Source organism: Rhinoderma darwinii, chromosome 8, assembly GCF_050947455.1.
Source record: "Rhinoderma darwinii isolate aRhiDar2 chromosome 8, aRhiDar2.hap1, whole genome shotgun sequence".
Taxonomy (NCBI): Eukaryota; Metazoa; Chordata; class Amphibia; order Anura; family Rhinodermatidae; genus Rhinoderma; species Rhinoderma darwinii.
The window spans coordinates 9750008-9859540 of NC_134694.1; the positions used below are offsets into that span (position 1 = coordinate 9750008).

Below are 109533 nucleotides of genomic sequence, written 5' to 3' on the forward strand. Positions count from 1 at the left end.
ATGCCGCCGCCCCTCACATCCCTGCTCACTGCGTAGGAGCACATGTCAGCGCCATCTTGCGCCCCCAGCTCACCGTCCTCTGCCGTCTTAGATCTCCTGGACCGGGTCATCACAACCTCCGATGCGTCCAGAATTACGTCTCCCTGATCACCACAGTTTCCCCTCTCTCCTCAGGTATGTCTCCGGTAGGAGAAGTGAGTCTTAGGATGATTCTGCAGGATATCGGAAGCGGGAGCTCCGGTTTATGCCTCCACTCACATACGCCGTTAAGCCACGCCCCCATGACACTCTGGTTTTATGTTTACAAACAGAAAAGCACGTGGAAGTGCTTCCGTGTACCGAGCGCGATTTGCACGCACCCATTGACTTCAATGGGTGTGTGCAGCGCGATACACGGGCAAATATAGGACATGTCATGAGTTTCACGCAGTGCACATACGCTGCGTGAAATTCACCGACAGTCTGACCGGCCCCATTCATTAACATAGGTCCGTGCGACGCGCGTGAAAATCATGCACGTAGCACGGACGCATTATACGTTCGTGTGAATAAGGCCTTACAGTGATCGGAAAGTAGGTGCAATTGCACCCACTATCTTACCGTTATGGACCCGTCTAATAGAAGAGATCAGTCTGGTGGATTTTATACATTTCTTGAACTCCGGTTGAGGATCGGCTCCATCTCCGGACCTGACAGACGGGTCCTGCCCTTGTTGATCTTGACATAGTTTATGATGCACGTGTAACCGTCATTCATGTCCCATCCTGGAAAATACACAGAAGGGGATCTGGGGCAATCAAACATGGATTTCCTCACTTCATCTGTCACCTGTGCGTGTGACGTACACAGCTCCTGGTAATCAGATTCCCTGCCCTTCCCGCACGTGGAAGTTAACCAGTTCCGTTCCATGAGCTGTAGAAGACGTTCATTATAAGGGGTTCACAGGGACATTGAGCGCCTGCAGGTGTTTGGATTTCCATATTCAATTGAAAGGGGTGAAAGTTGCAGCATTGACGATTGGGGAGAACATTTATGTTTAAAAAAAACAACTTACCTTAGTTATATCTTCAGCTTCCTGGTCCGTGAATAGAATGCTAGAACTACAGTAAAGACTGACACAAACGACTAAAAGATATGAAGTTGGAAGGGGGAATGACTTCATAATGCCGTGTCAAAATACAGTAAAAAAAATAATAAAATTCTACAACAAATAGACCTACATGTAGAGGAAAGGGGATTTAAACATGAAAGGGGTTCTCCAGGCTTGATGGCCTATCTTTGCGCGGTGCTGCTCCATTCAAAGTCTATGGGGCTGACTAAAACAGCTGAGCACTGGGGATGGGGGTGAGTAGTGGGAGCCCCATCGGACGGACCACCACCGTTCTAGCCTTTATACCATATTTGGGTGACACCCATATGACACGTGTGGGTGCATAAGGAACGTTTTCGCTGGCCATAAGACCCAGAACCATGGTTTTACCAAACATTATGTTGACATAAAATTAGTCGAAGGATTCTTCTCACATAAAACATGAACAACGCGTCGTGTAGAAAAATGCTTTACAGCCATTTATTAAATAACAATAAAACAACGTGTCTACCGACATCAACACATTATATACAACATATTAATCACACATATATATATATATATATATATATAGTCTGGACTTATTTAATACACAAGTATTTACTCTTTCAACAAAAGACGCGGCGGCCCCGCAGTCACAAAAGCTGTGCAGGTTATAATGGCGGCCCTAATGCTCGCCCTAAACAACCTAGACAAGAAAATGGAGGGCCTCATGCATGAACTGGAAGTGTTGCCCATAGCAACCAATCCGCTTCTAGCTCTTTTTCCTGAAAATGAAAGGAGTGATCTGATTGGTTGCTATGGCCAGCTCCTCTGAGTCTTGTCTGCACTAGGCTCTGTACATGAGAGCCATAGCAACCAATCAGATTCCAGCTAACATTTTTCAAGCCCAGGTTGGGAAAATGAAACCATTGATTTGATTGATTGCTCCATTTTGCGTCCAATAAAGAGCCGCCAATGCGTCTTTTATTTATATAGACAAGGAATTTTCTTCTATGGACGGGAATAGTTGTGAAAAGGCGTGTAGCGTTGTCGTTTTTATGAACGGAAGCCTAAATTTTGGTCTGTGCCCCGTGTTCCTTTAAGACATATGCCACATTTTGAGGAACATAATGCAAATACCGACAACAGGCTTGACCATTTTTAACCATTTCATAAAAGTGACAATATTATTAAATATATACACTCTGACTGGCCTAAGAATTTGGTTCATGAGCGCCATTTATTTTGGCGTAGATATGTCAAATAACTAGGAAATATTGAGCTCTTCTCTGACAGAATATCCATATAGAGTCGATTATTGACAATCTAATGCATCCTAGTTAGACGAACCTGTAAAACCAGGTACTTCAATACACTTTTTTTCCTATTTGCACAAACTATGAGTCACCGCAGGGTGTAACCAGCACCATCACACCGGCGGCGTTTACAGGAGATCCCGTAAATATCGCCATCGTTCATCCAATTCACTTTATTGTCCTTCACAGCGGCGATTCCTATCCCAGAACCCACAAACCGCGTCCATTACCCCGGCGTCTGCAGTCCAAAACATCGGAGGTAGTCAGTCACCGCCACAGTATACAGAGCCCTCTAGTGGCCAGACCTGTATATAACAGGCCGACTCTTAGACGTCTCATGTCTTTCCGATTGCGTTTATGCATTACGTGCGTTGCTCTTTCATCCACGGATGCTGAAGAATCTTCTCTAGGGAGGGACGCTCCGAGGGGCGAGTGGATAAGCACCAGTGGATTAAATTCTCACATTCTGGAAAGGCAGATATGAAGATATAATGGGTAATTACAGATAAATTGGCACGTAGAGGCTTAGTATGATAAGCAGGGAGACAGCGGAGGACGCAGAGCAGTACAAGGGGACCCATGCAAATCATATATAGGGATTATTCGGTAAGAAGAGGTGTAGAAAGTGCAAGGAAGGTATAAAGACAGCCGGACTATCCTTGAACCTAATCCATCTGTCCTATATACATGTCCTGATGCAGGAAGGAGGATACGATGCCAACATGAGGGCATGAAAGCAATGCTGGGTATGACCGCGCTTGGAATGGTGCATGCCAGTTGTCGCTTACCTTGAGAAACGTTGGTCCTGAAGACGACCTGAGCTTGTAGGATTTCTTGATCTCTTTCAAATGGAATATCCCCGCAGACCATGTCATACAGCAGGATACCCAGGGACCAGACAGTGGCGGGCACCGCCTTGTACCTCCGAAACGCAACCCATTCCGGAGGGCTGTATACTCTAGTTCCTGCACAACAGAACATAAAAGGGTTACAGCATGATACTGTCTTCCACAATTGGGTCTATGTATAAACTTCTAGATAGCCTTTCTGCAACTTTCTAATCCTCTTTGCGTCTCAATTAGTCACCATTTTTAAGATCTCTGCATGCTGTCAATAGAAATATTTTTGTTCGCACCAAAAACTTCTAAACAGCATTATTGTCTAGACTGGATGCAATTGCTGCAAACTCTGAACTTGATACAATGACACAAATCTCCAGTCCTGATAGTTTGCTACAGTGTATCAGTGCAGGAAAATTGTACCAGTCTAGAGTCCATGATACAGTGTAGATAATGGCGCCCCCTTGTGTCGGATGTGTATTTTCATACAGATGACTCACCATCAAAGTTATTGTAGGTGGAATCATGGAGCAAAGCCCCTGACCCAAAGTCAATGAGTTTGACCTTTCCTGTCTGGGGGTTGAGTAACAGGTTTTCATCTTTGATGTCTCTATGGGTGACCCCTTGGGCGTGACAGTGTATGACAGCATCCACCACCTGGCGGAAGAGGTTACGTGCAACGTCTTCTTCCAGAGGTCCTTGCTCTGTGATGACATCGAACAGGTCCCGGCAGTGTTCTGGCATCTCCATCACCAGCAGGAAGCTGTCAGACGTCTCAAACCAGTCCAGGAGTTCAATGATGCCATGGTGGCCTTTCACCTTGATCATTAGATACACTTCCATAGGCACACGGGAGAAATTACCCTAAAAGCAGAAAAGTTTAAGTTAAGAATTTCAGCCATGAAAATGTCTCAACCTGTTTAGATGCATATTCTTGTTCCTAGGGGGCAGCACTGGTGTAGAAAAGAAGTTAATCTCATCAAACCATTGGCTTCAAGGGGGATCTTATAAAAAGTAGGGGACGACAAGGAGCAGAAGAGAAAGCTTCTCCCAAAATATAAGAAGCATGAAACACGTGCTTCATTCTAGTGCCACTTTTACACGGATGTAATACACGTGCATTCCTGCGCCAGTATCATGGCCGCAATCCCCGACCGCAGGTCTAATAACCCTAACGAACAGCATAGGTTCCATGATGCGGTTAGTTCGGGTCATCAGACCGGCAGGCGAGCCGGAATTTGTGGACGTAATACGGTTGACACTGGCCTAAGGCATGGTGGGAGTCTAGCGTTTTTAACCATGTAACCTAGGAATGTGCGCTGCACCATTGATGTCAATACAAACCACGCCTAGGGCTGAACTTTTAATAAAACAGCAAAATTCCTTTAATCTGTCCAACAATCCAGAACATCTCATAATCCGGCAGGATTGATGCCAGATTGAAGGAATTTTACTGTAATCTGATCATTACAGCTAATATAACACTCACCAGCTGAGCCCATTCCATGACACGACTCTTCCGGATATGCTTCACGGCCACCTGGGGGAGCAAGAGATCAGTGAGTGTCTCTATACAGTTAGTTGTGGGTGAAGATCCTACAAGCGGGGTCCTACCACACTCACCTGCTTGTTGTCAGTCAGTCTCCACGCCCCGTACACCGTACCGAATCCGCCATGTCCCAGCTCAGCTCCCAATTGATACAACTTTTCGAAACATGTTTTGTCCTTTCCTGTAAAAGCAATATCAAAAACACATTTTAAAGGGGTCCTCCGCATTATATTCAGTATTTCTTAAATCTACCACTCCCGTATCACATCTATTGGAAAACTACAACTCCCAGCATGCTAGGAGTTGTACTTTTCCAATAGCTTGAGAGCCACATGTGGCAAACTACTGACATGGACCATATCAATTTCAACACACATCCTGTATATATTTTTTTTCTCACCAGACATAGCCGACACTGCCCAGATTTACCTGGCAGAACAAGTCGGCGCACGTGTGACTATGTCCCTGCAACACGCACACTCCCACGCACCAACACCCAAAACTGCACGGGGAGACCGAAACATGGAAATCTCACAGCAGCGCAGAGCAATAGCAGCAACATGAATATAGCAGGTGTGAAAGATCCTCGACAAGACAATAGGGTCTGTAGTACAGCGGCACGGCCGACGATGGCGCTATACAAATATGACCGTAATAATACGTTCACTTTTATATAAACAAATTAGAAAATACAATCATTGACAGCACATCAGCTTTTTCAGCTACTAGAGAACTACAAAACCCAGCATGCTCTGTACCTATTTGTCTTTTAGACCATGCTGGGTCATGTAGTCCTTCTAGAAGCCTTAGCAGTAATGATATAGAGAAGGAGGGGAATGAAATAAATGATCAAATATTTTCTTACCCGACTTGAGAGTCACAGCGTCAATGAGGGTGGTTATCATCTCCAGACCAAAGGAGTCCAACAGAGACGGGGGAGGCTGGAGGTAAAGTTCTGTAGTGTCCTGTCACTACACTGCGCTGTCCCAGCTCTGCACTGTCACCTGCTCTTACACACTGTAACAAGTGAATGAAGACCATGTCAGTTGAGGTTCCAAGTACTTGCAGGGAAGGGGCGTGGTTTGCTGAAGTGACAACCAATCAGAGATCAACGTGGCTATAATATTCAAATACAATAAATAAAAGAACCAATAGCGTGCGAGCTGAGAGAGCGGGAGAGTCCAAGTAAAGGGAAACAAAAATAAAGTGTGTTTACTAAGAATCGTGAACCGCAGATGTCAGCGCCAGATAAAAACAAAAAAAAACATAAAAAAAAGCAAAAAAAAAACAAAAAACAATGTGACAAATAGACGCAGATGTACAAGAAAGAACATAAAATTACCTATACACTGAAACGCTAAAATAAATAGGAAGGGGGGTGTATATGCGTCACAATGAAATTTTTCACAATTTTCTGCACCCCCATAACTTTATCACATGTTAAATATTTTTGTAAATAAAATCCAAAAACCTATATAGATAAAAAAAATTACGATTATGTATCCGATGGTTAAAGGGGTTTTCGGAGGATGAGTAAACCCCTGATGTTTCCCTATATTGAAGAATAACACTATGGGATTCTGTAGGGTCACCCCCGCTCCTATGGTTAGAGGACGATGTGTCATCCATCCATAGGGGAGGCCGCAGGGGTTTTGCTTCTTTTTATAAAACCCTGTTGAGAACTTCACAGGATACACATATAGCGTGTGCGGAGGGAATCAGGGGTGAGTTATAGGGGGTGTAGGGGTAGCCCTGCTGTGCCCGAAGGCCCCTCTGCCATATAAGAGGATACCAGTATTATACATGGCACATTATAGGTGGGGGAACTTCAAGTTACGTCTTGGATATAATAACACATGGAATGATGGCAGATGGATGACACAAAGCACAAGTCCCGTCCCTCCCCCCCGATCCAGCACTCATCCCAACACATAAAGGAAAGCGCCATCCTTTGGAATTGGACTACTGGGTGCCACACGGCAGAATCTGGGATGTTCTATAGTATTATATTCTATTTACATGAATACATAATAGTCCAGAACATCCCAGTGTCACATTCATCTCAGGACCATCGAAACTTTCAGATGATAAAATTAAATTCCTTTAATACAGCAATAATAGGACCTGATGGGTGCTGGTTTATTGGATATTATGGATTATTGGAGAGTTATAGAAAAGTATATGAAACTCACCTGCATGGGCAGAGAACATTCAGGAAGAAAGTCCAAAATATAATGCGGATACAAAATCTGAAACTATCCCTTTAAACTGCAAACCAATGCTGGATTATCAAACTTTCTAGACAAGGAGATGGCAGATTAAAGGAATGCTATATTATATATGCAAAATATATGTAATATACTATATATATAAATAATAAAAAAATAAAAGAAAAGAAAAAATATATATATACACACACACACACACACACACACACACACACACACTCAGAATTGTAGTTGTACGCTTCCTGTGCTCTTCTGAAGCGTGATAAGATTTCTGCCAATTTTTGTACAGACTTGAAGCGCCAAGATCTAGGTGACAATAACTATAGACGTTTCTGTGTCATCCAACGGCCGCTGATCATTGACTGATACCATCTGAAACTTATCATTTGAGTCAGAGACACCCAGCAGTAGTCACACACTACAATGTCACATCAGACCCTACAACCGTCCTCATGGTTCCCAGGAACAAGCGACTATCACTGCAGCCACATCTAATGATAAGCAGATGGGTCGGGGAGCAAGAGCTTGTTGGACAAAATATTTGGGTCTCCTCTAACCACATGGGCACCTCGGAGAGAGCAACTTGAAGGGGTTAATATGATCATTTTGCAGCATCACCATCAAGCACTCTCTCCTTATAATACTAATTTAGTAAAGTTCGGGGGAAGGACAATGCAGAATATACTGTTCCATGCCAGTAAAGTATACTTGGTGGGTACTTCAAGTTCCATGAAGTGTGAGCCCAGGTCCCTAACAGCATCACTACCTGTACTGGACTGATGGTGGCGCTACTGGCAGTAAACAGGGGGTAGAGTTTGGGGCAGATCTCTAACCAAACATCATTGTCAGATGGCTACCTGAAGAGGACTGTCCACCTTTTAACACCATGTTGTTTTTAACACTGTGCTGATTATTTCTTGAAATATCCGATACAGAGCTCCAAATCCTAGTCCTAGTTAAATGATAAAATTCCAGCGTCCTGCACTCACCACTAGAGGGAGCTTACTGCATACTGATTATTGAGTTCAATGTAGAACAGTAAGCTCCCCCTAGTGGTGGCTGCAGGCAGTTGGATTTCTATGCAAGGGATTTTGAAAAAAATAAAATAAAAAAATGGAGCTCCGCTGTAAAGACATAGGAAGACATTAATGGGCACAGAATTTTTTCACCTATTTACATTATAACAAAACAAAAAAAACTTATTGGCATTGAAGGTTGGGAATTTTGGGGCACGGTCAGTGCAGACTGGACGAGTGGTATGGTCCATGTAAGCTTCAATTTAATATACTGTATAGTCTTATTAGCCTCCATGTTTACATACTTCCAATTCTAACTTATCTGAAAGTGAGAAAAGCCATAAGATTAGTTTCTACAGAAATTTTACTGCACTTTCCGTTAATTCCTAGGAAATACAAAGTGGTGAAATGTGAAACGCCCTGAGCACTCAGTGTCAGCTAGCTGCTGGTTAAGCATCTCTATTTCTCCCCTCCTCCCCTAGTGACCTGTTCATTTACACAAATTCCATATATGTAAAGTTGTGCCGATTAGTCAACCCTCATCATATATTTTACGTCCATATTTCTAATACACATGCTCTATAATAGTCGACGCATACTGGAAGCGTTGTGCAAGGAAATGATACACTTCCACATAGTGAAAAAAAAATGTCATAAATACACGTCTTATTTGCCAGGGTTGCAATTCATTTAAAGAAGTGAATAGAAATGTACCTATAACGGTCTCTCTAGGATACAGCTATCAGGAGTCAGCTTACTGCATACAGATTTATATCACGCTCACTAAACTCATAAGTCAGGAAACTGTGAGAGCCGGTGCTCCCCCTAGTGGCGGCTGCTGGTAGACAGAATTCTATCATTAAAGGTCTTGTCCAGGATTAGAAAACATGGTAACTTTCTCCCCAAAATAGGGCTACACCTGTCCACAGGTTGTGTATGGTATTGCAGCTCATCCCCATTCACTTCAACAGGGCAAAACCTAACAATCAACAGAGCAGTAGCGCACGTTTTTAGTTTCTCCTGCGATCACGCGTCTGTAACGAATTCCTAGACGGGGGCATTCTGGGTGATTTGACTTTCATGATTTTTTTTTTTTTTTTTAGCCCGAGTCGTGCTTTCTATCACCCAAGTGCATAAAAAGTGCAGAGGTGCCACACAAAAAGTGCACAAGGATGCGGTCTATCGCAGCCCTTCTCTTAAAAGAGAGAGGCCCCGCATAACCATTCCTCGACCCTCCAAGCCTTAGGCCTAGAGGATCAAGGATCGATGATCCCCCCTCGCTGAAGCTTAGGGAGACCCAACAACACTCCAAGGCTTCTACCTGGGCTGCCACCCCAGTTTCCACCTTGGAGCCTGCATCAAAGGTGCACCTCCCCTCCGAAGAAGGGAGGCCGGGTTGCAGGGGAAAACGGAACCTGATGGCCACACATTTTCCCCCTAGACCTCAGGAGGGTCCCAAAAGGGCACCGCATCCCAAAATCCTTGTGACAAAACGTGACAAACACACAGTGAAAAACAAAATTAAATAAGTGGATGTGCGCTGTGATACAGCCTGTACTTCCGCCAGGTATAAAAAATTCCTCATCTCCCAGCCAGAAGGCCGGGAGAATAAAGGTGTGTGCTTATATAGCGTGAAAGAGAGTGCGTGCAAGTGTGCCTTCACTCAGTGGGATCCCACCCCCAGTGAGTTAGGGCACCCCAGGGTCACCAGCCCTGGGGCACATAGCAACTCGGGCTTCCAAACTACCCGACCTAATGACCTCGATCCGGCGGTCGCCTGGTCACCTACAAATGGTACCTTTAAACCAAATGCGTACACCAGAGCGATGACCGTTGTGGTTCCCTGCCCTCACCTCGGAGTTCTGTCATCCCCCTACGATGGCCCATCAACCACCGGCAGGGATGATTACTAACCTCAGCTTGAGCAGGTACTACACTTGATCTTAGCCAAAAGGCCGAGAAGCGATTTGACTAACATGATTGTGCAGCTAAACCCTAATGTGTAGGTAGATGTAAAAGTAGATGGTGACAAAATACGAATGCAAAAAGCCACAGAGCAAGGTGTGCACCATTAAGGAGCGGAGACCGTCACCCGCACAAATCCTAATCTGTGGCTCCTATGCCGTCGGTAACAATAAACCCTTCTCTGCTTGATGTGAAGTTCATGCGTCAAACTTGCACTCTACTCCGTGTACATAGAACTTGAATAAACACAGACAACTCACATAAGCTAAAAGCTGTACGGCGTGTAAATATGTATCTTTATGTGCCGCCGTTTGCGGACGTCATACGCACACGTGCGCAGAAAACACATGGTTAACCGGAGCACCACAGCGTCACAGTCCGTGGATCAACGCTACAAGGAGTATAAATGTACCTAGCCGCCATGACCCGTCACTTCAGAACGGAGGTGGTGGGCAGACATTGGTGGGTGATGTCATCAGCCGTGCCCACCTGCTCCATTCACTTAGTCTGTGATGATGTCAGCATGGCAACTACCCGGATCCTACAGGAGAAAGGATGTCAGGACCGACTATTGATATTCGCCTATGACATCATGAACACATAATATCTATATAAATATATCTCATTGGTTATACCAAATGCCAACCCATTACTCCAGAACCTATAGCGACCTGATGCCTCCATTACCCAACATCACCCCAGCCCCGGACCGGTGGACCCTGCTATAGCGCCCCCCCCCCCCCCATACCAGAATGAGCTACTGACAGTAATCCCCCCCCCCCCACCACCCGATTCTTCATGTCTTCTCAAAAGTCACATGGACCAAGCGCCATAACCACACTGTCTAACACCTGTGACTCAGTAAAGATGTGGCTATTTTCTCGGAGCTCCTGCCATTGGTCACGACTGACATCTTCACACTAAATGTCATGGCGTGTGGTTAAACGTGTGGCGAGACTTACAAAAAACGTTGTGAAGGAGGGAGGCGATGTAAAGAAATACTGAGAATAGCTGGGTGCAGCCTATAAAGTTGTCAATAAAGTTTGAGACCATTACATCCACAGACTTCTAGGTACACGGGCCTTGTCCATGTGAATGTAAACAACCAGCATGGACGGTATACAGTCCTCCCTTCAATAAACTTTATTGTCAGAAAACTGATCACATTTCCTAAATACACGTTATAGACGACAATCTTAATGGATTATCACTTATGGTAGCAGACATTTTTTCTGTCCGGATACTATTTTTAATATGTTCTACCAATCCCTTCTCCATAGAAGTATGTACTGTCACAGACACTTTAAAGCAACCAATCAGATTTCAGGTCTCATTTTCCAAAGGCCTCATGAAAGATGAAAGCAGCAACCTGATTGGTTGCTATGGGCAACATCTCCACATTCCCTCTTCACAAGCTCTAATAATTTTTGCAGCCACTTTGCACGTTTTCGCCAGTGAGACACTTAAACCTCAACAAATGTATAACTCCGATGTAAGATACAGTCATATATACGTATAGTCGTATTTATATTAACCACCAGTACCACCTTCACTGTCCTTCATACCTTACAAGACATGGGAGGACACAAGTCTAGGCTGCGGACTGCAGTTGCTCACAAAAATCTGCTGTACACATCTGCAATGGAATCAGAAGATAGAAATGATGTTATACAAGGATTAGGCTATACAGTATTAGTCCGGGCTAGTCTCCCGGATGAGGCGGCCATGTTGAAGTATCGGGGGTATGTTTAAGGCCACGTTCAGACATGACGGAATAGACTGCGGTAGAAGGGGCCTGATACATGTGGACTTACCCTTTAAGGCCGATATAGTAAACGGCAGTGTAGCCCTGGACTCTGCAGGTGCGTCTATCAATAATCAAACATATCGGACGTCACTATCTAGCACCATGCAGCGCCTCCAGACGGCGACTACTAAAGGTACATTCACATGAGGCAGATTTGCTGCAGAAATTTCACTAATGAAAATCAACTCCATTCATATGACTGGATCTTGCAGAAATTCATGCACCTGCTGTGTGTGTTAGTCCATCATTAGGCTGAGTTCACATGGTGCGTATTAGTTGTGGTTTTTTGTTTTGTTAAAGGGAGTTAACAAAACAAAAAAACTGCATGCTAAAGACGCAACAAAAACGCACCATCTGAATCCAGCCTTAGGCTATGTTCACACTGAGTTTTTTTACGCTGAAACCGCACTGCAAAACTAGTCAAAAACGACCCGAAAATGCCTCCCATTGATTTCAATGGGAGGCGGAGGCGTCTTTTTCCCGCGAGCGGTAAAACCGTCTCGCGGGAGAAAGGGACATGCACTATCTTTGGGCGTTTACGCCTCTGACCTCCCATTGACATCAATGGGAGGCAGAGAAAGCGTATTTCGCTGCGTTTTATGCCTGCGGCGCTCAATAGCCGTGGGCGAAAAACGCAGCGAAAATCAGCGTGCAGGGAGAGGAAAATCTGCCTCAAACTTCCAAACTGAATTTTGAGGCAAAAAAACTCCATGTGAACATAGCCTTAGGCTAGTTATACCTCTGATAATGAGGCGGTGGAGTCGCACCATCTATAGAGTGTTTAGTTATTCCGCATTAGCCAATCCAGTGGCTCTCCAGCTGTTGTGGAACTACATCTCCCAGGATGGCTTGGTAGACCGAGCTGTCAGGGTATGCTGGGAGTTATAGTTTAAACATCAGATGTAGAGTCACAAACCGGAGTCCACAGAGCATACTCTGCCATAACAAACTTTGGAGTGAACGTCCACCCTAAAACACCATTTTTTTTGTGGCTTCTTTTTTATTTTTATCTAGGTCATAAATTCTGTGCGGATTCATTTCTTAATATCTTTTTTTAGTGGTCAGAGCTGTTTTTCAGATACAGGAGCTCTAAATCCCCTGCATAGACAGAGCTAAACGATAATACGGTCTACCCGCAGCCACCACTAGGGGGAGCTTAGGAGAACACTGTATACTGTTCATACATTGAACTCAATAATAACACTGTATGCAGCAAGCTCCCCCTACTGGCGGCTGAAGGCAAACAGAATTGTATATTGAAGGAGACTTGGAGCTTTGGATTAGACAAATGGCAGTGCTGGGTGAATCGGCACAGAACATGACACCCAAAAATGACATTTAAAAAGGTGGAAATTAACTGGATTTCATCTTAATCCCTCACGACAATGACAATCTCTGTACAGTGCGGTGGTATATGGTAAATGAATGGACAATTCTCATTGACAACACGAACAGTTCATATATACAGAAGTGAATACCGCTCGTCACGGTACGATTACGCTATATAAATGGGACTCAAACGTCTCTACCAATAGAACTACTGTCCAATTCATGAAGCTCCTGCACAGCTGGATTTCCAGTATGTGGGGAAGTCATATATATATATATATATAGCGAGTTATGGGATCCCTTACCTGGAAACGTCTTCCTCTTCGGTGACAATGACACACAATGGCACCTCTAAAGAGTTGGTTTTGTCAGTACGGGACTTCAAAACCAATACTGAATGACTTCGTATAAAATATCTTATAAATTGTAGATATGAGCTTACTAGCGGCAGACTATACTGAAATTCGGGTTGTGTGAAATCCTTTGATGCCGTTTCTTTACGTCACGTATGTGTTTTGCCGGACTAAACATTTTTCGAATAAAGTTTTATTACAATTGTTTTTAGATGATCGACTTATATGTGATCGGTATTCAGGTTAGATGAGGTGTCAAGGTCGCACAGAAGCCGCCGTGGGTACAGGTGATTGACACATTCAGCTTACAGCGGCGTTCTACAGCTTCTATGTATAGTGGATACATAGAAGCTGCAGCACTAAAATGAAAAAAAAGTTTTTAATAAAACAATATTAGAAAAAAATTGTGTGGCAAAACACATACATTAAAAAAAAAACAGCATCAACGGTTTTCATAGCCTTTAAAAGGGGAAGTCACATAGTTTGATAAGACAAAGTGATAAGTCAGAATGTCATCAGTGAATGGCAGCGCTCTACATTGTACCCGAACCCCTTTAGAGATCGATTGAGAATTCTGTGACTGCGAAATCTGTTTGGCACTACAGCTTCATTACACACTGATAATGAAAGGGGTCGTACGAGAATAGGGAAAAAAAATAAAATAAATCTCTGCCCTCCTAGAAATAGCGCCACTCTTGTCCAGTGACTATGTCTGGTATTGCAGCTCGGTCCCATTCAAACAGGACTGAGCTGAAACTGTAGTTATTACTTATTGTACCTTGTGACTAGGACATAAATTCACATATATTTTACTTCGGCCGACAGATATTCCTTCCGGTTCCGCCCAGCCGAGCGTGCATATGTTCTCGGGGAGAAAGCCGCTGTCAGACTCCTCTAGCAGCGGCCTATCTAACAACGAAAAAGGATCGGGCATGTTGAATTTCAACATGCCCGACTCCTTTCTCTCCCCCAACATCTGCTGTCAGGGAAGAGTTGGATTCCACCATACACATTAGATTATTGTCCGGTCTCACCGAAATCGCCAGGTTTGACCGACATACATCTAATGTGTATGGCTACCTAAAAACTAGAAGTCATGCCCCGCCCCTTCAGGCTGGGCGCTAGGCAAAACAGTGTACAAGCGTTTCCAGGAGTGTTCCTTTAAAGCAAACCTGTCATGTATAACATGCTGTGCTTTCTGTGAGCATCCTGAGTCCAGAGGGTGGTCCTACTAAATGATTGACAGCTCGGTATGCATGCTCACACAGGAAGATACTCCAGGGTCTAGAACATGCAGCTCAGATATAGGACAGCATGGTCAACATGACAACTTCACCTTAAAGAGGCTGTCACCACATTATAAGTGCCCTGTCTCCTATATAAGAAGATCGGCGCTGTAATGTAGGTGACAGTAAAGCTTTTTATTTAGAAAAACGATCTATTTTTACCACTTTATGAGCGATTTTTAGCTTTATGCTAATTAGTTTCTTAATGCCCAACTGGGCGTGTTTTACTTTAGACCAAGTGGGCGTTGTACAGAGGAGTGTATGACGGTGACCAATCAGCGTCATCCACTTCTCTCCATTTATTTACACAGCAGATAGCTAGCAAACGTAAATCGCGTGATTACGATGTAAACTGTCATTTAAAACGCGATTTACGTTTGCCTTGCTAGAAATCTCACAGAAAAGATTCAGAAGTGTCAGGATTCTGAATACACATCACGTCCTGGCTGGAGGTAATATATATTCATTATCATGACACTGCAGTAATGTTAGTGTGTGTGTATGAGGCTGCACATAACTATATCGCTATCTGCTGTGTAAATAAATGGAGAGAAGTGGATGACGCTGATTGGTCACCGTCATACACTCCTCTGTACAACGCCCACTTGGTATGAAGTAAAAACACGCCCACTTGGGCATTAAGAAACTAATTAGCATAAAGCTAAAAATCGCTCATAAAGTGGTAAAAATAGATCGTTTTTCTAAATAAAAAGCACTGCTGTCACTTACATTACAGCAGCGATCACATTATGTAGGAGACAGGACACTTATAATGTGGTGACAGAGGCTCTTTAAATCCGTTTCACGCAGCCCCCCTACATGCCCTGCACCAGGCATAACACAGTATCAGTTACCCGGTATGTTCCGGCTTTTGATCTCTTGCACTACCGCACAAGAGAAATTCACAGTCATTGTGTTAAATGTTTTTTTTACTAACCAGACCTTTGGGCGTGCCGTTACATTAATTCCTCGAATCTCCTTTTAGACATAGGTGCGGGTTCTAGAGGTGGGACCCGCATCTATCGGACATTTATGACAAAATGTCCGCGATTGGAATACCCCTTTAAATAGCACAGAACCATGAGATCATAGAGAACTGCAGGCACAACCACAACTCTGGTTAATAAAGAATCCCTTTAACCCGTATACACATTGCAGCCACAGACATGATCTTACCAAACGCTCTCGCTGAGTAAACGCAAAATCGGCGCCACACATCATGTCTTCCTGCCCCTTAGTATCTGCACCAATTGCCACGTGCAACAAGGCCACTTTTATTTAAAAGGGTTTTTCCAACCTGTAACATTTATAATTTATCCATTAGATAGGGTATGAATGTTAGGTTAGTGGGGGTCCAGGGATCAGCGCCCGCTCAAATCTCTATAATCAGTTGGGCACATGCCCGTACCTTACATAGAAGTGTACGGGGCGTGTCATAAGGGGCCAATATGCCCCCTACATCTCCTCTCATTCATCCCGATTATATAGAATGGAGCACAAGGGACCCTGGATCTCAGACCCCCACCAATTTGTCCCCTATGGATGGGTGATAAATGTTCCAAGAGGGATTTATTTCACCTTTCTCCAAGACGTCAGACATCGCTACACAAATTAACAACATGACACTTCATTTGTTCTGTATAAGATTTTTTTTTTTCCATTTTTTTTTTTTTTTTCTTTCTTAATAAGAAAAAAAGTTATTCCTAGGTGATTGGAACGTCCTCTTGATAAGATACAAACCAAAAAAAAAAAAAAAAATCTCAGGAAGATACAAAAAGTGGAAAGCTCCACCGGCTGAGTCATTCTCTCCTCTGCACACCCATCCAAATCTATCTAAAAGGTGTCGACAAGTCAGGGCGCCTCCTGCAGGAGCCAAACAGGCATTGACTCCATCGTCCCACTGTAGGCCTTGAGAGCAAAAAAAAAAAAAATAAGTCTGGAAGGTTTGGGGCTTGGAGGTCAGGGGTGGGGGGGCATTGGGCTGTCAATATTTGCTGTAACATGCAGCTATACAAGTCCTCCGTAGGCTAGTAGGAAAGGTACGCTTACAGAAAAGAGCATCATTCATGTGAAGATCACAACGTGAGCATGATAAAAACTCGTTGAAGAAGGGGTCGGGAGTGAAAAGGAAAGGCAAGCAGAAACGGGATGGAGACGGGAGAATCGGATGGAGCCCGAGCTGGATATCAGCTGTGGTCGGGGGATGGATCCCTACGCAGGGCGCTCTTCTTGACGGTGTCTAGATATTCCTGCTGTGACACTGCTAAAACGGAGGCCAGGATCTCGTCGTCATCCCAGTCGTTCAAACCTGAAGAGGAGAAGAAGTGCGGAGAGGAAAGTGTTAAGAGACGGCAACGGAAACCTTGAGAGACACTCGATGAGGCGACACACTCACCAAATGCTGTGGGAGACATGTGTTGCATGAGGGCTCTACACTCCAGGGCTGGGTACAAAGACACAAGGGGTGAGGTGGCGCGGTCGGCACCAGAACATGGCTGGTTGCTTGGGCCTAGGCGGAGAACAGACTTGGTGAGCGCACATGCCTGACAACCATTCTCAAAAAGGAAAGCAAACTCAACTTTATTTAAAACCCGATCACGTGCCAAACACAGATGTCCCCCCCAGCTTTACTATGCTCCACGGTAGGCACGGCGCCAGCCATTATGTCAATCCTCCGCCAGCTATTCCTGTATCTTCCAGGAGAACTCTACAACCTTTCATTTCATGTCTTTGGGGGCGAGCCTATATGCCGGATATAGGGATTACATCACTGGGGTGTGCACGCGAGAGGGTGACGCGGCTTTAATTGCTGAAACTTTGTCAGAACTTGCCCCCTGCGTACTTGTGCCCGTATGTTACACAATAGAGCTAATAAATAGGAGTTTCGGTGTTCTAGTATTGTATTCATTGCCTCACCTACGGACCAGGGACTTGACGGGATCACGATCAATAGTGTCTCTAGGGACTAGGTTATTGTTGCACTGTATAAAAAAACATATCAGAAGGTGTAAAGCAGTGGTCTTCAACCGGTGGCCCTCCAGCTGTATCAAAACTACAACTCCCAGCATGCCTAGACAACCGCAGGCTGGAGACCACTAGTGTAGACCAAATGCTTCAGTGGGGACCTTTGGGCTTGGCCCACATGAACCCCTCCATTTGTGGATATATTTTGCGTGGGGTTTTTTTCAATCTTGGGAAGCTCAATATTGACGTAAAGTCTGATAGTTACAAAGAAGCTATTGATACATCTACAATAACACAAGGCTGGAAGTTACCTGGCGCACACGGGGAAGGGGGCTTAGCTAAAACTACGGTGGTCCCTGGGGTAGACGGCTTTGCGGTTTGCTCTCCGTGAACGTCAGGGTGCTCGGGAGACCCTGCAGTGCTGCGCTGTCTTGGGGAACGACTACTCCATTCTTCGGGTCCACTTGAGGCGGCGGCTGTAGCAGAACTGCAGGTTGCTGTGGCTTTTCGTGGCTGCAAGGAGGAAGAAAACAAATTATTTTTAGCTCAAGGAACCGTGGAGTGATAATAAGAAAAGAAGAGCTGCTGACAAGAGCAGCGAGGAAACAGGAAGACAAAAATCAACACATCAGAAGAGGCAGATGAATCAAGATTACAGAGGTCTAGCGGTGGCTTCAAATTCTTCAGTCTAAGGGTAAGGTTATCTGATGCCTAAATTCTTCACTGATGGCTGCAGTTTAGCTGCATTGTCTAGGGGAGTCTCAATACCATATCCTCTCTCATTAAAGGCTCAGGCTGTATCTCTGTCCTTCACCATGCTTTACACTGCAGCTTTGCTTATTCAGATCGAGTGCTGTATAATGCACAAAAGAAGTGAGTGCATAGAGAGCAGATCATCATTACTACACGACTATAAAACTACAAACAATTAAATCACCAGAGGGGTGGGTGGGGGTAAAGATTAGGAGATCCAGTCCACACATGTATTGATAAGGGGGAACGAGCCGTAAGGGGGTAATCCAGCCTGTGCTTGGCTGTTGGTCAGTGCCGTAGACGTAACGTGTAACTAAACTGTTAAAAAAACCTTTGAGATGTCAGACGTTTTGATCGGTGGGGTTCCAAGCATTGAGACTCCCACCGATCGCTAAAATGAAGCTGCAGAAGCGCTCGGGTGAGTGACGCGCCACTTCGTTTCTGACCGGCTCAAAGGCTCAATAGAAAGTCTATGAGTCCGTACACCGCTCGCTCGATCATAAAACTAAGCGGTACAGCACTCACCCGAGCGCTTCCGCCTCTTCATTTAGCGATCAGTGGGGGTCTCAGTGCTCGGACCGCCAGCAATCAAAACTTCTGACATGTCAAAAGTTTTTAAACATTTAGGTACCCTTTAATGGAGTGTTAAGGCGCATGCTCAAACTCTCCTACATTCAAACAACTTCTAGCCTCAGTAGTGCGGCTGCGAGGGAGGTGTCAGGGGCCCGATCTGGAATAACCCTTTAATAAGGGGGACAATAGAGATCGGCTTGAAAGGAAAGCTGTCCCCGTATGATAAAAGTATCTATAAGATGCTCATAGTACTGTGAGCCTTGATTGGTCTGATTTACTTTAGAGGCTGCGACCATGTGATGTCTCTTAGCCAATCAGACTTGGAGGTGCCATAATCAGCAAATAACTCCCGTCAAGGGTGCCCTGCGGCTGCTCGTAGTATTGGGCTTCAGCGGGTGCCTCTCATAGATTCCCTTTATAGATGGGAGTAAGAAAGAGGATAAGGAGGAGGAGCTGGAAACAGTAAACATAAATAAGATGCAGCGAGACGTCAGGAAATCGTGGTCTGTTCTGGACAAGCAGCAGCGACTACGGTTACCTGTCTGGCTTGTTTCTCTTGGTCCCGTAACCACTGCAGGTAGGATTCCCGTGCCACTTGTTCCTCAATCGCCTCATTTGTGGCCTCCCAATCTGTGGCCCTCTTTTTATCTTCTAACATCTGTTGTTCAATCCAAGATTCCTCGGAGGTCCGGATGGCGTTTTTCATCAGGGACTGATCTGCGTACTGAACACAAAATCCACCTTGACCCTTAAGAGAAACACTGACAGATATGGCTGCGGTTGTCATGAAACATTGTACAATCGCTCACAGAGCCGTCAAGCTAGAGACGTCATCTCATCAACACTTAGTGATCCACCCAAATAGGCCATAAATCTCTAACTGATAGGGGTCCGGCTGATGGGATCAATAAAACACCAGTCAATCAATGGAGGAACGTCTGTCCGCAGCGTATTTTTGGGATAGGAGGGGATCTTGCCTCTAGCACAGTACCCATTTAAATTCATTAGTGACCACGTACTACATGCATGCATCTCAAGGCTAAAAACCTCTGACTAATAGATACATTGGGGAAGATTCATTAAGACTGGCGCCTTCAAAAAAATGTGTTGGATTACGATTTATACAACGCATTGCATTTTGTGACGCAACGACCACAGCCATGCGCCATCCAATACCCCCTTCCCAACAGACATAAGAGAGAAATATGCTCACCTCTCCACTTCTTCCTGCCGGGTCCCCTCAGCATGCCGTGGCTCATACAAGGTCCTGACACCTAGCAATGGCGGGTGCTTAGACGCAACGCAGCAATAGTCATCAATGCAGCGTCAGATACAACGTCCTGACGCTGCCCAACGCCAGTATGTTGTATGAGCCGCCGCATGCGGAGGGGAGAGGCAGAGCCGTGAGCAAATATATATATTTTTTTAAAATTGTCCGACGATGGGGGGGGGGAAAAGGGTCTGATCGGGGAGGAGCGAGGTACGAGCTACCTTGGTGAAATCTATGCTAGCTAGGAGCTGGCCTGGATTTCTGCTATAATGTACCCCAATTCTGAGGCTGATGTGGCCCCGGGCTCCTTTCACAAAAGTGTCGAGACCGGCATAAAAGGGCCAAAAGTCCTCCCATTAGTGGCGGAGAGGGCAGAGCACGACTGAAGAACTATAACAACTGCTAAGAGAACCCGGTGCCATGCTCCAGCCCGTCACACACTGTAGTCGGTATAACACAGGGCATCCGTTTTACTCCACACCATTGTGATCAATGACGGTCCGCAGGATGTATTCTAACTCACCCCAGGTTTGAAGGACGGTAGTCCCAGACCTACTCCTATCGTGGCCTTGTTGGGGTTTACCACAGAGTTGTAGTGGATGTTTCGATGGTAGCTCACTCTGATTGGCTCGTCTTCATTTTGTTGGATCCCGTGGAATGTATTGATTGGTTCTAGACAACAGAAAGAATAAAGATGAATGGAACAAAAGCTCTATGAGGTCTAAAGCAACATTTCCATAGCAGGCTGCCTCGTACTAGTGAATCCTACAGACGCTACGTGCGACCTGCTGTAACTACAACCCCCTTCATGCACGGATAGCCAGTGGCTGTGAAGCGTGCAGGGAGTCTCACAACAGCTGGAGGACTATGGGCTACACTAGGGTTATATCTGGTTCTCTTAAGATTTGCTTGGTTTATTTTCAGAGGCGGCGGAGCTTCCTCACCTGTTCCATACTGATACACTTCCACGGGTCGGTTGTACATCTCTGCCATGGCTTGCATCTCTATGTGGTTGCCATGGCAATTGTTTTTCCGTTTACGGTTGATGTAAGTGGTAAAGTCTTCTGTCACGTAGTTGGAAAAGTAATCTGCGTTCTTCGTCTGTTTCACACAAAAAAAATGTAAAAAAATGGCGTGGTTAAAAACAGTGAACCCCGGCTCCATGCAGAGAGCCGTCAGCAGCAGAGCCCCTCTTACCAGGTAATCCATGCAGTGTTTCCGGACCACCTCGTGCATGTCCTGGTCGCCATATACCTGGTCAGCTGGACAGAAGAACAGAGGAATGTAATAGACGTCACATCACACATCATATAACACGTGTTTGCGTTCTGCAGGACATGAAACGGCGGGACGCAGCCTCGGATTCATCTACGGTCACATAATATCCAGTATATTGTTCAGAAGTCTTTAACCGCTAAGGTTCTAAATATTTCTTGGAGCTGCCAATCTAATTTACATTTCACAAGCGACCACATGCACTTCGAAGGCGCAAAAGCGTTCAGCGGAGCGCCCTGCAACTTGGGCTGTGATCGGCGCTCCTTGTTATGCTGAAGACGGCTCACACAGAACATCTATGATCCCGTCTTCAGCCGGACGATGAGCGCCAATCACAGCCGGAGATGCAGGGTGCTCCGCTGAACACTTTTGCGCCTACGTTTTAGTGACGCTAGCGGTCCCAACCCCTGGAGACCACCGGTACAAACTTCTGATATGTCTCGGACACAAAGGTTTATTTAAAAACTACAGTTACTCTTGAACCCACATGGCAAAGAAGAGGGGGGGGGGGCAGTTATCAAGGAAATGTAGAGGCCCCCACCCAAGCTAGAAAAAAGTTTTAAAGCATCCCTTAAAAAGTTATTCCTACCCCAGAGATATATGGCATATCCACAGGATAATCACTGTACGATACATGCCCTGGGACCTGCGCCCATCACCTCCCGCCTGGTGAGGCATCGCCTGGACGCTGAATCCAGACAGGAGTGAATGGCATGGATTCCCATGGGAATTATAGAAACAGCCGAGCAAGCCCGCATCTATGGCATCTATGGCATTTACCGTGGATATTACATAAATGTCTAAAGTGGCAATAACCCTTTAAACTAAAGACTATGGTAGAGTCTAGTGTTCTCTGTTATCAGTCATTTCAAGCTGGGAAGAACCTGAGTGTAGGATTCAACGAGATAACGGATCCGTGCAGAGAAATCCCTCTCCTCATGAAACCTTTGCCAGATATTTACACTGATGTGGGAATTATATTAGCAGCCTATAACTCGATACTTACAGAAGACGAGGCTTTCAGGACACCCATGAGATTACAATCCCGCAATAATCCGGACTGGATTCCCATATACATAAATGTATAGGGCAGAAATTAATCTTTATTTAAGGGTTTGTCAATATCAATAGTGTGCCCATATATAATCTATACAGTAACTATAGAAAAAAATCATATAAAACATATAACACACATGGGTGCAAGCAGTCCAACCTCATGAACACGACCGTAATTTTTATCCGCAATTACGCACCGTAATCGCAGATAGGAATGAATGGATCAGTATCTCTACCAGCCACGCACACCTTCCCGTATATTCACGGGTGTGCGTCCAGACCGTAGAAATGACCCGCAAAAAACAGGACGTCCTATTTTTGGGATTTACCGAGCGAGCTCCTATACTTTATAATGTCAGCATGGCCCGCAAATGCGGGTGACAGTCCGTGCAATATTTACTTACCGTAAATACTGCACGAGCGTGTGAAGCGGAGTTCACACTGTACGTACGTTTTTAGCATGCGTTTTTTTATCTTGGCTGATGAACTCCCATTGAGACATTGGAATTTATCTACCAAAAAAAACCCACCACATGCTAAAAATGCAACAAAAACGCACCGTGTGAACCCAGTGTAAAAAAAAAACCAATTAATTTCCATTAGGTTATATAGATCCGATCATCACAACATAGTAACAAGACCAAAAAATAAGTACACACGGCAAACAGTAGCTTTATATATACACAGCTGTAAAGAATAACAAATAAAGAACCAAAAAAAAATATATATAAACTAAGACCTAAAAAGAAAAAAAAAAATGAAACAAACCACAGATCTAACGCTAAGCCGCCTTGTAAAACCACACGGGATGTAAACAATATGCTGTATGCTAATGAGGGCTATACACGGCAGTCCTTCCCGCTCGTCACATGACCAACTTTCTTAGAAGTTCGGGGGGGGCTAGAGAAGCGGTTACTTTCCTCCAATAGGCTTGAGGGCTTCGTCTCCCCGCGTAAAGTGAATTTATAACAGGAAACCACAACAGAAGCCGTGTTTACAAACGCTGCAAACAGATTCCAGTATAGATACGAGTAAAACACAAGACTAGTACTGGGTGTAGACCCCCTGCAGGGTACTAAGTGGGTCAACGCTACCCATAGACCCAGCTGTGAACAGAGCTCAAGATGTGCCCCAAGCAAAACATAGTGGAGGTGCATCTCATGAACCCCTTTACTGTATTGGGGATTGGGTCCCCCCTTTCTTCGCCTCTGCAGCCCACTAAGGTCCTCGTTATATCGCAGCAGCCAATCGGTGGACACACTACTACTGGCTGAGTGATGTCACCGTTTACATCACGTGACTATGGCGACCTGTAAATAAAGTACTGGCTGCAGTTAAGCAGCGGGCACCATGTGGTACCCATTACTATGGATTTTAAGGATTTTTTTCACCAACATGTAAAAGAATTCACTTACATTGTATTGTGCGTTGGCAACATATCTGCCACGTCTGAACATGGCCTCATTTTTTCATTAAATAGCGTATCTCTGTTCAAAAAATGATAAGTCCCCAGTGCTACTGAATCCTCAGGTGCAGTAACTGTATGATGTCTGTGTCACCTTGAAGATGGGGGGGGGGGCTTGGTCCCTCAGTCCCCTAGGCTCTACATGGTCACCTCCTCCTCCCCTCTCACAGCTTGTCACAGTGCGAGTTCTTCAGGTGTTTACTTCTTTAACTGCTAAAGAGAATTTAGAATTTTTGTAAAAGTTGGGTGACCGCTAATAAGGGCTCCATATCGGCTTCCAAGCATTCTCCTCCATGACAAATCACCCGAGTTATACACCAATACAACCCCCCTGCCCCAGTATTGCTGCAGAACAGCCAAGGTCCTGTCCACATCACGTTTATGGCCTCCATTTAACATATACGCCGGGAAAAGCTCCCGTATAACAGAGGCTGTGACGGATGCCTAACAGTGGAAATTCCCCACCCGTAGGTTATTATGGCATCCGTTTAACGTACACATCACGAAAAATTAACGACATATGCAATTCATCCGGTCATCCATAGGCTCCCATGTTAAATGGTTCACGATCCATGTCCTTACAACTATAGCTTTAGCCGGCTGCTTTAACAATTGGGCAGCCAAATGTCAGGTGCCCGGCAGTAAGAGCATGCCAGGGACCCTGCAGAGGAAACAAGAACGCTGCCTCTACTGGTCATGTGACGGGTCACATGGTGGCAGGGATGCGGTTAGTAGGAGGCTACTGCTGGGTCTAACAATCATTGGGCTGATGTCCAGTTACAGTGAAAAAACATGGCGTAAGGCCTCATGCACACGACCGTATTTTTGTCGACCCGTAAATACGGGTCCTTGGGTCACACATTCGACCCGTATTGCACCAGTATTTACGGACCCGTGCCCGTAAATATGGGTCCGGCGTGACCCGTATTCCACCCGTATTTACGGGCACGTTTTTGGCTGCAAAATTGAACTGCACTAATCGGCAGCCCCTTCTCTCCATCAGTGCAGGATAGAGAGAAGGGACGGCCCTTTCCGCAATAAAAGTAAAAGAATTTCATACTTACCCGGCCGTTGTCTTGGTGACGCGTCCCTCTCTTGACATCCAGCCTGACCTCCCTGGATGACGCGGCAGTCCATGTGACCGCTGCAGCCTGTGATTGGATTGTGATTGGCTGCAGCGGTCACATGGGATGAAACGTCATCCCAGGAGGCCGGACTGGAGGAAGAAGCAGGGAGTTCTGGGTAAGTATGAACGTCTTTTTTTATTTACAGCTTTATCTATATTGTGATCGGTAGCAACTGTCCAGGGTGCTGAAACAGTTACTGCCGATCGTTTAACTCTTTCAGCACCCTGGACAGTGACTATACACTGACGTCTCCTAGCAACGCTCCCGTAATTACGGGTGCACACACGTAGTCACCTGTAATTACGGGAGCCCCATAGACTTCTATGGGCTGCCCGTGCCGGAATTACGGCCTGAAATAGGACATCTTCTATATTTTTCAACGCCACGGGCACCTTCCCGTAAGCATACGGGGAGGTACCCGTGGCCAATAGAAGTCTGTGGGCCCGTAATTACGGGCGTTTTTACGTTCGTGTGCATGGGGCCTAACACCCAACAAAAAAAAGAAAAGTCCCCCAAAGTTTGACCTTTGAGGGACAAACCATAATTTAAAAAAAATACAAAAAAAATATAAAAATAAAATAAATCCTCCCGCCAATTATTGTTATATGGATATAGACATGTAATATATTCATTTACGGTAGACAATGACAATCCCAAATAAAAAGGTCTATTTTAGGGTAAAACTAGCTTCTAACCAGGGAAAAAAATTAGCTAGAAAAATTCTAGAATAGCAAAAAGGAGGTGTATAAAAAATGATGAAAAAAAGTATACACTATTCCTTACCTTTATTCGAGGTATACTGGCCTGACGGAGGCCAAAAAGGGCACTCTTTTGGCCTCAGTCGGGCTAATGTAACCCTATGGGCATGATTTGCGTCTACGCCGGGTGCTTTCCTGGCGTACACGCTAACCGTACAGCACAAACTTAATGGCAAGCAAAGGAAAGTGCGTCAGACTGCCAACCATGCCCGGTTCACGGACCGTCTTATGTACTTCGTAACTTCACAGAACACTTTCTGTTGACTTGAGAGAAGGTGTAGGAGGACGGAAGATACCTCGTATGCAAATGTGGGGACTCAGGGTAAAAACTCTTATTCCCTAGATTTGCATAACATGAACTCGATCCCCCGCTACAAGCTCTGCTGAATGGGACTATGGAAAATGAGTCATGTCTATGATGTGACATACAAGCTCCTCGTCATTACCGGAGACCGTCCAGGAAAATACATGGTTATCCCCACAGCGAGCAATATCTGATCAAAACTAACCAGACTGGTACTAGGCGTTACTGTAAACCGGATATCCGGACGTCGTATGACCAGGTCACGGAGCGCGTAAAGGGGTGGTCTGGTTTAGTAAACCCATTTTCAAATCCCCTAGCCCAAAGTTAACGGAGAGGAGTCTCACATTCAGGTTCCTCATCTATTAGCCAGAGCGGACAGAAGCTACCAAGAGCGTCTCCCCCTCTGGAGGAGTCGGACGTCCATGCATTACATGGACTGCCCATTCATTTGAAAGGGCACGGTGTAATATTTCATTTCTCCTGTGGTGGCGCAGCAGGAGAAATGAGAACTTGTGTCCGGTTCCCCCACAGTTTACAGCGGAGGGTCCTAAAGACGTCACTACGGGAATAATTTCCACAAGACATGGATCGGGGGAGAAGGGAAGAGAGACTAGGAAGGCGTCTGAAGATTTTTTTGGGTGGTGAGTGACCGGGTGACCGTAAATGACAAAATGAAGCTAGAGGAAAACATGGAGGAGAAAACCCTAGAGGTGCTCGACCTGCACACGTTCCACCTCAGCAGCTTCTCAGAATCGTCTTTCGCTTCAAAAGAAAGGTCACAAAAAGCCAGGGGATTCACAGAAAATGTTTTCATTGAAACCGAAACCGCACGTTGGCCACACGTATGAGGTGAAACTTCACTGGTTTCTGGGTCTTCAGATGTTGATTCCCCCGAACTGACACATGCAACGTAAAAAGAACAAAATATATGTTCACTTGTGATCAGCCGATGCTAGATCCGGTCATGAGACACTATAGTAATCCTGCCAACCCCGGACCGAGGAATCCCGGGAGCCCAATGTACCTACACGTGCGGCTGGCACCTAAGCTTTTGGGTTGTACGGTTGCTTCGGCAACATGCCATGCCGCCCATGTTTGCAGCCAAAGATGAATCAATAGCGACCCATCACTCCCGCTGCCCCTTATCTGCTGCCCCTCTATGCCTCTATTTCCTGGTATGCTACCATCTTCTTTATTAACCCTTGCATGGTCACAGGTCTTCTCTTGGGCTGCACCCACCTTCTAGAACGCGCTCTCCCCCTAGAAGTCTTGCGCCTCTTAGTGCAAACCGTCCCTTAAAACCCGACTTCTTCACAACCACCCACCCATCTTCCACTATATCATGAATATGCATCTACAAGTCACCACTGCCACCTATCCAGTGTTGTCCCTCCTCGTAGATCGTAAGCTCTTTGGGCAGGACTTGCTTCAGTACACGTATATGCAGTACTGTGTAATATCCTGGTACTTGTCTTAAAGCCTTGTTTACCTATGCCCGCTTACTATGTGCGTCACCTGGATGTTAAAACAATGGCAAGCCATTGAGCCAGGTTGGCACAAATAACTACATCAAAACTGCCAAGTCACGGAATGGCAGCTCTTCAGGTCAGTGGACAAACCTGTCATAGGAGGAAGAGCAAACACTAGAGATCTAAGCACCAGTCTCTTCCTGTAGACTTCACCCACAAGCCGCTGTCTATGCAGAGACTCCCGGATGTCCGATATGTGGCCAGCACATACTACACAGAGACTGGGCTGCCCAAGATGATAATATTTATCAAGGGCTGCAATAAGAGGGAGAGGCCGCATGTGTCAGTGACAGGCGGCAGCGCAGCTTCCTAGGAGGGCAACCCTCAGTATGTCACCTAGAGGAGAGGAGCAAAACTATAAACCAAGAGAAACGGCCAAAAGCGGCTAGTCCGGCCCCTTACCAGTATTAAATAAACTAATTTACTAAAGCTAGGGACAAAGAAAAATCCAGTAATTTCACCCCGATCCTACAGCAGCGGTAATATCACCCCTCACCCCGATCCTACAGCAGCGGTAATATCACCCCTCACCCCGATCCTACAGCAGCGGTAATATCACCCCTCACCCCGATCCTACAGCAGCGGTAATATCACCCCTCACCCCGATCCTACAGCAGCGGTAATATCACCCCTCACCCCGATCCTACAGCAGCGGTAATATCACCCCTCACCCCGATCCTATAGCAGCGGTAATATCACCCCTCACCCCGATCCTACAACAGCGGTAATATCACCCCTCACCCCGATCCTATAGCAGCGGTAATATCACCCCTCTCCCCAATCCTACAGCAGCAGTAATATCACCCCTCTCCCCGATCCTACAGCAGCAGTAATATCACCCCTCTCCCCGATCCTACAGCAGTGGTAATATCACCCCGATCCTACAGCAGCGGCAATATCACCCCGATCCTACAGCAGCGGCAATATCACCCCGATCCTACAGCAGCGGCAATATCACCCCGATCCTACCGCAGCGGTAATATCACCCCGATCCTACAGCAGCTGCAATATCAAACCCCCCCATCCTATATCAGCGGTAATATCACCCTTCTCCCCGATTCCGCAGCAGTATTATCACCCACTCCCCAATCCTACAACAGCGGTAATATCACACCTCTCTCCAACCTTACAGCAGCGGTAATATCACACCTGTCCTCGACCCTACAGCAGCGGTAATATCACACCTCGCCCCAATCATACAGCAGTGGTAATAGCACACCTCTCCCGGATTCCACAGCAGCGGTAATATCACACCTCTCCTCAATCATATAGCAGCGGTAATATCACACCTCTCCTCAATCATATAGCAGCGGTAATATCACACCTCTCCCGGATTCCACAGCAGCGGTAATAGCACACCTCTCCCTGATTTTTCAGCAGCGGTAATATCACCCCTCTCCCCGATCCTACACTGGAAGGAGAACTGGAAAAAATACTGAACAGTGTGGGAACCAGTTAGAACACTTCTCCATGATCCTACTCCAAAAGTAACATTACCCTTCTCCTCGATCCTAACCCAGCAGTAAAATCACCCTTCTCCCTGACCCTAGTCCAGAAGCGACATCCCCCTTCTCCCCGATGCTAGACAAGCAGTGACATCCCCCTTCTCCCTGACCCTAGTCCAGAAGCGACATCCCCCTTCTCCCCGATCCTAGACAAGCAGTGACATCCCCCTTCTCCCTGACCCTAGTCCAGAAGCGACATCCCCCCTCTCCCCGATACTAGACAAGCAGTGACATCCCTTCTCCCCGATCCTAGACAAGCAGCGACATCCCCCTTCTCCCCGATCCTAGACAAGCAGTGACATCCCCCTTCTCCCCTGATCCTAGACAAGCAGTGACATCCCCCTTCTCCCCGATCCTAGACAAGCAGTGACATCCCCCTTCTCCCCGATCCTAGACAAGCAGCGACATCCCCCTTCTCCCCGATCCTAGACAAGCAGTGACATCCCCCTTCTCCCCTGATCCTAGACAAGCAGTGACATCCCCCTTCTCCCCGATCCTAGACAAGCAGTGACATCCCCCTTCTCCCCGATCCTAGACAAGCAGTGACATCCCCCTTCTCCCCGATCCTAGACAAGCAGTGACATCCCCCTTCTCCCCGATCCTAGACAAGCAGTGACATCCCCCCTCTCCCCGATCCTAGACAAGCAGGGACATCCCCCTTCTCCCCGATCCTAGACAAGCAGTGACATCACTCTTCTTAATTCCACCCCAAATAGTAACAACTTGTGTCTTCCTAACGCTGCCATCCACTAATACCGGTCGGACATTGATACTTAATCTCACAGCATCATCACTCACACGGTCACAGCCGATGCTACACCCACAAAACACGGTTTTTACGTGACCTTTTGAAGGCATTCAGCTGTGAAGGGAAAACCATGATGTCATATTAACTTCCTGTATCTTATCTGGGTAATAACAGAGATTATAACAGTCACAGCTACTGGAAATTATTATATCAGATGGAAAACCCCCTCCTCCAGGTTAAGAAAAATCCGCAAGAACAACAGGACGCGGAGCGCAGGTACGAGGCCGACCTGGGAAATCGTAATCATACACTGCAGATCTAGGACGGGACTGAACATTCATCAGTTCTGCAACTTTCTATTATACTTTGTGTTCCAATTCCTCATCATTTTCAATATCTGTCTCTAGTCAGAGCCCGAAACGAATCCTGCTCAAACAGTTAGCGGGTTTGTTACAGTGTCCCCCATACATTCATGTATTATTAGTGAGGGTCCCACCCCTGGTACATCCATCGATCAGCAGAACGCTCCTTGAAGCCCTGCCAAGGGCGGTCATTAGACTAAGCTGAGAGGCCATCAATATCTGATCGGTAGGGGTCCGACACTCAGCACCCCACCAATCAGCTGCTTTATTGCTGACATACTTGTAGCGGCGGTTCACACCGGTATGGAAACCGAAAATCCCTGATATAACGCTATGAATGGAACGCGTGACGGAGCATTATAAGGAAGGCTAATGTAGGCGTGTGTGAACTGGGTCTCAAATCTGCCGACACCTCGGACTGTAGTACTACCCAGCACTGGTTACGTCTGATTAATTCAAATACCAGGGAAGAGAAACTAGCGCCCTCCGCTGTACACAAGCCTCACTAGCCAAAGTACATCAGGATTCTTCACAGCTGAGTCACTATTCCACGATCTGGCTGCTGAGTCACTGGAAACGCCTAACGGTGCCTGCAAATATCTCACGCACGCACCATAACCACGGCACTACAACTCCCAGCATGCCGCAACAGCTTCCCCATGGTTAGAGCTGCAGTCCATTGTTTTACGAGTGCAGCGCAAAGCTAGCCATACACATAACATAGCGGTCGGACGTGACTATTTGCCGACTCCTCTAGAAAAGACATGTATGTTCAGATAAGCTGAGTGCGCATGCTTATTCCAATAGGGCTGGGGGGGGGATAAGCAGCTACTGCATGAGGCTGCCGCCGCTTATCTCCGACGGGTATAAAGAATCAAGCCGGTTCGTATCCAGCACGCCTGGTTCTGGTTTCCCCCGACATGTGTGACGTGTATGGTCAGCTTTACTGCAAAGTAGGCAAATACAAAAGTGACAAAGCACTTACCAACAGCTCTGAACAGACAAGCCCCATCTTCCTTCATCTGTTTAATGATAAATCCCTTCTTCTCCTGCAGAGCCTTCTCAAACCAGTTCTCCTGCTAAAAGAAAAGCGAAGATGAAAGACTGTGTACAACCCCTAAGTGACGACCTCCAAGTATCGTCTTCTGATCATAAAGCCTAACCCTCGTATAATGAAAACTTCTACCACTTTCTAATACACCGAGACTCCGTATCTGTGCTACTTTCCAGGATTTATGCTTGCTGTCAGTGAACGGGAACATTGTTGTTGACAGAAGCTGAAAACCGGTCCAGACAACTTCTCACAGCTGAGTTTGTTACAATTGCATCCAGTCTAGACAATCCTCCGGCCCGGTTCACACTAGCGCCATGGCGTCCATTCATTACGGAGCGGTGACAGCTATGACCGATCTGTTCTCAAACTCCTGATGACGTATTTGGCTCAGAGAGCCTGCGAATGTATCCGCTTCTCAGATGTGTGAAGAAATAGGCCTGTACTGGTTTTCCGCCTAAAGCAGCGCCACCCTTGTCCATTGGTTGTGTCTGGTATAGCAGCACAGCCTCATGCACTTTAACGGAGTTGAGCTGCAATACCAGAAATAACCAACGTACAGGTGTGGCGCTGTTTTAGAAGGAGAGCAGACATGTTTTTCTAATCCTGGACAACCTTTTAACAAAACGAACCCATTCACTGACAACAAGCAGAGATTTTATAAACAATGATGAATCGAAGCCCAAAAATAGATTCAAAAGTGGTGCAATGATTCCAGGCTGTGAACCTTTTCTAATCATTGTAAAAAAAAAAGCTTTTAAAAGGAAACCTTTCTAAATGACATCAAGCTTGAGATCCCCTTAATGGTGGGTTTATAGGACCCCCCAACCCAAGTGAAAAAAAAAAAACCGGTGGCATGTTCTACCGCATTGCTTCAAGGGGAGACCACAGTACTTCATCCGATGGCGGGACACAGAGGACCTATAGGTCCACAACACGTGAGGAGCTCCACCGTAAACAAAATAAATGGACCCCAAAAAGGTCTTGACCACGCTCCAAAAGTTACAACAGCCAAAACTGCACTGCAACGAGCGGGAACCTGCTGTCAATAGCAACCCCATCATCTAAGCCGTTACAAACGTTTTATCGCTTCCCCCCCCAGTGAACCGATCCCGGGGTGCCTACGATTTCAATGGCAGCCTGGGGGCCTAATGAAGGTCCTCTGGTCTGCCACCTTCGTGCTTCTATTAAGACCCCTGAAAGAGTCACGATACACTGCAATATATTAGTAATGGAGCCTACTGTGCAAGTGATGCAACGAACGCTGGTTCAAGTCCCCTAAAGGTACTAACAAAAAAAAAAAAAGTAAATGCTGGTGAATTTAAAAAAAAAACAACAATTTACATAAAAAAAAAAAAAAAAAGTTTCAACCACCCCCCTAAAAAAAAACAAAAAACTTTTGCCCATTTTCCCCCAAAAGCAATGAAAAAATAAATGAATTAACATTCCTGGTATCCTCGTGTCAGTAAAAGTCTGAACTATTATAATGTAACATTATGTGACCCGCACGATGAACGCAATAAAATAAACAGTCAGAATCGCAGTTTTTTGGTCACCTCATCTCTCACAAAAACTGGAATAGAAAGTTACCAAAAAACCTCATTTACCCTGAAACGGTATCAATAGAAACCTACAGCTCATCCCGCAAAAATAATCCCTCACACCGCTCAATCAATAGAAGAAAAAAAAGTTACGCCTCTCAGAATTTAACGACACAAAACTACATTTGTAACAATTTGATTTTTCTTTGTAAAAGTGGCAAAACATTAAAAAAAAAAAAATTACTGTAATCGAATGAAGTTAAATGTCGTATTTACCGAACCGTGAACGCAGTTTAAAAAAAAACAAAACTCAATAAAGAATTTTTTTTGCGGTTTCCCAGTACATTATATGTTACATTAAACGGTGCTGTAAAAAATGACAACTCGCCCTACAAAAAACACGCCCCCATACGACTAGATCAACTTTTGGAAGGTGGTGAGGAAATGGCAAAAAGAAAAAAAGGAAAAAATGGCTGCGGCGGGAAGGGGTAAAGGGGTGATCTGGGCTGTTAAAAAAAAATGTTCACAAAAGGCTACAAATGTCCTGAATTAAAAAAATAAAGATCAGGACTCTCCTATTCTTTCCTCCACAGATCCAGCGGTCTCAGCAGTGTTTGTTTACATGCGTGCGGCATGTCATTGCTCAAGCCAACCAGCGGGCTCAGCATTGCCGTCCCGTATTCCTGGCATCATGGTGCCCAGCGTTGAATGTTCATGCCAGGATTGCAACGGTGAGCCATCTGATTGGCTGCAGGGGTCACATACTGCACGCATGTAAAAAAAACAAAAACACCGGGAGACCTCCAGAGCTGGATCGCCGGGGGAAGTAACAGGTGACTGGCCATTTGCCGTCCTAAGTAAAAAAAAAATTGAACAACCCGGATAACCCCTTGTTGGTGGACAATGTAAGATCACAATACTGCCCCCTAGTGGAAAAACAAAATCCATCATTTCCTGTTCACCAGCCATCAGATTATGTGATCTATCATGGACCGTTTTTGTCTTTTCCAGAGTAAGGGCGCCACATAGTGGTCAGCACAGCACAGTTCTGTCTATACTGTATGTAAACAATGCACGACTATGAACCCAGCATTTGGGTAACACCAGGACCTTTGAGAGAAAATATTTTTTCGTCACGGTTATTCTATACATAGATCTTATCTATTCACAGATTCGAACGCTAACCGGCGAGGTGGACGAGCGATAAAACACTCGAACGTACAAATAATCGCTTACACGAATATAAAAATCATCACTGAATTGTTTGTTTGATAGCGGATACGTGAGATTGTAAAACAGGCGACCACACGAAACGTTATTTAACGATTATTAAAAGGGGTTATCTGGGATGTGAGAATCTTTTTTTATCAGGGGCTTAGCGGCCATAATGCCAGAGATACGATTCATCACCAGTGACCGCCGCTGATCCCTCTGATTGGATGCAGCGGTTGAATGCGTGTAAACAACCAGCGGGAGCGCCGGATCGCCGAGGTCAAGGATAGGCAAGTACGGCTTTATGCGTTTATTTATTTCATTTCCAGCCCCTAACAAAAAATGTTCACACCCCGGATCACCCCTTTAAGGAAACGTTGTGTGTAAATACTCGTCTGGGAATCGAAGATGGCGAATACGAATTCCTGCTCGTGTAAATGGATCTTGAGGCGCTGTTCACATCACGCTTGTAAACTGCGTCTGGCGTATGTGCCAAGAAAGCCCCCAGCGCAGACGTTGAACACATCCATTTACCCGTCATTCGCCATAACAGTGCCCTCTTGCCATACGCCAGGCGGGCAGCGTGCCTTAGCATACATGTTTTTTTGATGTATAGAATAGATCTCCTTCACAATAGGACCCTGCGGGCGATGCAGGTCACTGTATGTCTATACGTCGCAGCCTTCCGTTGGGGGTATAGCTTTGTACAGAAGGATCCAAAGTAGCAAAAAGTGAACAGATGGTAACATAGGGTTAAAAAAAGAAAAAAAAAAAAGACATATGCCCGTTCTGTTCATCCACAGGACGGGAGAAAAGGCAGGGATATGGGTAAACTCTAGAACTGACGTACCAACAGAACAGCCTCCTCCAACCACAAACATATCCCACATAGGTAGTAATAGCAGCGGGCACCCTCACCCGCCAGCGCGCAGTTGTATGGCGGTGTACGAAGCTATTGATGCTACCACGCAGGGGGTCAGCAAATCTTCAGCTCTCCAGCTGTTGAAAAACTACAATTCCCAGCATGCCCTGATAGCCTTTGGCTGGAATAATAATGCCTTTGACTGTTAGGACATGCTGGGAGTTGTAGTTTCACAACAGCTGGAGATTGCTGACTCTGGTAGATCTGATGCAAAAATCGAACAATCATTGAATGGGAGTGAATAAAAAAAATAAATCTTGCTGCCACTGACACATGTGCAGCGGAGAGGGTAGAATGCAGATTCTGCAACAAATGCTGTGTGTGTACTGGGCCTTAGTAATATACTGCAAGGTAAATCTTGAACGCATCAAGAAATGCAGGAAGAAGATGTTAAAGGGCCGCGCCAGCGAGGAGGGCACAGACATTGGCACTTCCCGTAACTCCCAGTCATAGAGGGTAACTAATCCTGCCTGGTCTACTCTCCCCGAGGCCAGGACTAAATCCATCCCAATCCTGCTGTCTACTTGAGGTCCCGGGGACTCCCGACAAGTCATTGCTTTACGAAACGTCATAAAACATTAGTAGCAAATCAGAAATAACGAGTGTGACAGCAGAAGCAGCCAAGACGTCAAACCCAAACGGAGCACAGAATGCCGCGTACAACACGTACTAAACACGGCAGATGCCACCGGCCAGTCCAGTCTAAGATAATAGTCTCAGGACTAACGTGCCGATCGCATGAGGCAGAGGAGCTGGAAACAAGGGCCGCTGTAAGGGTTAATATAGTGGGCACTAGGAGTCCCCAAACAAGTGCCCGGGGGACTGTGTATTACAAAACCTACATTAAGCCAGCGGACAGTCAGTCCCAGGAAGGACGCTTGATCCCTTTAAACATAAAGGGGTTGTCCAGGATCAGAACATGACTGCCTTCTCCCAGAAACAGCGCCACCCCTGTCCATGGGTTGTGTCTGGAAGTGTGAACAGAGCGGAGCTGCAGTACCACAACACAGACAGGTGTGGCGCTGTATCTGGAAGAAGGCGGCCATGTTTTTCTAATCCTGTAAAACTCCTTTAAGAGTTTTCCAAGCCACAACCTGCTCCAAATAACCAAAAAGTAGTAATATAATTATCGTCCCCGCCACGTCTAGTTTACATCAGCAGCGCGATGACCTGTCGTACGTGGTCACGTGACAACCGCAGGGGTGACATCAGTTTTTACCGTTTATTATTAGTCATTGGGAACAGGTTGGGGGTTATTGTTGGGGACCAATAACTCCCATTCATGAAGCGGACAGTCTGCTAGCGCCGCGACCCCTTCCATCTAGGAATTAGCGGTTGGGCCCCCATAGATCAGACATTGATGACATATCCCATGCGAAAACCTCTGCAACTAATATACTTTGTGTTTTAATTCTGCTCCATTTTTTAAGATCTCTGCTTGCTGTCTGTAAACCATTCTTGTTTACATACAGAGGATTTCCTTGACTGGATCCAATTGTAACAAACCCCCAGCTATGAGACGCATTAGATCGGTACTAGATTCTCAGCCGCTAAATGTAAACAAGAATGTTCCCATTCACTGACAGCAAGCACACTTTAAAATAGGTGAGGAATTGAAACAAGGTAGTTGCGGCTCCTCTGTCCTCAAAGAAACGTTCTGGTAGCCGGAGATGACAATGAGCGGTGAACACCCAGAACATTCCTGTCATTCCCCAGCAGTGACAGGTGCCATCACGGTGCCCGGCCGTGCCACATGCCAAGCAGATGAGCGCATAACTACAAAGCATAGAAAACAAAGTGCCCCCCAAGATGTTCTCATCAGCGCAGGTGCAGCAGATATGTGACCGGAGACGTAACTAAAGCTGCACATACACTGGAGAGATTGCACCATTATCCGCCGGGGCCGACCGATATCTGTGGAAAAACGGATCCGCCATGTTGGATTTTTTTGGTCGTTGTTGTATCGCTAAAGTAACACTAGTAAAGCTCAGAAACCTTCTGCCTTTTCACATGACAGTCCCCATTGAGACACGAAACCCCCCTCCCCCCTGTGACGTGACAGCCCCTCCCCCACACCCCCGTGACATGAAAGCCCCTCCCCGAAGTCCCCCCATGTGACGTGACAGCCCCCTCCCCCACACCCCCCTGTGACGTGACAGCCCCCACACCCCCGTGACGTGACCGCCCCCTCCCACACAGCCCCGTGACGTGACCGCCCCCTCCCACACAGCCCTGTGACGTGACAGCCCCTCCCCGAAGTCCCCCCCAGTGACGTGAGCCCCCTCCCCGATACCCCGTGACGCGACAGCCCCATCTCCCACATAACAGCCTCCTCCCCCACACCCCCGTGACGTGACAACCCCCACACCCCCTGTGACGTGACCGCCCCTCCCCCACACCCCCTGTGACGTGACAACCCCCTCCCCCACACCCCCCGTGACGTGACAGCCCCACACCCCCGTGACGTGACAGCCCCTCCCCGAAGTCCCCCCTGTGACGTGAGCGCCCTCTTCCCCCCAGTGACGTGAGCCCCCTCCCCCACACCCCGTGACAGCCCCTTCCCCCACCCGTGACAGCCCCCTCCCCCACATCCCCCGTGACAGCCCCTCCCCCACTGTGACAGCCCCTCCCCCACAGAACTCCGTGACGTGACAGCCCCCGCCCCCCGTGACGTGACAGCCCCCTCGCCCACACCCCCCCTGCGACGTGACAGCCCCCTCGCCCACACCCCCCCTGCGACGTGACAGCCCCCTCCCCCACACCCCCCCCGCGACGTGACAGCCCCCTCCCCCACACCCCCCCCTGCGACATGACAGCCCCCTCCCCCCTGCGACGTGACAGCCCCCTCCCCCACACCCCCCCCCCTGCGACGTGACAGCCCCCTCCCCCCTGCGACATGACAGCCCCCTCCCCCCTGCGACGTGACAGCCCCCTCCCCCACACCCCCCCCCTGCGACGTGACAGCCCCCTCCCCCCTGCGACGTGACAGCCCCCTCCCCCACACCCCCCCTGCGACGTGACAGCCCCCTCCCCCACACCCCCCCTGCGACGTGACAGCCCCCTCCCCCACACCCCCCTGCGACGTGACAGCCCCCTCCCCCACACCCCCCCTGCGACGTGACAGCCCCCTCCCCCACACCCCCCCTGCGACGTGACAGCCCCCTCCCCCACACCCCCCCTGCGACGTGACAGCCCCCTCCCCCACACCCCCCCGTGCGACGTGACAGCCCCCTCCCCAACACCCCCCTGCGACGTGACAGCCCCCTCCCCCACACCCCCCTGCGACGTGACAGCCCCCTCCCCAACACCCCCCTGCGACGTGACAGCCCCCTCCCCCACACCCCCCCTGCGACGTGACAGCCCCCTCGCCCACACCCCCCCTGCGACGTGACAGCCCCCTCCCCCACACCCCCCCCGCGACGTGACAGCCCCTCCCCCACACCCCCCCCTGCGACATGACAGCCCCCTCCCCCCTGCGACGTGACAGCCCCCTCCCCCACACCCCCCCCCCTGCGACGTGACAGCCCCCTCCCCCCTGCGACATGACAGCCCCCTCCCCCCTGCGACGTGACAGCCCCCTCCCCCACACCCCCCCCCTGCGACGTGACAGCCCCCTCCCCCCTGCGACGTGACAGCCCCCTCCCCCACACCCCCCCTGCGACGTGACAGCCCCCTCCCCCACACCCCCCCTGCGACGTGACAGCCCCCTCCCCCACACCCCCCTGCGACGTGACAGCCCCCTCCCCCACACCCCCCCTGCGACGTGACAGCCCCCTCCCCCACACCCCCCCTGCGACGTGACAGCCCCCTCCCCCACACCCCCCCTGCGACGTGACAGCCCCCTCCCCCACACCCCCCCTGCGACGTGACAGCCCCCTCCCCCACACCCCCCCGTGCGACGTGACAGCCCCCTCCCCAACACCCCCCTGCGACGTGACAGCCCCCTCCCCCACACCCCCCTGCGACGTGACAGCCCCCTCCCCAACACCCCCCTGCGACGTGACAGCCCCCTCCCCCACACCCCCCCTGCGACGTGACAGCCCCCTCCCCCACACCCCCCCTGCGACGTGACAGCCCCCTCCCCCACACCCCCCCTGCGACGTGACAGCCCCCTCCCCCACACCCCCCCTGCGACGTGACAGCCCCCTCCCCCACACCCTCCCTGTGACGTGACAGCCCCCTCATCTCACCTGCTCCGCCATGTCAGGGTCGATGGATTGGGTGCGGGCCGCCGTCTCATATTCATCCTCACTGTTGTTTCCAGCTCCATCCTCCCGGTCGGAGTTATTACCGGCCACGGGAAGCCCCAGTCCTCTTTCCCCGGCACCCCCGGGTCCGCTCACCCCCTGTCTCCTCCTCTTGCTGTGTCCGGGCCCAGAGCAGCAGCCTCCGGGTCCGATCCCCGCCCCGTTACAACAGCAGCAACCAAGGCCTCCATCTGGACCCGAACCCGTCCCCCCTGGACCACCGGCACCGGGCGGAGGCGAGGCCTGGGCCCAGCGCGGAGGAGGGGAGGAGCGAGGCCGGGCCCCGGAACGGGAGTGTGAATGTGAGTCACCCCCACCGGCGCCGCTCCGGTCCCCGTCCTCCGGGTCAGAGGGGGGAGGCGGCTTCTTCTTGGGAAGGATGGTCATCGGTCACCTTCACCGGACACCGAGCCTGCGTCACACCGAGCGCCGGACCGGGCAGAGCGTCACTACGCAACACGTCCTCCTACACCACGTGACGGGGCGTATCCCTACCGCTGATTCGTGAGGAAACAAAAAGGCGGAACCAAAAACAATGCGTGCTCCAGTGTCGTCAGCACGTCAGTGCTTGCGTTCCAGGCCTCGATTACGGCGAATAGTTACGATGGTAACCGTTACTGTAGAGCTAGGCTATAGAGTAGATTGATGGAAGTCAACGCCAGACACGGTTCTTTTTCAGTGGAGTGCTGTCTGATATATAATATGGGATCTGTTCTTATATCTCAGCAGTAGAGTGATCATATAATATGGGATCTGTTCTTATATCTCAGCAGTAGAGTGCTGTCTGATATATAATATGGGATCTGTTCTTATATCTCAGCAGTGGAGTGCTGTCTGATTATATAATATGGGATCTGTTCTTATATCTCAGCAGTGGAGTGCTGTCTGATTATATAATATGGGATCTGTTCTTATATCTCAGCAGTAGAGTGCTGTCTGATTATATAATATGGGATCTGTTTTTATATCTCAGCAGTAGAGTGCTGTCTGATCATCTAATATGGGATCTGTTCTTATATCTCAGCAGTAGAGTGCTGTCTAATCATATAATATGGGATCTGTTCTTAAATCTCAGCAGTAGAGTGCTGTCTAATCATATAATATGGGATCTGTTCTTATATCTTCGCAGTAGAGTGATCATATAATATGGGATCTGTTCTTATATCTCAGCCGTAGAGTGCTGTCTAATCATATAATATGGGATCTGTTCTTATGTCTCAGCAGTAGAGTGATCATATAATATGGGATCTGTTCTTATATCTCAGCAGTAGAGTGCTGTCTGATATATAATATGGGATCTGTTCTTATATCTCAGCAGTAGAGTGATCATATAATATGGGATCTGTTCTTATATCTCAGCAGTAGAGTGCTGTCTGATATATAATATGGGATCTGTTCTTATATCTCAGCAGTAGAGTGCTGTCTGATTATATAATATGGGATCTGCTCTTATATCTCAGCAGTAGAGTGCTGTCTAATCATATAATATGGGATCTGTTTTTATATCTCAGCAGTAGAGTGCTGTCTGATTATATAATATGGGATCTGTTCTTATATCTCAGCAGTAGAGTGCTGTCTAATCATATAATATGGGATCTGTTTTTATATCTCAGCAGTAGAGTGCTGTCTGATTATATAATATGGGATCTGTTCTTATATCTCAGCAGTAGAGTGCTGTCTAATCATATAATATGGGATCTGTTTTTATATCTCAGCAGTAGAGTGCTGTCTGATCATATAATATGGGATCTGTTCTTATATCTCAGCAGTAGAGTGCTGTCTGATTATATAATATGGGATCTGCTCTTATATCTCAGCAGTAGAGTGCTGTCTAATCATATAATATGGGATCTGTTCTTATATCTCAGCAGTAGAGTGCTGTCTAATCATATAATATGGGATCTGTTTTTATATCTCAGCAGTAGAGTGCTGTCTGATTATATAATATGGGATCTGTTCTTATATCTCAGCAGTAGAGTGCTGTCTAATCATATAATATGGGATCTGTTCTTATATCTCAGCAGTAGAGTGCTGTCTGATTATATAATATGGGATCTGTTCTTATATCTCAGCAGTAGAGTGCGGTCTGATCATATAATATGGGATCTGTTTTTATATCTCCGCAGTAGAGTGCTGTCTAATCATATAATATGGGATCTGTTCTTATATCTCAGCAGTAGAGTGATCATATAATATGGGATCTGTTCTTATATCTCAGCAGTAGAGTGCTGTCTGATATATAATATGGGATCTGTTCTTATATCTCAGCAGTAGAGTGCGGTCTGATCATATAATATGGGATCTGTTCTTATATCTCCGCAGTAGAGTGCTGTCTGATATATAATATGGGATCTGTTCTTATCTCAGCGGTAGAGTGCTGACAATCATAATTAATAATAACACATTAATACACTTCAATTTGGTTTTTTTAAAGTTTTTTTATTTTGATTCCTTATCATCAAAATAATCAATTTAAAAGGACAAATGAGATGCAGTCTAAAATATCCCCCCTCCCCAACACCACCCTATGAAGGTGACGACTGTCAGACGATTAACATGCATGGAAGACAAAATTGTGACAACTGCTCTAAGCGAGTCCATTATTTGGAGGACAGGAACAATCGGCGGATTGGATGAGGTTGCTGCTCACTGTGTCCATGGCTTTAGGTAGATCAAGGAAACTAAATCTGAACATGTTGCTTTAAGGATCTATTGGTCGGCCATTCTATGTGTGCTGTCGATTTTGGGCAGTTCTGCTCCCTTCAACATTGCCGGTCTATGGCTTCTTTATGTCCTTATGTTATGTCTAACGTGACGTAAACACCCGCATATAATAGCTTCAAATACTACATTTTCATGTACTCGAAAAATGTCTGTAAATATTGTGATCTACCTTTTTCCTTTATACCTTGGACGGATTTTTAGAATGGCAGGTAACACTTAAGATGGGTCCCCGATGATCAGATGATCACAATGTGTCCTGCTGCTGGGACCCCCAGTGTTTAGTAGTAATCGGTGAGTGAATCCAGAAGCGTGTTCAGTTTCCCTGCAGCGCCTCTACAGGAGTTAATGAAGCATTACACTGTTCTCATTGAAAACAATGTAATGCTGGGATGTGTCGGGTCCTCCAGAGCGAGAGACGCACTTTAAAGCTGTTCTTCACTCTGGCTATTAGATGAGGGTCCTGAAAATAGGAATCCTTATAGAGGTGTGTGTTGCAACATTTTCGGCGTATTCGCAGTGATTCCGCCGCAAAAATCGTAAATAAGAAGAAAAAAGTTATTCTTTCCCAGAGTTCCCTGCTTCTTCTCCTGTCTGGCCTTCTGGGATGACGTTTCATGGCCTGCAACGTCCTCCCAGGAGGCCTGACTACGCACAGAAGAGAGGGAGGGGGTAAGTATGACCATTTTTTTTTTTTACGGCGCTGCTTTCCGCAGCAGAATTTCCGCTTGAAAAAATGCACCACAATATGGTGTGGTTTTTCGTACGGCATTCCCTGCGGTATTCATGGCGGGTATGCTCTGCAGCTTGACGCAGCATATCCGCCCTGAACACGCCTAGTGTGTTCCTACCCTAAGGGCAGATTCAGACGAACGTTGCGTTTTTGCGCGCGCAAACAACGCAGCGTTTTGCGCGCGCAAAAAACACTTGACAGCTGCGTGTGTCATCCGTGTATGATTCGCTAGTCGACGCCCGTCACTGTCCAGGGTGCTGAAAGAGCTAACTGATCGGCAGTAACTCTTTCAGCACCCTCATCAGTGAATGCCGAACACAATATCGAGAAACCTGTTAAAAAAAAGAAAAAGTTCGTACTTACCGAGAACTTCCCTCCCGGCCGTTGCCTTGGTGACGCGTCCTTGGTGACGCGCCTCTCTTGACATCGGGCCCCACCTCCCTGGATGACGCGGCAGTCCATGTGACCGCTGCAGCCTGTGCTTGGCCTGTGATTGGCTGTAGCTGTCACTTGGACTGAATTGTCATCCCGGGAGGTCAGACTGGAGGAAGAAGCCGGGAGTTATCGGTAAGTCAGAACTTCGTTTTTTTTTTTACAGGTTCATGTATATTGGGATCGTAAGTCACTGTCCATGGTGCTGAAACAGTTTAACTCTTTCAGCACCCTGGACAGTGACTATCTCCTGACGTCGCGTACCGGAATTTTTTTTGCCGAGTTCGGCCTAACCCGGTGAAGTTCGGTTCGGTTGTCCGGGTTCGCTCATCTCAAAGACACTCCGTTTGGATGTTTGGAAACAGAAAAGCACGTGGTGCTTTTCTGTTTACATTCATCCTTTTGACAGCTCGTGCGCTGTTTCAGTCGGTTCGCACGGAAGTGCTTCCGTGCGACCTGCGTGGTTTTCACGCACCCATTGACTTCAATGGGTGCGTGATGCGCGAAATACGCGGAGATATTGAGCATGTCGCGCTTTTTGCGCAGCGGACAAACGCTGCGCAAAAAGCACGGACTGTCTGTACTGCCCCATAGACTTGTATTGGTCTGTGCGTGGCGCGTGAAAACCACGCGGCCCGCACGGACCCAATACACGTTCGTGTGAATCCCCCCTAAGAGTAAGGGTCTGCAGATACTTTGGACATGGTGAGCAATGGTATTCAGAGGAAGCAATGCTCTGCAGATGTAGGCCAATCAAGCTTCAATGGACAGAGTGAGCAATATTCTAGACAGTCTGCAAATAGTATGGACAGAGGGAAGCAATGCTCTGCAGGTATAAATTACGTAAGGGACAATCTGCCGAAACCATTGACATGGTGAGCGATATTCTAGACAGGGAAAGTAAAATTCTGCTGAGACTATAGACAGTGAGCGCAACGTCCAGCAGATATCTAGAGCAACGATCTGCAGATACCAGTGATAGGAGCAGCGAAGCTCTATAGAGAGACGATGGCGGTTGTACAGGTAGAGAGGACTGTAGTGTATGGACCTGTACGGAGCTTGATATTACGTGACCCCGCTGTTAGAACACACATAGGCTTATATAACAGTCTGTGTAATACTCTATCTAGAAGCAATACAATGAAAAAAAACACAATCCAAATATTCGCCCAAGGTCTTGTACATCAGGACCATGTGGACAGGCACCTAGAACGGTGCCCAGTCAAGCTCATAATACCCATACATCCCCCCCGACACCCTCACATATGGCTGTGTGTGAATTGTGCCCACATGTGCATATATGAAAGTCACAACATGCATAGAACGGCCCTTGTAATGCCCATTGCGAGCCTGCAGATGGCGCCGTCACCACCCACCCTGGCATCACCCCACCGTATTACCACAGACTTACATGTGCGACCTGATTTTGCCGTCTTTTGGCCTCACAATGATTGTACAACAATCGCACAATGAACATCATACCTCAGCAAGAATCGCACAAAAAAAAAAAAAGGGGGTCAAGGGGTGCGCTCCTCGCCGTCACATTCTGGCTGTCACCTCCGTAATGTCCTTGCAGGCGGTGGGCAGGCGGCACAGTGGGGCTGGTGGCATGCAGTGGTCACTGGTTGCAAGGCCTTAGACATGATGGCCGACGAGAAAGGAAGAAGAAAATCTGTGTGTCCCTGAGTCAAAAGCTCTTACTGATTCATTCCCTTTCCTGGTAGGGGGTTGCGGCCCACCACCCTGCTTTATTATGCATAGTCGCCTATCCGACACATTGACCTGCTCTGCATCGTAGACCCTGGAACACATTGCCCCTCCATTTATACAGTGCTGTACATATATATACACACATACATGCTGTACCTATATATACACATACATATCAACATATACAATGCACAGGGCTCGGCATACATGGCTGTGACGACCCATCTATACGGGGCTGTGCCTACGTGTAGGTCTATATACAAGGCTGTGCATAAATATACTGTACATAGCTCTGTGCATGTAGACATTATACATTGCCCCGACCCCCTATAGAAGTGTACTGTATAGTTATCTACAGGTCTGTACACAGATATGTGCAATGTGTCTCAGTTCTAAACGCAAGGACCCCATCCCCCAGCGATATATGTATATAGAATAATATGTGCATAGATTTCCTCTCATTTGTGCATTACTCTAGACTACAGAATTGTCTGTCCAGTGGGAACCAAGGTGTGAGAGTATATAGTGTATATATGGATGGTGGAGCGCAGAGGACGTGACGTAAGGATAGGGCTCTACTAATCCCAGGAAGCCAAATAACCTTGAACCTTGCCTAACTTTTGGACTTTTTTTTTTTATTGGTTCCTATGAAAGTTCTTATTGGCAGGCCTACTATAAAAAGTCATATTTGCTCCTGGTGTGGAGGAGAAGAAATATGAGTGTATGTAGAATGATTGATGATGATGACGATGAAGAAACCTTCTTACCTAAATCCTTTAAGCCTTATATTTGTTGACGCGATGACCTACCCCCTCTCCAGACCTTCAGGGGGTTCTAAGTTACCCCATAACCGGACCTTCAGAACCTGTAACGCTTCAGACACCCCATTGCCTGTCTTGACACTGTATCTGTGAAGGTTCTAAGTTACCCCATAACCTGACCACCAGAACCTGTAAAGCTTCAGACACCCCATTGCCTGTCTTGACACTGTATCTGTGAAGGTTCTAAATTTCCCCATAACATGACCTTCAGAGTCTGTAAAGGTTCTGATGCGTCATTGCCTGACACTCTAAGTTACCCCATAACCTGACCATCAGAACCTGTGAACCTTCTGATACCCCATTACCTGTCTTGACCGTTCTTGATGTGGTAAGAGAATAAAATTCGAAGATTAGGGGTTTGGGGAAAGTGGATGATACACAACAAAGATTTTGCAAATGAAAACTCCACGCCACGCCACGGTCCGGTCTATGGAGTGTCTCAGCTCATGCAGTATGAATGACCCCTGCACTGCCATGCCTCACCTTCTTCGGGGGTCCTTCCCCCCCACCCGGGATCACTGCTGGGTGGCTAAAAAGAAGTGACCGCCGTTACTGTAACTGGTTGTCACTCTCCTTTTACTGCATGGTGGTCGGGTATAGCCCCGGAGGAAGCCCTGCCCAGCCTGGTGCCTCCATATGAAGCATCGGAAGCCCTCCTGCCCGTCATAACTACCCCCTCCAATTTATATGTGCTTTTAATATGCCCGTTTCCTTTAACTCTTTCATTCTGGTACCATGAATGAAGGGTGTCGTGTAGATGTAATGGACAATGGGGACGATTAAAGTTGTGCTGTTTTGAATGGAGGTGTTTGTGGTGTTTTTAGTGTGGCTGCGCAGTAGCAGCGGACTTTGTTGTCAGGACGTGTATTTTGATGATGGCTTTTGCATCGGTTCTGCTGTCCACGTGGAGATGGGTTGATTGTCTGGTATATATGGTTGATGTGAAGTGTTCTGTGTCCGTGTGGTGTCACAGTGTGTTTGGAGACGTCTCTCGTTCCCGGGGTATACCAGACCCTACAAGCTGGAAATCCTGACAGTCTCCTGGTAGTATCTGGCGGTGACGCTGGAATTCCTCATAATGCCAGCGTTTGGTGACGAGGGCTCATCTGGAGTGTTGCCAGGCGGCGTCGGGATGCTGATAATCGCCGCCGTTAGATCCGATGTCTCACAATTAAGCTTCAGGTTCCCGTGGGTTTTGGCATTGAGACTGGAGCGACTAAACCGAAGTGCAAAAGAGAGAAGACAGAACCAAATGAAACACACAAGTGAAGCGGAATATTATCTTGTATTTTGCATTAAATCTGACATTTAAAGGGGGTGTCCAAGATTAGAAACACATGGCTGCTTTCTTTCAAAAACCGTGCCACACCTATCCAAGGGTGGTGTCTGGTATTGCAGCTCCGCTCCATTTAAGGGAACGCAATACCACATGCAACCTGTAGACAAGTGTGGCGCTGTTTTTGGAAATAAGTAGCCATGTTTTTCTAATCCTGGACAATCCCTATAACATAAATTCTTTCTATGGGGTGCGACCGTGGTGATGATGATGATTCGCACATATGAGAAGCAGCATCTTGCAACGGCTCCAACTGCACTAGTATGATGCCACAGTTGAAGACTGCCATCTAATGACGCCAACTGGAAGAATACTGTAGCAACAATAGGTGGCACCAGAAGCTGCAGTACTAGCAGAGGTGCTCATAAGTCGTCGCCCCCCCCCCCCCCCCCCGAACATTAAAGTGGAACCTGCTTCATCCGGAGGCCAAAATAACACAAAGTGCTGAGTATTCATTATTCATGTATTTATTTAAGCCATAAATTTATTATAAAACACCCGGGCCGTGCAGTTAATACTGTTAGAAAATCAATTCTGTAGGCCGGGTTTTGCATTCTGCTCCTAATGCTTTCACCCGCAGCGGCGAATGCATGGCTGCTAGGCATCAAGAGCATTAATCGCTTTCAGCAGAGTACAGACTGCTTGTATGTAGCTTCGTACCTGCAGAGGGCGCTAGGAGGCGAGTACATGGGGAAGGGGAGGGATTGGGGGAGACTTTGCTGTGACTAATGGTGGGGGTGTTCTAGGGAAAGCTTGCTGTTACTGCTTGCTGAAGGAGGGTGGCCCTGCTGTGATCATTAGAAGTGGTCCTGCTGTGACTAGTAGGGGGAGAGGGCTGATGTGGAAGTGGACGGAAGGGGGGCTGCTGTGACTACTTTGGGGGAGAAGGTTGATGTGGCTACTGTGGAGTAGAAGTGGACGGGGGCAGCTGTGACTACTAGGGAAGTGGGCAGGAGCTGCTGTGACTAGTGGGGGATACCCTAAAGAGAGCGTGCTGGACACAATTTTTACTACTGGAGGGGGAGGGAGCAGTGCTGTAACTACCGAGGGGAGCTCTAGTGTGACTATTGGGGGCGAAACCTCCAGTGGCGCATAAGGCCGGGGTCATACATTCCTGGTTGCACTGCAGACCTGTCACTAGTGTCATTGCTGGCTCCCAGACCAGGCTAGGATTTGTTCAGATCTGCTTTGAGCATACCCCTTGGGTAGAAGTAGAGCTCTAGTTATGTCTAGTTGCACGCTTGATCCCGGGCAGTCGCTTCCCCAGAGTCCCGGCAGTGCTGCCTGCCTGGTAGTGGCGGCTCCTGTGCATAATGCTAAAAATATAAAGGAACTAAAACTTCGGAGGACCTGATAACATTTATCTTTAAATCTGCAGCACGCCTGCCCTGCCTCATACATCACAGTACCACTCAGGTATTATACGGCTCATTCTTCTTTTCAGAAATGACCGTCCATTTTTCACCTTTATTTAAGTGCTGACAACTCACTTCACAACCTGCCAGTCTCCAGTCTATCCGAGTAAATACTTGTCATCCCTCCCCCGCCTCCTGACAGACTGCTGCCATACAAGATACATGATGTGGTAGATTAAGTGCAATACGGGAACAGCCAGTGACTATTGTGGGCAGCAAGAAAGATTGTAAGTGCTGAAATCACACTGCCTGATACTGGATTTAGATATACTGCACTTATATATACTGTATATGAGCGCTCTCTGGCACTGCTTATGGGAGCACTCTCTGGCACTTTATGGGAGCACTCTTTGTCTGGCACTGTTTATGGGAGCACTCTTTGTCTGGCACTGTTTATGGGAGCACTCTTTGTCTGGCACTGCTTATGGGAGCACTCTTTGTCTGGCACTGCTTATGGGAGCACTCTTTGTCTGGCACTGCTTATGGGAGCACTCTTTGTCTGGCACTGTTTATGGGAGCACTCTTTGCCTGGCACTGTTTATTGGAGCACTCTTTGCCTGGCACTGTTTATGGGAGCACTCTTTGTCTGGCACTGTTTATGGGAGCACTCTTTGTCTGGCACTGTTTATAGGAGAACTCCCTGGCTGGAACTATTTATGGGAGCATTCTCTGGCTGACACTGTTTATGGAGCATTCTCTGGCTGACACTGTTTATGGAGCATTCTCTGGCTGACACTGTTTATGGAGCATTCTCTGGCTGACACTGTTTATGGAGCATTCTCTGGCTGACACTGTTTATGGAGCATTCTCTGGCTGACACTGTTTATGGAGCATTCTCTGGCTGACACTGTTTATGGAGCATTCTCTGGCTGACACTGTTTATGGAGCATTCTCTGGCTGACACTGTTTATGGAGCATTCTCTGGCTGACACTGTTTATGGAGCATTCTCTGGCTGACACTGTTTATGGAGCATTCTCTGGCTGACACTGTTTATGGAGCATTCTCTGGCTGACACTGTTTATGGAGCATTCTCTGGCTGACACTGTTTATGGAGCATTCTCTGGCTGACACTGTTTATGGAGCATTCTCTGGCTGAAACTGTTTATGGGTGCACTCTCTGCCTAACACGGTTTTTGGTATCACTCTCTGGCTGACACTGTTTATGGGGGCACTCTCTGGCTAGCACTGTTAATGAGGGCATTGTCTGACTGGAACAGTTTACGAGGGCACTTCTGGCACTATTAATGGGGCACTTTGACTGCCATTATGGGGAACCATCTCATAGTCACACCCCACAGAAGTCAATGGATAGTCAGGTGCCATTTCCATTGAGAAATATGGGAAAAGGAAGTCACTTGACACAAGTAGTAGCAGCATTTCTATCCAATTTCTAGTTCTGTAGACCGTTGTGGAGACCCTGGTGTAGATGGTCAATGATGGTGGTAGACATCTAGTCACTTTCTGCTTACCTCTGGCTGAGACCCTTGTGTACATGCAGGGTATCCAGCTCTTGCATGCTGCCACGACTGACGGAGACAGTGGAGTTAGCAAGTCGTATGGCACGTCGCTTGGCTCGTCGTGGGCAGCAAGACGTTGTTAGACCCTGCTGGGAGGAGACGGAGGTGCTCCTGCTGGTCCGGTACCCAATTGACTCAGTCATTAGCGCGTCACTGTAGGTATGTTCATCTGTAAATTCATGGCACTGGGAAGAAGAAAGAACAAGAGAGAAGGAGACAGCAATACAAGCTCAAAGCTCAATCATGAACGCGGGAATGTGAAGACATCAGATCTTGGCCATGGTGGAGACCTCACTGGTGGTTAGAGATCTGGAGCAGTAATATCTACTACGTGCTCATCTATATATATATGTGTCCATAGTGATCCTCATGCTTGAAGCAACCCCCTACCGGACAATTCACAAGGAAGAGAGGGTTGTAGAGGGTTTAGGATTATTCTGATCACAGAAAGTGATCGCACATCACTAGGTCATTCCATGATCGCTGGGGGTCTCTGCAGTCTGAGATTACAGGGGCTGCAGCGCTGCTTTAGCGATGTGGCTCCTTCACTGTTTTCCCCTACACATCAGCGCTCCCGGCCAACCGCTGCGCAGGGAACTGCTTACCGCCCCACACGAATAAATGGGGCCGTGCTGCAGTTCCCTGCGGAGTCGGCGGCGCTGATGTGTACGGAAAAACTTTTAAAGTGTAACTAAACTTTTAAAAAACTTTTGACATGTTATAGTGACATATCAGAAGTTTTGATAGTTGGGGGCTTGAGCACTGAGACTCCTATCGATCGCTAAAAAGAAGCGTCAGAATCGCTCGGGTGAGCGCTGTGCCGCTTCGTTTCTGATCGTCTTTCCTCAGAGCGGTGTGCGGGCTCAATAGAAAGTCTAGGAGTCTGTACTGTGGCTTTCCGATCAGAAACAAAGTAGCACAGCGCTCACCCCGAGCGCTTCAGCCGCTTCGTTTTAGTGATCGGTGGGGGTCTCAGTCCTCGGACATCCACCGATGAAAACTTCTGACATGTCAAAAGTTTTTAAAAAGTTTAGTTACCCTTAAAGGGAACGTAGCAATAAAGCAGAACTGCAGCCCCTTCAACCTCAGACTGCAGGGACCCCCACCGATCAGCGAGGCATGGCGTATCCTAGCGATATACCATCACTATCTATGATGGAAATAATTATAACGTGACTTAGAATCATGGATATTTCTCAGCTTTGAGACATAAGAGGGCCGCCTGCTGGAGCACAGTAATAGCAGAACCTTGTATTCATGATACATCAGTCCATAGATTCTTACCGTGGTCTTCTCCAGACAGTGCAGAAGATGATGATGCTGGAGCTCAAAGGCTGAGCGGTTCTTCACGCACAGGGCCCGCGTTTCACTGTCCTCCTGGAAGGAAGCAGACAAAACATTTTTTATTATAGTGTATCTAAACTTCTAAAAACACTCAGACCCCCACCGATCGCTAAAACGAAGCGGCAGGAGCGCTCAGGTGAGTGCTGCGCCGCTTCATTGTTGATCGGCTTCCCTCGGAGCGGTGTACGGACTCATAGACTTTAGACGCTTCGTTTTAGCGATCGGTGGGGGTCTCAATGCTCGGACCCCCACCAATCAAAACTTCTGACGTCAAAAGTTTTTGAAAAGTTTAGTTACCCTTTAAACTTTTTGTTTCATTTTCTATATATATTTCTACCTCAGATGTCTCCAATGCTGGGAGTTGTAGTTTTACAACAGCTGGAGAGCCACAGATTGGAGAACATTGGCCTACAGCAGGGGTCAGCCACATTCGTCACTCCACCCGTTATGAAACTACAATTCCCAGCATTCCCTGACAGCCTTTGGCTGGAATAATAAAGCCTTCGGCTGTCATGGCATGCTGGGAGTTGTAGTTTCACAACAGCTGGAGAACATTGGTGTACAGGATATAGGCCCGCAACGTTGGGGTCTCCTAACCCTAATCTTCCTAAAGTCCTGTATATTTGGTATTGTCCTGATTTTCTAGCTTCTTCTTTCCTCAGTCTGTTCTTTGTCTCGCCGCCAGGTCTCCGCGTCTCCTCGTCAGTCTGTGACCTCTAAGGAAGCTCTGATTTCTGCTCAGGGACACGTCCACATCCCTTCACCTTACTGATATCTCATTCTTCTGCCAATATAACGTCTTGTCCTTATTCCGTCCCCATTACTGAATCCTTCCTTATTGATTTTTCGTTGCTGCAGCTCGGGGAGGTGCTGGACTTATGTTGAGAACATCTAGTATATCGTAGTAGAAAAACGCAGCGCGCACAGAAAGTCTTCTTCGATTCATTCACAGCCGGAGCAGTCTTCAAGGAATCTCAATGTCACATCTACATCATTCCTTCAACATCTCTCCAATTATTTTTCCCATGAAGAATAGATCCACTCCTGCACATTACTTCACAGTGAAAAAATACATGAAATGTTGAGTAACTTTGCAAATACCTTGCTTTACCTGCCTTGTATGGGCTCTACTCTAGTCACATCCAGAGCTGCATTCAGAATGTTTCTGTTTTCCTATTAGGTGCCAGTACAGAGAGCATTCTACTGTCCCCTAGTGGATAAACATAGGTCATGCTCTGCTGTGATGCATTGTGACAGATGTAGTATATACACCAGGCACCCAAGGCGTAACCTGAAGCTCCCGGGCCCCAATGTCAAACAGTCTGTAACAGGGCCCCTCACCTGCCATGTGCCATTCTAGTGTCTTCTTATGTGGCAGAGGGGCCTTCGGACCTCTGCAGGCACCAGGGCACAGCTGCTACCTCTGAACCTGCTTATGGCTGCGCCCCTGCCAGGCACTGTTCTGTAGTCTGATGTAGAATATAACCCCATCTCCCATAATGTATAGTATCAGAGTAAAATGCATTATGGGATTACAGCTATTAGCTGAGCATCTATTAGGATTTAAAGTGAAAGCCCGCAGAATTGTCATTGCAGCTCTGGGTGTGATTGGAGTATAAAAAAATATTTACCGTAACTAAAGATCAGTTCAAGGTAAATAAAACATTTACAAAGTTACTTAACACTAATTGTGGATTTAGACTGTAAAAAGATGTTAAAAAATGCAAATACCCTGCCGCACTTAACTTGTACAGTCCTTACTCTAGTCACATCCAGAGCTGCATTCAGAATCATGCTGGTTTCCTACGAGATATCAGGCAGCAGGTCTTCTTAGTGTTATACGGAGCACATTTTGCTGTCCCCTACTGGATCTGTACATTCTCCGCTGCTAAGCATTGTGCCAGATGTAGCGTTTACACCAAGCACTGTATAGTAGCCTGATGTAGAGTATAACAAAGTCTCCCATAAAGCATGATATCCCAATATGGGATACCAACTATTGGAGGAGTATCTATTAGTGCAGTGTTGATGGATTTAAAGTGACAGCCAGCAGAATTGTCATTGCAGCTCTGGGTGTGATTTGAGTATAAAACTCTTTGTAACTCAAGATCAATACAAGATACATAGAAAGGTGAAGACTCCCTTTTAGTTCTTATGGAATAATCGTGCTATTGTCTTGCAGCTGTCTGACACCTAGGTAAGTTCCTTTATGGCTACCCCCTCCCCGTCCTACTGTCGCCAGTTCAAGAGCAGCCCTTACCGACAGGCCCCCGTCCTCCTTGTAGCGCAGGAAAGCGTTGGTTGTGTTACTCTTTGCCAGCCTAATCCTGGCCAATCGGATTTTCTGAAAAAAGCAAAAAAAACAAGTGAGCGGATAGCTAATACATTCACTATTGCCACAGGAGGCCTGCCCGCTGCCCCTCACCCATGCCCTACCCCAAACTAATAGGGTATAGCATATGTGTCCATAGTGTTGTGCTATAGATATTCTGACTAAGGACGGACATAACTGGCAATGCTTCTTTCCTCAGTTATTGCTCAGAGCTTTTGTATTTCAGCTAAATTAGGTCATGGGGGGCGCTGTTGTATTCACATCTATGGAAAGTATTTGAAGACATAGTGGTGAAAAGTGGTACTACAAGTTTCAAAAAGTAACGAAATTCCAAAAAGACTTGAGTAAAACGTCTACCAGAGTTGATTGACAGCCACGTAATTTTAATCAGCGATAGAAGACGTGCAAAATTACTTACCATGTCCAAAAAACCTGTAATACCCTTTAAAGGGCAATTCCACCCCAAATATAAACAGTGTCTTCATACAACCCATTAAAAAAAGTTTTATGAGATTAGAAAAACATGGCTGCTTTATTCCAGAAAGAGCACCACTCTTGCCTACAGGCTGTGTTTGGTATTGCAGCTCAGTCCCATTTATTTAAATGGCCTGAGCTGTAATACCAGACATAGCCCATGGGCAAGAGAGGCGCTGTTCTGGAAGAAAGCAGCCATTTTTTTTTCCTAATCTCATACAACCAAGGCTAGACCATTACCCATGGGGCCACAGTAGAGAATACAATGGGGATAACAATATAGTGAAGTCAATCTTACTTGCTGTGCCCGCCGCTTGTCTGCTCTCTGGTTTTGGTGATAAATTCGGCTGAAATTGGATACGATGACCGGGACTGGCAGTGCAATAACCAGCACCCCACTGAGGGAGCAGATGGAGCCAAAGATCTTTCCGGCTATGGTGTCTGGAACCATGTCTCCATACCTGAGGGGGGGGAAGGGATCCATAAGAAGGTAGTTGTTAGGACATACTCAAGTACGAGCAATATATGGTCCAACAGCCCTGGGGTCCTTCAGTGGACCCTGGACTGTCTGCCCTTATAAGGTATTGGCCCAGATAGCATCACAGGGTTCTCCCCTCAGTCCCTTCCTTTATATGCCAGGATTAGCATTGATGGAGGCATATAAGGGGTTAAACAACGGAGATCATCGAGGGTTTCTCTAGGCTCCTGCGTTATAGCGGGGCTGCAGGTGTGTGATACCCTGCACCAGATTGAACGGGCACAGTGACATTGGGCGCGCGACCAGCACGACAACTACACTTGTCACGATGAGTATACTCATCATCAGTCGGAAAGCGGTTAAATAATATAATTTTGACCTTCTGTAGTCACCACTAGGGGGAGCTGACTGCATATTATTTTATAAGTGCGTTCAATGTATAAGTTGTATGCAATAAGCTCATAAACTCCCTCTAGTGGTGGCCTCAGATACCAGAATTTTACCATTTAGCTCTATTTCTATGCAGGGGATTTGGAGCTCTGTATCAGAAAAACAGAGCTCTGACTGCTATAAAGATTTAGTAAAAAAATAATAAGCACATAATCTTGGTGTTCATATGGGGATACAATAAGATTTATTTTTTCTGTGGGAATGATGTTTAATTTCCATGGGACTGAAAATTCCCTTTAGAAGTATAATGTGCTTGTAACATAACGAGAATATAAAATTCATTCATATTACAATATCACATAAGCAATTATAGGCTTTGAAATTCATTTACCATGAAGTGGATGTTATCTGTTGTAACTGCAGTACCTCCTTTAGCCTGACTGTGTGGGGGCGCTGTTGTCCTCTGCACAGCTGGTTTCCAATTATCCTGCCGGGATCTCTCATTCATCATCAGCATTTTTTCTTATTAGTAAAGAGAAATCTATTTTTGGCATCAACCAATCCAAGAAGATGTGTAAAAAATATGTATTAATGAAAAGTGACACTGAACAGCGAATGATAAGAACAGGCAGCAGCCTGGAATCAGATATACACAGCAGCAAAGACTATTTCAGACCAGCAGCACCTGACCTGTGTGGAGGGCACTGACAGGCAGGGAAAGGAGCACAGAGTATTTCAGGGAGAAGTATGCTCATCTTTTAGGAGGCAAGATTATAAAAGAGGGTACTGACAAGCTGGGGTAGGAGCACAGAGTATTTCAGGGAGAAGCGGCAATGTTAATGAGGCCAGGTCTACAAGTGGCAGGCAGAAAAAGAAGCACAGAGTATTTCAGGGAGGAGTGTGCTCATCTTGGTAGGTACTGATTCTCATTGTGGAGATACAGCAGGTAAGGAATCTTAAGGGCAATGCTCCCTGGGAAAAATATGCAAAATAGCTGTTCTCGAGAAGGAAGAAATCTCAGCCCACTCTGTGCTGATGAGGAGCAATAACTCTGAAACTGCGTTGTCTACAGATCGGTGTCTCTGGTTTGTATATTAACCCGAGTTATATTTCAAGGCTCTATTGGGGTCTGTTCACACGGCTTAACGGCCGAAAAACTGCAGAAAAGTCGGAAGCAGAACGCCTCCAAACATCTGGCCATTGATTTCAATGGGAAAAACGCTGTTGTTCCGACGGGGCGTGTTTTTACACGGCCGTTTTGAAAAGCGACCGCATTAAAAACCGCCCGCGAAAAAGAAGTGCATGTCACTTCTTGAGACGTTGTTCATTGACTCTATAGAAAAACAGCTCCAAAAACGGCCGTAAAAAAACGCAGCGAAAAGCGCGAGTTTGCTTAAAAGATGTCTGAAAATCAGGAGCCGTTTTCCCTTGAACGCTGCGTATTTTCAGACGTTTAGGATTTTGTGTGTGCACATACCATAAGGGGTCAGACATTGACTTACAGAGTAGTCACCTATAGGTGGCACTAGAGGGACAGTTTTCTTCCTTCTGGAGCAGCTATTCTGTATCTTGTAGGTGGCGGTGTAATTGTCCTTTTACACGGCGAGGTTTCCTGGCTGGTAACGAGCGCCAATCACCGATCTGCGGTTCTTTAGCTCCATTTACATGGAGCAAAGATCGGGAGTATGGGATGGATGTTCATACGATCGTTCATCCTCACATTTTGCCTGGGGAGATGTGCTGCCGAACAGCCGACAAAACAAGGGGAAATGATCGGGAACGAGCTATCGAAAATCGCCCGATCATCGGCACTTGTAAATGGGCCTTTATTCAGAACAGGGCTACTTGTGATGGAGCAGTGTCCTGATAGGAACAGGGGGAAGAGAGATATGGGAGGACAAGGACAGGCACAAAAGGAGCATGGTCTCACAGCAGCACAAAGTATTTCAGGCAGCAGTGTGCGAATTTTATAGATGGCAGCATTAGTGAAGAGAGGGCTGAATGTGGCAGAGGGCAGCTAAAGACGATGCAGAGGTAGCAGTTGTACCGAGACCCGGAGCCTGAGGGGGGCCCACAGATTCCGCTGCCACATAAGAAGACCCTCGTATTATAAATGGCATTATAGGTGGGGACCCTGTTTCAGATTTTGCAAACCTAGAAAAAACCCTGGTAACAGGAACTGTGTTGTGATGGGAAGACGGGCAAGAAATACGGGAGAGGCCACAAATAGGCAGAGGAAAGAAGCAGGACCTCACAGCAGCACAGGGTATTTCAGGAAGGAGTGTGCTTGCCTTATAGGGGGCAGTGCTATTGAGAAAAATGCAGTATATCAAAGGGGCAAACCAGTAATGGAAAGAGGGGAAAAGAGATGTGCGTGACCACAAACGGGCAGGGGAGAAGTTTCCTCCAGCAGCACAGAGTATTTTGGGGAGGAGTGTGCTAATCTTTGCAGGAGACAGTGTTAGTGATGGTAAGGCTGCATGTGGCAGGGCCAGTATGGTATTGGGCCAGGAAATGGAAGGAGCAGCACAGAGCATTTCAGGAGATGAATGTGCTTATCTTGTGACCGGTCACGTGAAGATGTTACTGAGAATGGGGCATGTGAAGGACAATGTCAGGGTTAGGGGGAGAATAAAGACGCGTAGGATGACACATCATACAGATCAACAGCTTCCCCTGCAAATAAAATCCCTGTACATCAAAAGAATCCATCAGAACGCCCCCCTGTGGTCTCCGCCAAATGTGAAATGATTTTATATGAAGCGCGTCTGCAGATTTAAACGCTCGGGGATTAAGAAAACTGACTCGAGTTATCTACAAACTGAGGGCAGAGGATCTGAGTCTACAACCTCCAGAGAAACCAATTACCAGCCCCGCCGTCACACAGCCGACCACGCAGGGAATAGTAGTACAACCCGTGGACCTCCCATGGGTCTAGTTACTTACATCGCTCTTACCATTGAAGGGTTAAATGGTCGCAGTCAAGAATGTTAAAAGTGTTACATAGAATAAAAAAAATACATGGCTGCTTTTTTCTTCAGACAGCGCCACTCTGGTCCAGTGGCTGTTTGAGGCTGAACTGCAATACCAAGCACATCCACTGGACCAGAGTGGTGCTGTATCTTAAAAAAAGGTGCCATGTTTTTCTGATAGCAAACCCATTTTACATTTTAACAGCTTAAAGGGGTCATCGCACCTGGACAACCCCTTCTCCAATGGAGATCAGCAGATCGCCGAAGGTCTGGCAGCTGAAACCCCTCACGATCAGCTAAAGAGGGGGAGCTGCATGAGGTTACACAACTGAAGGAAAAATGTGGTATTACATGGTGCCAATTCAAATGAGTGGGAACAATGTATTACAAAGTCATGCTGAGTCCTCCAGAGCAGGGGGCGCTGTTTGCAGTGGCTTCGGAAAATAGAGTCATCTGCTCATGGCCAATCACCACCCCAGAAGGAACGCCGTTTCTGTTTAGTGGGTACTCTGTTTAGCGGGCATGTCCCTGTTTAAAGTGCATCCTTCTCCTGGCGGAGGGTTAACCCTAAAAGAACATGACACATACAGTAACATAACTTTTTGCACTATAACAATGGTCACTAAACTTTTTGTTCATGCGGAAATGAGATGCCTAAGAGATGACAGGACGCATTAGACTGTGTGTGCCACTCACCCTGCCAGGCACATCAGTAAAGAGCAGGCGATGCAACCAGACAGGCTCAGGCAAGCAACAAAATGAGCAAAATCCCACAATCCTTAGCTTCCAGCAAGAAGATCCCAATATCTATAGCAAACAGATATTCATACAGACGTGCTTTTCTAGCCGTGTAACCAACTGCACATAATATGGAGTTCAATTTCCATTACTCAAGAATAACTCCTTTAATAACTGGGGGGGGGGGGGGGTTATAGACATTTTGTATACTCCTACGATCTATTGTCAGCAAGTTTTAAAATAAAACATGTTCTCTTGGATGTTCTTGTTCTGTTGACAGAACTTCCCTTGATAAAGCAGCAGTTTGTGTTCCAGAGCTGCCCTTCCTCCTGGAGACAGCCATTATAGAGGCTATGGAGAGCTGTCTTTGGTCACTCGGACACAGAAGCTGCATACAAGTATGTAGAGTCTTCTGTCCTCTCTCGATGTCTATTAATCTTCTCTCTACTTCTTCCACAGTCACTCCTGTGCCTACTTGGAGTACACCACAATCAGATGAAGTCATGACTCTGTGAGGTAGGTACGGTCACATGACAAGCTGTGACAACCCTCCGTGTAATGAGGCCATGAATATAGACGCCGTGAATAAACGTCTGCTCAGCAATTAAATGGGGGTAGGGGAAAAAATGATTAATTAGAGTCTGAAGAATTCCTGATTAATTACATTGAGTGGTGGGGACGGCTCCTCTTCCCTCCTCCCTCTACCACCCGCACAGTGATCTCTGCACATGTCACAGAGCATGCCCACAACACTCCCCCATAGAAGTCAGTAAGTCATTTTCTGAGGGTCTCAGCTTGTCTAGTCTTTTATTGTCTATTTTACACAATAAGGGTATGTTCACACGGCAGCGTCCATAACGGACGAAATTACGGGGCTGTATCCAGGAGAAAACAGCCCCGTCATTTCAGCCGTAACGACATGTGCTAGCGCTTGAACGCCGCGTCCATTACGGACGTAACTGGAGCTGGTTTTCCATGGAGTCCATGGAAAACGGCTCCATTTACGTCTGAAGAAGTGACATGACATTTCTTTGACGCGGGCGTCTATTTACGCGCCGTCTTTTGACAGCGGCACGTAAATATACGCCTCGTGTGAACAGACAAACGTCAGCCCATTGCTTTCAATGGGCAGATGTTTGTCAACGCTTTCAAGCCGTAATTTCGGACGTAATTCGGGGGTTAAAACGCCCGAATTACGTCCGTAAATAGGCCGTGTGAACATATCCTAAGGGTGTCATGCCCATGGCTGCGGGCCGTCAGACTCACTCACCTCCTGATGGCCGCAGCCATGGATCTGTGAGCGCTGGCCCCCATCTCCTCCTCAGGAGACGCCAGTACTCACTTCCGCTTCTTCCGGCCGGGTCCCTTAGGGTGCGTGCGCATGCTCGTGCCCGCTCTTAAATGGCCAGCGCGCGCACCTGAGTTAAAGTACAAAATTAGCCTGTGAGCACCTTGGACTATAAGAGGTGCCCAGCCCCTTCCTGCATTGCCTTAGCGTTGTTGTCGTTACCCTAGTTTGTATGAGCTTTGTTGTCGTTTACCCTAGTTTGTCTCTCCAAATGGTCTCCTAGTGTCTTCCAATTCCCAGTGTTCGCCGGTCCATGCTCCGTGTAACCTGTATCCCGTGCTGTCCTGGTCAAGTACCGTATTGAGTTGGAGTCGTGCTGCGCTGAGTACCTCGCCTGTCCTGTTACACCAAGCCTGGTGCCTGCCTGCTGCCAAAGTCCCTTCCGGGCCTGCCTCGCTACTTTCTGAAGCTACCACAGGTACACCTATACGAACTGTTACCTGTGTCCTGTTGGCCAGCTGCCATACCGTTAAGGCGGTACGGCCCAGTGGGTCCCCGTACCAAACGTGACAAAGGGGTTATGGTGCCCCCTATGTCTATTGTGAGTATTGCCTAAATCTAAACTATTTCTTGTATTGTGATAACAATATTAGACTGATAGGATATACAGGAGAGATGGAAGTTACAGAAAGGAAGCGCTCAAGACGACTTTTAAAGGGATAGTCCACTTTCCTATTGCAGCTCCTCTGCTCGGGTATTAGATGGGGGTCCCGGTCCATGACATTGATTTGTGCAACTAGAGCTTACGGACAACCAAGGTTTCCTCATGGGTCCCTTTTAAAGGGGTTTTATTGTGTAAATAAAAGTGTATTCATTGCATGGATCTATGTATGTATGTTTCCATTTCTCACTGTATTAGATCTCTGATTGCTGCCAGTGAATTAAATCCTTATCACATGCTCAAAAAGCATGTATGACTGACTGACTATCAGAGTTCAGCACCTGAATGTTTACAATAAAGGTTTCCATTTGCTGACCGCAATCAGAGATCTTAAAAATGGTGAAAAACTGAAGCACTATGTATAGCAGATAGTTGATACTTTTCATTAGACAATGAATAAGTTATTGAGTCGACTTCACTGCTTCTTATACTGTCTGTATCTGGGAAAGCTTTCTGACAACCAACATAGTCCACATTACAGCTCCTACAGGGATTGGCCCCAGCTTTCCCAGACACCTGAACGGCATATCTCCCAGGTAATGCAAACATTCTCCACCCGCTGCATAACTGACATTCAGGACTCTGGGAAAGCAGAGTTATTATCCCTGCTGTGTAGTCGCTATGACCGTTTATCTCCCATGTAATAGAAAGGTGCTCATCATCATCATCGTTGAGGGATCCTCTATGGGCGTTATCCACACTGGACTAGAGATATAACAACCTTCCATTGAAGTCAGTGATCACCGGGCTACTAGTAATGGTTAGTTATCTGGTATAACCGCCAGCGTCAGTGATGAGCTCCTCTCCGGGTGATCCTGTCAGGTCACATAAGAATACATTAGATGACAAGATGTAGATAGCACATAATGTCACTGCTAGCCGAGCACTACTGGATGTGAAATAGTCACTGCCTAGATATAGAGCTGTCGTTATAAGATTAACTCCTAGCATCCTGGTGAATAAGTTCAAATATTCATTCTATACTACAACCCCCAACATGACCTGACCACTGGACATGGCCATAATAATATTCTATTTTATTATACTATATACGTAGATCACTACAACTCCCAACATGACCTGACCATTGGACATGACCATAATACTATTCTATTTTATTATATTATACTCTATAGATGGAACACTACAACCCCCAACAAGATATAATACACTTCCATTATCCCCTATACATACAACCCCCAACATGACCGTAATACAATTCTATTATACTCTATGCATAGATCACTACATCTCTCAACATGGCCAACCCCAATACCATTCTATTACACTATATACGTCGAACACTGCAACCCCCAACATGACCCGACCATTGGACATGACCATAATACAATTTTGTTATACTCAATACGTAGAACACTACAACCCCCAACATGCCATAATACAATTCTATTATACTCTATACGTAGAGCACTACCACTCTCAATATGAACAGACCACTGGACCTGATAATAATACAATTCTATTATACTTTATATACAGAACACTACAACCCCCAACATGACAAAATACAATTCTATTATAATCTATACATAAAATACTACACCTCCCAATATGACCCGACCATAATGCAATTCTATCAAACGTATCTACAGACACTGGACACTAGAACAAGTGTCTTACATGGTCCGATGTGAGCCGTGTAAACGAGCGCCGATCAATGAGACAGATCGGCACTCGTTTGCTCCTGTCTCGCGGAGCTATGAATGAGGACGAGCGATCATTACTACGATCACTCGTCCCCGTACATTATCATCATGTCGGCAGCGCATTGTTCACACCGGGAGATGTGCTGCCGACAACGATAACATTTTAGGCCGCACAGACGATATTTGCACCTTCATCGGCTGATCGCTGATCGCTGCCCTGTTTACAGGATCGTTCTGTGAACGCTCGTTTGCCCGATAATTGGCCGGTGTAAAAGGCCCCTATCCTGCAGTGATGCCGTTATTACAGCGTTTGGAGAAGATTTGTAGCGTGAAGGGATTTGTTTCTTAGAAATATGAACTTGGCCGCCGCCGCTCCACGCTCTAGGAATCCATTACTAATTGGGTAATAATCACATGAATGTGTTATGTGGAAGCGATAGATGCTGTAAATGAGCGCAGCTCCCGGACGCTGTAATATAATCCATACATGATGGAAAACACTGGAAAAATACGTGTGCCGAGCTGAGCTGCTACTCATGGCTTAGCGTATGGCACTGCAGTCAAGTTATACAGCAGAGCTAAATGGGGACAATTCCGGGTTCTGCCAGCCCATGGGAAAGAGCCAACACTGATCCCCAAACTTGATATATATAAGATGTAGTGCAGACAGAAATTTGGGAATGGGAAGAAAAATTGGGGCAAATGCACAAGTTCTCAGTGAGCAGGCTCTTCCTGGTGTGATGTAAGAGCTGTGTTGTGTGCGCTCAGCCAATCACATTCCTGACCTCTGCTGCTGCTCCTCCTCTCCTCTCACAGCCTGGTGTGATGTAAGAGCTGTGTTGTGTGCTCTCAGCCAATCACATTCCTGACCTCTGCTGCTGCTCCTCCTCTCCTCTCACAGCCTGGTGTGATGTAAGAGCTGCGTTGTGTGGTCTCAGCCAATCACATTCATCAACTATGCTGCTCCTCCACCCCTCTCACAGCCTGGTGTGATGTAAGAGCTGTGTTGTGTGGTCTCAGCCAATCACATTCCTCACCTCTGCTGCTCCTCCTCCCCTCACAACGCCTGATGTGATGAAAGAGCTGTGCTGTGTGGTCTCAGCCAATCACATTAATCATCTCTGCTGCTCCTCCTCCCCTCTCACAGCCTGGTGTGATGTAAGAGCCGTGTTGTGTGGTCTCAGCCAATCACATTCCTCACCTCTGCTGCTCCTCTTCCCCTCTTACAGCATGCAATCTCACAGACACGTTGAGGCAAAAGGATTGCGGCTTCACCCCCCTCCTCCCTATCTTTATAGTTTTACACTAGATTGATTTGTTTTAAGGTTCCTGGACATTTACAGAAAATCTGCAGTCAGGGAAAGGGGAATTACTGCCTAATGAAGGTGATGGAAATGTCACTTTCCCCTAATAAGATATATTACAAAGTTTCATATATCAAATGGACTCCTGATTCATACAAAGAAAATTATAATTACGCTATGGGCACAGAGTCCAGGCCGAGACATTAAAGAGAGAATGCCCTCTCACTGCGGCCTCTAAATCCATAAGAAGTGGCAAGAGAACACTCACTCATTGGAGGTGTGTAGTATTGGCATATAGCACGTGCCACGTTTTGATTGACTTGTCAACACTCGGAGGATACAAGGTGCCAATATACCTACTATACCACCTATTATTAGACCTTTGCCTATAGGTGAATGCTGGCACAGATGGGCAACGTCTGGTTTAAATGTCATTCTCCTTTAAGTGTTTGAAAGCAGCCTTGCTTTATTCCTCAAGCTATGGATTATTAGGTATATATATATATATGTATTGTTGGCATTTTCAGGCCGCGTTCCAGGGGAAGGACATTACAAGGATCAGAGAAAGCAGCCGCAGCCTTCAATTTATGTTCTAAGGGCAAACTTGGCAGATTGCTCGTGTTCACATCTCGGGCCGCACTAAGATCATTATTCTGAAATATATTATATATAAAGGGGGGGATCTGAGCAGCGGAGCTTATCGTTATCTGATGTTATTATGGAAGTTCTGTAATTACATTGTCACAAGTTATTTCAAGCTCGTTTCTTTTTTATATTAGCGCCACCCAGTGATTACATTACTATGAATCACTTCATATGGCAAAAATGGCATTAGAGGTTGCCACCCCTCTATAAAGCAGAGCCGAGAGCGGCATTAAAAAGCCTAACATTCTATATGGAATTTTCCATTGTGTATTACAGGATAGCCTAACATTCTATATAGAATTATCCATGGTCTATGCAGGATAGCCTAACACTCCATATGGAATTTTCCATTGTGTATACAGGATAGCCTAACACTCTATATAGAATTATCAATTCTGTATACAGGATAGCCTAATGCTCCATAAAGAATTATCCATTGTATATACAGGATAGCCCAACATTCTATATAGAATTATCCATTGTGTATTACAGGATAGCCTAACATTCTATATAGAATTATCCATGGTCTATACAGGATAGCCTAACACTCCATATGGAATTTTCCATTGTGTATACAGGATAACCTAACACTCTATATAGAATTATCCATTGTGTATACAGGATTGCCTAACATTCTATATAGAATTATCAATTGTGTGTACAGGATAGCTTAACACTGTATATAGAATTATCAATTCTGTATACAGGATAGCCTAATGCTCCATAAAGAATTATCCATTGTATATACAGGATAGCCCAACATTCTATATAGAATTATCCATTGTGTATACAGCATTATCTAATATTCTGGATAGAATTGTCAATTGTGTATAAAAGGATAGCGTAACATTCTATAAAGAATTATCCATTGTGTATACAGGATAGCCTAACGTTCTATACAGAACGATTTATTGTTTATACAGCATAGGCTATTATGCTATATAGAATTATCCATTGTGTATACAGCATGGCCTAACACGCTATATAGAATTATCCATTGTGTATACAGCATGGCCTAACACGCTATATAGAATTATTCACTGTGTATACAGGATAGCGTAACACTCTATATAGAATTATCCATTGTGTATACAGGATAGAGTAACAATCTATATAGAATTATCTATTCTGTATACAGGATAGCGTAACACTCTATATAGAATTATCCTTTCTGTATACAGGGCAGCTGTTACATCCACGGCCGCGGACCGTGGGGATTACTCACCCCTCGACGGCCGCAGCCATGGACTTGTGAGCGCTGGTCCCCATCTCCTCCCCAGGAGACGCCAGCGCTCACTTCCGCTCTACTCTACTGTGTCCCGTAGGGTGCGCGCGTGCACGCTCACAACCGGCCTTAAAGGGCCAGTGAGCGCACATGTAAATCATCAGTAATTAGCCCATGATCACCCTGGACTATAAGAAGAGCTCTGCCCTTTTACTCCTTGCCTGAGCGTTGTTCGTATTCCACGGTTAGTCTTGCAAATGGTCCCTTAGTGTTATCCTGTTCCTGTGCACTGCTACTTGTATCCCGTGTTGTAGTTGTTCCTGTGCCCGCTATAGTGTTGGAGTCTAGTTCTGCCATCGGCCACGTCTGCTGTGTTACACCAAGTCTCGTCTGCATCACCTGCCGTCAAGATCCCATATGTGCCTAAGCAGTTGCAACAGTCTGGACTATCACAGGTACCCTTGTGCTTGGACTATATATATTGACTTGGTACACTGTAGTTTGGCCACTTGCCATCCCGCTACGGGTCCACACACCCACAGATTGTGACAGTAGCCTAACACTCTATATAGAATTATCCATTGTGTATACAGGATAGTCTAACACTCTATAGACACTATATGGACAAAAGTATTGGGACACCTCTTAATCATTGAATTCAGGTGTTTCATTCAGTCCCATTCCTAGGTGTATAACATCCCGCACTCGCCATGCAGTCGCCCTTACAAACATTTGTGAATAAATAGGTCGTTCCAAAGAGCTGCCTGAATTCCAGCGTGGTACCGTAATAGGAGGTCACCGGTGTAAAAAGTCAGTTCAGGAGATTTCTTACCTTCTAGATATCCCACCATTACTATTGCAAAGTGGCAGCATTTAGGAACCACAGCAACTCAGCCACAAAGTGGAGACCACGTAAAGTTACAGAGCGGGGTCACCGAGCGCTGAGGTGTCTAGTGCATAAAAGTCGCCAACTCTCTGCTGACTCAATAACTGCAGAGTGTAAACCTCCTCTGGCACTAACATCCGCACAAGAACTGTGCCCGGGAGCTTCATGGCATGGGGGTCGAGCAGCTTCATGCCAGCCTTACATCACCAAGCACAATGCCAAGCGTCAGATGGAGGGGTGTAAAGCCGCCACCACTGGACTCTGGAGCAGTGGGAACGTGTTCTGTGGAGTGCCGCTTCTCTATCTGGCAGTCTGATGGATGAGTCTGGGTTTGGCGAATGCCAGGAGAACGTTACCCGCCTGACTGCATTGTGCCAGATGTAAAGTTTGGTGGAGGAGGGGTAATACTATGTGGGTGTTTTTCAGGGGTCGGGAAATCTTAATGCTTCATCATACCAAGACATTGTGGACAATTGTAGCTTCCAACTTTGTGGGAACAGTTTTGGGGTTCGGCCCTTTTTTGTTCCTCATGACTGCACCCAGTGCACAAGGTCCATAAAGACATGGTCGGGGAGTTTGGGGTGGAAGAACTTGACTGACCTCAACCCCATCCAACACCTTTGGGATGAACTAGAAGGGAGATTACGAGGCAGATCCTCTCCCCCAACATCAGTGTCTGACCTCACAAATGTTCTGCTGGATGAATGGGCAAAAGTTCCCACAGACACCCCAAAATCTTGTAGGAGCCCCCAGAAGAGTGGAAGATGTTTTGCTGCAAAGGGGGAATCCGCTCCATATTAATGTCTATGGCTTTATATATGGGATGTCATTAAAAGCTCCTGTAGGTGTAATGTGGAGGTGTCCCAATACTTTTGCTCATATAGCGTATCGAATATTCTTCATGGACATTAATGCACCAAAATGTAATTATTAACCCTTTCACTCCCTCCAACAGGGTTTGTTTACTACCACAAATATATAATCACAACTCCACTATCAATCGGATGAATAGATAAAGATATAGGACTGCGGCCTCCTGTGGTACTCTACATTTAATAAATTACGGCAGTCTTTTATCACAGCCGCCATCCTGCGAGCGTATTATTACCGCTGTAATTAACCCAGAACCATTATTGTTCAGACGACGGGAATGTGGGCAGAACGCGACAGCTCCTGAATTCCCTGTATTCATCGTGCCAAGAGAAATGTCCCTCTAGGAAGTACAGCTCTGTCAATGTATAATATATATATACTGGTTCTTACATTACACAATATATACAGGGTCAAAAGTCAGGAACTATCCTACTCAAAAATCTGTAAAATGTTTGATCATGTATTATACGAATAGCTGCAGCGATGGTAGATTTTACCTTTTCCTTCCTCCACCTTTAAAGCCACGATTTTAGACTGGCAGTGCCACTGTGTATAGGAACCAAAGTCGGTGGATACAGATGTATTGCATCCTTCCAGCGTCCCCGCATAGGCATCCTAAAGAGGTTCTTTACCCAAATGTATTTTTAGAAATACCTGATCAATAATGCAAGCTGACGTGGTATGACTGCTGCCAAGCTGCTTTTCCCTTTCTCGGCTGGCAGCACAGTGCCAGCTGGGAGCTGAACAGCCGAGTCTCTTGAGGCAGACTGGTTGCTAGGGAAATAGTGCATGACAACTACAACCTCTTAAAGGGTTTGTCTAATAAGAGGTAACCCCTTTCAGAATGCAGTGACTGGCACCGCCGGCAAACAGCTCATTTAGCCAGGGAAAGAAGCGACCAGCCAGACTTAATCCCTAGCAGCCAGTCTGTGTCTCTCAGATTTGTCAGGGAATGTGATAAAATAAGAAAAGAAACATTACTCCCACGGTATCTCCACCCCTGCTCCAGCACCGTCGCTCCGGTGGTCCCGCCGCTCCTCGTTTGCTGTACTGCAGTGATGACACGCCGACTACCCGTACGTGACCACTGCATCACCACGGAGTCCAGTGTTCGGCTACAGTGGTCACGTGTGGTTAAGTCTATACGTCATCATTACAAGACAGCTAAATAGATCTACGGGACCACCGAAGTGGCGGTGGATATACCACGTAAGTATTTTTACTTCTGTTATTTTATCACATTCTCTGCCTTTAGCTCATTTTTTTGGAATCTCAGAAACCCCCTTTAATTACTCTCAAGGCCAAATTGGCATTGAGCGGAGGGTACAAAAGAAAATTCGAGATAGATTTACCATCTACATCAAAATGTTGATGCCAAAAACAGTATCTAATAATTATTTGACCGAGCAAAGTCTTCTGAAAAACGTATCATAGTCATCGTTTCTTGAAAAGGAAATCACGTGATGAAGTCGCGGGTCGGCATAGTAACATAAACATTCTGCGTGACTAATAAGCGATCATGTGACTCACCCTAGTGTTGTCATAGTAACAATAGTGTACCAGAAGGCAGCAGGAATGCTAGTGAACTTCGTCTTGCCCGTTCCCTTCTCTGCATAGAACATCACAGTGGCAAAGATGATGATGGCCATGGTCAAGGAGAAGAGGAGAAAGCCAAGTTCGGAGGCACAGCTCTTCAAGGTGTACCCGAGAATCCGTAGTCCTTGGGAGTGGCGGGAAAATTTGAAGATGCGGAAGACTCGGAAAACACGTAACGTGACAAAGGCACCGCTCACATTATCGTTCTCTGGCATGACCAGTTGTATGTAGTATGGCATTATGGCCACCACGTCAATGATACTCATAACACTACGCATAAACTTACAACGGCTTGGGGCTGCAAATAGTCTCATGAGGTACTCAAAGGTGAAGATAAGGACACAGGCTGTATCCATGCAGTCAAAGGCAGTCATGTACTTTTCCCCACAAGGCAGATCCTTAAGGCGCCCAGGTGGCGGACGGCAAGGCACCGTTTCCACTACATTTGCAATCACCGAAACGGCAATGAAGAAACCGGTGACATAGTAGAAAACGAGGGCCATCGTGCTGGTGTGAGGGTTTTCAAAGGCCCTCCATAGTCGCTGACGGAACGTACTGCCAGGCGGTAGAGGGGTATCGTTAGCGGTTTCTGCTTCTGTATCCTCCGCTAGCCTCTCCAGGTTCTCCTTCTTACGATCGCGATATTCTTCTAGACAACAATCTCCAATGATCTCGGGTATGATGCCATAGAAAGACAACTCTTCATCAAAGGCCTGGATGCATTCATGGCGTGGATAATGTAACTTGCCTGTCCGGTAGAAGTTGAGAACGTGTCTGAACATCTCTGGATCACGGTCAAAAAAATATTCCTGTGTCTCCTGGTTGAAGAAGAATTCTTTCTCTGTGCTGCCTAACAAGGTGTCCGGGTAACGGTCCAATGTATTTTTCCATGTCTGGAACTTCCTTCCACTTACGTTTACTACCAGTATTTCATCGTTTCTCTTTCTTTTGTCACTCGGAGGCTTGGGCATAGGCCTCTTTGCTAGAGGAAGCCATCCCACCGCTGCTGCTCGAGCAAAGGGAAGCCATGTCGCCACTCCAGCAGCCATAGTTCAGTGGCTAAGTCTTCAGAGGCCACAAGTCCAGTGTTTGGATCCAGTATGTGACCATGAAAATGTGGACTTGTCTTAAGGAACTAGCGTGTCGTAGAAGAATTTTGCTATTTTAGTTCCAGTCCAAGAAGGCAGACGTGAAGGAGAGTCAAAGATGGTGTCCTCAGCCCACCAACGTACCTAGATTCAGTAAGACCAAGACGAGGCGGACAACATGTAGGCTTGCAATGCCGAAGAAAGCGCATGAAGGTCTAGATCCACCGGTGCACTGGGGGCTTAGTCAGAACATAGTGCACCATAGTCGTCGACTCTATTGCTATTTTTTTTCCAAATTCTCGCTCTTCTTGGTTTCTCTGCCTGCATCCTACAGATTCTTCCTGTGTTCTTCTCCCACACAATCTGTAATTAGATTTCTTTCCAATATACTCTTTTTCTGTTGGCAAATGAATAAAAATTCAGAATATAGAAGATAAGCAGAAGAAAATACAGTATTATTTGTGTTGAATATCTTCTCCTAATATACAGGATATAACTTCTAATATATGGACATCAGGACATAGACCTCTTCCTACCACAGGGGTCAGTGGACAGACCATTCATCTCCTCTTGATACACAAAATAGGGCCCTATCACTTCCACCGAAAAAGAGACTTAAAAAGAGGTTTTCCCATAATCACTTTATATCACCAATCCACAGGATAGGTGATAAATATATAAATCGGTGGGGTTCCGACCGCTGGGACCCCACCGTTCACAAGAATGTGACGTTCCTAGGTGCCCCATAGTAATGGAGTGGTAGTGCACATGCTCGACCCCCACTCAATGTATTTCTATGGGCCTGCTGAGCGCTATCTTTGGCAGCCCCATAGAAATGAATGGAGCGGTGGCCGAGCATATGCCCTACCACTCCATTCCTATGGGGCTCCCAGGAACGGCAAAGTAAGCCCGTTCTCGTTATAGGTGAAAAATATTGATTATGGGAAAACCCCTTTAAGGACTCTGTACCTCCTCTACTAAATGGACACCAGGACACAGACCTCCTAATACATGGTCATCACTTCTTGGTCTTCTCACGATCTTCTTATATGCAGAAGGCACAACACAAACCTTTGACCTCCATCTAAAACCATGTTTAGATAAGGGGTGGATTGAGAGTGAGCAGGGCACCGGGGAATTAAGGGGGTTCTCACATAAAGACAACTGCTGTCCATATGCCCTATTAGGGAATATTGATGTCATAAAGGGGGGGGGGGGGTGCCCTATGTGCGACCCCCTCTATGAGTCAGAATGGAGAAACGTTATCGAAGAGTTTCTCCCGTTAATTACATGAATGGCTACATTTTCTGCAGCTTCCCAAAATCAGGCGGGGTTGCAAGGAACCAGATCCTTGGACTATGTAATTTTTACTATTCAGAATGTTCTTGGTCGGGCCATTGCCTAGGAACAGCTGCAGCAGAAAGCGGGTGACCACAGAGGAAGGAGCACATTCCTTCTATGTGGCCAGTGTTGTCACCTGCTGGCAGAGGAGCTTCGACCACTGGCATTTCTGTAGGGATGATGGCTGTCAGTATCCACAGTTATCCATGTAAAACCCCTTTAAATCTAAAGTAAATATTTTACATTATTGCAGCAGACCGCAGAGAACGGACTACTCTCCTAATATCCGCTGTATAAATAATCCTACGCTGCTATCTAGGAGCTGTCATCCTGGGGAACTGGTGCGATCAGGAAAAACGGCTCAGCGGGAGGGATTGTCAATCAGGATCCCGAGCAGTCACACTTGATCATTCTCCGCTTGCTGTTACAATGGAATTCCGAGGAAAACGATGTCACTTCTATAAACCAGATTTACTGTCACCAAAATACAACTAGTAATATCGAAGTAATGACATAATAAAGGGGGTTGACCCCTTTAATGAAGTTGAAGAAATCAATGGACATCCATGTAACGCATGGACATCAGTGGTTCCTCGCTCTGGCCAATAAAGGGGTGGACCGGGGCACGGAACCCTCCTCTATTACCTTTAGTATATCCTGATATGGAATATAAAGAGGAATTGTCCGACTTCTGAAAAGGAAGAACCCAGGGGGCGGAGCATGACACAGGAATTCTTAGAACACAAGAGAATCCCTGTGCCATGCTCCGCCCCATTTTACAATATATGTAATTTATATTAGGGATTCCATCACATTTTATAATCCAATTCCCAAAAGTGAACCCAAACGTTCATGCCAGTTATTTATATGATGTCCCGTTTACTTCAGCCCTAGAAGTGTGCGGTAGGGTAGTCTGCGGATATAGAACATGTAGAAGGGAAACTTGTACTGACAGTAAAAAAGAAAAAAAGTTTGGGAGGATTCCTCCAGCTCACCTTATCGCATGTATAGACTTGCACACGGATCCTCGTGTCGGCACACGCAAGAAGTAAGGAAAAAAGGAAAGAGATGGATCCAGCGCTGTGTCCTTGAAATTGTGTTTAAAAACGGAAACTATTTCCAAGTTTTAATGAAAAATGAATAAATATAAAAACAGGTAACATTGTGGATAGATATTCTCAAATAGATCGTAGGATTTGTGGCAGAGTAAGCGGTGCCTACGCGTTTCTGACGCATGCAGCGTCCTTAGTCATGGCTTCTGCAGAAGCCATGACTAAGGACGCTGCATGCGTCAGAAACGCGTAGGCACCGCTTACTCTGCCACAAATCCTACGATCTATTTGAGAATATCTATCCACAATGTTACCTGTTTTTATATTTATTCATTTTTCATTAAAACTTGGAAATAGTTTCCGTTTTTAAACACAATTTCAAGGACACAGCGCTGGATCCATCTCTTTCCTTTTTTCCTTAGTAAAAAAGAAAGATATAAAAGGAAAATAATAGCAAAACTAAAACAAAAAATGCAATACAAATGGTTGGTCGGCCTCCAGAAAGTTGAAAGAACCACAAAAGATTTATGGAATGGATGAAAAAAAAAAAAAACTTGTAATGCCGTTTATCAAAATCCTGCCATCCTAATGGGATCGGGGAATATTGACCCGTTATAGGTCACGAGAAATACTTAACGGAGGACATTAGGTCACCTCGCTCATCTGGTGGTGTCCAGGCGGTGATTGACAGCAGAGTTGGGAATGACTCTATTGTGGCTGTAATTGGCCAATTAAATGTGTATGAGACGGTGTCAGCCTCCCAAATGATGTGTCTGTCAAAGGGCTCGATAATGATCTCTCCCTTAAAGGGGTTCTCCACCTAAAATTTACATTTACCAATATCCGATAACCGTGGCAGCAGGAGACACAGGAAAGCATGATCTGAATATTGCCAAGCCTCCTTGCCCCTTCTTTGCTCAGTGCCAGTTTAGCCAAAAGCTAAAGTTATCTGAGACACACTGGTTGCTATGAACGTGTTGACTGACAACTATAGCTATTAGAAAGCATATCCATAGCAACCAGTCTTATATAACGCAGCTATTCAGCAGCTGGATTGGCACGGTCCTGACACCAGCTTGGCACCACTCACGCCACGTTATTGTCCGCCTCATGTCCACCTTCTAATACCATTTTAAAGTTTATCTAGAGAATTTATCAACATAAAAAAATTGAGTAACTTTGTATAAACATTACATTACTTATCCTGTACTGATCCTCAGTTATGACCTGTATTATATGCCAGAGCTGCACTCACTATTCTGCTAGAATTGGAAACCGCTTGTTATTGGAAACCGTTAGCAAGCTTGTTGTCAGACACCCCATAGCAACTTAGCAGTGGGTGACCCTTCCCAGAATACGAATCACCATAGAAAAGTATGTGCAGACTTTGATACAGCACAAAATGCTAGGAGATTTCAGCTCTGAAGCCTGCAGAATTACGAATGCTGCTCTGGAGTATAATACAGGGTATATCTCAAGATCGGTACAAGATAGGTAATGTAATGTCTGGACACAGTGACTTCACCAGCAGAATAGTGAGCGCAGCTCTGGAGTAAAATACAGGATATAACTCCGGATCAGTACAGGATAAGTAATGTAATGTCTGGACACAGTGACTCCACCAGCAGAATAGTGAGTGCAGCTCTGGAGTATAATACAGGATGTAACTCAGGATCAGTACAGGATAAGTAATGTAATGTCTGGACACAGTGACTCCACCAGCAGAATAGTGAGCGCAGCTCTGGAGTAAAATACAGGATATAACTCAAGATCAGTACAGGATAAGTAATGTCTGGACACAGTGACTCATCCAGCAGAATAGTGAGTGCAGCTCTGGAGTATAATACAGGATGTAACTCAGGATCAGTACAAAATAAGTAATGAAACGTATGGACACAGTGACAACTTTTTAGGTAGATTTATTCTATAGATCTTTTTTTAATAACAGCACATGATGGTGAGGTCCCTCTTACCAAGAAAAGCATGTTCAGAATACTCAAAATAAAGATTTACATTATACTTTTGTGATCTAGGAAATGTAAGTACACCCAGGGGCATGAGTTGTGTGTGCAGGAAATGAGTTTATCACCACCAGCATAGGAAGGGTTCTTTACAGTAAGAGCAGTTAAAATGTAACCACAATAGGTTCAGCAGCAAAGGAACAAGATCAATAACCGGACAAGAAGCTTCTACTATAACTAATAATATTAACAGTAATAATGACTAAAACAAAGTGTGGAGGACAGAGATTTATCCAATTGCCCCTTGTTTTCTTTACCTAGACAATTTTATAAATGTGAGGATTATTTCGCCCCGAGACTCCGCTGATGTCATGGCCTGTCCACTGCGCAGTTTCTTCACAATACAACAAGAAGACAAGCTGTTTTTCATAAAGAATCAATCAATATCTTTTTCTCTCCTATCTATCTATCTATCTCATATCTATCTATCTATCTATCTATCGATCTAATATCTATCTATCTATCTCATATCTATCTATCTATCTATCTATCTATCTATCTATCTATCTATCTATCTATCTATCTATCTATCTATCTATCTATCTATCTATCTCATATCTATCTCATATCTATCTATCTCATATCTATCTCATATCTATCTCATATCTATCTATCTATCTATCTATCTATCTATCTATCTATCTATCTATCTATCTATCTATCTATCTATCTATCTATCTCATATCTATCTATCTCATATCTATCTCATATCTATCTCATATCTATCTATCTATCTCATATCTATCTATCTCATATCTATCTATCTCATATCTATCTATCTCTCTCATATCTATCTATCTATCTATCTCATATCTATCTATCTCATATCTATCTATCTATCTATCTAATATCTATCTATCTATCTAATATCTATCTATCTAATATCTATCTATCTATCTCATATCTATCTATCTCATATCTATCGATCTCATATCTATCTATCTCATATCTATCTATCTATCTATCTATCTAATATCTATCTATCTATCTAATATCTATCTAATATCTATCTATAGAACAAAAATAGGCAGCACTCCGTTTATAAAGGTGAAAAAAGAGGGTACTTTAATGTCCCATAAGCAACGTTTCAGCTCCTTCCCCTGCTTGAGAAAGGCTCCAGGGGAAGGAGCTGAAACGTTGCTTATGGGACATTAAAGTACCCTCTTTTTTCACCTTTACAAACCTTCACCTTCACACCTATTTTTGTTCTATACACAATTGAGATTTTGGTCTAATCTCTTGGGCTTGCACCCACACCATACCGGTGCTGCTGGGTCCATCTGTTTATCTATCTCATATCTACCTATCTATCTACCTATCTATCTATCTATCTAGTTTATGACTGCTAGACGTCATGGCATATCTCGTGATGTACTCACAGAAGCGCCATGTCAGCAGGTCCGTCATACTTATATCTGGGATATAGATGAAGATATAGGTGTAGTCTCCACGTCCCCGGTTATATTTAAGAACAAATTCATGTGCAGCTCAATCAGCTATTTGTAAATGGGATTGTGAATAAATAATTTACTGTTGTTTATTGCAGTGCTATGTTATGCCGGAGCACTCTGTACGCGGGTCCATACACTTCAGGCCCCGTCTTCTCATTTACATAGTGGGAGGGGCTAATATGTTAAACGGTTAATTGCTTGAATATTAGTTCGGCCTTTCGTCATGACTTGCATGATGGGCGTAGAGTCTGAGGACTACTAAGAGCTGGAGCCCCCAACGATTGCCACGACCAAAGGGCCACAGTGGTCGGTAAATAGCGTGAATCCCTTTAATACATGTCCGTGATCTCACACACATCAATAAAGCAGAAAATTTTAATAGGACTATGCCAAAACATGAACCATATGGTTCAAGGGCCCCAAAACCAATCTTGTAGCGGGGGGAACGGTATACTGATCACTGCTGATTGCATTAACTATAAAAATGGCTGCCTGCAGTGTAAGATGGACGTCAGGGAGGCCTAATGTTTATACTGGGTTCCTCCGCCTCGTGGTTTCCTTGTCTTAATGAGGTCGTCCTATCAGGACAAGCCGTGTCCATATGCCCTATTAGCCCATATAGAGGTCATAGAGGGGGGGTCCTCCACTTGTGACCTTTCTCTATGAGCCATAGTGGAAGGCCGCTAACAAGCTGCCATGTAATACAACAGTTCCCCTGTAGTGGCCGCTGTAGGGGAAATTCTTAATTTATTAGAGTAGGGTCAGCAAAGGTGAACGATTACCTAAATGCAGAGGACATCACCGGTCTGATGGGGATAGACTAAAACGCAATAGGGGAGATGGATCGGAACTGGTGCAAAGGAAAATTGGACCAGTTGTTCAAAGAAACCAATCAAGCTTCAGCTTTCATTTTCCAAAAGGCATTTGTAAAATGGGAGCTGTAATCCGATTGGTTGCTGTGAACAGCTGCGCCTCTGCACTAGTTGTGATAATATTCCCCCCATGATTGTGCTGGAGGCGCCAGTGCTTCTATGTATGACACTGATACATCCCGTCACTCACACGCAGCGCCGGATCATTCATTCCCCAACAAATACAATGATATCTCCATTATCTGCACTAACGACGCCGTATAGCGATGAGCTCTGCTCCGGAGAACGACTCACTTAATGATACCACAAATGTGGGAAATAAAATACTCAAGTAAAACTACCACATGAACTCCCATACTGACGGGAAACAGTATCCGTGACTATGTCATCTATCTATACATCTGTCTATCCATACTCTAGATATATAGATAGACTTATAGATAGATATAGATAGATAGATAGATAGATAGATAGATAGATAGATAGATAGATAGATAGATAGATAGATAGGATATGAGATAAACATCATATGATTATCAATCTATCTATCTATCCATCCAATCTCATGTAATTGGGATGTCGTGCCACTTTTTAGGGGGGACACATCCATAATACGGCACCTTCTGAAACTTCTGTATTCCCCGTATGAAATCAGAGCACACAGAGGTACAGCAGGGGCCCATACAATCTATAGGTGCCTTATTACAGGCCCATTGTGCAGCCATATACATGAGCCCTTACAAGCACAGCCATGATTCTCATACACTGGAGAGCAGCGTTCATGCCTGTCCTGCGCTCCCCTCATACGTCTCCATTTCTAGGCCATTTTGCTTGCTCCAGTGGGGGACGTAGGCCCCTTGTTCTCCCGAAAGTTTGGGGTTCCACAGCTGGGACCTCCACCTCTCAATCATGTACTATAGATCAGCCATAACGGTCAATGTTTGAAATACCTTTACATTAAACATGGGCAGCAGCTCCAGAGTCGGCATGTTCTCCCCCTGTTTTTGTCGGGTTCTTCCAGACGTACATGTGGACTATCAGGGGTCTGTACATTATCTGCTTAGTTCTTGGAGAGAATGGAGACCACTACGGCCTGCTGCGTACACTGGGTGTAATTCTAGGTTTTCATACGTTGCGGCTCTTCCCAATATGCCGGGTCCCGCAGAATGCGGCGCGTGTACAGGGGAATGTTTACACAGCACAGATCATCTCGCCTTCTTAATGTGCAGATCTCTGCATCTTATTGATCGCTCACGTGGCGAGTCCTGGGACGCTGTAGGTAATGGGAATTCATTCGCACACTGTTCTGCAGACCTTCTCGTAAACACAGTGTCCCGGTCCAAATGCATAACAGCTGGCATTTCCAGTGTGGCACAGAGGAATGTCCGGCTGCTCTATGCCGTGCCACGCTGCCCTGTATATTTGGACGGCTTTGTACAACCCATATCTGCACGACCTCTAATCCTGTGCGCTGCACCCACTGCAATATGAACCTTGTCATGCAGATAATTCCCACACTGCATTATGGCCACCATGTAACGCTATGACAAGCTGACTCTACCGGCTCTCCACCAACAGTCCCTTCTGTCCACCAGGTGTTCCTGCGCTCTTCTCACTAACAGTCCCATCAGGTTTCCATCAACAGTCCCGTCCTGCTCTCCACATGCAGTTTCGATCAGCTCTCCACCAACTGTCCATGTTTTCCACCATCTGTACCTACCTGTTCTCCATCATCGGTCTCTATCTGCTCCTTCAGTCGTTCTCCACCACCAGTCCATATCAACTCTCTAGGACGACCTGAACTACTGTCTATAAGAAGTTATTAGCGTTTAGTATTATATATTCTCTCCTACATCCCTTCTTCTGGCACTTGGTGGTCTTCCCCAGTAGTTTTCTACCAGCTGCCCCTACCTCAGTATTATGCAGTCCCTACCTTAGCTCTCTAGTACTCTTCGCAAGCAGGTGTTATCAACAGTCCTTACATTCTTCACCAGTCGTTTTTCCGTAGCTGTCCATATATCCTACAGTCCAGTAGTCCAAATGTAATATCCAGGAAGTTACATCTCTGTTCTCCACCAAGAGTCCCGCACTGATTTTCTCTAGCTGCCTCTACCTGCTCTCCACCTGTAGTCCCTCTCGGTTTCTCCACCAGTAATTTCTGCTTCATATCAGAAGTCTCAATTTCTTTTGAGCAGTCCCCATCAGTTACCAGACCCTCTAATGTTCTCCATCAAGTATCCCTCTGCGTCCCAGCAGTGCACTGCTCCTCTGTTCTCCACCAACAGTCCCCTTCTAATCTTCACCAACAGTCCCTCTCTGTTCTCCACCAACTGCCCCCCTCTGATCTCTACCAGCAGTCCCTCGCTGTTCTCCGTCAGCAGTCCCTCTCTGTTCTCCGTCAGCAGTCCCTCTCTGTTCTCCGTCAGCAGTCCCTCTCTGTTCTCCGTCAGCAGTCCCTCTCTGTTCTCCACCAGCAGTCCCTCTCTGTTCTCCACCAGCAGTCCCTCTCTGTTCTCCACCAGCAGTCCCTCTCTGTTCTCCACCAGCAGTCCCTCTCTGTTCTCCACCAGCAGTCCCTCTCTGTTCTCCACCAGCAGTCCCTCTCTGTTCTCCACCAGCAGTCCCTCTCTGTTCTCCACCAGCAGTCCCCTTGTTTCTCCACCTGCAGTCCCCTTGTTTCTCCACCTGCAGTCCCCTGGTTTCTCCACCTGCAGTCCCCTGGTTTTTCCAGCAGCAGTCCCTGCCTATTTGCCACCTGCATGCAGTCTGCGCTATCCAGGACTCTGCCTGTCTGTTCTCCATCAGCTGTGCCTATATCCTCTATGATGAGAAGTCCGCTGTATATCAGGGTCCTTATAAGCAGTCCATACCTGGTCTCCATCAGCAGTCCCTGTTGTCCAGGTAGCTCGTACTCTCCACAGTGGTCCAGCAGAGATACAGGAGTCACCCCGGGGCTGCCGTCCCTCATCTCAGAGTCTGGATAAGGAGAATTCCCCCCTCCCTATCATCACTTCCCTCCCTCCTCTCTCCATTCTCACTCACTCCCTTCTTCTCATCTCTTAATCGCTCTGCAGGAGGAGGGACCTGGCACTGAAGCCGGGGAATAGGGGGCGCAAGTATTGGGGATTGCATGGGGCATTAACCCTTGATCTGCTGTGCTGGAGCCAGGTACAGAGAACTGCACTGAGTATTAACCCCTTACATTACTGCAACACTAATATCAGAGATGGAAGGCAGGACAGCAGTTTTAACCTCTGCACTGCAGCACCAGAGCCAGATATGGGGAACAGGATGGGAGTATTAACTTGGAGAGCAATGTAATAGATAGGACCATGGAGATGATGGGAGTATTGACCTGCATACTGCAAGTTCTGCACCCCTAAATAAAGGGAACATGATGGGAGTTTTAACCTCTGCATTGCAGCACTAAAGAAATACACTTTGAAGATGATGGGAGTATTAATCACTGCACTGCAGTCAAATACAGTGAATAGGACTAGAGTCACATGTAATGGTTAGGATTGGGATGTTAACCCCTGCAGCACCGCACTGGAGTAAAATATAATGAATAGGGAGGCAGTATTAACCTGTGCAGTGCAGTACTGGAGACAGTTACATTGGATACGGTGAGAGGATTCACCTCTGCACTGCAGTCTAATACAGGTACTCGGATTAACTATATATACACTGCAGATCCACTGGATATGATGGGAGGTATTATCCTAAAGTAATATTGGAGTATGAATATTGGCACTGCAGCACTGGAGCCAGATATAAGGGATGTGATGGGAAAATTATCTCAGTCCTGAAGACGGATAAAGGGAATATATAAGTATCGACCCCTGCAAAGTAACGCTGGAGACAGACATATAATACATATAATACAGCACTAGGATAATCCCTGCTCTGCTGACAGATTTATTAATTACTATTTCAGCAAGAGAATAAGTAGTAAAACACTGGAAGCAGATCAGTACAGGATAAATGGCTGGATGAGAGTAGTAGTCCATGTATAATATATAACTATATTGGTATAAGTTATACATCTTCTTGTATATAGTGATATGGAACATGCTGGTATAACCTGGGTATCTCCTGTATATAATTATATATGTACAGCTGGTATAAGTTATACATCTTCTTGTATATAGTGATATGGAGCATGCTGGTATAACCTGGGTATCATCTTTATATAATTATATATGTACAGCTGGTATAAATTATACATCTTCTTGTATATAGTGATATGGAGCATGCTGGTATAACCTGGGCATCTTCTGTATATAATTATATATGTACAGCTGGTATAAGTTATACATCTTAGTGTATATAGTGATATGGAGCATGCTGGTATAACCTGGGTATCTTCTGTATATAATTATATATGTACAGCTAGTATAAGTTATACATCTTCTTGTATATAGTGATATGGAGCATGCTGGTATAACCTGGGTATCTTCTGTATATAATCAAATATGTGCAGCTGGTATAAGTTATACATCTTCTTGTATATAGTGATATGGAGAATTCTGGTATAACCTGGGTATCTTCTGTATATAATTATATATGTACAGCTGGTATAAGTTATACATCTTCTTGTATATAGTGATATGGAGCATGCTGGTATAACCTGGGTATCTTCTGTGTATAATTATATATGTACAGCTGGTATAAGTTATACATCTTCTTGTATATAGTGATATGGAGCATGCTGGTATAACCTGGGTATCTTCTGTATATAATTATATATGTACAGCTGGTATAAGTTATACATCTTCTTGTATATAGTGATATGGCGCATGCTGGTATAACCTGGGCATCTTCTGTATATAATTATATATGTACAGCTGGTATAAGTTATATATCTTCCTGTATATAGTGATATGGAGCATGCTGGTATAACCTGGGCATCTTCTGTATATAATTATATATGTACAGCTGGTATAAGTTATACATCTTCCTGTATATAGTGATATGGAGCATGCTGGTATAACCTGGGTATCTTCTGTATATAATTATATATGTACAACTGGTATAAATTATACATCTTCTTGTATATAGTGATATAGAGCATGCTGGTATAACCTGGGCATCTTCTGTATATAATTATATATGTACAGCTGGTATAAGTTATATATCTTCTTGTATATAGTGATATGGAGCATGCTGGGTATCTTCTGTATATAATTATATATTTACAGCTGGTATAAGTTATACATCTTCTTGTATATAGTGATATGGAGCATGCTGGTATAACCTGGGTATCTTCTGTATATAATTATATATGTACAGCTGGTATAAGTTATACATCTTCCTGTATATAGTGATATGGAGCATGCTGGTATAACCTGGGTATCTTCTGTATATAATTATATATGTACAACTGGTATAAATTATACATCTTCTTGTATATAGTGATATAGAGCATGCTGGTATAACCTGGGCATCTTCTGTATATAATTATATATGTATAGCTGGTATAAGTTATACATCTTCTTGTATATAGTGATATGGAGCATGCTGGTATAACCTGGGTATCTCCTGTATATAATTATAGATGTACAGCTGGTATAAGTTATACATCTTCTTGTATATAGTGATATGGAGCATGCTGGTATAACCTGGGCATCTTCTGTATATAATTATATATGTACAGCTGGTATAAGTTATACATCTTCTTGTATATAGTGATATGGAGCATGCTGGTATAACCTGGGTATCTTCTGTATATAATTATATATGTACAGCTGGTATAAGTTATACATCTTCTTGTATATAGTGATATGGAGCATGCTGGTATAACCTGGGTATCTTCTGTATATAATTATATATGTACAGCTGGCTGGTATAAGTTATACATCTTCTTGTATATAGTGGTATGGAGCATGCTGGTATAACCTGGGTATCTTCTGTATATAATTATATATGTACAGCTGGTATAAGTTATACATCTTCTTGTATATAGTGATATGGAGCATGCTGGTATAACGTGGGTATCTTCTGTATATAATTATATATGTACAGCTGGTATAAGTTATACATCTTCTTGTACATAGTGATATGGAGCATGCTGGTATAACCTGGGTATCCTCTATATAATTATATATGTACAGCTGGTATAAGTTATACATCTTCTTGTATATAGTGATATGGAGCATGCTGGTATAACCTGGGTATCTTCTGTATATAATTATATATGTACAGCTGGTATAAGTTATACATCTTCTTGTATATAGTGATATGGAGCATGCTGGTATAACGTGGGTATCTTCTGTATATAATTATATATGTACAGCTGGTATAAGTTATACATCTTCTTGTACATAGTGATATGGAGCATGCTGGTATAACCTGGGTATCCTCTATATAATTATATATGTACAGCTGGTATGTTATACATCTTCTTGTATATAGTGATATGGAGCATGCTGGTATAACCTGGGTATCTTCTGTATATAACTATATTTGGACAGCTGGTATAAGTTATACATCTTCTAGTATATAGTGATATGGATCATGCTGGTATAACCTGGGTATCTTCTGTATATAATTATATATGTACAGCTGGTATAAGTTATACATCTTCTTGTATATAGTGATATGGAGCATGCTGGTATAACCTGGGTATCTTCTGTATATAATTATATATGTACAACTGGTATAAATTATACATCTTCTTGTATATAGTGATATAGAGCATGCTGGTATAACCTGGGCATCTTCTGTATATAATTATATATGTACAGCTGGTATAAGTTATATATCTTCTTGTATATAGTGATATGGAGCATGCTGGGTATCTTCTGTATATAATTATATATTTACAGCTGGTATAAGTTATACATCTTCTTGTATATAGTGATATGGAGCATGCTGGTATAACCTGGGTATCTTCTGTATATAATTATATATGTACAGCTGGTATAAGTTATACATCTTCCTGTATATAGTGATATGGAGCATGCTGGTATAACCTGGGTATCTTCTGTATATAATTATATATGTACAACTGGTATAAATTATACATCTTCTTGTATATAGTGATATAGAGCATGCTGGTATAACCTGGGCATCTTCTGTATATAATTATATATGTATAGCTGGTATAAGTTATACATCTTCTTGTATATAGTGATATGGAGCATGCTGGTATAACCTGGGTATCTCCTGTATATAATTATAGATGTACAGCTGGTATAAGTTATACATCTTCTTGTATATAGTGATATGGAGCATGCTGGTATAACCTGGGCATCTTCTGTATATAATTATATATGTACAGCTGGTATAAGTTATACATCTTCTTGTATATAGTGATATGGAGCATGCTGGTATAACCTGGGTATCTTCTGTATATAATTATATATGTACAGCTGGTATAAGTTATACATCTTCTTGTATATAGTGATATGGAGCATGCTGGTATAACCTGGGTATCTTCTGTATATAATTATATATGTACAGCTGGCTGGTATAAGTTATACATCTTCTTGTATATAGTGGTATGGAGCATGCTGGTATAACCTGGGTATCTTCTGTATATAATTATATATGTACAGCTGGTATAAGTTATACATCTTCTTGTATATAGTGATATGGAGCATGCTGGTATAACGTGGGTATCTTCTGTATATAATTATATATGTACAGCTGGTATAAGTTATACATCTTCTTGTACATAGTGATATGGAGCATGCTGGTATAACCTGGGTATCCTCTATATAATTATATATGTACAGCTGGTATAAGTTATACATCTTCTTGTATATAGTGATATGGAGCATGCTGGTATAACCTGGGTATCTTCTGTATATAATTATATATGTACAGCTGGTATAAGTTATACATCTTCTTGTATATAGTGATATGGAGCATGCTGGTATAACGTGGGTATCTTCTGTATATAATTATATATGTACAGCTGGTATAAGTTATACATCTTCTTGTACATAGTGATATGGAGCATGCTGGTATAACCTGGGTATCCTCTATATAATTATATATGTACAGCTGGTATGTTATACATCTTCTTGTATATAGTGATATGGAGCATGCTGGTATAACCTGGGTATCTTCTGTATATAACTATATTTGGACAGCTGGTATAAGTTATACATCTTCTAGTATATAGTGATATGGATCATGCTGGTATAACCTGGGTATCTTCTGTATATAATTATATATGTACAGCTGGTATAAGTTATACATCTTCTTGTATATAGTGATATGGAGCATGCTGGTATAACCTGGGTATCTTCTGTATATAATTATATATGTACAACTGGTATAAATTATACATCTTCTTGTATATAGTGATATAGAGCATGCTGGTATAACCTGGGCATCTTCTGTATATAATTATATATGTACAGCTGGTATAAGTTATATATCTTCTTGTATATAGTGATATGGAGCATGCTGGGTATCTTCTGTATATAATTATATATTTACAGCTGGTATAAGTTATACATCTTCTTGTATATAGTGATATGGAGCATGCTGGTATAACCTGGGTATCTTCTGTATATAATTATATATGTACAGCTGGTATAAGTTATACATCTTCCTGTATATAGTGATATGGAGCATGCTGGTATAACCTGGGTATCTTCTGTATATAATTATATATGTACAACTGGTATAAATTATACATCTTCTTGTATATAGTGATATAGAGCATGCTGGTATAACCTGGGCATCTTCTGTATATAATTATATATGTATAGCTGGTATAAGTTATACATCTTCTTGTATATAGTGATATGGAGCATGCTGGTATAACCTGGGTATCTCCTGTATATAATTATAGATGTACAGCTGGTATAAGTTATACATCTTCTTGTATATAGTGATATGGAGCATGCTGGTATAACCTGGGCATCTTCTGTATATAATTATATATGTACAGCTGGTATAAGTTATACATCTTCTTGTATATAGTGATATGGAGCATGCTGGTATAACCTGGGTATCTTCTGTATATAATTATATATGTACAGCTGGTATAAGTTATACATCTTCTTGTATATAGTGATATGGAGCATGCTGGTATAACGTGGGTATCTTCTGTATATAATTATATATGTACAGCTGGCTGGTATAAGTTATACATCTTCTTGTATATAGTGGTATGGAGCATGCTGGTATAACCTGGGTATCTTCTGTATATAATTATATATGTACAGCTGGTATAAGTTATACATCTTCTTGTATATAGTGATATGGAGCATGCTGGTATAACGTGGGTATCTTCTGTATATAATTATATATGTACAGCTGGTATAAGTTATACATCTTCTTGTACATAGTGATATGGAGCATGCTGGTATAACCTGGGTATCCTCTATATAATTATATATGTACAGCTGGTATAAGTTATACATCTTCTTGTATATAGTGATATGGAGCATGCTGGTATAACCTGGGTATCTTCTGTATATAATTATATATGTACAGCTGGTATAAGTTATACATCTTCTTGTATATAGTGATATGGAGCATGCTGGTATAACGTGGGTATCTTCTGTATATAATTATATATGTACAGCTGGTATAAGTTATACATCTTCTTGTACATAGTGATATGGAGCATGCTGGTATAACCTGGGTATCCTCTATATAATTATATATGTACAGCTGGTATGTTATACATCTTCTTGTATATAGTGATATGGAGCATGCTGGTATAACCTGGGTATCTTCTGTATATAACTATATTTGGACAGCTGGTATAAGTTATACATCTTCTAGTATATAGTGATATGGATCATGCTGGTATAACCTGGGTATCTTCTGTATATAATTATATATGTACAGCTGGTATAAGTTATACATCTTCTTGTATATAGTGATATGGAGCATGCTGGTATAACCTGGGTATCTTCTGTATATAATTATATATGTGCAGCTGGTATAAGTTATACATCTTCTTGTATATAGTGATATGAAGCATGCTGGTATAAGCTGGGTATCTTCTGTATATAATTATATATGTACAGCTGGTATAAGTTATACATCTTCTTGTATATAGTGATATGGAGCATGCTGGTATAACCTGGGTATCTTCTGTATATAATTATATATGTACAGCTGGTATAAGTTATACATCTTCTTGTATATAGTGATATGGAGCATGCTGGTATAACCTGGGTATCTTCTGTATATAATTATATATGTACAACTGGTATAAATTATACATCTTCTTGTATATAGTGATATGGAGCATGCTGGTATAACCTGGGTATCTTCTGTATATAATTATATATGTGCAGCTGGTATAAGTTATACATCTTCTTGTATATAGTGATATAGAGCATGCTGGTATAACCTGGGCATCTTCTGTATATAATTATATATGTACAGCTGGTATAAGTTATACATCTTCTTGTATATAGTGATATGGAGCATGCTGGTATAACCTGGGTATCTCCTGTATATAATTATATATGTACAGCTGGTATAAGTTATACATCTTATTGTATATAGTGATATGGAGCATGCTGGTATAACCTGGGCATCTTCTGTATATAATTATATATGTACAGCTGGTATAAGTTATACATCTTCTTGTATATAGTGATATGGAGCATGCTGGTATAACCTGGGTATCTTCTGTATATAATTATATATGTACAGCTGGTATAAGTTATACATCTTCTTGTATATAGTGATATGGAGCATACTGGTATAACCTGGGTATCTTCTGTATATAACTATATTTGTACAGCTGGTATAAGTTATACATCTTCTTGTATATAGTGATATGGAGCATGCTGGTATAACCTGGGTATCTTCTGTATATAATTATATATGTACAGCTGGTATAAGTTATACATCTTCTTGTATATAGTGATATGGAGCATGCTGGTATAACCTGGGTATCTTCTGTATATAATTATATATGTGCAGCTGGTATAAGTTATACATCTTCTTGTATATAGTGATATGAAGCATGCTGGTATAAGCTGGGTATCTTCTGTATATAATTATATATGTACAGCTGGTATAAGTTATACATCTTCTTGTATATAGTGATATGGAGCATGCTGGTATAACCTGGGTATCTTCTGTATATAATTATATATGTACAGCTGGTATAAGTTATACATCTTCTTGTATATAGTGATATGGAGCATGCTGGTATAACCTGGGTATCTTCTGTATATAATTATATATGTACAACTGGTATAAATTATACATCTTCTTGTATATAGTGATATGGAGCATGCTGGTATAACCTGGGTATCTTCTGTATATAATTATATATGTGCAGCTGGTATAAGTTATACATCTTCTTGTATATAGTGATATAGAGCATGCTGGTATAACCTGGGCATCTTCTGTATATAATTATATATGTACAGCTGGTATAAGTTATACATCTTCTTGTATATAGTGATATGGAGCATGCTGGTATAACCTGGGTATCTCCTGTATATAATTATATATGTACAGCTGGTATAAGTTATACATCTTCTTGTATATAGTGATATGGAGCATGCTGGTATAACCTGGGCATCTTCTGTATATAATTATATATGTACAGCTGGTATAAGTTATACATCTTCTTGTATATAGTGATATGGAGCATGCTGGTATAACCTGGGTATCATCTTTATATAATTATATATGTACAGCTGGTATAAATTATACATCTTCTTGTATATAGTGATATGGAGCATGCTGGTATAACCTGGGCATCTTCTGTATATAATTATATATGTACAGCTGGTATAAGTTATACATCTTCTTGTATATAGTGATATGGAGCATGCTGGTATAACATGGGTATCTTCTGTATATAATTATATATGTACAGCTGGTATAAGTTATACATCTTCCTGTATATAGTGATATGGAGCATGCTGGTATAACCTGGGTATCTTCTGTATATAATTATATATGTACAACTGGTATAAATTATACATCTTCTTGTATATAGTGATATGGAGCATGCTGGTATAACCTGGGTATCTTCTGTATATAATTATATATGTGCAGCTGGTATAAGTTATACATCTTCTTGTATATAGTGATATAGAGCATGCTGGTATAACCTGGGCATCTTCTGTATATAATTATATATGTACAGCTGGTATAAGTTATACATCTTCTTGTATATAGTGATATGGAGCATGCTGGTATAACCTGGGTATCTCCTGTATATAATTATATATGTACAGCTGGTATAAGTTATACATCTTCTTGTATATAGTGATATGGAGCATGCTGGTATAACCTGGGCATTTTCTGTATATAATTATATATGTACAGCTGGTATAAGTTATACATCTTCTTGTATATAGTGATATGGAGCATGCTGGTATAACCTGGGTATCTTCTGTATATAATTATATATGTACAGCTGGTATAAGTTATACATCTTCTTGTACATAGTGATATGGAGCAGCTGGTATAACCTGGGTATCCTCTGTATATAATTATATATGTACAGCTGGTATGTTATACATCTTCTTGTATATAGTGATATGGAGCATGCTGGTATAACCTGGGTATCTTCTGTATATAATTATATATGTACAGCTGGTATAAGTTATACATCTTCTTGTACATAGTGATATTGAGCATGCTGGTATAACCTGGGTATCCTCTGTATATAATTATATATGTACAGCTGGTATGTTATACATCTTCTTGTATATAGTGATATGGAGCATGCTGGTATAACCTGGGTATCTTCTGTATATAATTATATATGTACAGCTGGTATAAGTTATACATCTTCTTGTATATAGTGATATGGAGCATGCTGGTATAACCTGGGCATCTTCTGTATATAATTATATATGTACAGCTGGTATAAGTTATACATCTTCTTGTATATAGTGATATGGAGCATGCTGGTATAACCTGGGTATCTTCTGTATATAATTATATATGTACAGCTGGTATAAGTTATACATCTTCTTGTACATAGTGATATGGAGCATGCTGGTATAACCTGGGTATCCTCTGTATATAATTATATATGTACAGCTGGTATGTTATACATCTTCTTGTATATAGTGATATGGAGCATGCTGGTATAACCTGGGTATCTTCTGTATATAATTATATATGTACAGCTGGTATAAGTTATACATCTTCTTGTATACAGTGATATGGAGCATGCTGGTATAACCTGGGTATCTTCTGTATATAATTATATATGTACAGCTGGTATAAGTTATACATCTTCTTGTACATAGTGATATGGAGCATGCTGGTATAACCTGGGTATCCTCTGTATATAATTATATATGTACAGCTGGTATGTTATACATCTTCTTGTATATAGTGATATGGAGCATGCTGGTATAATCTGGGTATCTTCTGTATATAATTATATATGTACAGCTGGTATAAGTTATACATCTTCTTGTACATAGTGATATTGAGCATGCTGGTATAACCTGGGTATCCTCTATATAATTATATATGTACAGCTGGTATGTTATACATCTTCTTGTATATAGTGATATGGAGCATGCTGGTATAACCTGGGTATCTTCTGTATATAACTATATTTGGACAGCTGGTATAAGTTATACATCTTCTAGTATATAGTGATATGGATCATGCTGGTATAACCTGGGTATCTTCTGTATATAATTATATATGTACAGCTGGTATAAGTTATACATCTTCTTGTATATAGTGATATGGAGCATGCTGGTATAACCTGGGTATCTTCTGTATATAATTATATATGTACAACTGGTATAAATTATACATCTTCTTGTATATAGTGATATAGAGCATGCTGGTATAACCTGGGCATCTTCTGTATATAATTATATATGTACAGCTGGTATAAGTTATATATCTTCTTGTATATAGTGATATGGAGCATGCTGGGTATCTTCTGTATATAATTATATATTTACAGCTGGTATAAGTTATACATCTTCTTGTATATAGTGATATGGAGCATGCTGGTATAACCTGGGTATCTTCTGTATATAATTATATATGTACAGCTGGTATAAGTTATACATCTTCCTGTATATAGTGATATGGAGCATGCTGGTATAACCTGGGTATCTTCTGTATATAATTATATATGTACAACTGGTATAAATTATACATCTTCTTGTATATAGTGATATAGAGCATGCTGGTATAACCTGGGCATCTTCTGTATATAATTATATATGTATAGCTGGTATAAGTTATACATCTTCTTGTATATAGTGATATGGAGCATGCTGGTATAACCTGGGTATCTCCTGTATATAATTATAGATGTACAGCTGGTATAAGTTATACATCTTCTTGTATATAGTGATATGGAGCATGCTGGTATAACCTGGGCATCTTCTGTATATAATTATATATGTACAGCTGGTATAAGTTATACATCTTCTTGTATATAGTGATATGGAGCATGCTGGTATAACCTGGGTATCTTCTGTATATAATTATATATGTACAGCTGGTATAAGTTATACATCTTCTTGTATATAGTGATATGGAGCATGCTGGTATAACGTGGGTATCTTCTGTATATAATTATATATGTACAGCTGGCTGGTATAAGTTATACATCTTCTTGTATATAGTGGTATGGAGCATGCTGGTATAACCTGGGTATCTTCTGTATATAATTATATATGTACAGCTGGTATAAGTTATACATCTTCTTGTATATAGTGATATGGAGCATGCTGGTATAACGTGGGTATCTTCTGTATATAATTATATATGTACAGCTGGTATAAGTTATACATCTTCTTGTACATAGTGATATGGAGCATGCTGGTATAACCTGGGTATCCTCTATATAATTATATATGTACAGCTGGTATAAGTTATACATCTTCTTGTATATAGTGATATGGAGCATGCTGGTATAACCTGGGTATCTTCTGTATATAATTATATATGTACAGCTGGTATAAGTTATACATCTTCTTGTATATAGTGATATGGAGCATGCTGGTATAACGTGGGTATCTTCTGTATATAATTATATATGTACAGCTGGTATAAGTTATACATCTTCTTGTACATAGTGATATGGAGCATGCTGGTATAACCTGGGTATCCTCTATATAATTATATATGTACAGCTGGTATGTTATACATCTTCTTGTATATAGTGATATGGAGCATGCTGGTATAACCTGGGTATCTTCTGTATATAACTATATTTGGACAGCTGGTATAAGTTATACATCTTCTAGTATATAGTGATATGGATCATGCTGGTATAACCTGGGTATCTTCTGTATATAATTATATATGTACAGCTGGTATAAGTTATACATCTTCTTGTATATAGTGATATGGAGCATGCTGGTATAACCTGGGTATCTTCTGTATATAATTATATATGTGCAGCTGGTATAAGTTATACATCTTCTTGTATATAGTGATATGAAGCATGCTGGTATAAGCTGGGTATCTTCTGTATATAATTATATATGTACAGCTGGTATAAGTTATACATCTTCTTGTATATAGTGATATGGAGCATGCTGGTATAACCTGGGTATCTTCTGTATATAATTATATATGTACAGCTGGTATAAGTTATACATCTTCTTGTATATAGTGATATGGAGCATGCTGGTATAACCTGGGTATCTTCTGTATATAATTATATATGTACAACTGGTATAAATTATACATCTTCTTGTATATAGTGATATGGAGCATGCTGGTATAACCTGGGTATCTTCTGTATATAATTATATATGTGCAGCTGGTATAAGTTATACATCTTCTTGTATATAGTGATATAGAGCATGCTGGTATAACCTGGGCATCTTCTGTATATAATTATATATGTACAGCTGGTATAAGTTATACATCTTCTTGTATATAGTGATATGGAGCATGCTGGTATAACCTGGGTATCTCCTGTATATAATTATATATGTACAGCTGGTATAAGTTATACATCTTATTGTATATAGTGATATGGAGCATGCTGGTATAACCTGGGCATCTTCTGTATATAATTATATATGTACAGCTGGTATAAGTTATACATCTTCTTGTATATAGTGATATGGAGCATGCTGGTATAACCTGGGTATCTTCTGTATATAATTATATATGTACAGCTGGTATAAGTTATACATCTTCTTGTATATAGTGATATGGAGCATACTGGTATAACCTGGGTATCTTCTGTATATAACTATATTTGTACAGCTGGTATAAGTTATACATCTTCTTGTATATAGTGATATGGAGCATGCTGGTATAACCTGGGTATCTTCTGTATATAATTATATATGTACAGCTGGTATAAGTTATACATCTTCTTGTATATAGTGATATGGAGCATGCTGGTATAACCTGGGTATCTTCTGTATATAATTATATATGTGCAGCTGGTATAAGTTATACATCTTCTTGTATATAGTGATATGAAGCATGCTGGTATAAGCTGGGTATCTTCTGTATATAATTATATATGTACAGCTGGTATAAGTTATACATCTTCTTGTATATAGTGATATGGAGCATGCTGGTATAACCTGGGTATCTTCTGTATATAATTATATATGTACAGCTGGTATAAGTTATACATCTTCTTGTATATAGTGATATGGAGCATGCTGGTATAACCTGGGTATCTTCTGTATATAATTATATATGTACAACTGGTATAAATTATACATCTTCTTGTATATAGTGATATGGAGCATGCTGGTATAACCTGGGTATCTTCTGTATATAATTATATATGTGCAGCTGGTATAAGTTATACATCTTCTTGTATATAGTGATATAGAGCATGCTGGTATAACCTGGGCATCTTCTGTATATAATTATATATGTACAGCTGGTATAAGTTATACATCTTCTTGTATATAGTGATATGGAGCATGCTGGTATAACCTGGGTATCTCCTGTATATAATTATATATGTACAGCTGGTATAAGTTATACATCTTCTTGTATATAGTGATATGGAGCATGCTGGTATAACCTGGGCATCTTCTGTATATAATTATATATGTACAGCTGGTATAAGTTATACATCTTCTTGTATATAGTGATATGGAGCATGCTGGTATAACCTGGGTATCATCTTTATATAATTATATATGTACAGCTGGTATAAATTATACATCTTCTTGTATATAGTGATATGGAGCATGCTGGTATAACCTGGGCATCTTCTGTATATAATTATATATGTACAGCTGGTATAAGTTATACATCTTCTTGTATATAGTGATATGGAGCATGCTGGTATAACATGGGTATCTTCTGTATATAATTATATATGTACAGCTGGTATAAGTTATACATCTTCCTGTATATAGTGATATGGAGCATGCTGGTATAACCTGGGTATCTTCTGTATATAATTATATATGTACAACTGGTATAAATTATACATCTTCTTGTATATAGTGATATGGAGCATGCTGGTATAACCTGGGTATCTTCTGTATATAATTATATATGTGCAGCTGGTATAAGTTATACATCTTCTTGTATATAGTGATATAGAGCATGCTGGTATAACCTGGGCATCTTCTGTATATAATTATATATGTACAGCTGGTATAAGTTATACATCTTCTTGTATATAGTGATATGGAGCATGCTGGTATAACCTGGGTATCTCCTGTATATAATTATATATGTACAGCTGGTATAAGTTATACATCTTCTTGTATATAGTGATATGGAGCATGCTGGTATAACCTGGGCATTTTCTGTATATAATTATATATGTACAGCTGGTATAAGTTATACATCTTCTTGTATATAGTGATATGGAGCATGCTGGTATAACCTGGGTATCTTCTGTATATAATTATATATGTACAGCTGGTATAAGTTATACATCTTCTTGTACATAGTGATATGGAGCAGCTGGTATAACCTGGGTATCCTCTGTATATAATTATATATGTACAGCTGGTATGTTATACATCTTCTTGTATATAGTGATATGGAGCATGCTGGTATAACCTGGGTATCTTCTGTATATAATTATATATGTACAGCTGGTATAAGTTATACATCTTCTTGTACATAGTGATATTGAGCATGCTGGTATAACCTGGGTATCCTCTGTATATAATTATATATGTACAGCTGGTATGTTATACATCTTCTTGTATATAGTGATATGGAGCATGCTGGTATAACCTGGGTATCTTCTGTATATAATTATATATGTACAGCTGGTATAAGTTATACATCTTCTTGTATATAGTGATATGGAGCATGCTGGTATAACCTGGGCATCTTCTGTATATAATTATATATGTACAGCTGGTATAAGTTATACATCTTCTTGTATATAGTGATATGGAGCATGCTGGTATAACCTGGGTATCTTCTGTATATAATTATATATGTACAGCTGGTATAAGTTATACATCTTCTTGTACATAGTGATATGGAGCATGCTGGTATAACCTGGGTATCCTCTGTATATAATTATATATGTACAGCTGGTATGTTATACATCTTCTTGTATATAGTGATATGGAGCATGCTGGTATAACCTGGGTATCTTCTGTATATAATTATATATGTACAGCTGGTATAAGTTATACATCTTCTTGTATACAGTGATATGGAGCATGCTGGTATAACCTGGGTATCTTCTGTATATAATTATATATGTACAGCTGGTATAAGTTATACATCTTCTTGTACATAGTGATATGGAGCATGCTGGTATAACCTGGGTATCCTCTGTATATAATTATATATGTACAGCTGGTATGTTATACATCTTCTTGTATATAGTGATATGGAGCATGCTGGTATAATCTGGGTATCTTCTGTATATAATTATATATGTACAGCTGGTATAAGTTATACATCTTCTTGTACATAGTGATATTGAGCATGCTGGTATAACCTGGGTATCCTCTGTATATAATTATATATGTACAGCTGGTATGTTATACATCTTCTTGTATATAGTGATATGGAGCATGCTGGTATAACCTGGGTATCTTCTGTATATAATTATATATGTACAGCTGGTATAAGTTATACATCTTCTTGTATATAGTGATATGGAGCATGCTGGTATAACCTGGGTATCTTCTGTATATAATTATATATGTACAGCTGGTATAAGTTATACATCTTCTTGTATATAGTGATATGGAGCATGCTGGTATAACCTGGGTATCTTCTGTATATAATTATATATGTACAGCTGGTATAAGTTATACATCTTCTTGTATATAGTGATATGGAGCATGCTGGTATAACCTGGGCATCTTCTGTATATAATTATATATGTACAGCTGGTATAAGTTATACATCTTCTTGTATATAGTGATATGGAGCATGCTGGTATAACCTGGGTATCTTCTGTATATAATTATATATGTACAGCTGGTATAAGTTATACATCTTCTTGTATATAGTGATATGGAGCATGCTGGTATAACCTGGGCATCTTCTGTATATAATTATATATGTACAGCTGGTATAAGTTATAGATCTTCTTGTATATAGTGATATGAAGCATGCTGGTATAACCTGGGTATCTTCTGTATATAATTATATATGTATAGCAGGTATAAGTTATACATATTCTTGTATATAGTGATATGGAGCATGCTGGTATAACCTGGGTATCTTCTGTATATAATTATATATGTACAGCTGGTATAAGTTATACATCTTCTTGTATATAGTGATATGGAGCATGCTGGTATAACCTGGGTATCTTCTGTATATAATTATATATGTACAGCTGGTATAAGTTATACATCTTCTTGTATATAGTGATATGGAGCATACTGGTATAACCTGGGTATCTTCTGTATATAATTATATATGTACAGCTGGTATAAGTTATACATCTTCTTGTATATAGTGATATGGAGCATGCTGGTATAACCTGGGCATCTTCTGTATATAATTATATATGTACAGCTGGTATAAGTTATACATCTTCTTGTATATAGTGATATGGAGCATGCTGGTATAACCTGGGTATCTTCTGTATATAATTATATATGTGCAGCTGGTATAAGTTATACATCTTCTTGTATATAGTGATATGAAGCATGCTGGTATAAGCTGGGTATCTTCTGTATATAATTATATATGTACAGCTGGTATAAGTTATACATCTTCTTGTATATAGTGATATGGAGCATGCTGGTATAACCTGGGTATCTTCTGTATATAATTATATATGTACAGCTGGTATATGTTATACATCTTCCTGTATATAGTGATATGGAGCATGCTGGTATAACCTGGGTATCTTCTGTATATAATTATATATGTACAACTGGTATAAATTATACATCTTCTTGTATATAGTGATATGGAGCATGCTGGTATAACCTGGGTATCTTCTGTATATAATTATATATGTACAGCTGGTATAAGTTATACATCTTCTTGTATATAGTGATATGAAGCATGCTGGTATAACCTGGGTATCTTCTGTATATAATTAGATATGTACAGCTGGTATAGGTTATACATCTTCTTGTATATAGTGATATGGAGCATGCTGGTATAACCTGGGTATCTTCTGTATATAATTATATATGTACAGCTGGTATAAGTTATACATCTTCTTGTATATAGTGATATGGAGCATGCTGGTATAACCTGGGTATCTTCTGTATATAATTATATATGTACAGCTGGTATAAGTTATACATCTTCTTGTATATAGTGATATGGAGCATGCTGGTATAACCTGGGCATCTTCTGTATATAATTATATATGTACAGCTGGTATAAGTTATAGATCTTCTTGTATATAGTGATATGAAGCATGCTGGTATAACCTGGGTATCTTCTGTATATAATTATATATGTACAGCTGGTATAAGTTATACATCTTCTTGTATATAGTGATATGGAGCATGCTGGTATAACCTGGGCATCTTCTGTATATAATTATATATGTACAGCTGGTATAAGTTATACATCTTCTTGTATATAGTGATATGGAGCATGCTGGTATAACCTGGGTATCTTCTGTATATAATTATATATGTGCAGCTGGTATAAGTTATACATCTTCTTGTATATAGTGATATGAAGCATGCTGGTATAAGCTGGGTATCTTCTGTATATAATTATATATGTACAGCTGGTATAAGTTATACATCTTCTTGTATATAGTGATATGGAGCATGCTGGTATAACCTGGGTATCTTCTGTATATAATTATATATGTACAGCTGGTATAAGTTATACATCTTCCTGTATATAGTGATATGGAGCATGCTGGTATAACCTGGGTATCTTCTGTATATAATTATATATGTACAACTGGTATAAATTATACATCTTCTTGTATATAGTGATATGGAGCATGCTGGTATAACCTGGGTATCTTCTGTATATAATTATATATGTGCAGCTGGTATAAGTTATACATCTTCTTGTATATAGTGATATAGAGCATGCTGGTATAACCTGGGCATCTTCTGTATATAATTATATATGTACAGCTGGTATAAGTTATACATCTTCTTGTATATAGTGATATGGAGCATGCTGGTATAACCTGGGTATCTTCTGTATATAATTATATATGTACAGCTGGTATAAGTTATACATCTTCTTGTATATAGTGATATGGAGCATGCTGGTATAACCTGGGTATCTTCTGTATATAATTATATATGTACAGCTGGTATAAGTTATACATCTTCTTGTACATAGTGATATGGAGCATGCTGGTATAACCTGGGTATCCTCTGTATATAATTATATATGTACAGCTGGTATGTTATACATCTTCTTGTATATAGTGATATGGAGCATGCTGGTATAACCTGGGTATCTTCTGTATATAATTATATATGTACAGCTGGTATAAGTTATACATCTTCTTGTATACAGTGATATGGAGCATGCTGGTATAACCTGGGTATCTTCTGTATATAATTATATATGTACAGCTGGTATAAGTTATACATCTTCTTGTACATAGTGATATGGAGCATGCTGGTATAACCTGGGTATCCTCTGTATATAATTATATATGTACAGCTGGTATGTTATACATCTTCTTGTATATAGTGATATGGAGCATGCTGGTATAACCTGGGTATCTTCTGTATATAATTATATATGTACAGCTGGTATAAGTTATACATCTTCTTGTACATAGTGATATTGAGCATGCTGGTATAACCTGGGTATCCTCTGTATATAATTATATATGTACAGCTGGTATGTTATACATCTTCTTGTATATAGTGATATGGAGCATGCTGGTATAACCTGGGTATCTTCTGTATATAATTATATATGTACAGCTGGTATAAGTTATACATCTTCTTGTATATAGTGATATGGAGCATGCTGGTATAACCTGGGTATCTTCTGTATATAATTATATATGTACAGCAGGTATAAGTTATACATCTTCTTGTATATAGTGATATGGAGCATGCTGGTATAACCTGGGTATCTTCTGTATATAATTATATATGTACAGCTGGTATAAGTTATACATCTTCTTGCATATAGTGATATGGAGCATGCTGGTATAACCTGGGTATCTTCTGTATATAATTATATATGTACAGCTGGTATAAGTTATACATCTTCTTGTATATAGTGATATGGAGCATACTGGTATAACCTGGGTATCTTCTGTATATAATTATATATGTACAGCTGGTATAAGTTATACATCTTCTTGTATATAGTGATATGGAGCATGCTTGTATAACCTGGGTATCTTCTGTATATAATTATATATGTACAGCTGGTATAAGTTATACATCTTCTTGTATATAGTGATATGGAGCATGCTGGTATAACCTGGGCATCTTCTGTATATAATTATATATGTACAGCTGGTATAAGTTATACATCTTCTTGTATATAGTGATATGGAGCATGCTGGTATAACCTGGGTATCTTCTGTATATAATTATATATGTACAGCTGGTATAAGTTATACATCTTCTTGTATATAGTGATATGGAGCATGCTGGTATAACCTGGGCATCTTCTGTATATAATTATATATGTACAGCTGGTATAAGTTATAGATCTTCTTGTATATAGTGATATGAAGCATGCTGGTATAACCTGGGTATCTTCTGTATATAATTATATATGTATAGCAGGTATAAGTTATACATCTTCTTGTATATAGTTATATGGAGCATGCTGGTATAACCTGGGTATCTTCTGTATATAATTATATATGTACAGCTGGTATAAGTTATACATCTTCTTGTATATAGTGATATGGAGCATGCTGGTATAACCTGGGTATCTTCTGTATATAATTATATATGTACAGCTGGTATAAGTTATACATCTTCTTGTATATAGTGATATGGAGCATACTGGTATAACCTGGGTATCTTCTGTATATAATTATATATGTACAGCTGGTATAAGTTATACATCTTCTTGTATATAGTGATATGGAGCATGCTGGTATAACCTGGGTATCTTCTGTATATAATTATATATGTACAGCTGGTATAAGTTATACATCTTCTTGTATATAGTGATATGGAGCATGCTGGTATAACCTGGGCATCTTCTGTATATAATTATATATGTACAGCTGGTATAAGTTATACATCTTCTTGTATATAGTGATATGGAGCATGCTGGTATAACCTGGGTATCTTCTGTATATAATTATATATGTACAGCTGGTATAAGTTATACATCTTCTTGTACATAGTGATATGGAGCATGCTGGTATAACCTGGGTATCCTCTGTATATAATTATATATGTACAGCTGTTATGTTATACATCTTCTTGTATATAGTGATATGGAGCATGCTGGTATAACCTGGGTATCTTCTGTATATAATTATATATGTACAGCTGGTATAAGTTATACATCTTCTTGTACATAGTGATATTGAGCATGCTGGTATAACCTGGGTATCCTCTGTATATAATTATATATGTACAGCTGGTATGTTATACATCTTCTTGTATATAGTGATATGGAGCATGCTGGTATAACCTGGGTATCTTCTGTATATAATTATATATGTACAGCTGGTATAAGTTATACATCTTCTTGTATATAGTGATATGGAGCATGCTGGTATAACCTGGGTATCTTCTGTATTTAATTATATATGTACAGCTGGTATAAGTTATACATCTTCTTGTATATAGTGATATGGAGCATACTGGTATAACCTGGGTATCTTCTGTATATAATTATATATGTACAGCTGGTATAAGTTATACATCTTCTTGTATATAGTGATATGGAGCATGCTGGTATAACCTGGGTATCTTCTGTATATAATTATATATGTACAGCTGGTATAAGTTATACATCTTCTTGTATATAGTGATATGGAGCATGCTGGTATAACCTGGGTATCTTCTGTATATAATTATATATGTACAGCTGGTATAAGTTATACATCTTCTTGTATATAGTGATATGGAGCATACTGGTATAACCTGGGTATCTTCTGTATATAATTATATATGTATAGCAGGTATAAGTTATACATCTTCTTGTATATAGTGATATGGAGCATGCTGGTATAACCTGGGTATCTTCTGTATATAATTATATATGTGCAGCTGGTATAAGTTATACATCTTCTTGTATATAGTGATATGGAGCAGGCTGGTATAACCTGGGTATCTTCTGTATATAATTATATATGTACAGCTGGTATAAGTTATACATCTTCTTGTATATAGTGATATGGAGCATGCTGGTATAACCTGGGTATCTTCTGTATATAATTATATATGTACAGCTGGTATAAGTTATACATCTTCTTGTATATAGTGATATGGAGCATGCTGGTATAACCTGGGTATCTTCTGTATATAATTATATATGTACAGCTGGTATAAGTTATACATATTCTTGTATATAGTGATATGGAGCATGCTGGTATAACCGGAGTATCTTCTGTATATAATTATATATGTACAGCTGGTATAAGTTATAGATCTTCTTGTATATAGTGATATGAAGCATGCTGGTATAAGCTGGGTATCTTCTGTATATAATTATATATGTACAGCTGGTATAAGTTATACATCTTCTTGTATATAGTGATATGGAGCATGCTGGTATGACCCGGGTATCTTCTGTATATAATTATATATGTACAGCTGGTATAAGTTATACATGTTCTTGTATATAGTGATATGGAGCATGCTGGTATAACCTGGGTACCTTCTGTATATAATTATATATGTACAGCTGGTATAAGTTATACATCTTCTTGTATATAGTGATATGGAGCATGCTGGTATAACCTGGGTACCTTCTGTATATAATTATATATGTACAGCTGGTATAAGTTATACATATTCTTGTATATAGTGATATGGAGCATGCTGGTATGACCCGGGTATCTTCTGTATATAATTATATATGTACAGCTGGTATAAGTTATATATGTTCTTGTATATAGTGATATGGAGCATGCTGGTATAACCTGGGTACCTTCTGTATATAATTATATATGTACAGCTGGTATAAGTTATACATCTTCTTGTATATAGTGATATGGAGCATGCTGGTATAACCTGGGTATCTTCTGTATATAATTATATATGTACAGCTGGTATAAGTTATACATATTCTTGTATATAGTGATATGGAGCATGCTGGTATAACCTGAGTATCTTCTGTATATAATTATATATGTACAGCTGGTATAAGTTATAGATCTTCTTGTATATAGTGATATGAAGCATGCTGGTATAACCTGGGTATCTTCTGTATATAATTATATATGTACAGCAGGTATAAGTTATACATCTTCTTGTATATAGTGATATGGAGCATGCTGGTATAACCTGTGTATCTTCTGTATAGAATTATATATGTACAGCAGGTATAAGTTATACATCTTCTTGTATATAGTGATATGGAGCATGCTGGTATAACCTGGGTATCTTCTGTATATAATTATATATGTACAGCTGGTATAAGTTATAAATCTTCTTGTATATAGTGATATGGAGCATGCTGGTATAACCTGGGTATCTTCTGTATATTATTATATATGTACAGCTGGTATAAGTTATACTTCTTCTTGTATATAGTGATATGGAGCATGCTGGTATAACCTGGGTATCTTCTGTATATAATTATATATGTACAGCTGGTATAAGTTATACATCTTCTTGTATATAGTGATATGGAGCATGCTGGTATAACCTGGGTATCTTCTGTATATAATTATATATGTACAGCTGGTATAAGTTATACATCTTCTTGTATATAGTGATATGGAGCATGCTGGTATAACCTGGGTATCTTCGGTATATAATTATATATGTACAGCTGGTATATGTTATACATCTTCTTGTATATAGTGATATGGAGCATGCTGGTATAACCTGGGTATCTCCTGTATATAATTATATATGTACAGCTGGTATAAGTTATACATCTTCTTGTATATAGTGATATGGAGCAGGCTGGTATAACCTGGGCTTCTTCTGGTGTATATATATATATATATATATATATATAGAAGGTATAGGTTACATTTAGTTGGTAGACCTATATATTTGCATTGTATCTGGCTGCCTGTATACACATGTTATCTATCACGCTGCCTCTCTGTAATTTAGCGCTAGGTGTTATCTTTCCTTCCCTCGGCGATATACAGATTTCCTGTCTCACCACCTGCAGCCCCAAGTAATTGCGTCTTGTCTAAATCTTCGTCCTGCTTTGCGTGACGGCCTGACCGGCTCTGAATAGTAAATCTGCGGCGCGTAATGTTAGACGGGGCTGCGCCGGTGTAATAAGCTTCTGGTCAATGCGCTTCACCCACTACAGATCGTTAACGGTCACAAACTTAACGTTAATTGAAAACCGTTACAGATACGACTTGCAGACGCGCGGAATTATTACCAGACAGAGCCCTTAAAATGAAGGCAGGTCCTAACGAAACCAAGAGAAGTGGGGGATGGGGGGATTAAAAGGAAACAAGCGTTATATGCTCCCGAGGGGTCATGTCCGCCTGCAGGCCCTCTCAGCCGCCAACAGTGCGTGGGGTGATACTGTCAGGGTGGATTCACACGGACGTTGGTATTTCAATGGGGCCGTTCACACGGCTGTTGTTTCAGCGGACCACGTGAAGGGTCCGTTGAAAAATAGAACATGTCCCATTTTCTTCCGTTTTCACAGATCCCTCCATTGACTCAAGTCTATGGGGATCCGTAAAAACAGGTCCCACACGGGTGAAACTTGGATTGGATTTCGGACTTTTTTGGGCAGATTTTAAACTGCCAGTTTTGTTTTAATGCTTTTTTCGCCCGCGGCCGTTGAATCTAATGCAAGGACCACAAGCAAAAAACGCTCAGAAACTAAAGCCGCAAATTTTTTCTGCCTCCCATTATTTCGATGGAAGGTCAGAGGTGGAAACCGCGGCATGAAAGAACATGACGCTTTTTTTTTTCCACGAGCGGTCAAAAGATGCCCAGAAAAAAAACTCCTCTGCCTCCCATTAAAATCAGTGGGGGATGAATTTGGATATTTTTTGGCGCTGACTCCAACGCGTTTTCCACGTGAAAATCAGCGCCAAGAAACAAAATGTCAACTGACCCGTAGGTCGGTATAGCTATTCCATACAACAGGAGCCGGCAAAATAATGTATACCGTACATGCATACGTTTTTCAACATGGGAGCCTATGGGCGACGTACTGTACGCCATTATAGACTATGGGTGACTCATTTTTGTTGTTGGGCATCCGTTACATTAAACGTAGGTCAAAGACGTGATGTGAATAAGACCTAATTGCCACTTATTGGGGCCGTTTAGTTGCTCATAACATCCAATCAGTGACTGGGGCTGAGCTGCAATACCAGACACAACCAATGGTCAGGTGTGGCGCTGTTTCTGGAAGAAAGTGCCATGTTTTTCTAATGCTCTACAACCCCTTTAAAATAGCATGCATGATGGCATGTTAATGGGGGTGACATGCTATGGGCAAATCCTGAACTTTTTTCTAATAAAGCCCCGGGTTGTATTTTCATAAACACTAAAAGACAAAATAATAAATCAGCATATAAATAATCTTAAATAAATTCCCCAAATTCTCTGTAGAATTAGAGTCAATTCTCATTATGGGATTTTTGGGATCCACGGAGGAGTCGTTCCCCGCAGCCGCCGCTTCTGCGCTGCCAATAGCTGCCGTTAACGTGGCCATTTGTTTTTAGCATATTGCGGCGCCGGCTGATGATAATGTCACCCTCCAGCCAGAAGAAGAAAGTTTACATTTAATATTATCTAATAAACGGAAAGGTAAAAATGTGGATGTTCTGCCCTGGAGCAAATGATGAATGTGACGTTTATACAATCAGTGAAACAATTAGACTAAATTAAAACCTTAATTAGTGGAGAGCGATTGAGCCGGGAGTGTTAAGAAAAAGAAATGTAACAGTAGCAAAAAGACAATCTACCACGAACGGAATGACTTTGCATTTAAAGGGACACTCCAATCAAAGCTGATCCACATTGTTATGCCTAGTGCAGGGCCTAAGTGGGCGGGGCATGACACAGGAATTCAAAGAACACCAAAGAGAGAATCCCTATGTCATGCACTGCCCCCTCTTGGCATAACAGTGTATCAGTGTTGTCGGAGTGTTCCTTTAAAGCCTAACTACTCTTGACTTTGCTACCGCCTTTACCCCGTTAGAGGTCCAGGTAGCTGAGATCAGGGATGCTCTTTGTAAGGAAAGCTGCTTTACCATCCCTTTGCCTGCAAAGAACAATAGTAATAGTCGTTCTGTATAGTCTGCCGTTTTGTTAGTAATGAAAAGAAATGGACCACAAAGATTTCGAGATGTTCTCTTCTCCATTCACCACCTAAGCTAAATGCAGAATTCTCCTGGTTTCCTGTTACCAGAGATCAGATGATAGGTACATAGTTAGAGATAAACTGTTAAATCCCATACCTGACAGCAGGGGGAGGGGCTAATCTGTTGTCCGTCTCCAAGGGCAACCAGTGGTGTTTTGAAAGTAGGTAAGTAAATGATTGGGGTTGAGAACATCAGGATACAAAGCGTAAAGCAAAGTATTTTCTAAGTAGGCAGGCACAGGAGACAGCTGAAAAGCCATTCAGTACTCAACAAACAGCAGCCTAGATCTCAGCCTGACTTAGGTGGAAATCTACCTCCCTTGTCCAGGAAGTAGGAATAACACTGTATATATTATAATGATTATTACCTATGTTGTTGCAATATTTGATCACAGGAGCGGTTGGATACAATAGTTTCTACGGCTGACGCTGCTGCTGTTTTCGGCTTCTTGCGCCATTCTCATTGCAGAAGGGAAAAAAAATGCAGTCCCTAAGGGGAAAGTTTGGAAAATACAGTCAATGTACAAAAAGGGTCAAAGTATGAATATTAGGAATACATTTACATCACCTTCATTCCGTCAGTGTAGAGTGGGGAGACCGTTCATGGTGCCAGGAGGAGCAGCTGTGGGGACCACTGTGTGTGTGGGTGGAGAGGACCTCCCTCCGGACTCGGTGCTGAGAAGTCCAGTAATCAGGATTTTGAACCCCAAATATGCCTCAATTTGGGGTCCAACTGCAGTGGAATTACAAAGGATGCCCTCATAACACGTCCTATATCTCTTAAAGGGGAATCACACTTTCAACACTTCAGTTATCTTAAAGGAGAATCACTTTTAATTATCTTAAAGGGAAATGACACCTGAACATATGCTTGTGTTGGTTTATGCAGCCGATCCTGTACACATAGGACTACGAGGATGATCTACATGCCTAGAGCTCAATGTGCTCAAGTCTGGTATACTGACGGTCAATTTGTTCGTCGTTGTACAATTGTACATTATCCTCCTCTTAAGTGTATGGCCGGGGTTTTCCAGAACTTTTAAAAATCTTTACAAGGGCATAAGAACGCCATAAAATAATTAACTAAATTGGGTACTTACCAGTGAGGGGCCCACCACTCCAGCGCAGCGCCCCGTTCCCCACCGCTCCTGGAAGCTTCCGCAGCGGTCCTGTGCAGTACATGGGCGCATGATCGCAGAGACCAATGCAGGGGCGTATGGAACCAGAGCGGTGGAGAACGGGGCGGCTATGCTGGAGCCGGGGCATGTCAGGGGTGAGTATTTGATAGTTTATTATTTTACCGTTTTCTCCGTCCTAGTAAAGAATTTCCGGATAACCTCTTTAAGGCTAGGACTACAAGACCACTTTGGTTTTACGACATGTCACATTGAACTTGAACAACTATTTTAGGATGCAATTTTGTGATGAGTTGCATGCGATTTAGTGTTCGCGACATTCTAATAAAATTCCTGACGTGGCAAATGAGCCGCAGTCGATTAACATTGAAGTCTATGCTGGGAAAATCATGAGCAAGATGCGATTTGCCACATGCGACCACGACTTGCCGTATCACAACATGACCTTGCGATCTTCACGACACGTGACCAAAGTCGCCATGTAGCCCTAAGCAGATGCATACACAGCGGGGTCCTCCGTCACGTGCTTGTGACCACCCCCGGGACCCTGATCTGGTAAGTCGTACTTTAGAAACTATAAATATGACATTCTCTCAAGTCATCATTTTCTCACCAGGAACTCAAAATTCTTCCATGATGCCGCCTATTCCTAAAGACGTGATGCCGAATTCTTCAGGTGTACCACAAGTTTCAGCCTTTCGTTGGTGGATTACCTAAAAGTCAATGTGATCTATGTGACTGACACATTGACATGCTGTGCAGCTGCAGACTGACATTGGGGAAGAAATATAGGAAATGTAGCCCAGTCAATTAAAGAAGACCTCCACCTTCACATAACGAATGCGCTGGGTTGTAGCCGACTGCCGGCAGATTTCAAATGTATGTCTATAAATGTCTTTTATAGATCTTCAATAAAAATGTCTTACAGCTCCTATGCAGACCTATATGTCTCCATGGAAACCGATACCTAACAAACTCTGCGTGGCGTAAACCTGCAGTTATATTGCCATCCTACTTTATGCCAACATAACGCTTATTTGGTAGGTTACAAGAAGTAGAGGACACATAGCAGGGAGTAGGACTGCAGGATCAGACTACAGTTTGTTTGTTGTCTGTTACCATGGAGACGAGTAGTAGAAATATTTTTATAGGACATTTTTAATAAATACTATCTGTAAAGTCGCTTCCTTTTAGATGCATTATGAATTGGTTGGGACGGTGGACATAGCCTTTAACTTAAATTGGGAACATGCAGGTGTGACTTCAATTGATTCCAATATCTCCCTTTGTCTTGTGTTACAGGGGTCCAGGAAGCTGAGATATGTGGAGCTGTTTGCAGAATTATTACACCATAGAGCAGTTTTTACTGTCTTTGTGCCTGAATGTTACAGGGTGCTGCCAGGTAGATATAAGGACTGCTAAAGCAGCTCTACAGTGTAAGGATGCCACCAAACAGCTCCTCGTATCTCAGCTTCCTAGGGAAGAAGAAATATCGGGGTTATCTGTACTCCTGTAAGGTGGATTACATGTAATGGTAAAATTTCAACAAAGATATCCGAACGTAACAGTAATATCTTCCTATAAAGAGAAAAATTATTTGTTGTTTATTATTCAGGGATTGATCTTTACACACATAAAAATCTGAAGGATGAATGAAAGTTTCCAATAGTGCTTAGTACATGTAGACAGACGTCTTAAAAGGGGTTGTCCACTTTGAATAATCCCTTTTGGAGGGGGCACAGGCACCTTGCTGGGACCCCCAGTGATTAGCTTTGATCTGTGGAAGAAACCAACAGCAGGTGTTCAATTTCCCTGCAGCGCACCACAGGGGAAATGAAGTATTACACAATTCTTATTGAAATCAATGGCCTGTCCATGTAATATACAGACAGGCCAGGTCCTCCAAAGAAAGAGACAAACTTTGTATGATGGAGGTCTTGAATGTGGAACCCCCCTCCATCCACTCTACTAACTTATTATTGCCTAAAATAGAGCATTTGAAACCAGACAACCCCTTTAATAAACCGAGATATATCAAACACTAACACTGACATCAAATCTAAAGTAAATTTACAAATAATTTACTTATCTTGTACTGGTATCGAGCCACATGAAGCTTTCTTCTCCATTTACTGCTAAAGCTAAATTCTGAATACTGCTAAGTACCAGTTACCGGAGAGCAATGCATTGTGGGAGCTCAGATGAAAGTTACCCAGCTAAGCTGTTTGATCACGTCTGACGACGAGGGGGACTTAAAGGGTAACTAAACTTTCAACAAACTTCTGACATGTCAGAAGTTTTGACTGGTGGGGATCCGAGCACGGAGACCCCCACCAATCGCTAAAACGAAGCGGCAGAACCGTTCGTGTGAGCGCTCAGCTGCTTCGTTCTAGCGATTGGTGGACGTCTCAGTGCTCCGACCCCCACCAATCAGAACTTCTGACATGTCACTGGGTTAAAAGTTCACTGTGTGAACATAACCTTATGCTTTACCACATCCGGATTCTGTCACCATGCACCAACTGCGGAGTTTCCATAAGATAGTAATACCGATGTTCTGCCCACAAAGTGCCCTCTTATTAACACCATCTCCACATGTCAACAGATTGTAACTTGAAAATAGTAACACGTTCCATTATACATCTTTTTGGGGTTTTTGTTCTCTTTCCCCCTGATCTCCTTACCGCTATAGTAATATAAAAATCATGCTTGCTCTGGGGTTGCCATGGGAACTGCCAATAAACTCTTCCATTTATGGACATGC

General features: G+C 43.2%; 3 protein-coding genes, 1 long non-coding RNA gene and 1 pseudogene across 9 annotated transcripts; 1 reads left to right on the plus strand and 4 right to left on the minus strand.

Annotated features, from left to right (window-relative positions):
- Positions 1-1571: 1571 nt before the first annotated feature.
- On the minus strand, positions 1572-7114 carry PIM2 (Pim-2 proto-oncogene, serine/threonine kinase). Of its 2 annotated transcripts, XM_075834156.1 has the most exons (7): positions 6969-7114; positions 5642-5793; positions 4851-4957; positions 4717-4767; positions 3728-4091; positions 3177-3353; positions 1572-2854 (listed from the first exon to the last, which is right to left on the minus strand). In XM_075834156.1, the coding sequence occupies exons 2-7, from the start codon at positions 5679-5681 to the stop codon at positions 2751-2753; spliced, it is 843 nt and encodes a 280-aa protein (XP_075690271.1). In that variant the 5' UTR covers positions 5682-5793; positions 6969-7114; the 3' UTR covers positions 1572-2750. The 2 variants fall into 2 exon arrangements, with proteins under 2 accessions (XP_075690271.1, XP_075690272.1); XM_075834157.1 differs by lacking the exon at positions 6969-7114 and having other exon boundaries at positions 5642-6685.
- Positions 7115-9917: 2803 nt separating this feature from the next.
- LOC142660091 (U2 spliceosomal RNA) lies at positions 9918-9987 on the minus strand (annotated as a pseudogene).
- Positions 9988-15964: 5977 nt separating this feature from the next.
- On the minus strand, positions 15965-39927 carry OTUD5 (OTU deubiquitinase 5). Of its 5 annotated transcripts, none has more exons than XM_075835000.1 (9): positions 39366-39927; positions 31435-31525; positions 21518-21582; positions 21265-21421; positions 20844-20992; positions 19589-19798; positions 18036-18237; positions 17156-17269; positions 15967-17068 (listed from the first exon to the last, which is right to left on the minus strand). In XM_075835000.1, exons 1-9 carry the CDS (start codon positions 39807-39809, stop codon positions 16947-16949), a joined length of 1554 nt encoding a protein of 517 aa, XP_075691115.1. In that variant the 5' UTR covers positions 39810-39927; the 3' UTR covers positions 15967-16946. The 5 variants fall into 5 exon arrangements, with proteins under 5 accessions (XP_075691118.1, XP_075691115.1, XP_075691114.1 ...); XM_075834999.1 differs by having other exon boundaries at positions 15968-17068; positions 31435-31528; XM_075835001.1 differs by having other exon boundaries at positions 15970-17068; positions 19589-19774; positions 31435-31528.
- On the plus strand, positions 39834-60657 carry LOC142659173 (uncharacterized). The gene is made up of 3 exons (XR_012850279.1): positions 39834-40029; positions 59296-59352; positions 60425-60657. It is a non-coding gene; the product is annotated as an uncharacterized LOC142659173 (long non-coding RNA).
- On the minus strand, positions 41907-79852 carry KCND1 (potassium voltage-gated channel subfamily D member 1). The gene is made up of 7 exons (XM_075834998.1): positions 79737-79852; positions 68976-70526; positions 54557-54719; positions 53713-53796; positions 51393-51485; positions 50061-50293; positions 41907-47055 (listed from the first exon to the last, which is right to left on the minus strand). Exons 2-7 carry the CDS (start codon positions 70088-70090, stop codon positions 46854-46856), a joined length of 1890 nt encoding a protein of 629 aa, XP_075691113.1. The 5' UTR covers positions 70091-70526; positions 79737-79852; the 3' UTR covers positions 41907-46853.
- Between the last annotated feature and the right edge of the window lie 29681 nt (positions 79853-109533).

What these genes read in the sequence shown, in the direction of transcription:
- KCND1 (XM_075834998.1), bottom strand. Translation starts at nt 70,090, where the DNA reads ATGGCTGCTGGAGTGGCGACATGGCTTCCCTTTGCTCGAGCAGCAGCG. An exon ending in GTTACTATGACAACACTAGG is followed by an intron (nt 54,720 to 68,975) that starts GTGAGTCACATG and finishes CCCCCCCCTCAG; the next exon opens with GTATGGAGACATGGTTCCAG. An exon ending in CACAAGGGTCTCAGCCAGAG is followed by an intron (nt 47,056 to 50,060) that starts GTAAGCAGAAAG and finishes ACTTCGGTTTAG; the next exon opens with TCGCTCCAGTCTCAATGCCA.
- OTUD5 (XM_075834999.1), bottom strand. Translation starts at nt 39,809, where the DNA reads ATGACCATCCTTCCCAAGAAGAAGCCGCCTCCCCCCTCTGACCCGGAG. An exon ending in TTGTCTGTTCAGAGCTGTTG is followed by an intron (nt 21,583 to 31,434) that starts GTAAGTGCTTTG and finishes TCTTCTGTCCAG; the next exon opens with CTGACCAGGTATATGGCGAC. An exon ending in AAGAGAAACAAGCCAGACAG is followed by an intron (nt 18,238 to 19,588) that starts GTAACCGTAGTC and finishes TCCTCCTTGCAG; the next exon opens with CCACGAAAAGCCACAGCAAC.
- PIM2 (XM_075834156.1), bottom strand. Translation starts at nt 5,681, where the DNA reads ATGATAACCACCCTCATTGACGCTGTGACTCTCAAGTCGG. An exon ending in GACTGACTGACAACAAGCAG is followed by an intron (nt 4,768 to 4,850) that starts GTGAGTGTGGTA and finishes TTGCTCCCCCAG; the next exon opens with GTGGCCGTGAAGCATATCCG. An exon ending in CACCTACAATAACTTTGATG is followed by an intron (nt 3,354 to 3,727) that starts GTGAGTCATCTG and finishes TCTGTTGTGCAG; the next exon opens with GAACTAGAGTATACAGCCCT.